At 42.2% G+C, this 144,179-nt stretch overlaps 1 long non-coding RNA gene and 1 pseudogene across 1 annotated transcript; both read right to left on the bottom strand.

Annotated features, from left to right (window-relative positions):
- Nucleotides 1-39,991: 39,991 nt before the first annotated feature.
- LOC145799046 (uncharacterized) lies at nucleotides 39,992-40,604 on the bottom strand. Its single transcript, XR_014341039.1, has 3 exons — nucleotides 40,508-40,604; nucleotides 40,329-40,427; nucleotides 39,992-40,120 (listed from the first exon to the last, which is right to left on the bottom strand). It is a non-coding gene; the product is annotated as an uncharacterized LOC145799046 (long non-coding RNA).
- A 35,163-nt stretch (nucleotides 40,605-75,767) lies between these two features.
- Nucleotides 75,768-140,811, bottom strand: LOC145799045 (putative germin-like protein 2-1; annotated as a pseudogene).
- Between the last annotated feature and the right edge of the window lie 3,368 nt (nucleotides 140,812-144,179).

Genomic DNA, 144,179 nt, shown 5'->3' with positions numbered 1-144,179 from the left:
TAAAGACTTTCAAAGACACTTTAATGTCATGGTAGACACTATTCGTGATGCTATCAAGTGCCATTAAAGAAGACTTACAATATAAAAAATGCCACTATATGGTTTTTAATGGCAGTTGTTATGCCACAATTGATATTTTTAACAATTTCATAAATGCCACTAAATCCAATTCATTTATGCCATTAAATGGATATAAGTGTCATTAGAGCTTATTCTAGTGACACTCTGCAAATCTACTACCACTATTATGAAATGCCACTTATATGTTCTTTTCATTGACACTTTTAAAAGCCACAACTAAACATGCGTAAATACCTGTAAAAATTGAATCGATTTTATAAAAAATTGAATTAATTGCCATATCCTATATTAATTTGACATCCATTCATCATGTAATATTTTCATAATAATAAACAAATATTACCACCATAGGATCATCACATTAAAAACAAAAAAATTCAAGCCATAATCATTTTTTATCTAAAAAATATAAATTTATTAATATTGCAATACAAATCATATCAAAATTATAAAATATGCTGCCACACTAACAAAGTTAAAGCAAAAAAAAATTAAAAGAAAATTATTCTAGCCATAAGTTTTGAAAAGCCATAGTGATATTCATCTTTCAGAGAGACAAATTATCAAAAGAAAACCAGTTCCCAAATTCTCAACCTCACTTGTATAAATATTCTCGGCTAGCATCCATAACTTGCGAAATCTGCATTCAAAAGATAAACATATTAAGGTAATTGAAACTATATTAAGTTAATATAAATTTGTTAATAAAAGTGGTATTTACGAAAAAAATATACCACAAATGGAGCAGGCCAAAAAACATGAGTTCCAATAGCTTGTCCAATTGTTTTGATAAGTCCATATGATTGGATCAAGCTCTCATTAGGTTTAACTGGCACTTGAACATGTTTCTCCCAATAGTCAGGTCCTAATTCTTCCCTTTCGACTTCTTCAAATGGGTCTATGTTTTTAAGTACTCCAATTGCAACTGTTTCTGTTGGCCTAATGATACTTTTTTAGAACAACTATATCTCCCACCTATAAATCAAGATTTAACTGCTTAAGTATAACAATCCCGACCTGTGATTAGCCTATAATCTATGATTAAGAATGCCTAATAAGTAATTAAGAAGAATTTCTGAATTAATTATGTGTATTGTATTATTTGTGTTTATATCTATTTGTTATAGAAAGATCTGTCTGAATCTCTGTTTCGATATGTGAATTAAAGGCCTTATCGGCATCTGAACACGAAATTGACTTGGTTTATATGTTATTTGGAATTTTTAGAATTTTATGGTAGGTTTGATTGAAATTCGATTCAGAACGAAATAATTAGAATAAATTAATGGCCATTGCTAAGGCTAATTAAAGCTTAATTAGAATTTCCTAATGGGGCCTAATAAAGCCATTGATTCTAAAACACACACTACACTACATCTTCTTCATCTTTTGTGAGCTCAAACGGTGAGGAGAGAGAGAAGAAAAGGGAATTGAGATCAAATAAGGGAAATGGAGGAATTAGCTTGAAGAGAGTTAAAGATTTGGTTACTTAGACTCTATTTGAGGCAATAAGATAGGAAATTCAACCCTCACTACGACAATTTACACTTTTTGCGAACAAATTTGACGACTAAACTTTTTTTAGTTGCCAAAAGTTGTAGAATAGGCGACTAAAAATTATATTGGTCGCTGTTGAATATGATTTTTAGTTATTAATTTTTTTTAGTAGCTGTGTCTTCATTATTGGTGACTAAAAAAAATAGTCGCTAAATATGAACAATAGGCGACTAAAAATTATTTTAGTTGGCATTAGATCATGTTTTAGGCTACTAAAATTTTTGTTAGTCATGGTATACCAGTTTTTGGCTACTAAAATAAATTTAGTCGCCAAAAAGATAGCATAATGTTTGCCATTAAACTTTGGCGACCAAAGTTTTAGTCGGCAAATATTTATTTTCGGTGACTAAAAAATTTTTGGTCGCTGTAAGGTAATTTTTTCCCTCTAAAATTATTTAATCACTAAATAAAAAACATAAATTTTACTTTTATCTTTGGTGATGAAAAATTTGGTAGGTGAATATTTCTTTTTGGTGACCAAAATACCTTTAGTCGCCAAAATGGTTACTTTTGGCGACTAAAATATTAGTCGATGTTTGTTAAATATTGGCTACTAAATAAATTAGTTGGTATAAATTAACCTTTGGTGACAAACAACAAGTTTGGTCGCCAAAGGTATATAAAATTTTAGTGGGAAACATTAAAAGATTGGCGCCAGTTCTTCTCAGTATTTTTGAAAACAAGGTTCTTCTCTTTTCTTCTCTCTCTCTCTCTCTCTCTCTCTCTCTCTCTCTCTCACTCACACACACACACACACACAGAACCAGTCACCACCAAACCTCACCTCACTACAATCTTTCACCACCGTTGCTCACCATAAGACGCATATCGCCACCACGCCGCCGCAAATCACATCGCCACCGCTGCAATACAAACAGTTTCTCTCTCGCTCCTTTTCTCTCTCTCTCTCTCTCTCTCTCTCTCTCTCTCTCTTGCTCACTCGCTCTCTGTCTCTCTCTCTCCCTTCCTGTATTTCCCCATTTCTCACTCCTGCTCTATGGTTTATATTATTTATTTAATTTAATTTCTTGTTTAGCTTGTTTTTTGTTTAATTTCTTCAAATTGCAGTAAATTTGGCGTTGCATTGGTAGATTGTCTAGCAAATTTTACAGTTCTCTTTGTTTTTGTTGAGGGAAAAATTTGGGTTCAGTGAGGCATTTGAGTTTATCAAGGAAAATTTTGGGGTCCTTGCAGTTGTGTCCTGCTTTGGAGGGTTTAGGAGCTGGGTTGATTGCTGTCAAGTATCCTAGAATACTCTACTGAGTTTCACTAATGTTTATGAAATTCTTCATATTGGAAAGAAGGCTTTGGTCATTAGTGTTGATTCATGGGTATTAATGGTGATAAATATGAAGTTCAGAGTCAACCTGTTGAGATTTTGCAGTTTAATTTGAATGGTTCTTGGAAGTTGATGATAATTGTGTCTTGTTTAAATTAATTATTACAACTGTTTTTGTTACTATAAGGAATTATTGTTAATTGAAGAAATTAAGATTTAAATAATTTGTTGGATGACTCTCATATTTTTAATTTTGACTTTAAGGGTTAACTGTTTTTATTTATTTATTTATTTTTATTTTTTATAGTAGTGTGTCACTACTAGGTGAATCTTAATATCAAATTTATATATGAGAGAAAGTATAAAATGAGATGTTTGAAAGCATTACGGTGTTTGACAATAAGAATTTTTTACGAACCAATGCTTTCAAACAATGGCTGATAAGCCCCAAGCCATCAAATGATCTCTATTTCTTTCTTATTAACATGTCCAGTACTTAGATGGAGTATAAATATAGTGCGAAAGTTGTGGCTAAATAAATTTGTGCCAAATAATTTTAGTGTTCTTTCTTTCTTGAGTATGTGCATATATGAAGCTTCAATCCAAAATATAGTTTTAGATGCTTTTCTCATGCTTTCTCATGCGCAATTCCAGGCAAGTGATTTCCTTGTTTCAAGTAAGAATCATGCAGTTAAAGAGGAAAGAGAGTTAGATGATCATGTGTACTCTAATGATGTCTATGCAAATATAACATCTTTACTTGAACAAGTAATTGTCTGCTTTGTCAAATATTGTTTAGGTAGATAAACTATAAACATGATTTCGTTTATTATAGATAATCCATTCTACAGGAGATGCAACTTGGGCCATCAAATCAATCTGGTTTAAGATTTGTTAGTGGCATTATCAGTAAATCCAAAGCTCTTAGGTTTGAGCGGATGTTGTTTCATGCTACAAAAGGCAACATGCTTTTCAATCAAGCACCAACTGATGAACAAATCTTGGATCCTGTATCAACTGAAATGGTCATTCTTTTATTTATATTATTATCTTTTGGTCTTTTGGGATAAATTTTTTTTCTGAGCATTTTCTTACTATAGCTTATAATCTGAAAACTTTGAATATATTCTACTTCTTAATAGTATGCTTTCTTCACTAGAGTGCTATGTTGGTGTACTTCTATTGCTTTGAAGACTGTGGCCTGAATTTCTGAATTCAACTAATTTTGCTTGTATATTGCATGTGCAGGTTGAGAAAATTATTTTTGTAGTGTTCTTCTTAGGGGAGCAAGCGAAGACAAAAATATTGAAAATTTGTGAAGCATTTGGTGCAATTTTCTATTCTGTACCCGAAGATATAATGAAACAAAGGCAACTAACTCAAGAAGTATGCTGTTAAATTGACTGGCTGCATTTTTCCACATGCTTGCAATGTTCATTTTATTTTTGATTGATGTTTGTGTAGCACATTATGTAGTTTAGTTTTCTTATGACAAGCAAAATATGTATGGGCCTTTTTGTCTTTACGGGATACATGTATTTCTATATTTCTCATTTTGTTGCAGGTTTTGTGTATGATACACGGAACATGCTGAATTTTGATGTTACAAAAAAATGTCTTGTCAGAGAGGGTTGGTGTCCAATAATTTCCAAAACTCAGGTACTTTGGTCTCCTCTTATGTCATTCTTGTTTTGGGCAAAAATATCTGCAGTTGCTTCCATTATTTATTACATACCTTTTTGTCTTTATGGGATACATGTATTTCTATATTTCTCATTTGTTGCAGGTTTTGTGTATGATACACTGAACATGCTGAATTTTGATGTTACAAAAAAATGTCTTGTCAGAGAGGGTTGGTGTCCAATAATTGCCAAAACTCAGGTACTTTGGTCTCCTCTTATGTCATTCTTGTTTTGGGCAAAATATCTGCAGTTGCTTCCATTATTTATTACATATTTCCTTTTGTTCTTATAATGATTGTTGATCTTACAATATAAGTATCATTTTTCTTAAAAATATCTTACGAAAAATATTTCTTATTTTTTCCATACTTCGATTACATCACAGTAACCTTAAACAAGAATAAACCTCTTTGTGAATAAGCCAAGCCATTATGGGTTCTGGGTTGGGTCTTATCAGTTCAGATCCGTGCCATGATTTACAATTCATATTTGCAACTGACTGCTTTAATGGTGTAATTGGTGATTTGATTTTAATAGACTTACTCATCTCGGTGGTCAAAGATAATTTGTTAGGAATAAGAAGATTTCTTAGTTTTTTGGAAGGTTTTGGAGGCACTGATTTAGTTTTCTTTCCTTGTAGATTGGTTTGGTTTTGAAGAAGTTGTTTGAAGATGGTATCGTGAAGCACAAGGATTTGTTTATTACCTTCAAACTCTGGTTTGACTTTATGCTCCTTATAATGCTTGTCATTTTGATATTTGCTGTTAATTAGTTTTAATTGCTTTGTCCTTCCTTCTTTCATTTTTTTAAGCCAATTTTGCTTGAAAATTTATACAAAGTAATTGATGCTTCTAATTGGATGCCTTTTGAAATGATCTTTGTTTATTTGGAGTTTGTCTTGCATATATATATATAGGACTTGTAGGGACATACAGGATGTAATTAGCAGATGTAGGGATGTCACAGCCAGTTTTCCCATGAAAAATAGGACCTGTGACAATAGACGGAATGCAATTAGCATATGTAGGTTGGGAGTTAGAGCCAAAAACGCTTTAAACTTAACCAAAAAAAAAGGCGTTAAGGAGGTGAAAATGCGAAGTAGCCCCCGAACCACTGTACAGATGTCACGGTCACCTTCTCCGTGACAAATAGGACCTATGACAATAGATGAAATGTAATTAGCACGTGTAGGTTGGGAGTTAGAGCCGAAAACGCCTTAAATTTAACCGAAAAAGTGCGTTAAGGGAGCGAAAATGCGAAATAGCCCCCGAACCACAGTATGGATGTCACAGACAATTTCCCCACGACAAATAGGACCTGTGATAATAGACGGAATGTAATTATCAGGTGTAGGTTGGGAGTTAGAGCCGAAAACGCCTTAAACATAACTGAAAAAGGGTGTTAAGGGGGCGAAACTGTGAAACAGCCCCCGAACCACCGTACAGGTGTCACGGCCATCTTTCTCATGACAAATAAGACCTTTGACAATAGACGGAATATAATTAGTACATGTAGATTGGGAGTTAGAGCCGAAAATGCCTTAAACTTAATCGAAAAAGAGCGTTAAGGGGGCGAAAATGCGAAACAGCCCCCGAACCATTGTACGGATGTCATGGACACCTTCCCCATGACAAATAGAACTTGTAACAATAGAAAAAATGTAATTAGCACGTGTAGGTTGGGAGTTAGAGCCAAAAACGCCTTGAACTTAACTGAAAAAAGCATTAAAGGGGCGAAACTGCGAAACAGTCCCCGAACCACCATTCGAATGTCACGGCCAAATTTCCCGTGAAAAATAGGACCTAGAACAATAGATGGAATGTAATTAGCACGTGTATGTTGGGAGTTAGAGTTGAAAACGCCTTAAACTTAACCGAAAAATGGCATTAATGGGCGAAAATGCGAAACAGCCCCCGAACCACCGTATGGATGTCACAGCCAGCTTCCCCATGAAAAATAGGGCCTGTGACAACAGATGGAATGTAATTAGCACTTGTAGGTTGGGAATTAGAGCCGAAAATACCTTAAACTTTACCGAAAAGGGTGTTAACAAGGCGAAACTGCAAAACAGGCCCCGAACCACTGTATAGATATCACAGCCAGCTTCCTCATGACAAATAAGACTTGTGACAATAGACAAAATGTAATTATCATGCGTAGGTTGGGAGTTAGAGGCGAAAACACCTTAAACTTAATCGAAAAAGGGTGTTTAAGGGGCGAAACTGCGAAACAACCCCTGAACCACCGTATGGATGTCATGGCCACCTTCTCCATAAAAAATAGAACCTGTGACAATAGATGAAATGTAATGAGCATGTGTAAGTTGGGAGTTAGAGCCGAAAACGCCTTAAACTTAACCAAAAAATGGCATTAATGGGGCAAAATTGCGAAATAGCCCCCGAAACCACAATTTGGATGTCATGGCCACATTTTTTGTGACAAATAGGACCTATGAGAATAGACAGAATATAATTAGCATGTGTATGTTGGGAGTCAGAGCCGAAAACGTTTTAAACTTAATCGAAAAAGGGCGTTAAAGGGATGAAAATACGAAACAGCCCCCAAACCACCGTATGGATGTCACATCCAGCTTCCCCATAACAAATAGGACCTATAACAACAATTAGAATGTAATTAGCATGTGTAAGTTAGGAGTTAGAGCCGAAAACGCCATAAACTTAACCCAAAAATGGCATTAAGGGGGCGAAACTGCATAACAGCCCCCGAACCACCATACGGATGTCACAGCTAGCTTCACTGTGACAAATAGGACTTGTGAAAATAGATGGAATGTAATGTTCATGGGTAGGTTGGGAGTTAGAGCTGAAAATGCCTTAAACTTAATCGAAAAAGGGCATTAAGGGGACGAAAATACGAAACAGCCCCCGAACCATCGTAAGGACGTCACAACCAGCTTCCGTATAACAAATAGGATCTGTGACAATAGACATAATGTAATTAGCATGTGTAGGTTGGGAGTTATAGCTGAAAATGCCTTAAACTTAACCGAAAAAGGGCGTTAAGGGGTCGAAAATGTGAAACAGCCCCTGAACCACTGTACGGATGTCACGGCTAGCTTTCTCATGATAAATACGACTTGTGACAATAGATAAAATGTAATTAGCACACGTAGGTTGGAAGTTAGAGCCAAAAACGCATTAAACTTAATCGAAAAAGGGCATTAAGGGTGCGAAAAAGCAAAACAGCCCCCGAACCACCATATGGATGTCAAAGCCTGATTCTTTGTGACAAATAGGACCTGTGACAATAGACGGAATGTAATTAACATGCGTAGGTTGAGAGTTAGAGCCGAAAACGCATTAAACTTAATCGAAAAGGCGTTAAGGGGGTGAAAATGCGAAACAGCCCCCGAACTACTGTATGGATGTCACAGCCACCTTCCCTGTGACCAATAGGACCTGTGACAATAGACAGAATGTAATTAGTAGGTGTAGGTTGGGAGTTAAAACTGAAAACCCATTAAACTTAACCAAAAAAGGAACTTAACCAAAAAAGGGCGTTAAGAGCGCGAAGATGAAGGAGAAGGCCATGGTGGTCACGATTTCTGCCCTAAACCTCACTATATCGATCTCTTTAATCCCTCCGTAAACAACCAAATCTAACCTTCAAGATGGGTTGTTTTTTTGGATTATTATAGATGGATTGTTGCTTTGGATTCTTATAATGTCAAAATAGTTTGTTGTTGTTTTGGATTTGGATTTTTATAACAAAGGATTTTTTTTTTCTTGTCTTCAAATTGTTTGATAAAATGTCTTTTAGGCTTCTCAAAATTCTAACTCACAAGGCTAACTTATTGGCAGTGTAATTGGTGCTCAAACATGTACTGAATCAAACCCACAATAGCTCCAAATCTTAATCTGTTGAAGCCACTGCTTGCATATTCAAATCTTAATCTGTTAAATCAAAAATCATTCATAGTGTTTTCAATTGGCTATTTCACTAATTTTCCCTCATTTAGTCTTGCTATATCGGTTATAATAAACATTGTGTTATTCATCTTAAATTATCTGTCATAGCTAATTGATAAACTCACTTTGTTGCTGTATAACCGATATTGTGTGTTATTTCCTCATAAATTGTTATTTGCCTATTTTAGTTAAAATCTTTGAAATAACAATCTGTTAAGCTAAACGGAATCATTGACTGATTTTTCTTTATTTATTCTTGCTATATCAATTAATAATGTTGTGTTATTCATCTAAATTCAACTGAGTTAGGTATCTAATTTTTCCTTCTCCAAAAGATAAATTACTTGTTAAATAAATTGAACTATATTCTGTTTAAACAAAAATCAAGCTCTGCATTTTTTATTAGTTATTTCATTGGTTTTTGTTATAGATTGATAATGTTGGTATAGATACAGTGTTGTTTTTGGGCTAGATTGATGATGTTTGCATGGGCGCAATTTACATTATATTTTTTGTTTATGGAAAACATGTGCACCTAATATGTTTTGTTATTAAGATTTTTTTTAATTTGGATTTTAATTGTTGGTTTGGATAGTATATGTATTTGCTAGATTATACTATGTTTATGGATTCTTATTTTTTTTGATACGTACAGTTAATAGTTAAGTTTTGTATATGGTTGAAAATTGAATGCTACAGGTTGTGGAGAAATATTTTTATTGAATGGTTGAAAATTGAATGAATGAATGGATGAATAATTTTATATATGCACAGGTTACAAGTGACGCAAAAAATATTACAGAACAAATAATAAAAACTAAATGAGACCTTTTGACAACTAAACAAATATCACAAGTTGGCTTTTGGCTACTAAAATTTTAGTCGCCAATTGTCAAAAAGTGAAACTTTTGGCTACTAAATTTTTAGTCGCCAATTCTCAAAAAGTGAAACTTTTGGCTACCAAATAGTTTGTTGCCAAACATATATGCTCAATTGGCTACTAAATAATTTAGTCGCTAAAAGTAAAAAATATATATATTTAATTATTTTTAAAAAATATATGGCGACTAAAGTTTTAGTCACTGATAGGTCACTTTTGGCTACCAAAAAAATTTTAGTTGCCGATTGTCTTCCCCGACGAACTATTGGCGACCAAATATATTAGTCATTAAAAGTAATTGATGACTAAAATAAGGCTTTTGGTGACTAAAATTTTAGTCGCCAAAAGTGAAATTTCTTATAGTGCCTTAAGCTTGAGTTTTAGTTATTCAATACATGAATTCAAGGGAATTAAGATGATTATAACAGGAATTAAGCTAAGAATCTATAAAAAAAAAAAAAGAGCAAGTCATACATGTATGCATAGTTCTCATAGTTTTGAAGTTGTTTTCCAAGAAATCTTACACGCATGTCATAGTTTTAGCTCAAGTTTGGAAGTTCATCACATTTCACATGTTTTTACCTCATTTGCTTATGTTTTGGAAGGTTAAAACTCATATCATTACATCCATGTCATGTTTTCAACATTTTAAGTTCGGTTTTGTACAATTAGCAAAACTTTTGGGCTTGATTTTGCGATATGGTTGTAATTCTTCACATACTATGAGTTTCTCAATGTTTCCTCAAGTTTTGAGCCCAAAAAGATGTGTTCAAGGGAATTAAGATGATTATAATAGGAATTAAGCTAAGAATCTATAAAAAAAAGAGCAAGTCATACATGTATGCATAGTTTTCATAGTTTTGAAGTTGTTTTCCAAGAAATCTTACACGCATGTCATAGTTTTAGCTCAAGTTTGGAAGTTCATCACATTTCACATGTTTTTACCTCATTTGCTTATGTTTTGGAAGGTTAAAACTCATATCATTACATGCATGTCATGTTTTCAACATTTCAAGTTTGGTTTTGTACAATTAGCAAAACTTTTGGGCTTGATTTTGCGATATGGTTGTAATTCTTCACATACTATGAGTTTCTCAATGTTTCCTCAAGTTTTGAACCCAAAAAGATGTGTTCTGCTGGCTTGAATTTGAGTTTTGAAGCTTGGACATCAATCTGGAAATCCTAGAATTTGCACCAGCCGCTTGATTAGTGGAGTTTGCGCTCAAGTAGAGAATGCGAGTGTAAACATCCCCGAACGCCCTAGGAGGATGAGTCCCGTTCTGTTCATATTGGGTTCACTACAGTTCAGGACTCTCAAATTGTCACGGTTCTTAACCTAAACCAAAGAGTCCAAATCCGGCAAATCGTTTTGAAAAATAGATTTTTAGAAAAGAAGTGCCAAACATGGACTGCTTTGCCAAATACAGAGTCGCCACCTAAATATTTTATATTGGAAAATTTAGGAAACCCTGACTCGGTGCCAGAGGCCACGCGTTCGTCATCACCAAAGTTGCCTCGGCTCGGGAACTTGGGTATGATTGGGGAAGGTCAGCTATGAGCACCCCCTCTCGCCCGATCAAAGATCGGCCTCTACTAACCATGATATCTTGTTTTTGAAAGCATTATGTGTTCCTATTCCGGTTATTAGCCTAAACTTACTATGTTATGCGCACAGCAAACAAGTATAGACCAAATCGCCTAATTTGGAACAAAACATTGCATGCTTGTTTTGAAAATGGTTTGCTACTCGTAAGTAGGCTAAAATGCAGGTTTTGCCACCCTCGGGTGGGCTTAGAAAACATGGTTTTGCCGCCATCTAGTGGGCTTAAAACTCACAGTTTTAATGCATTATTCCAATTTAGGTAATTTAACCTCCATCCACAGGCATTCAAGCAGTTATATCACATAAGTAAATAGCCTCATGGCAAGCATGTTGTCATGGCAACACTCACACGCATGCAAAGATGCTAAAACATAAGAACTTACCGAGTACTCCGAACCAAGATGGAAACTAGTTAGTAATCACATGGATGATCCTAGTTCATGTTAAGATGGCTAATGCAACACATGCAAGATGTAACTACAATAGGCTCGGCTATTCTAAGATGACATATGATGATGCTACAACTAACACGTATTCAACTTAGAATTGAAATACAATGCAGTTAGTATGATGCGCCGAGCCCGGTGCATGCAAGGCAAATGAATGAATGCAAACATGCTATCATACTGTATGCTAATTGAAACATGTCCTAGACTAACCAACGAAAGCTAGTAAATAAAAGGGAAGAAAGACGTGGGGTTGGGAGACATACACACACTCACGCACACTTATTACACAATTGCCCTCACTCGGAGGGTCAGAATAAATATTACACAACCAAATTAATTATTATAGAATTCCTGACTAATTAACTAATTAAATGAAAAAGAAATGTGGCCACAGCCCTGCCTCGGAATGTGTGAATGATGCATGCTTGACTCGTCTTGCCCGGAAACTCGCTGCCATAGCACTGCTGCCTCTGTTTTCACTGCCTTGCTCCTCTGAAAATTATGAAAGTCTCTAGACCCCTTTTGGATCATCCTCTGAGTGCTCTGGGATGTCACCGGCCAGAATTAAAGTTCACCGGCCATGGTAATGGGATTATCGGCCAACTTTTGTACCATCGGCCAGCCACTGATGGTCGGTCGGCACTGTAGGTGGCCGGCCGGCCATTTCTTCCTGCAGAATCCTGCAGTTGACAGCAGCAGAGGGCAAGCACTGTATGGCATGGAGTTTTCAAGCAAATGTGAGCATGGCCACACTCCCTATCATGCAATGGACTCAAGGGAGCATGGCCCTCGACCCTCGGACCATCAACTACACAATTCGAGGTATGATGGCCTAAGAAGCCAAGTTAGTAACTTAATGTAGATGCATGCAACAAACAAATGAGTGCTAACACCCTATCATGTTGAGATCAAAGGTATTGGCGAGCGAGGGTTGAGACGTGTTTCGTCACTTCGGGTACGAACACACTTCTCCCCTCATGCTTGGTTTGACACCCCAAACTAAGCGATGCAATGCATGTATGCCATATACAATGCAAATTGATGCAACTCATGCAAGGCTACACTAATGCAATATGAACATGTCAAGCATATAACAAGACTATATTATGCAATTCAGCTAAGTAACGTGCAAACATGCGAACATGATGCAATGTAGGCATGCAACCAATGCAATGCAACATGTCAAACATGCAAAGTGTGCAAGGATGGGCTCATACTGAAATGAGAAGGCCTCAGCCCACCCTAAAACAGTGGCCAAAAGAGTCAAAAAAAGGCACAACTTATGCATGCAAGCATACACACACCAAGGCCTATCACCTAAGCATGAAAGGGGATAACTCTAAGCATACTTAAGGGCAATATGTTTGGACATTAAACACTCATGTTAAACTCTGAGAAGTATGCAAAAGATGACACCAAGATATGCTAGGGAATGGATGCAAAATAGAAGGTATTCAAGGCCACAAAAGAGAGCATTGCTCAACACCTACCTGTAGACACCCCATTTTTGACCGCCCTTAAGACTTGGGCGCTACTGATGGTTTGCTCGATGATGAAAGGTGTGCAGGGCAAAGGTTCAATTTCTTCGACAATGAGAGGGTCAAATCCTAACTTCACACCCTATTTTGGACCAAAGTTATTTTGAATGGTTTTTAGACCTTAAAACCCTCTATTTCAAAACATTTTTGAAATAAAGTTTCTACGATGTTCCGAGGCTCACATTTTGTCAAAAAATGCGTTTTTCGATAAATCGAGCAAGGACAAAGTGGAAATGAATGAAAGAGAGACGGAATCTTCGAAAAATCTTTTAAAACACCTTGCTTAGGGGTTTGAAGTTGAAGAAAACAGGAGAAGAGGGGAGAAGCCAAGTTGGAGAAGAAGATAGGCAAGAATTGCTAAGAGAGGGACGAGCAGTCCTCGCTAAATCAAGCTTATTTGTCTATACACTTTGAGTTAAGCTATGACGCCACCACCGTTGGAAAGAAGACTTCCGGGGCTTCATTTTTCATTCAAGAATCTCTTAAATCCGAGACCAGAGGGCGGAGATATGATTGGTTGAAGTTGGGCATCATCCCGGTTGGACCAAAACTGAGCAGCCTTCACTAAACCAAGCATAACGTTTTGCACAGTTGGAATTTTGATGCAAGGCTGGTGCCATTGGAAATCTTAATTCCGGGGCGTCAATTTTGACACAAGAATGACCTGAAAAGGAGTTCATATGAAGACGTTATGCCTGTTTGAAGTTGGACTTACAGAGCAGATTTTTCCTGCCGACCGGCCAAAACAAATGGCCGACCGACCAAATAGATGGCCGACCGGCCAAATAGATTGCCGACCGGCCAGAAAAGATGGCTGACTAACCAAGTTTGCTAGCCAATGACCTTCCGGAGTATTCTACAGATTGAATGGATGCCAGCTGTGGCAGCTGGAATGCACAGACTCTGCTCCCCATGCACGTGTGTGGCTGTTTTGCACCCTTTGCACCCCTTTTGACCCCTTTTTTTTGCACCCTTTGCTCAAAGCTTCTTGAGGAAGCTTTGACCCTTTGTCTTGGCTTCCTCAAGAAGCTTGGCCAGCTGTCTTAGCTTCCTCTATGAGCCTTGCCCCCTTTGCCCCCCTTGACCCTTTCTTTTTAGCTTGTCTTATAAGCTTCAAGCCCTTCCCTTTGCCTATATAAGAAAGCCTCCTTCTCCATTGTTTTGGTTCAGAAAAATCAGACCTAATACATACATATAACATATATATCACCCTCTCTCTCTATATCTCCCTCTCTCTCCACATTTGGGTGTGTTAGAGTGTTCAAAGACCCTTGTTCTTGGCCTATTTGCACTACACCCTATAGCACCACACCACCACTCCATTCCAGCAGCTTGGAGGGCCTTCTCAGAGGCTAGGAGGCAGCTTTTCTTGGTCCAAGAGGTAGCAAAGGATTGGTCTTCAAGGGTGAGTTGATTTCTCCCTCTTTCTAGCTCATTTTTGCAAGTTTTATTAGCCCCTTTTTCTTGCTGTTTTGAGCTCCTACCAAAACTGAAAGTACCCTTTATTTGAGCTCTACTTCATGTTTCATTAAGGGAATTTTGTCATTTGAGGTCCCCATCTTGCATCTCCTTCTTTATCCCTCTTGTATGCCATAATCTTGCATAGTATTTTTGGCCTATGTGTGATCTGTTTTGGAGCATGGTGTAAACTGTAGATAAGCTTATTTTGAGCTCCTCTTCAACATTGAAGAAGGGCTTATCACTGTTTGGGACCTCCATGTGCCACTTGTCATTATATCCCTCTTTGGTCCCCATTTTTGCATGATCTATTAGCCTATTATGCTTCTATTTTTGGTCATTTTACAGAACTGAAAACAGTCTTATTTTGACCCCATATTCATGTTTCATTAAGGGTCTTTGGCTGTTTGATGAATTTTTTGTATACTTTGTGTTTTGACCTCTTTTGGGCCCTATCTTGCATGGCATTTTGAGCATATTTGTGTACTGATTTAGGCTTGGCCATCAACTGTAAAATATCATATTTTTGGCCCCTATTCAATATTGTAGAAGGCCCCTAATTTGTTTGGGGTCGGCAGCTGTGAGTTGCTTCTTTACCTCATGTTTAGGGCCATTTTTGCATGCTAGTTTTGCCATATTTTTGCTTACTATTTGGCCATGTTTTGAACTGTAAACGTTCTTGTCTAGGGGATGCCTTGCTTCTGTCTTTTCATCTCATGTACAAATTATGCATGTTTTATATAGCTATAGGCCAATGCATGGGCCTAGTTTTGCATTTCGGTTTCATTTCATGCACCGGGTGCTATTTTGCCGTGATTCGGGGCTGTTTTGTACCACATGTCAGTGCTAGAATTACATGCTTGTATGCCATATTTCATGCCTTGCCATGCCTTATTATAGTTGCATACTATGCCTTAGGTTTGGTCCTCGGTTTGCGTGCATGCGTGCACGCATTTCGAGAGTCTCATTTTTCATCTAATGGCCACTGATTTTGGCATGCTTGCGAGCTATCCATGTTAGTTTAAGTCCATCATCGCATGTTGTTACATGCCATGTTTGCTTACATGTTTAGGTTGCGCGCCTAGTATACATTGCTCATTTGCATGTTCATGTTGCATACTTAGCCTCCATGCCTAGGTTGCATTTCATTGAGCATGCATCCCTTGCCTCTTGATCAATCATGATAGGGGTTGGGGCCCTTTGATGTGTTTTTTGCTTGCATTTCATTTGATATCAAAGTTGCAAAACTTGGCCTCTTAGGCCATCATGCGTAATTGATGGCCCGAGGGTCGAAGGTCATGCTCCCTTGAGTCCCTTGCATGATAGGGAGTGTGCCCGCGCATACATGTGCTTGAAATTCTATGCCATGCACTGTCTGTCCTTGTTGCTGTCAAAAACCAGCTTCTGTAGGAAGTTTCTGCCGACCGGCACTGAAGAATGCCGACCGGAAAAGGATATGAGGCCGATGGACTTGAAAGCAGCCGATGGAAATTTCCCATAGCCGGTGGTCATTTCACTTAGCCGGTGGTGTTATGCAGTTCTCATTGAAGATACCTTGAGATTTTGGCAATTTTCAGAGGAGCAGGGCAGCATTAACAGAGGCAGCAGTGGCATGGTATGGGTTTCCAGGCTTTCGGGAGAAGATAAATCCAAGCATGCATCATTCACGCATTCCGAGGCAGGGGCTGCCGCCATCCTCTCTTTGCATTTAATTTGTTAATTAGATTAGAAATTTTGTAATAATTAATTTAGTATTATTTATTCGGACTGTAATATTTATTTGGACCCTCCGAGTGAGGGCAATTTTGTAATAAGTGTGGGTGAGTGTGTGAAAGTCTTCCAACCCCCACTTCTTTCTTCCCTTTTATTTACCTGCTTATGATGGTAGATTAGGGCATGTTTAAATTAGCATACATTATGCTATGCATGCGTGCATCCATACATTTGTTTTGCATGCACCGGGCTCGGTACATCATTCTAACTGCATTTGTATTTCAATCCCAAATTGAATACGTGCATTAATTGGTTGCATTTCACATGCTATGTTTAGGTTAGCCGAGCCTACTCTAATTGCATCTTGCATGTGCTGCATTAGTTAACTTGACATGAACTAGGATCACGCATGTTTGCTAACTAGTTTATTGTTTTGGCACGGAGTACGATGTAAGTATTTATGCTTTAGCATCTCGCATGCGTGTGAATGTTAACCTGATAGCATGCTTACCATGTGGCTAGATGCTTGTGTGTTATAAATTGTTTGAATGCCTGTGGGTGAAGGTTGGATTGTTTGAGTTGGAAAAACTTGTTGAAATCCGTATTTTAGCCTATTTGCGAGTAGCAAATTCCAAAGTACTTTTTTTTTAAGACAAACGGATATGCAATGCTTATTTCCAAATTAGGCAATCTAGTCTATACTTGTTTGCTGCGCGCATAACATAGTAACGCTAGGCTAATAATTGGTTTAAGAACACATAACGTTTTCAAAAACGGATATCATGGTTAGTAGAGGCCGATCTTCGGATCGGGCGAGAGGGGGTGCTCATAGCTGACCTTCCCCAATCGTACCCTAGCTCCCGAGCCGAGGCAACTCTGGTGATGACGGACATGTGGCCTTCGGCACCGAGTCAGGGTTTCCTAAATTCCCCATAAAAAAATATTTAGGTGGCGACTCTGTATCTGGCAAAGCAGTCCATGTTTGGCACTTCTTTTCAAAAATCTGTTTCTCAAAACGATTTGCCAGATTTGGACTCTTTGGTTCAGATTAAGAACCGTGACACAAATCGAGTCCGAACTGCAGCAGGGCCCACGGGCGCGTCTATACTACCCAAAGCAAACATGGTATGAGCTAAGCAACCCAAAACAGAGTTTTTACGCATCAAAATATGCCCCAAAACCCACTGATATGGCATCCCAAATGACTTAAACAAAGAGGTATGCACACAAGCCCAAACATGGAGCATAAGACCACAACTCTTCAAGGCATTAAAAGGGTAACAAATGCAAGCATGTAGGCATAAAACATGAACTAAAATGGCATGACAAATGATTCCAAATCACTAAAATAGACCAAATGAGGCATGCTAACAACTCACACACCCGAAAACAACAAGTTAGAATACAAAGAGGCTATATAAAGCATGGCAAGCATGGCTCCAAAGACTCAAGACAGACCTTAAGCATGTTAGAACCTGACCAAAAACTTCACAAAGCTAAGCCAAAGCATGCAAACATAATGGTCCAAAGTCAAGATGTATTTCTAGGCAAAATGGAGGAATACAAGGCAAGTGTATTATGCATGCAAGAGGTCAACAAACCGACATGGGACAGAGGTAAAACATGCTAAATAAACACCAAATAACCTCTGAGATGAAGCCAAACAAAGCTAGGCATACATGCTACCCTTATGAGCCAAAAATGCAAACAAAAGAGAGACAAAGGGAGAGGGGTGTCCCCCCCCCCCTATGCAAGACCTCAAACCCTCTTCATCACTACTGAAAATCCACTAGATTTCAGTGGTGAGAAGGCCAAAGCACAATAGTATTCAAAGCTTAACAAAGAGAGCACAAAAAGAGCCAAACAAGGCCTAAGAGGGGGAGGTCGACCCCAAACAACAAAACAACCTAATGAAGTATCTTAAGCATGCAAATACAAGACTTTTTTTAGTTATACACAAAGTCTAAATCATTAAGAAAGATAGGTCAAAAGCTAATGCAAGATTGGAGAATCTAAAGCAAAAGTGTTACCCTTGAAGAACACCTCAAGAACAGCAAGTCCAGCCACTTTCTTCTGATCAAAACCAGCTCAAAACCTCAAGAATAAACCCTCAAGACCTCCCAAGTCGAAGTATGGTGTAATGGTGTGTGTCTTAGTGCAAAACTAAGAAGAAAACACACCTTTAGGCTCGAAAAACCCACACAAATGGAGAGAGAGAGGGAGATATAGAGAGAGAAAGTGTATATCAGATATATATATATATATATATATATGTATTTTTCTCTGGTTTTTGCTGACCCTAACAAAGGAGAGGGTTGGGGCTCTTATATAGACAATGCAAAGACTAAGCTTCCAAGGGAAGCTATTAAAAAAGGGTCAAGTCTTCCTAAAGAAGCCAAGGCAAAAAAGCCAAGGCTTCCTTAGGAAGCTGGGACAGGTGTCCAAGCTTCTTAATGAAGCTAAGACAAAGGTCCAAGCTTCCTCAGGAAACTAGACCAAAAAGGTGCAAAAGGGGCAAAACAGCCACAGATGTGCACGGGGGCAGGGTTTGTGCATTCCAGCTGGCACAGCTGGCATGCACCATGCCTAAAAAAGGCAAAAAGGTAGTACCGGCCAGAAAAGGAGGCCATCGGCCAAACAGGTGGTCAGCCAGCCACACAAAGTGTCGACCGGCCAATGGACTATTTCAACAATGGCCGATAGCCTCAAAACACGGCCGGTGGCCTCAAGCCATGGCCGGTGGGTATCAGGGGTAGCGAGCAAGCTACTCTCTACCCTCAGGTGCAAAAACAAACAAGTCCTTGGGGTAAAACCAAGCACAGAACAAGCAAGTCAAGAGATCCTGAGGCAAGACGCGTAGCCAAGACCTCTGGGAACTCAAAACAAACACGAACATGGATGATCACCGAGTGTTCAAGCGGTGACGTCCAAGTCTTGAGGACGGTCACAAATGGGGTGTCTACAGCGAGCTCCCAGTACTTTTGCAGAGTTTAAAGGTTGGCTTGAGCGTCAGAATCTGCACTCGAGTGGCCACCCTTATTTTTTTTGACCTTCCGCTCGAGTGACCGAAGTTGCGCTCGAGCGTAAAATGAGAGCTCCCAGAAGTTTTCTAGACTTTTGCAGACTGCTCGAGCATAGGAAGCTGCGCTCGAACGAAGACCTTTTTTACTTAGTCTTACGCTCAAGCGACCGTCGAGTATCCGTCAAGCGGAAAAATCATCCAACTAGCACTTTTGTAGACTTTACAGACCGCTAGAGCAACAGAGGTTGCGCTCGAGTGGACTGCCGTGTTTTTGAAAATTTGGTTAAATGTTTCAAAGCACATTTTGGCATCCTCATTGTATCTTAGGCATTCATGAGCCCTAATTAAGACATAATAATGAGGATAAGGATTAGAAACGCACCTAGGTAGAAAAGAAATGAGTTAAGTGTTTTCTGAGCACGTGTTTCAGTGTGTGTCTGTTATCTATTTGTGTAGGTCATACACTATGAGCTATTTGACCTGTTTGCTCTGTCTGACTGCTTTTGGAGCCAACTATGAGTAATAACTTAGTAAAGCTATGTTTAACTTTATTTATTTTCTGTATGATAAAATAAGATCTGTTTTTTGAAAGGTTATGTTCTGTACAATGAATGATTGCCCAATTTCTAACATGTATTCATGACATCCTTAGCATATGTTAGTTGTTACCCTGTATCGAAGGTTCCATTATAGAACTTAATATGTTTGCAATCTTTAACCTGTACCGGAGGCTCCATTATGGAGCTTAGCATATTTGTTATCTGTTACCTGGATCCGGAGGTTCCTTTATAGAACTGGTTACTTATAACTACCATCTGTTCTGTGTCTGCTTTATATCTATTATGTTAGCACTAATGGATGTACCACATATGATTAAGTATGAGACTCTAATTTTCGTATATGATGTGAACAAGAACATGAACATGAATCTGCTTTCTGAATATGATATGGGACATCATTCATTTAAACCCCTTTTCTCTGTTATTATTCACTAGGCCTCCGTTCACTCTATTATTTATGTATATCGGTGATCAAGCACGCAACCGGGCTCAATGCTGATTGCTTGGACTTCCATTTTGTCAGTCAACCTTTGTGCCTCCCGAGGAGGTTCCGAAAAAGTCATGTGATCGTGTTTTGTGAACCAAGTTTTAGACTTTGTTTTCTTTTGTGCGATTTGAATTTATTCGTATGTCGGGCTAAGTCCCTTTCAATTTTTTTTATCTGTATGAGTGTGTGACTTAAGATTAATGTATATATATATATATGACGTCACATGTATGTATATAAAGTTTCAATTTTTGTCTTATATATGTCTGCACAACTTAATGGAATATGTATGTTTTATATATCTATTTCTGCAGCTCCTTATTATGTGTTAATCTGTTTAGATGCCTTTGGTAATCCCAAGATTATTAGTCGGTTACGGCGCTAAACCTAGAGGGGCGGGTTTGGGTCGTGACATTAAGTAATTATATATTTATAATTAATAAATAATATTTAAAAAATAAACTAGTATAAAGTGCCAAAGTGAAGATGATCACGACTAAAAGTGATATGCATTTCTCTAGTAGATAAACAAGCCACATGATTTAATCACTTAATTGGGACTTTTAGAAATACCATGTTTACGAATGCCCGAAAAAAAAAAAAAAAAAAATGGATGGGGCTTTAGAATCTTTCTTAAAGTGATGGTGTGAAAAGATATTAGTATTATTTTGTCATCTTATTCATCCTTACAAACAGAAAAAGGGTAAAAAATAAATAAATAAATAAATAAATAAACAAAGCAAAATAATGCAAAATCTTACTAAAACATTTAAACAAAACTTGCAAGACACTATATAAAATCACAACATAAATACAATAATAGTAAATCACAACTAACCTTTTATATTAAAAGATGAAAATTAATAAATTCACAAGTTAAAAGATTAGGTTTTCCAGATTATATCAAGTTTTATGCCTAAAACAAGAAGACAAAAATAGAGGTATTGTGTGTGTTTGATGAGAATGAGAAAGAGAGAAAAAATACCTAATGAACTCTGATTGTAGAAGATGAAGACACAACAAATTTGTGGTGTATATGGTAGATAAAGATGGCATGAAAGATAAAGAATGGTAAACCCTTGCTTCATTATTTGTCTCTCGCCTCTTAGTCTCGCCTCTTTGTCTCGCCAAAATCAAATTTGCTTCACCAATTTTAGAATCGTTGGACTTCCGCCTCTGTCTCTATCTCGATCTGCTCTGCGGATTTTGCCTCATCAAATTTGGTTTGTGTCACACCCTAAAATTAGGACAATTAAATATTAAATTAGAACTAAACCCCAATCAATATTCCATCATCCAAATCCAAGGAGTGAAACAAAAATCTAAATGTTTTCGTCCCAATTTGGTTTAAGTAAATTTCAATGCTCAAAAAAAATACAAGGGATAAAAAAAATTAACAAATGCTAACCAAACCATCCATCATAAATTCATGACTATCCAATATCTCCAACATTAAAGTTACAACAAATAGTCAAAACAACTTAAATAATGTAAAGTTAGAAAATAGCCAAACTATCAAAATATTAAAGTCATAAAATAAATAAATAAACTAATCGACCCTAAACTCCAGAAAACAAAAGAAATCCGAAAGACATGTCCTACAACCATAGTTATTTTTCGTCACCATCGTAGTCCCAACTAATCCTGCAAAGGAAGTCCAACTGCGCTCAAACAGAACGCACCCGAGATGCCAAGAGGCAAAACGGATTAGTGCACAAGTATACTGGTATGAGTATAAGATTTGACACCCACATGTCCACCAGACACAAACAAAAGTACATTTAATTTTTGTTACGGAACAAGACAAGTAGTTCCACCCACACTGAGACGAAGGGGTTGTTTCCCGAGATACAGTGGCATTTAGTTTCTTGCCCGTACACAACTAAATATAAATTGAGTATACAAAATAATAATAATAATAATAATAATAATAATAATAATAATAATAATAATAATAATAATATGGTAGATTAGTCCTACATAAAAAGTTAGTAAAAATCACCATTCTGCAAAAAAATAAAGTTAGTATAATTTAAGCATAAGTAAATTACTAAAGAAGTATACAAATACACCGTTTCATACTTAAATCATTCGAATTGACCAAAACTCAAAGAACAAAAGTTGTACATAATCAAATTTTCTCAAAGACATCGCGAAGAAATTTAATAGAAACTGAACAGGTTGAGAGAATAACTTGATAGAAGAACCTAGACAGAATTCAACTGAAAAATCTGAAGCTGAAAATGAAAAGAAACTGCCCTAAGATGATTTTTTCGGAAAAGTTCAAAACTTCAAAAGTGTTTAGAAAAATGTTTTATTTAGCTTATGTGAAATCAATGAACATGAGCTCGTTTCGTGAGTTACAATAGCAACTAAAGTCTGCATTGATAAAATGAATAAAAACTATTGTAACTAAGATCATCCGATTATAAGTTCTAATTAATCTTTTTAGTAAAAAGTTAAAATACAGAAGTTGTCTAGAATTACGTATACATGCCTCTACCCAAATTTCGTAATTTATCTAGGTTGTTTACTATTTTTCAATATGTACAAATCAATACAATTAAACTATGCCAATAAACTTATATTTAATTCTTTGTACCTTAACTCCACTTCGGCTTTTCACTTCCGGCCTACACATATATTTCCTGTGTCTCCTATATACCTAACACCGCTCTGAAGCCAAACTTGTACGGAGATATCGTCCCGAGTTTGACCTACACTCCCCGAACAATTAGCATATACGTACTGTAGACACCCCATTTTTTGATCGACCTTAAGACTCAGACGTCACCGATTGAGCACTTGGTGATATTGCATAATGTGCTTGTTCAGAAGTTTTAGAGTCGCGGCCGTGAGCCCTGCCTCCGGACTTCCGAACACTCTTCTGTGCCTTGTCTCGGCTTGCGAACCAGACTCGGTTTTCTCTGTTTCTTTTCCTGAGGGGAGGGAGAGGTCCTGTAGACCATCTCTCAATGTCCGTAGGCTACATTTGGTGGTCGTAGGCCATTTTTCCCATTTCAGAGTCCGGTTTCCGGTTTTCGAAGCCGTCAGGCCGTGTGCCTCGGTTCGGGACCGCTTAACCATCTCCTGTTGCTCTAATTTTTGGCATACTTCCTATTTGCTCCCTTTTGAGGGACACTGGGGGCTGAGAAGCCCTCTTCGTGGCCGAATGCCACTTTCGGTGCTTAACGGCCCATTTTCGGGACCCCGAACTGCGTGTTTTGGTCCCCGAGCATTCGTTTTGCAACGGTTTTCGTTCATTTTTGGCAGGTATCTCTGTTTTATCACCGGGGAGGTCACTGAAGGGTGGGAGGCCAGCAATTGTTGTAGCAACCAGTTATACATCCTTCGACGCCCTCCGGCGCCCGTTTTTCGCACTTCCGGGCTAATGTTGAACCCCTTGGACCCTTTTTCTTGAACTTTGAACCACATATTTGTGATGTACACACATGAGAGGACCCTAAAAGTTCATGGCCGGCCATTAATTCAACTTGACCCTTTTGACCCCCTCCTTCCGGGCTAATGTTGAACCCCTTGGACCCACTTTCTTGGAATTTTAACCACATGGCTGTGTTGTACACATGAAAGAGGACCCCACCAGTTGGTGGCCGGCCAGAAAATCTCATTGAACCTTTTGACCCCTAGCCAGCCGGCTAGGGGGTGTGGCCGGCCGGCCACCTACAACAAAAGTACCAGGCCGGCCGTATTCCTTGCACTGTTCCCTTTACAGCTGTGGAGCTTTATCCCCCAGAAAAGATCTTTATCCGGGGGATATTTCGTGGAGGAATATTACTCTCCTTTTCCCCCACCTTTACACCCCCTTGTTGGCCTATATAGCAAGCAAGCCTTGTAGTATTTTTGGGTTAGAAAAACTCTTCTTCAAGCTTCCATACATAACTTCATTTCTATCCTTCTCATTTCCTTGAAAAACCCTAAGTCCCTAACCATCATTCCTTCTACACCACCATGCTCTACCACCACCACCTCATTTCCAGAAACAAGGAAGGTTTCTCAAAGGCCAAAGAAGCTGCAAATTCATCCAAGAAGCAACAAAAGTTTGAGTCTTCAAGGGTGAGTAACATTTTCTTCATTTTGACCCTTTTTCTTGATTTATTTGTAAGCCCCACTTTCTTTTTGTTTCAAGCTCCGGCCCTAACTGAAAAGGGCCCTATTTTGAGCTCATCTTCACCTTTCATTAAGGGCTCAACCCTGTTTGAGCCCTCCATGACACACTTGCTTCATTGATCCTCTTATATGTCACAATCTTGCATGCTATCTTTGGCCCATGAGAAATTTGTTTTCGAGCATGTTGTAAACTGATATTAGGCTTATTTTGAGCCCCTCTTCAACATTGAAGAAGGGCTCAACACTATTTGGGACTTCCATATTGTACCTACCTTTATACTCCTCTTTTCTTCCCCATTCTTGCATGCAATGGCAGCCTACCATACTTTTGTTTTTGGCCATTTTACAGTTCTGAAAAAGTGATTATTTTGGTCCATACTTCATGTTTCATTTAGGTCCTTTCATGGTTTGGGGCCTCCATAGGTCACTTCATGTTATATCTCTCTTTTATTCCCCATTCTTCCATGTCTAATTAGCCTACCATGATTTTGTTTTTGGCCATTTCACAGTTCTGGAAAAGTGCTTATTTTGGTCCATTCTACATGTTTTGTTAAGGGTCTTTGGCTGTTTGGTGATTATTTTGTATACCTCATGTTATAGCCACTTTTGAGCCTTATTTTGCATCACATTTCTATCATGTTTGTATACTGATTTGAGGTCTTCCATATACTGTAAATATTCATATTTTTGGTCCCTCTTCAGTGTTGTAGAAGGAAATTTTTCAGTTTGGGTTTTGCTTATATCACTTGCTTCATTACCCCTCTTTTGGCCCCTATTCTTGAATGCTATTTTTGCCATACCTATGCTTGCTGTTTGGCCATGTTTATAACTGTGAAAGTACATCTTTTGGGACTGTCTAGCTTCTATCTTTGCATTGCATGTCAATATTGTGCATGTTTGGCATAGCTATAGGTCATTTCGGGTACCTAAATTCGCATTTCGGGACAATTCCTTGCATTTCATGTCATTTCGCCTCATTTCGGGACTGTTTTCCCCCATATTTTAGTGCTGAAATTCCATTAGAATGATTGCATGCCATTTTCATATCATTACATCACATTTTGCCATCGCCTCGGTTTGCGTGCCCGTGTGCACGCATTTCGAGGCACCTCATTTTTTATCCGCCGGCATCCTATGTGAGTGTGGCTGAGGCTCACTCATGTTGGTATAAGCCCATATCATGTTTCCATGTCATTTCATCGCATTCCGTCATTGCCTCGGTTTGCGTGCCCGTGTGCACGCATTTCGAGGCACTTCATTTTTGTCCGCCGGCATCCTATGTGAGTGTGGCTGAGGCTCACTCATATTGGTATAAGCCCATATCATGTTTTCATGTCATTTCATCGCATTCCGTCATCGCCTCGGTTTGCGTGCCTGTGTGCACGCATTTCGAGGCACTTCATTTTTATCCGCCGGTATCCTATGTGAGTGTGGCTGAGGCTCACTCATGTTGATATAAGCTCATATCATGTTTTCATATCATTACATCACATTTTGCCATTGCCTCGGTTTGCGTGCCCGTGTGCACGCATTTCGAGGCACTTCATTTTTATCCGCCGGCATCCTATGTGAGTGTGGCTGAGGCTCACTCATGTTGGTATAAGCCCATATCATGTTTTCATGTCATTTCATCGCATTCTGTCATTTCCTCGGTTCGCGTGCCCGTGTGCACGCATTTCGAGACACCTCATTTTCATAACATTTTGCCATCGCCTCGGTTTGCGTGCCCGTGTGCACGCATTTCGAGGCACCTCATTTGCATTGCATATACCATTGCCTCGGTTTGCGTGCCTGTGTGCACGCATTCCGAGGCACCTCATTTTCATTACATATACTATTTTCTCGATTTTCGTGCCCGTGTGCACGCATTTCGAGGCATCTCATTTTCATTACGTAACATTTTTCCATCGCCTCGGTTTGCATGCCCGTGTGCACGCATTTCGAGGCACCTCATTTTCATAGTATTCTGCCATTTTCTCGGTTTGCGTGCCCGTGTGCACGCATTTCGAGACATATTATTTTCATAGCATTATGCGTACTAGGTTGTATCTTAGATTGCATTCTGCCATTTTCTCGGTTTGCGTGCCTGCGTGCACGTATTTCGAGGCATGTCATTCCATAGCATTGAGTATGTTTGGATTATATACTAGTTGCATTTCATGCATATCATGCATATTGCATCATGTCCGGAACATGAGTTAGCCCGGACACGGGAAACGAGGTACATTTCGTACTCCGAGTGACGGAATGTGTCTCAATTCCCCAGTCACCGACACTCCGGATTATCCATGATCGAGTTAGGATTTAGCTGTAGTTTCATGTGCATTCATCCTATATTGAGCTGTGCATTTCGACTCCTCGGCCATCATGCCTCGGTATGCGTGATTGGTGGCACGAGGATCGAGACATGCATATATCTGTGCAAATACATTGCTATGCCCCTTTTCTGCTCTCTGTTGCAGCAAAATGAAGAATCAGAAACCTTTTGGGGCTTGGCACGCATTTCAAGAACAGGTGTAAACAGAGGCTAATTGGGGCATTCCGGTGGATTTCCGCGCAAGACAATCTGGACATGCATCATCCATCAGAAGCAAGGCAGTCCCTGGCTTGCATGCCAGTTTTATTTGCTTTCTTAGTTAATTCATTAATTAATTAGGATTTTGTAATATTTTGGACTGTAATATTCTTTTATTCGGGACTATAATATTGGGACTGTATATTTATTCGGACCCTCTGCGTGAGGGCACAACTGTAATAAGTGTGCGTGAGTGTGATGTATGTCTTCCAACCCCACGTCTTTCTCCCTTTTATTTATCCGCTTATGATGGTTAGATTAGGGCATATTTCAATTAGCATACAGTATGACAGCATGTTTGCATCATCCATCTGTATTGCATGCACCGGGCTCGGTGCATCATACTAACTGCATTGTACTTTCAATTTCAAATTGAATACATGTTAGCTGTAGCATTCCATTGCCATTTTAGAATAGCCGAGCCTGCTATAGTTGCATTTTGCATGTGTTGCATTAGGCATTTTTGTATATTTAGGATCATGCATGATTTCTAATGTAGTTTCTATTTTGGCTTGGAGTACTCGGTAAGTTTTATGCTTTAGCATCCTTGCACGCGTGTGAGTGACTGCCATGATAGTATGCTTACCATGAGGCTATGTGCTTATCTGATATAACTGCCTGAATGCCTGTGGGTGAAGGTTGGGTTACTTAAATTGGAATAAATCATCAAATGTTTTAAAGCCTACCTACGGGTAGCAAATCACTTTCAAAAACAAGCATGAAATGTTTCGTTCCAATTCAGGCAACCCGGTCTATATTTGCATACTGTGCGCATCATATACTAACCTAGGCTAATAAACCGGAATAAGAACTCACAAAGTTTTCAAAACTAGATATCATGGTTAGTAGAGGCCGGTCTATGACAGGGCGAGCGGGGGTGCTCACGAAGTGACCTTCCCCAATCGTACCCAAGTTCCCGAGCCGAGGCAACTTTGGTGATGACGGACACATGGCCTTTTGGCACCAAGTCAGGGTTTCCTAAATTTCCCAAAATAAAATATTTAGGTGGCGACTCTGTATCTGGCAAAGCAGTCCATGTTTGGCACTACTTTTTCAAAAAATCAGTTTCTCAAAACGATTTGCCGGATTTGGACTCTTTGGTTCAGATTAGGAACCGTGACATTTAAGAGTCCGAGCTGTAGTGACCCCAAATGAACAGAACGGGACTAACCCTCCCGGGGCGTTCAGGGACGTCTACAGTTTCTGGCGACTCTGCTGGGGACTTAGAGAGCTTGACTCGAACTCATGATATCTGTTTTTGGCTACACTTGTGTGTTTCTTTGCATTGCATTTGCATTGGTGCGCCTAGGACACCGTGTTTGCCATCTGCTATTCCTGAACGGTTTGCCGGAGGCTTGTCTTGTCAAGGCATGACCATAAGGCTGACCGGTTGTGGGCTCTGCCAGTATGGGAACACAAACCCCGGTTTTACCGGGGCACCCTTTTTGACCATTCGACCTAGTGCATATTCGGATCCATAGTGACTATTCCAAATTAGGACAGGTTGCTTACCCGTTTATAGGTTGTTTGAAACCGCTGCGTGCGTAGTGAAACCCTAGCTCCTGACAAAATAGGACAGGGAAACCCTACCCCAACATAGGGGTGTTTTGGCTCTCACTTATCTGTTATGTGCTTTAGAGTGCGTCTCTACAGGAATGCATGTATCAGTATATGAGTTTGGGCATCAAGTCTGCGGGCTTCAGTTCGGTATTGTCAGCATCAAGCCTGCGGGCATCAGTTCAGTATTGACAGTATCAAGCCTGCGGGCATCAGATCAGTATATGAGTTTGAATATCAAGCCTACGGGCATTAGTTCGGTATTGTCAGCATCAAGCCTGCGGGCATCAGTTCAGTATTATGGGTATCAGGCCTGCGGGCATCAACCAGTATTTAAGAACGAGTTATCTGCGGATATCAGATTCTGTTTTAGGGAACAGTGATACAGGGGTAATAATCAGTGTTTGAGGACAGTGTGTTATTCAGCTTATTGACTGTGTGTTGATTATGCCCGACTGTGTGTCATGCATTTTATTTTAAGCTGTTATGATGCCCGTTTATCTGTTTATTTATTTCCTTTTCGCTTTATTTATCTTTTGCTAGGTCAGTTCTAGCACAATTGCTTCCAACCCAACAGGCATTCCCCAAGCACTTTGGACACGAGGTCGTCGACTCCATCGATCTGAGGATCTAATCGACGGACAGCCAGTGTTCCATTCTCTACCCCCTGTTACCAGAAGGAAGCCGAAAAGGCGCAGTGTGTCAGAACAAAGGTTGTCAGAGCAGTGGGTTACTTCATCAGAGGACTATAGGACTGAGGTCTCAGTTACTGCTGCAGAAATAGACATACCAGTTAGACAGATAGATCAACAGAATACATCAGGGATGGAGGCTCTAATGCGCCAGATGCAGGAAAGCATGAGACAGATGCATGATGATGCCACCCGTCAAACGGAGTTCTCCAAACAGCAAGCCGCGATCATGGCCCAACAGGCCGAACTAATCACCAGATTGCAACAGCAGAACGCGGCATCTGCTTCACACCAAATTCCTCCTCCAGCAGGGGCTCCGTTACCTGAGCAGGCACCTACTATTCAGAATGCCCCACAAAATGCCCAGAATACCCTACCAAATGTCCAAAACTTACAAGAGGACACGAGTCTTCCAACGGGGCCAGCTCCGCCCCCGCTTCCACCACAACTGTCCAAAGTCCATACATCCAATCACCCGGACTCTCCATTCGAGGTCGAGGTTGATCATACAGCTCTGAAATTGAGCAAATTGGAGAAGCTCTTCAAGAAATCCCAAGGGGTCAAGGCTATGCCGGATATCGAAGATGGATATACCGAGGAGGCCGTAACACTCCCCGATAGGTTCAAAATGCCACAAATCGACCGTTTTGATGGGTCCGGCGACCCTATGGTCCATATCCGACTGTTTGCAGACGTCTTGCGGCCAATGGGCTTAACACGACCACAGAAGCTCTCATTATTCGGCCGAACCTTGTCGGGTGTGGCCTCCCATTGGTATGCAAAGTTACAAGACGAAGTGAAGAGGAACTGGGATGAAATGGCTGAGGCCTTTGTCGCACAATATTCATACAACACTCAGATCGAGATCACAACTCGTGATCTCGAAACGACAAGGCAAGAGCCCAAAGAAACTTTCTCGGACTTTGTGATCCGATGGAGGGCAAAGGCGTCAATGATGACTTTAAGGCCCACGGACAAAGATCAAATCCGGATGATTGTGCGCAATCTCCACCCAAAACTGATGCAGAGAATGATTGTAGTCCCCTTCCCTACTTTCGCAGATTTACATGAGATGGGGGTGCAAATCGAAGACGCAATGAAACAAGGTCTGTTTGACCACGACAGAGAACAACCGAGGAGGACGTTCAATCGTAACAACAATGCGGGCCCGAGTGGCGCTGCCAATACGAGAGCCTCGGAAGTTAGTATGGTCACCACCACTCCCCCTCCCCCTCCAAGGCCCATGACTGCCACACCCTTCTCCGGCGCGTCCGGAAGCAACACACAAGCCAACAGATTCCAACCGCGAGGCCAAAGAACCTTTACCCCACTATATATGCCTCTGACCAAAGTTCTGGGAATATTGATCAGAAAGAATCATTTAAAACCCCTGGAACCAAAGCCATTACCGAATCCACTCCCCCCCTCTTACGACCCAGCAAAGTACTGTGCGTATCACCAACAACACGGTCACGACACAGACCATTGTTACAGATTGCGTCATGAGATCCAGGATCTTATTGACAAACAGGTGATCGCACCTACTGATAAACCCAATGTCACAACCAACCCTCTCCCACCACATAACCAAGCTCCTCCTCCCAAAAGAATTAATTTTATCCAGACTGGGGTCGCATCTTACGATCCTATCATCTATATTACGCCCACCCACCTACCCAAGCCAGAGGTGCTCCTTCCCGATTGCACTGACTTCTTATGCCTGGTGGACATCTCTAAAACCCAACCAGAACCGATGGTGGTGACTGTCGAAGACAGGGCAGGGTAGATTTTGGGAGAGAAGGAGATTGTTGAATCTGGGACTGGGCAGAATTTTGTTGGGGGAGCCTATGATCCAAGCAAGTACATCCTATCAACGAGCCGAATTGGGCTAAGTGTAGAATTGCCAGAGACAGGAGAGCTATGCATGATCCGGGGGGATAGATCTGGGCTATGGGCAGATGATTTGACAGCCGCAGGGGAGGACTTTGCCAACCTGCAACTTCTTGATGACCAGGAACTGGGGGAGGCGTCAATCAATTGGTATGATTATGAGGGATCAGAGGAGGCCACTGGATGGCTCGAAGATCAACCGGATGCAGTGGGGGAAGCCCAATCAGAACAGAGCCCAGCAGGGGCAGAAATATCAGTTGTGGCCGGAACGGCCGAAAGTCAAGCTGTACCGCCGGAGAGCACCGGTGTTAAGAATTCCGCTCGGGACATGGGCATTATGGATGTGGGAACTGTTGAACAAACAGCTGTACTGACGCAGCTGGAACAAGGAAAGTTTGAGGAGGATGAGAGAATTAGAAAAGCTAAAGGCCCTGAGGGGACTGAAAGTGTTGCGTGCACGAAAATGGAGAATGCTGCGAGCATATAGACAGAGAGTACTGCGAGTACAACTAAACCGGAGCCAGACAGGTGTCTGTTGGCTGCCAGCGGAATGTGGTGGGAAGATGACGACTTGTGTCTTGCCCACACCGATGAAGACTGGGGGAATGGCCAGCCGGATGATACTTGGTACCTCGATGAGGTTGACCATATGAGAAGAAGTGGGCGGTACTTCAAGCCCCCACACCTGGACCAACCCGAGGCATCCGGGAAGGATAGAGAAGCGGAGAGACAGAAGGAGAAGCAGATTGAAGATGAAGCTGTGCTGAAACAGTTAAAAAAGATACAAGCGGACATCTCCATCTGGGGACTGCTAATGGCATCACGAGTACACAGAGAAGCTGTCCTATCTGCTATGGACAAGTCCAAACTCTCCATAGACACCACGCCTGAACAGCTGGTTGGGCTCGTTTTTCCGGGAGGAGGTTCCCCGGCATTAACCTTTTCGGACAAGGAGCTACCGCCTGAGGGCACAAGTCATAACAAACCTCTCTATATTTCTGTGGAATGTAGAGATAAGTGGATACCGGTGGTACTTGTTGATACCGGGTCTGCGATTAATGTCTGCCCAACCAGGACGGCATATGCAATCGGGTTGAAACCTGTGGACTTCGTCCCAACCACCCAAGTGATCAGAGCATACGACAATACCAGCAGAGAAGTGATGGGGACTGTTAAAATTCAAACCAAGGTTGGTCCAGGACAACACAATATCGAATTTCATATCTTGGACGTTCCCGCAACCTTTAACCTACTTTTGGGGCGACCGTGGTTGCACCAGGTCAAAGCAGTCTCTTCCACTCTACATCAGATGCTAAAGTACCCCCACGGGAAAGGGGTAGCGATTGTTTTTGGGAATTCATCAATCCATCCGCCGCCGGAAGTGTCCACACCTGTCTTGGAGATCGAGCACGGCACGGAGGATGTGTTTTTATCGGGGTTCACTTTGGCCGAGGCTCAAGTGGTGCAGAATGTCATGGCTGTGAATGAGGGCATGTATGCTAGTGTACAATCTATCTACCTCATGAACAAGCTAAAACATACCCCCGGGATGGGATTAGGGAGAAGCGGCCGGAAAGGCGTCTCAGTGTTGGCCGAAGTGCCACACAACCCTCACGCCTTTGGACTGGGTTATCTGCCCACCAAAGAGGATTGGGTGAGGAAAGGAAAGGAAATGGCCGGCAGGGCCAGAGCAAAGAAGGCCAGGAAGCCATTTGAGTTAATGCATAGGCCCATCTGGGGTACCCTAAACGGACGCTTCGTCCGGGAGGGGGAAGATTTTCCATTTTGCGGCTTTCCGGAGCCATGGCAAAACGCGGAAGGGAAGCGCGTGCCTGGTTTTGAAATCTTTTTCGACATACAATTATCTGGGGATGACGTTGCCGAAGCGCAGACAGACCCGCCAACTGAGGTTGAGCAATGTGAAGCAGTGGATCCTGAGAGCACAGAGCTTGAAATGGGGGTAGCACTGGCGAGTCTATTATCAGATCTTCCGATCGGCCAAGAGTGCTTGGGGGATAACTCTTCGGTTTCTGTGATTGGAGATGAAATAGCTGCGGGCTTTCCAGCGCCGATCTTGGATGCATCTATCGCACCTTCTCTCATCTGGCAATATGAAGAAGGCTTTTTATCTAGCAGTTCCGAGTCAGGTAGTGAGCCGGAATCTGATTCTGCCGAATCTTGCACGTCGGAATCAGATTCCAGCTCGACTGAGTCTGAGTCCGGTATTCCTGGGGGTGATAACCCGGATGCCACAGTCCTGTCTAGGTCGTCATTTTCATTTTCTTTTGAGTCTATTGTAACAGAGGAATCTGACGGTTTGGAAATATTTAATGAGAATGATGTGGATGTGGTTTCCGAGTATTTTTCTGTGCCTTTGATTTATTGCTTAAATCAGGATTTTCAAAATTTTGATGAAAACAGCGAGGAAGAAATTCCCCCAGTTTTGCAATGATTAATTGATCAAGAGCAGGAAAGATTTGTTAAACCTTTAATGGATGAAATCACTACTGTGAATGTTGGTACTGAGAAGGACCCGCGGCTGGTCCAGATCAGGTCCACGTTGTCTTCGGAGGAGCGCGAGCGCTTAGTCGCTTTATTAAAAGATTTCAAAGATGTTTTCGCGTGGTCCTACGAAGACATGCCTGGAATCGATCCTGAGATTGTACAACACCGGATCCCTCTTGATCCCGAGGCCCGCCCTGTCAAACAGAAACTCAGAAGGATTCGCCCGGACTGGGCCCTCAAAATTAAGGAAGAGGTCACCAAGCAAATTGACGCAGGGTTCCTGCTGGTATCTGAATATCCAACTTGGTTGGCCAACATTGTTCCGGTGCCAAAGAAGGATGGCAGAATTCGGGTCTGTGTAGACTTCAGAGATTTGAACAGGGCCAGTCCGAAAGATGACTTTCCCTTGCCACACATTGATGAATTGGTAGATTTCACGGCAGGACACGCCTTGCTTTCGTTTATGGATGGTTTCTCAGGCTATAATCAGATAGTAATGGCACCCGAAGACCGGGAGAAGACTGCGTTCACTACCCCGTGGGGGACATATTGTTATAGAGTGATGCCATTCGGGTTGAAAAATGCTGGAGCTACGTATCAACAGGCAGCAACTACAATATTGCATGATATGATCCATAAAGAGGTCGAGGTGTACGTGGACGACATGATTGTCAAGTCCAAGGATAGAGAAGGCCACTACACCGCCTTACAAAAATTCTTTCAAAGGATCAAAGAGTTTCGGCTGCGACTGAATCCCCAGAAATGCACGTTTGGTGTTACAGCAGGGAAGATGCTAGGGTTTCTGATCACCCAAAGGGGCATCGAGGTCGACCCTTCCAAAATCAAGGCCATCTTAGAAATGCCACCACCAAGGACTGAAAAGGAGGTGCGAGGCTTTCTGGGTAAAGTGCAATTCATAAGACGGTTTATTTCTAAATTAACCTTGACTTGTGAACCACTTTTTGGTCTCCTGAAGAAAGGAAAGAAATTCCAGTGGGACGGCCGATGTCAAGCAGCTTTTGAGCAGATCAAAGAGTATCTACAGAACCCACCCGTGTTGTCGCCACCAGAGCCGGGGAGACCGTTGATATTGTATCTTTCGGTAACTGAGACTACCACGGGCTGCATGCTCGCGCAAGAGTCAGAAGACAAAGTGGAAAGAGCCATCTACTATCTAAGCAAAAAGATGCTGGATTACGAGACCCGCTATACACCGCTGGAGAAGGCTTGTTTGGCCTTGGTATGGGCAACCAGGAAGCTGCGGCACTACCTGTTAGCTCACTCTGTAATGTTGGTTTCGCGTTTGGATCCCATCAAATATCTTTTCGAGAAACCAACACTTACGGGTAGGCTAGCTCGTTGGCTGCTGTTGCTCTCCGAATTTGATTTGAAGTATATAACGCGCAAGTTGGTAAAAGGGAGAGCGGTAGCGGAGTTCCTTGCCGACCACCCGGTTGAGGGGGATGAAGCGGTTGAGTATCTATTCCCAGATGAAGCCATTCTGCACGTCGAAGATGAAACTTGGACGATGTACTTTGACGGAGCGTCAAACCAGTATGGGTATGGGATAGGGGTGTTGCTGATAGCGCCTGACGATTCCCGTATCCCTTTAGCATTCAAGCTTCGGTTCAAAGTCTCGAACAATGAGGCAGAGTATGAGGCATGTATTGCTGGCCTGGAAGTAGCCCTAGAACTGGGGGCAAGGCGGTTGGACGTCATTGGGGACTCGAACCTTGTTGTGTCTCAAGCAAAAGGAGATTGGAAGGTCAAGGAGGAAAGGATGATAATTTACCACCAAACCTTGGATTTACTAATTCCTCGATTTGAAAAGCTAAATTTCACCCACCTCGTAAGAGAGAACAACAGGTTTGCAGATTCATTAGCAACTCTATCTTCTATGATAGACATCCCGTCCGGAGTCCGGATGCGTCCAGTCATTATCGATCAGAAGTTTGCGCCAGCATACGAGTCAATTTCCGCCATAGATGAGGTTCAAGACGGCAACCCCTGGTATTACGACATCTGGAACTTCTTGGAAAAGGAGACATATCCACTAGGGGCAAATGCCAAGGATAAGAGGGCTGTCAGGAGAATGGCTGCTCAGTTTATCATCTGCGGGGGTAAGCTGTACAAAAGGGGTCATCTGGGAATGCATAAGCTCTGTGTAGAAGCTGAAGAGTCGAAACGCCTGATGGAAGCCATCCATGGGGGGGAGTGCGGTGCACACATGAATGGAGTAATCCTGGCCAAAAAGATCCTCAGACAGGGCTACTACTGGTCAACCATGGAGGAGGATTGTATTAGTTTCGTTCGGCGATGCCACAAGTGTCAAATTCATGCAAACCGCATGAACATCCCGCCGTCAAAACTGTACAACATGACTTCTCCATGGCCTTTTTCAGTCTGGGGAATTGATGTGATCGGAGCTGTTACCCCGAAGGGGTCAAACGGGCATGAGTTTATCCTGGTAGCGATAGATTATTTCACAAAGTGGGTCGAGGCCCAATCATACGCGGTGTTGAAGGCGTCGCACGTCGCAAAGTTCATCAGAAACAACATCATCTGTCGCTACGGGGTGCCAAACGAGATAATTTCAGATAATGGTTCCCACTTCAAGAAAGAAGTGATAGACTTGTTGGAAAAAATACAATGTGGCTTTCCATAAGTCATCTACATACCGGCCGCAGACCAACGGAGCGGTTGAGGCCGCCAACAAGAATATCAAGCATATACTGCAGAAGATGGTGGGAACCTATCGGGATTGGCCAGACAAGCTGCCATTTGCTCTGTGGGGCTACAGGACTTCAATCAGAACTTCTACTGGAGCAACTCCATATTCATTGGTCTATGGAATGGAGGCTGTTCTACCCATTGAGATTGAGGTTCCGTCGTTACGAGTATTGGCTGAATGCCAGATAGCCGAAGCAGATTGGCAGCAAAGCAGATTCGAAGAACTCATGCTCTTTGATGAAAGAAGACTGAAAGCACTGTACCACATCCAAGGCTATCAACGTAGAATTGCCCGGGCTTTCAACAAGAAGGTTAAGTCCCGGAATCTGAAAGAAGGAGATTTGGTGCTCAAAGACAACCGAGCTCCCATCCACGACCCAAGGGGCAAGTTCAAACCTAATTGGACTGGTCCTTACATCATCAAAGCTATCTGGTCAGGTGGAGCTGTGGTTCTGATGGATCTAGATGGCTTGGAGTTCTCACAACCGATCAATATGGACAAGTTGAAGAAATACTATCCTTGAGAGGCTCGCTAGGCCGAAAACCCGGAAGGGCGACCTAGGCAAAATTCAGAGCACAAAAAAATAGAAAATATAAAAACTGAGCTCGCAAGGTTGAAAACCCGCAAAGGGCAGCCTTGGCAAAAGTTAGAGCGCAAAAGGAGAGTGAAAATACTCGAGTGAACTTGAGCCTGAACTACGTAAGGCTTGATTCCCATCTTTGGGATACGTAGGCAACTTCACCTCGAAGTTCAGCCATAACTTTTCCCCGATCAACTCTGTCCATTTTGATCATCTCAGTCATCTTTATCCATCAGCATTTATCGTGATCTCCGGTACAGTGCTGTTCAAACTAGGGGCAACTTTCCGTTACCGCGACGGTACAAAGTTACTCAGACTAGGGGCAACTTTCCGTTGCTATGAAGTGCCGCATTGTTCTTCAGACAAGGGGCAACTTTCCAGTTGCAGGGATCTGGGGTTGTGCATCTCAGTGACAGATTTTCGGCGTGTCCAATTCTGATCCACATCGAAAATAGTTTTGAAAAGTTTTAATAAAAGTTGACTTTGTTCAAATCAATCTTTTTACGACTAAGACCATTTTTGGACCAAAAACGGAAAATTTTCAGTACCATAACTTTCAATTTCATTGATTTCAAAACTGAGTTATCCTGCTCTTGCATTACAATCGAGGTTGCTTTTTTTGGTACATTCATAAAGAAAACTTGAAAACGCTAAATAAGCAATAAATTTGGGGCATAGTTGAATCAAGTATCTCCGCGTCCCCTCCCAGAGCTGGACGGAGCATCTGATGCCAAGCTAGGCCCAACCTGTGCCTCTTCATTGAGCCAATCCAAGCACTCATCAGATAAAGTGCAACTGAAAGTGGAAGCAGGGGCCAGGAGCTCTCTAGTCCTCCATGCTGTGGCATATCGGGCAAGGTGTGCACCCCAGATCGGGAAAGCGGCTGGGTACTCAATCCCCTCCGGTGGGCAGGTCTGATCATGACCAAACTGACGCAGGAACCGGAACGGAAAATAAAATACGCAGTGGGTTAGACCAATCAATTGGATCCCAATCAGCCGGGACATACTATAGCTCATTGCCGGGAGGTTGAGCCAAGGATAACGCCAAGCAATGCCGTCTGCGGACAAATTGTACATCCAATCGAACCACCACCTTTCGTCAAGAGCATTGACTAGGCGCTGCCGAAAGAAGTAGCCTCGAGCTGAATAGGCCGGGCAAGAGTCCACAACCTGCAACTTGTCCATTAACCATACCTAGGGGAGGGATGGAAAATGAGAGAGTAAAGAACAGAGAGATGTACGATGAGAGAAAAGTAAGACAAGGGTTTTGTGAGAAAAATCGAGCCTGAGGGTCGAGTGATGTGAGCAAATATATATGTAAGGTCGGGTGGGAAACATTACCTGCAGCAGCAGTGGACTCCCAGCAAACCTAGTCGCCTCCCGGCGATAGACAGAATCTAAGCCCATCAGTGTTTCGGCCAAGGTCATGGCAATACAGCTCTTTCCTTCTCTCAAACCTTGGGCGACTTCAATCAGACGAATGCTAGCCCCGCCAAAGCCCGAGGAAAGCAGAAAGTGAGACAACAAACATAAGCAGAGGGCGTGTTGCCGGAAACCCTGCCAATAATGGTTGCTGCGGTCACCGGCGTCGGAAAAACGATGGATCAAGCCGAGGATGTCCAGTTCCCCACTGCAGATCAGAGATCGAGCATCATGCGCCGTGAGCCCACACATCCGCCCTAAAGCCTGAGCATGGCCAAAACGGAGCTGGGGCAAGATCACTTCAGAGCATTCAGACTCCATTAAAACCTGAAAATCTTCGAAAGTGGGACACATCTCTTGGCCGCCAAAGCTAAAAACGTGCGTCACTGGATTCCAGAACCTTGCCGCGGCATGGAGAAAAGGAAGTTGTAACGGAATACGGCTCAGCGTGAATAGTGCATTCAAGCCGAAACCCCGGAAATTCAGCTTTTCCGAGCCATCTAGAGAAGAGATCCAAGATGTGACATTTTCTGCGAGAAACGCCTCCATCTTTGTCTAAAACTAAGATGAAATGAATGTTCCCGAAGTTGAGGCTTTTATAGAAGGAAAGACACTATTCACGGGGACACGTGTCAAAAATCTGGTGGCTGCAGGACTGAGTGGCCGGCCGGCCACCTTTTCTGGCTGGCCAGCCATTTACTTTTTCTGAAATGGCCGGCCAGCTGTCTCTCTCTACAAAAAATGGCCGGCCGGCTCCCAGGAATGGCCGGCAATGCTGCAGTGTATCTCCTTGGCCCTGTTTTACCCTTCGAGGGAGAGTTCCAAGCGTTTCCATGCAACGGGAGAGTCAAAGGCCTTCATCTCCTTCCGTTTCGGATGCGTTCCGATGCCCAGATCGTCAGAAGTACACTTTGTTGTTGTTGAGTTTTGTTTATCGAGTTGTTGTTTTGCTTATCGAGTTGTTTGTCGAGCGGACGTGTTTTGTGTTTTTGAGTCATTGCTCTCTGTTTAAGCAATTATTGTTAAAGTCTTGTTTATTTGCGTTGTTGCATTTTGCTTATCGAGTTGTAAACTTCCTAAGGTTCTGTTATATCTTAGTAGGTTGAGTTGTTTAGTTTGTTGCGTCGGTTCACTACCTGACTTGGTGATTACACAATGCGCATTTCCATTCAATTTCATTTTTGTACGAAATAAATGATGCGATACGATGCTAAAAGTTTAAAATACAAACACCTTTTCAAAAGCTATTTCATTCCATCATGCTTTACAACGAACAAAGGTACAAGTTTTACAAAAAATAAAACTGCCTAACAATGTGCAAAGTGCTACAAACTACTAGCAAAAAGAAAAATAAAGCAGGAAATAGCAACATCAAAGTCCTCGGGAGCGGGAATGAGAAGCACTCCTCATCCTCTTCTGCGGGACAATCTCCGCACCATCATCTGAGTTGGAGCTGTCATCCTCAGGATCCCCCTCAGCCTCGCCTCTATTCCCCGAGCCATAACCGGAGCCCCCCTCCTCAACAGATGTTTCTGATTGACGATCGGTAGCCTCCTCCTCCTCAGTATCCTCCTCCTCCTCATCAGGCTCCACCTCCACAACGTGAGCCCTGCGTCTGCGGACAGGCCCTCCTCGAGCTCCCCAAAAAGGCCTAGAAGGCCCGGCTCCTCTGGAAGGCCGAGATGGCCCCGCCCCCTGAAAAGGCCTGGGTGACCCAACTCCATGAAAAGGCCCAGATGGCCCAGCTCCCCAAGGAGGCCCAGGTGGCCTGGCCTGCGGCTGACCGGACCATGAAGGCATCTGAAAACAAAGAGTTCAATTCAAATGCATCAGTCCAAATATATACATCAAATGCAGATAAAAGCAAAGGCTACATGAAGTGGGTGCATGTAAATACAGTGTACAAGTGGGGTGTGTGTCAGATGTGCTCTACACAAATAGTCTATCGATGCAGTAGAAATCAGCATGCCATCAGAAGTATGATAAATGCCAGAAAACTGAAGGGTACCTGAATGCCCGCGACAGACAACTGTGCCTCCCTACGCAGGACCATGCCTTCGAGTGTGGCCACCAGTCCAACCACCTCCTCCATGTACCCTCGCGATGGCTGCAAAAATGAGCTCATAATCATCAGTAAACAGAAGAGTGTCTAATCATCTGAATGATGAATAAAAAAGTGGAGCATACCGGCGGTGAGTCCGGATCAATGACGTATCGATCACTGCGCATCGGAGGCTCTAGTGGAATCGGAGTCGGAAAGCTAGCCCATACTGCCACGCCATCAACTCAGTAGGCATATCTGGCCATCCGGGATGAGGATGAGTCGACGGAACCGGAGGAACCGGTCTACTCCCACCTCTAGATGTACCGGCCCTGCTAGTAGAAAGGGTGTCTGCAGCCCGAGCCCGAGCCTGGCCCGAGGATGACATACTGGCAGGCCTCATCATCGGGATATGAGCTCCCGTCAATGGAGGCATCAAGTATATGTGACGGTAAGTGGCGTAGTCCCCCTCCTCAACATATAGTAAAGCATCACTGCCCAGCATGGCGCCGACTACCTCCGAGTAAGAGAGCCTGTCAGCAGTCCGCATACTGGCTGGGGGTACTGCGGGAGGATCCTGAGAAAGATACCCCCATACCTGGCGCAGAAAGCGCTCCCCCAGGAACCATACCCTGCCAACCGACCCTTCAAGCAGGACCCTATACTGGGAGATGTCCGACGCTCCGGTATACTGAAGTCGGAGACCGTCACCCAGGGACACCCAGGGCTGCCATGTGATCTGCGGATGATAAATGCATAAACCAATCAGAAATCGAGAATATACAGGGCAAATCAAAGTTGAAAATGAAAGGAACTGAAAGTTCTGAGGTACCTCTGAATGTCGCACAGTGTCAAAGTACTGTCGCAGGTTAAGGAGGGTCTCTCGAGGTCTCGGCCGGTGCGGGCCCTCGAACACCAATGAATATGGGGTCATGGGAATCCCCGCCACCTCCAACTCTGGGGCTAATGATGGGAAGTATACATAGACCCATAGCTGAGAAAAGCAGTGCAGAATGTAAGTACGAAATGCTGAGAACAAAATACAGACTGTAAAAGTGCGCTGTGTGTGCAATGTACAAGTAATGAAAAGCAAAAATGTAAATCAAGAGGACAGAAAAGTACCTCCCAGGCTCTCCAGTAGCCGCCAAGTAAATCGCCCCACCCGCGGGAGGTCGCGCTCATATAAAAGTAAAGGGTAGCCAGGCCGGCGCCACCCCAGTCATAACGATGGACCTGTGATAGGTCAACCAGAGCGCTCAGCAGGTATAGCCCAACTGTGTTCCCTCTGTCGGTAAACAGGGTAGTCCCGAAGAGGAACATAAGGAAACCACGGGCATATTGCTCTGTCTCCTCGGGAGTCTCAGGCACCATCTCCGCCCGCCGAAAATGGGAAGAGAACCAAGTGTATCGGACTCTCCCAGAGACTCTGTCAACAGGTGGGCGAGCCCCCAATAGATACATCCAGGCGGCCTCCCACTCGCCCATATCCTCATCGTAGGGGATGGACCAACCTCCGATGTCAAGGCCGGTCAATACAGCGAAGTCAAAAGGGGTCATGGTCATGTCCCCGGTAGCAGAGAAATGAAAGGAGTTGGTTGTGTCCCACCATCTCTCTACCAAGGCTGCCATCAGTGTCCTCCTGGCAGGACAACGTGACAACCCGACGCAGAAGGGCCCGAACCCTGCCAAGTCGACTAAGTCTCGAACACCCTCCGAGAGCTCGGCATACCAGTCCCGCGCGATGGTGGAACCATACCCCCGCACACTGCGGGAACCAACCTGCATTCAGAATGAATACATGTGTCAATAATGAAATGAATGGGCTGTGCGCCAATGAAATGAATGGGCTGTGTGCCAATGAAATGAATGGGCTGTGTGCCAATGGAATGAATGGGCTGTGTGCCAATGGAATGAAATGGGCTGTATGCCGATGAAGTGAAATAAGCTACATGCAAATTCTATCTATCTGGGCTGCGTGTTCAGCAAATTTGAAGTTTGGGCTGTGTGTTCAACTTTCAGTTAAATTGTGGGTTGCGTGTTCACTATCTATCTGGGCTGCGTGTTCAACTTTCAGTTAAATTGTGGGCTGCGTGTTCACTATCTATCTGGGCTGCGTGTTCAGAAAATTTGAAGTTTGGGCTGCGTGTTCAACTTTCAGTTAAATTGTGGGCTGCGTGTTCACTATCTACCTGGGCTGCGTGTTCAGAAAATTTGAAGTTTGGGCTGCGTGTTCAACTTTCAGTTAAATTGTGGGCTGCGTGTTCACTATCTACCTGGGCTGCGTGTTCAGAAAATTTGAAGTTTGGGCTGCGTGTTCAACTTTCAGTTAAATTGTGGGCTGCGTGTTCACTATCTATCTGGGCTGCGTGTTCAGAAAATTTGAAGTTTGGGCTGCGTGTTCAACTTTCAGTTAAATTGTGGGCTGCGTGTTCACTATCTATCTGGGCTGCGTGTTCAGAAAATTTGAAGTTTGGGCTGCGTGTTCAACTTTCAGTTAAATTGTGGGCTGCGTGTTCACTATCTACCTGGGCTGCGTGTTCAGAAAATTTGAAATTTAGGCTGCGTGTTCAACTTTCAGTTAAATTGTGGGCTGCGTGTTCACTATCTATCTGGGCTGCGTGTTCAGAAAATTTGAAGTTTGGGCTGCGTGTTCAACTTTCAGTTAAAATTGTGGGCTGCGTGTTCACTATCTATCTGGGCTGCGTGTTCAGAAAATTTAAAGTTTGGGCTGCGTGTTCAAATTTCAACTAGTGTGGGCTGCGTGTTCACTATCTAATCTGGGCTGCGTGTTCAGAAAATTTAAAGTGTGGGCTGTGTGTTCACTTTCGAATTCGAGCTGTATGTTCGACAAATCAGTGTTTGAGCCGTGTGTTCTAATGTGGGTTGTGTGTTCGCAATTAATTAATGAGCCGAGTGTTCAGAAATTCGAATGTTGAAATTACATGTTCAAGATGCAAGCAAAGTACTATGTCATAAGCTAAACTGCGTGTTCAAGCATGGAAAAGGTGCGAAATCTACGAAAAATACAGAAAATGAAGTAAATACCTCTCGGGCCTCATGAGAGAGGTGATGCTCCGGCTCTCGGAGAAGCACATCCACGGGTGCTCGCTCGTCGAAGCTAGAAAAATGACGGAAGACAGCACGAGGGAGGACATGTGCTGGCGGACGGTACCTCTTGGGAATAAAAGGTCGGGACCTCGGGGGTAGAGTCATGGGATCGAAATCATCTCCGGCACCTGGAAAACCTCCGCCGTGGGGAGAATTACCCACCATTTTCAAAGAATCTGCAAAAGGGAGCAAAAATGAGCGAAAATGAGCCAGAATTGGAAAAAGTCAACAAAAGTCAACTCCCGAGAAAATATTCCAAATATTGAGACAAACTTACCTCAAGTGGCGAAAATGCAAAAAGAAGCTCCGAAGCCGGAATTTAATCGCTTCAAAGTGCTTGAAACTGAGTGTTTTTGCGAAAACAATTTGCGCAGGGCGTCGGAAAATGCGCCTGAAACTCAGATCTGGAGAAGAAAATGTTATGGGAGGCAAGAAAAGGAAGGGGCCTCGGCTGCCTTTTATAGGCCTCAAGTCTTGGTTGAAGAAGCATGCAAAAAGGAGGTGAAAAAGACCAAAATACCCTCGGATCTGGCAAATGGCCGGCCGGCCCCTTTTTCTAGCCGGCCAGCTATCTGCTTTTTGGATAACTGGCCGGCCAGCTATCCACTTTATGGGAAACCGGTTGGCCACCTCCCCTTGGGAAGATGAACGGCCGGCCATGTTCCCCACATGCCCACCTAGCTCTCTGCAAATTATGAGGAAGATCAGAGTTCCCGGGACCTGAAAAAGTTCAAGAAAATACACTTCCGGTCGCGAAATAGCTCCGCCGGGACTTCGGCTTCAAGTTCTGACATGTGTCTCATCATCACTCATCGAAATCAAAGTGTATCCTTTTTGAATGAGTTGTAACCTTTCAGGGAAGTGGATCGGAGGCCGCGATTGAGTTACCTTCGCCGAAACACGCGTTTCCGTACTCGTTGTTTCATGACAAATGAACACCCTGGTTCATGCTCGTGTCACATTATCTTGCATTCTCATGAGCATACTTGCCTTGTCATGCACATTTCTTGATATTGGCATACCTCCATGTTTTGAGCATGCGCTGTCACGCATGTTCCATTCTTGCATTGCGATGCATTCACTCACCGGCACTGCGTGTGTCGAACTTTCGGAATCACATTAAACACATGTTGTTAGCATATTGTGCTCGTTGAGTTTCTCTCTTTTGCAGGCACGATATTGTATGTACGGTTCAGTTGAGGCTGGTGCGACCAGACGAATCGCGCAGGTATCGTATCTTCTCCGTGTGAGACGTGGCGGGGATTGAATAATCCTCCGCATTCTTAACTGCATGAAATGTAGTTGTTGCTTTGCATTCTTGCTTAAAACTATTGCATCTATTTGCGAATACTTGCTTCATTACAGCTTGCTGCATTTGCATGATCATTGGGTTACCTTCGGCTTCTTGCATATCATTTGCATTTTGCCCCCCCGGCCTGCGGGCATGCCTGCGGGCACATTTCTGTTTATCTTATATGTTTGTCTAAGTCTTCGGCCTTGTCAAAAATGGGTCGTCTCTAGGCTTTGACATTCACTCCCGTCACTTATGACTTTCGAGTTCTGTCAAAGAGGGGCAACTGTAGACACCCCATTTTTTGACCGACCTTAAGACTCAGACGTCACCGATTGAGCACTTGGTGATATTGCATAATGTGCTTGTTCAGAAGTTTTAGAGTCGCGGCCGTGAGCCCTGCCTCCGGACTTCCGAACCCTCTTCTGTGCCTTGTCTCGGTTTGCGAACCAGACTCGGTTTTCTCTGTTTCTTTTCCTGAGGGGAGGGAGAGGTCCTGTAGACCATCTCTCAATGTCCGTAGGCTACATTTGGTGGCCGTAGGCCATTTTTCCCATTTCGGAGTCCGGTTTCCGGTTTTCGGAGCCGTCAGGCCGTGTGCCTCGGTTCGGGACCGCTTAACCATCTCCTATTGCTCTAATTTTTGGCATACTTCCTATTTGCTCCCTTTTGAGGGACACTGGGGGCTGAGAAGCCCGCTTCGTGGCCGAATGCCACTTTCGGTGCTTAACGGCCCATTTTTGGGACCCCGAACTGCGTGTTTTGGTCCCCGAGCATTCGTTTTACAACGGTTTTCGTTCATTTTTGGCAGGTACCTCTGTTTTATCACCGGGGAGATCATTGAAGGGTGGGAGGCCAGCAATTGTTGTAGCAACCAGTTAGACATCCTCCGACGCCCTCCGACGCCCGTTTTTCGCACTTCCGGGCTAATGTTGAACCCCTTGGACCCTTTTTCTTGAACTTTGAACCACATATTTGTGATGTACACACATGAGAGGACCCTAAAAGTTCATGGCCGGCCATTAATTCAACTTGACCCTTTTGACCCCCTCCTTCCAAGCTAATGTTGAACCCCTTGGACCCTTTTTCTTGAACTTTGAACCACATATTTGTGATGTACACACATGAGAGGACCCTAAAAGTTCATGGCCGGCCATTAATTCAACTTGACCCTTTTGACCCCCTCCTTCCGGGCTAATGTTGAACCCCTTGGACCCACTTTCTTGGAATTTTAACCACATGGCTGTGTTGTACACATGAAGGAGGACCCCACCAGTTGGTGGCCGGCCAGAAAATCTCATTGAACCTTTTGACCCCTAGCCGGCCGGCTAGGGGGTGTAGCCGGCCGGCCACCTGCAACAAAAGTACCAGGCCGGCCGTATTCCTTGCACTGTTCCCTTTACAGCTGTGGAGCTTTGTCCCCCAGAAAAGATCTTTATCCGGGGGATATTTCGTGGGGGAATATTACTCTCCTTTTCCCCCACCTTTACACCCCCTTGTTGGCCAATATAGCAAGCAAGCCTAGTAGTATTTTGGGGTTAGAAAAACTCTTCTTCAAGCTTCCATACATAACTCCATTTCTATCCTTCTCATTTCCTTGAAAAACCCTAAGTCCCTAACCATCATTCCTTCTACACCACCAAGCTCTACCACCACCACCTCATTTCCAGCAACAAGGAAGGTTTCTCAAAGGCCAAAGAAGCTGCAAATTCATCCAAGAAGCAACAAAAGTTTGAGTCTTCAAGGGTGAGTAACCTTTTCTTCATTTTGACCCTTTTTCTTGATTTATTTGTAAGCCCCACTTTCTTTTTGTTTCAAGCTCCGGCCCTAACTGAAAAGGGCCCTCTTTTGAGCTTATCTTCACCTTTCATTAAGGGCTCAACCCTGTTTGAGCCCTCCATGACACACTTGCTTCATTGATCCTCTTATATGTCACAATCTTGCATGCTATCTTTGGCCCATGAGAAATTTGTTTTCGAGCATGTTGTAAACTGATATTAGGCTTATTTTGAGCCCCTCTTCAACATTGAAGAAGGTCTCAACACCATTTGGGACTTCCATATTGTACCTACCTTTATACTCCTCTTTTCTTCCCCATTCTTGCATGCAATGGCAGCCTACCATACTTTTGTTTTTTGCCATTTTACAGTTCTGAAAAAGTGCTTATTTTGGTCCATACTTCATGTTTCATTTAGGTCCTTTCATGGTTTGGGGCCTCCATAGGTCACTTCATGTTATATCTCTCTTTTATTCCCCATTCTTCCATGTCTAATTAGCCTACCATGCTTTTGTTTTTGGCCATTTCACAGTTCTGGAAAAGTGCTTATTTTGGTCCATTATACATGTTTTGTTAAGGGTCTTTGGCTGTTTGGTGATTATTTTGTATACCTCATGTTATAGCCACTTTTGAGCCTTATTTTGCATCACATTTCTATCATGTTTGTATACTGATTTGAGGTCTTCCATATACTGTAAATATTCATATTTTTGGTCCCTCTTCAGTGTTGTAGAAGGAAATTTTTCAGTTTGGGTTTTTCTTATATCACTTGCTTCATTACCCCTCTTTTGGCCCCTATTCTTGAATGCTATTTTTGCCATACCTATGCTTGCTGTTTGGCCATGTTTATAACTGTGAAAGTACATCTTTTGGGACTGTCTAGCTTCTGTCTTTGCATTGCATGTCCATATTGTGCATGTTTGGCATAGCTATAGGTCATTTCGGGTACCTAAATTCGCATTTTGGGACAATTCCTTGCATTTCATGTCATTTCGCCTCATTTCGGGACTGTTTTCCCCCATATTTTAGTGCTGAAATTCCATTAGAATGATTGCATGCCATTTTCATATCATTACATCACATTTTGCCATCGCCTCGGTTTGCGTGCCCGTGTGCACGCATTTCGAGGCACCTCATTTTTTATCCGCCGGCATCCTATGTGAGTGTGGCTGAGGCTCACTCATGTTGGTATAAGCCCATATCATGTTTCCATGTCATTTCATCGCATTCCGTCATTGCCTCGGTTTGCGTGCCCGTGTGCACGCATTTCGAGGCACTTCATTTTTATCCGCCGGCATCCTATGTGAGTGTGGCTGAGACTCACTCATATTGGTATAAGCCCATATCATGTTTTCATGTCATTTCATCGCATTCCGTCAACGCCTCGGTTTGCATGCCTGTGTGCACGCATTTCGAGGCACTTCATTTTTATCCGCCGGTATCCTATGTGAGTGTGGCTGAGGCTCACTCATGTTGATATAAGCCCATATCATGTTTTCATATCATTACATCACATTTTGCCATTGCCTCGGTTTGCGTGCCCGTGTGCACGCATTTCGAGGCACTTCATTTTTATCCGCCGGCATCCTATGTGGGTGTGGCTGAGGCTCACTCATGTTGGTATAAGCCCATATCATGTTTTCATGTCATTTCATCGCATTCTGTCATTTCCTCGGTTCGCGTGCCCGTGTGCACGCATTTCGAGGCACCTCATTTTCATAACATTTTCCCATCGCCTCAGTTTGCGTGCCCGTGTGCACGTATTTTGAGGCACCTCATTTGTATTGCATATACCATTGCCTCGGTTTGCGTGCCCGTGTGCACGCATTTCGAGGCACCTCATTTTCATTACATATACTATTTTCTCAGTTTGCGTGCTCGTGTGCACGCATTTCGAGGCACTTCATTTTCATAGTATTCTACCATTTTCTCGGTTTGCGTGCCTGTGTGCACGTATTTCGAGGCATATCATTTTCATAGCATTATGCGTACTAGGTTGTATCTTAGATTGCATTCTGCCATTTTCTCGGTTTGCGTTCCTGCGTGCACGTATTTCGAGGCATGTCATTCCATTGCATTGAGTATGTTAGGATTATATACTAGTTGCATTTCATGCATATCATGCATATTGCATCATGTCCGGAACAGGAGTTAGCCCGGACACGGGAAACGAGGTACATTTCGTACTCCGAGTGACGGAATGTGTCTCAATTCCCCAGTCACCAACACTCCGGATTATCCATGATGGAGTTAGGTTTTAGCTGTAGTTTCATGTGCATTCATCCTATATTGAGCTGTGCATTTCGACTCCTCGGCCATCATGCCTCGGTATGCGTGATTGGTAGCACGAGGATCGAGACATGCATATATCTGTGCAAATACATTGCTATGCCCCTTTCCTGCTCTCTGTTGCAGCAAAATGAAGAATCAGCAACCTTTTGGGGCTTGGCACGCATTTCAAGAACAGGTGTAAACAGAGGCTAATTGGGGCATTCCGGTGGATTTCCGCGCAAGACAATCCGGACATGCATCATCCATCAGAAGCAAGGCAGTCCCTGGCTTGCATGCCAGTTTTATTTGCTTTCTTAGTTAATTCATTAATTAATTAGGATTTTGTAATATTTTGGACTGTAATATTCTTTTATTCGGGACTGTAATATTGGGACTGTATATTTATTCGGACCCTCTGCGTGAGGGCACAACTGTAATAAGTGTGCGTGAGTGTGATGTATGTCTTCCAACCCCACGTCTTTCTCCCTTTTATTTATCCGCTTATGATGGTTAGATTAGGACATATTTCAATTAGCATACAGTATGACAGCATGTTTGCATCATCCATCTGTATTGCATGCACCGGGCTCGGCGCATCATACTAACTGCATTGTACTTTCAATTCCAAATTGAATACATGTTAGCTGTAGCATTCCATATGTCATTTTAGAATAGCCGAGCCTGCTATAGTTGCATTTTGCATGTGTTGCATTAGGCATTTTTGTATATTTAGGATCATGCATGATTTCTAATGTAGTTTCTATTTTGGCTTGGAGTACTCGGTAAGTTTTATGCTTTAGCATCCTTGCACGCATGTGAGTGACTGCCATGATAGCATGCTTACCATGAGGCTATGTGCTTATCTGATATAACTGCCTGAATGCCTGTAGGTGAAGGTTGGGTTACTTAAATTGGAATAAATCATCAAATGTTTTAAAGCCTACCTACGGGTAGCAAATCACTTTCAAAAACAAGCATGAAATGTTTCGTTCCAATTCAGGCAACCCGGTCTATATTTGCATACTGTGCGCATCATATAGTAACCTAGGCTAATAAACCGGAATAAGAACTCACAAAGTTTTCAAAACTAGATATCATGGTTAGTAGAGGCCGGTCTATGACCGGGCGAGCGGGGGTGCTCACGAAGTGACCTTCCCCAATCGTACCCAAGTTCCCGAGCCGAGGCAACTTTGGTGATGACGGACACGTGGCCTTTTGGCACCGAGTCAGGGTTTCCTAAATTTCCCAAAATAAAATATTTAGGTGGCGACTCTGTATCTGGCAAAGCAGACCATGTTTGGCACTACTTTTTCAAAAAATCAGTTTCTCAAAACGATTTGCCAGATTTGGACTCTTTGGTTCAGATTAGGAACCGTGACATTTAAGAGTCCGAGCTGTAGTGACCCCAAATGAACAGAACGGGACTAACCCTCCCGGGGCGTTCGGGGACGTCTACACGTACGCGCGTAAATCAAAGCATTCGTCTATTCCTGAGAACGAGACAACAATATATATATGCACACACAGCCCCTCATCTACTCAGGAGAACAAACATAACAGTGCCGCGCCTAAGACATTCAAATCCATCTCATAATCCTCGCTTTTTTATATACACTTTTTCTCACTAGCACTCAAATAAAACAAGAATTCCTAGAGTCATGGTAGAGTATTCAAAATTTATCTAGAGGTTCCTAGTTTATTTTAATTTCATATATCCATGAGTGTGATTACAACCATAAAATAAATATTTATATATAAAAACCCTAAACCTTGCATACACAACTAACCAAAATAATTGAAATCAATCTATCATCTTTATGCCAATACAATATCAAATCAACATCAAATAAATAAAAATAAATAATAAATAAAAACAACAAAATAAACATAAATAAAGGGAAGTGATTTTTGCACTCACAATTAATTTTTGAAAATCAAAGAAATACTTGGAGAATTAAGGAAGCCACCAAAATAAAACCCTAATCCCCCTTTTTTCCCTCTCTCTCTCTCTTTCTCTCTCTCTCCCACCGTCTCTCTTCTCTTTCAGCTTTCTCTCTCTTTTAGCTGTTGCTCTCTGGTTTTGATGTTGATTTTTTTTTTTTTGTTGTTGCTGTTTTTTTTTTTTCTTTTTTTTTTTTCTTTTCCTTTTCCTTTTCCTAATGGCAGTCCTATTACAATCTAATCACAATTATATACCCTAATAACTATTATATTAAATTATACAAATAAAACATACATAAATATGATTTATATTTTATCAATATATAAAACACTTTTTTATATATAAAATATATAAATATTCGGATTAATTATATATAATTAAATATCACATTAAATTCTCATGTATCTACGCAATTAATAAAGCAAAAATAAAATAAAATAAAGTAATAATAATAATAATAAATAATAATGACTTAAGAAAAAATTAGGGTCACTACAGTTTGCTTCCTTTGAGTTTCCTTATTTCCTTTGTTATATATATATAACAAACAAAAAAAACAAAAGCAAAAACGGTGGAGAATGAGACCAGATGTATCATATGGATTAAGTTTGTTCATATTTTAAATAAAATAAATAAATATTAATTTTGGTCCTTATATTTTTAATTAAATCATTTGTAACCTGCAATTTTTAATTTTGTGTCAATTTGGTCCAATTAATAATACTATTAGTATTTTTTATGAAAAATGATCACTGAATTTGTTGAGATTAACTCAACGAGTTGAGCAAATGTATTATTTTATCTCTAAAAGAATGACATATGTCACTTTTGTCATTAAAAAATGCTAACAGTTAGGGCTAATTACACTATTAGTCCCTCTATTTTGGCTATTATGTCATTTTAATCTTTGTAATTTTAATTGAATCGATTTTAACCTTGAATTTTTTATTTTCTCCCAAATTGGTCCAACTGATAGCATTTTTTTTTTTTTAATGACAAATGCAACCTATCATCGTTTAGGAGTAAAACAAAATACTTGGTCAATTCAGTGACTTAACTTTAACCAATCCAATGAAAATTTTTCATCAAAGACCCTAAAGATGTTATCAATTCGACTAAATTGACGAAAAATCTAAAATTAAGTGTCAAAATTGAGTCAATTAAAACCATATGGAACAACAAAATGTAAGGATTATTGATGTAATTTACTCTACAATTATAAGAAATTAAAATAAATTGAGATAAATCCGTAAATTCTGAGTCAAAATCAAGTTGATTGAAACTACAGAGACTAAAATTTAAGAAACTTTATCATAATACAAGAGAGAAATTTGAAATTTTATTTTTCCTGTTAAGTCATATAAAGCCGTTGATCAATTTTATAGCGACCCCGGGTCTCCGCCCGACCGTCATGGTATTCTGGGTCCGAATCTTGTTGTTTGATGTTGCCGGTTATGTCTTTTTTTCCTTACACCTCTTGAATTTGAGTTTTGGAATGACTTGAGCGTGTTTAGAACAGGTTGGTTGCCTTTCAGTCTAGAATCTTGTTGCCCAAAATTTCGATCTTCCGCTCGTGCAGAACTTCTTGCGCTCGAGCGGAGTTTGCAACCTTTTAGTATCGAGTGTCTCTGCAAAATGTTGCAAGAGTGTTTTTCACGCTCGAGCGGCCCTTCTGGCACTCGAGCAAATGTCTACAATCTGTGAAATACTGGACGGGTGAAATCTACGCTCGAGCGGTTCTCTTTGCGCTCAAGTGAGTTGTTGTTGCTGTGTCTGACGCTTGAGCGTGAAACTCTCCGCTCGAGTGGGATTCGCGCATATCAGATCGTGAAAGTGACTTTTTACATAACTTTTTCATCTCTTTTTCATCCAAACCCTAAGTTGAGAGCTTCTCTCTCTAGAAATACCCCCTCTCTGTATATTTGACCTAGATCTAGTGGTCCTCTCACCCTCCTTCCTTAGACAAAAAGGTTGAGCTCTTCAAGATCTTCATTTCCATCCAAGAAGAAGTGGGTTTTGCCATTTTTTGAAAGCTTCACCTTTGTCTCACCCTTCTCCTTGGGCTTCTACTTGAGGTAGTGAGTTCTAGAGTTATATATAAATATATATATCTATATATATATATATATATATATGTTTTGCTACTAAATGTTGACTTTAAGTTGTTATGAAGTAGTTGTGTAGTTTTAAATTTTGCACTAAATGAAGAAAGAGAAAGAGGGTTTTCAAATTGGGTTTCTAAAATCTCAAATCCCTTGTCCTTCCTAAGGGGTTCTCTTTTCATTTGACTCATAAGATGTGATTTGGGTTGGTTTTACCTTGAAGTGGATAAAAGATAGATTTTTGATAAAAGCCCTAGAAATTGGGGGATTTTGAAAACACATGGAAATATTTGTGAAACTCTTTACTAGTTTGTATTATGATAATGGGTGAGATGATATTATTGCAAAGTTGTTAAAAATGTTGAAAGTGTAAGTTGTCGAGAGTGATGAATGATTTTGTATCTTGCTTATGAAACTTCGTAAGATCTTGGAATTGTGTTGAGAACATAGTTGACTTGAAGGGAAGAAATGAGAAATGATTGATTGATATTGTTGTAGAGATATTTTGAGAATAGTAATTATTGCATCATATTTCAAGTTATTATTATTATTGTGCACCTTGACATGTTTTGGAAAGACATTTATTTTGAGAAAGATTTTATTGCAATGAGAATTGTGGAAATGGAAATGGGGTAAATACGTGGTAAGTCTGAATAGGGAGTGTAGTCGAATTTGATAAGGTGGCCTGAGTGTCCTTGGTGAAAGACCAGAAAATCGCGCGAATAAGTGTCGAGCCTTCCGGTTAATACCGGTAAAAATGACAGTTTGGTAGTACTCATGGAGTCTACTTGCAGACACCAGCCTAGGGATTACCAGTGTCGTATTTACCGCCCCTATTGATTGATGATTGAAAATTTTGGTAAAAATGTTGAGATTGTAAATAATTGTTGGAAAGATAAAAACTTTTAAATGTGCGTGAAATGGAATTTTTATAAGGATACATGGCATAGCATTAACAATTGCATTGTTTTAAAGAGTATGCATAACTGTATATACTTTGCAAGAATTCTCTACTAGGCTTTATGCTCACCCCTATGGGATTTGGTGCAGGTAAAGATGTGGTGAACCCACCGAACTGAGGGCGTGGATGTTTTGAGAAGAGTACATAGCTCTTTTATTTTGTGTAATTCTTTTTGAGCCAAGGGCTAATGTGTATGGGTTGCAGAAACCATTTTTGTGTAACCAGGCTTATGCCTTGGAAGATGTAAGCCCTTAAAGGCATTGTATTGTTTTTTTTTTTTTTTTTTTGAGAATGGATGCTTTACATGCTATAGATTCACATGTTTGAATTGATGAATGTATACTCGTATGTAAAACCTTTGTATAGACTCATTAGTAATTATATAAAGATGGGCAGATTATTGTTATTGTTGGGTAAATGTTGATTATTTATGGGTAGTTCATGTTGAATTATTTTGGGGCGTTACAAATTTTGTACATGTGGCAAGTACAGTTAAAAAAACATATTATATTGAGTTTAATTTATTTGTTTTTATTTATTTTGTGCATTTTAAAATTTTTGAAAATATATTGGCATTTTTTGTTTTTTCAAAAAATGCCACTAGATAGTTTGGAAAGTTTTTGACTTAGTGACATTTCTCAAAATACTATAAAATATTTGTTTATGACACTTTTCACCTAATGACATAAAAAGTAACTTGCGCTTACCTAATTTAGCGACATTTTAAAAAAGATGCCATTGCTACTAAAGTTTAGTGGCATCTGTTGATAAATGTCACTAAAACAATTTCTTGTGTCATTCTTTTATAAAATGTCATAAAATTGTTGTGACATTTTTTTATTGAAATGTCACTAGAGCCTTATATGTTTGCGATTTTGTGACATTTTTCTAAAACGTGTCACCAAATATTATTTTTGTGTCATTTTCTAAAAACATGCCACTAGTGCAATGCAACTAAAGTGTATTTTTATTGTAGTGAACTCTCGATATCAAATTAAACTTTTACCTAAATTTTTATTCAAATTTAATAAAATAAAATAAAATAAAGAAAAAAAAATGCATTAGAGATGCTCTAAGAGATCTTATCATAATGTCAACTATTCATGAAAAAAAAAAACATTAAATAATATTTTTAGAATTTTTAGTTAATAGCATCATCATAGGAGGCATTGTTATTATTTTCTTGTTTGTGAAGTTAGTTTTGTGTATCAATATAAAATCTACTTTCCATTTAGGCCTTGTTTGGTTTTTTTTTTTTTTTTTTTTTGACTTTTTGATTTTTTTTAATAAAATAAAAAATTAATGTGTTTGAAAATAATTTTTTTTTAATTGTATAGAAAAACGTAAATGATTAGCCTGTATGATTTGACTTTTTTTAATAATTTTTTTGTACTTTCTTACTTTTTTAACTAAAAAATCAAATTATTAACTGCATCCTTAATTTTTTGTTCACTTTTATGCCAATTTGAACCTTATAGTTATAATTGTATTAATTTTACGAAGAATTTTTCACGTTGTGTTAATTTAGTTTAATTGATAATGTCCCTTTCGAAATTGAATTGAAATCAAGTGATAAATAAAATATGAAGATGAAAGTATAAATGTTTTTCTCTATTTTTATTTCACTATATCTAAATAAAGAAGAAACAAAGAAAAAGAAAAAGAAAAAAAGAAGGCCCACTCTCAAAACTGATGTATACCTTCCACTAATTAAAATAAAATAAAAAATAGTGGTTGCAGTATAATCCAAAATTAAAGAGAGCTTTGTGAGAAGTAAATCTCAAAAAACTGAAATATTGAATCGCGTATCATGTGTATTATTAAAAAGTCAAAGAGAGATGCGCACGCAAATCCATTGTGATGGTTGAACGGAAACGTGATTATGGGATAGCCTTCCAATCATTTCCTTACGTTTATGCCTTTTAATTTCTCCCTTGAGAGGATTAGAGAGAACTTTTCCTTTTGTATATCTCTTGGCAGGATTGGGGACCATTACCCCTTTGTTTAGTTGTTTTCAATCTGTCAGTTTTTTGCAGTTGGAAAACTAACTATTTATCACAATTTCTATTTCTGCCCCTCGTAGAAATAGAAATTACACAATGGTATCTACACATTAATTCCATGACAATCATACCCTTAAGCCTACTTATAACTCAATCAGATCACTTAAATTTTAGGCTTCTTATAAATCATAACACATATTTAAATATGTGGTCCCAATTAGAAATTAATCCAACAATCTCCCACTGGACCATATATGTCACTTGATAAATATGTTTAACTTTAGTGAGCTTAGAAATTTGTTATCATGACCTAAGGGTATCCACACAATCTTGTCCATTAACTATATTGATATAAGATTAAAGCGGTCTTTGTTACATTAATCATGACTTAACCTATCAATGGTCACATATACCAACACAGCCAAATGACATAGATCAATCATGGATGTGTAGCATGGAAATTACATGTAATGTGATCCACACATGCCTATTTCCAACTGGGCCTACTTAACTTCATTGAGATCATTACTTCAAAATAGGTGACAGAGTGTAATAAACTAAACACTTCATTTCTGCAGAAACCAATCTAAGTACATAGATAAAACTCAAGTCTAACATAAAGCAATAATATAATAACACAAATACAAACTCCCACTAAACCAGAATGTTCTCAAATAGAACAACACCCATATGAGTAGTGTGTTCATGAAAGACCTTGGGTGGTAGTCCCTTCGTAAGCGAATCCGCTATCATGGAGTTTGTCCCAATGTGCTCTATGGAAATCTATCCACTCTTTACTCTTTCTTTTATAACTAGGAACTTGATGTCAATACGCTCTGACTTTGTTGAGCTCCTATTGTTATTGGAATATAGAACCGCTGACTTATTGTCATAGTATAACTTGAGTGGTCTTTCAATACCTTCCACAATGCGCAACCCAGTGACAAAATTTTGTAGCCATATTCCATGATTTGATGCCTCATAACATGCTACAAACTCTGCGGCCATGGTGGATGAAGCTATGAGCATCTATTTTGTAGACCTCCAAGAAATCGCTCCACCAGCTAAAAGATAAATATAGCCTGATGTGGATCTTCTACTGTCTTGGCATCCAGCAAAATCGGAGTCGAAATACCCAACGATCTCTAACTGATCCGATTTCCTATATGTGAGCATATATTCCTTTGTTCCCTGTAAATACCTCATAACTCATTTGGCTGCTTTCCAATGATCAATTCCGAGGTTACTTAAATATCTGCCTAACATGCCAACTATAAACGCAATATCCGAACGCATACATACTTGGGCATACATTAGACTCCCTACAGCCGAGGCATAAGGAATCTTTTGCATTTCTTTAATTTCAAGATTGGTCTCCGGGCATTGGCTGAGACTAAACTTGTCTCCCTTAGCGACTGGGGTTTCAACTGGTTTACAATTTTGCATGCCAAATCTGTTGAGGACTTTATCGATATAGCTCCTTTGTGATAATCCTAGAATACCCTGAGAACGATCTTGGTGTATCTCAATTCCTAATACAAAAGAAGCGTCACCAAGATCTTTTATTTCAAAATTCTTTGATAGAAATCTCTTGGTGTCATACAATAGGCCTATATCATTTGTGGCAAGCAATATGTCATCGACATATAAAACCAGGAATATGTGTCTACTCCTACTGAACTTGTGATACACACATTCATCAATTACATTTGTTTCAAAGCCATACGAAATAATAACTTGATGAAATTTGAAGTACCACTAGCGAGAAGCTTGTTTGAGTCCATAGATGGATTTGGTTAATTTGCAGACCATATTCTTTGGGTCTCCCGACACAAAATTTTTTGGTTGCACCATATAAATTGTTTCTTCAATGTCACCATTGAGAAATGTTTCGACATCCATCTGATGCAACTCAAGGTCAAAATGTGCAACAAGCGCCATAATTGTCCTAAAAGAGTCTTTCGTAGAAACCGGAGAGAAAATTTCTTTAAAGTCAATTCCTTCCTTTTGAGTAAAGCCTTTGGCTACAAGACGTGCCTTATACCTCTACACATTACCATTTGAATCCCTTTTGGTTTTAAATATCCATTCACAACCTACGGGCTTCGCACGAACTGGCGATGGGACAAGTTCCCAAACTTTATTGTCTTGCATAGACTTGTACTCTTCATTCCTGGCTTCTATCCATTTATGAGAGTTGGAACTTTGCATGGCTTGACAAATGTTGATTGGATCATCTTTCGACATTCCATCTTCCACCTCATGTTCCTGGAGATATACGATATAATCATCCGAAATTACAAATCTCTTTTCTCTCATGGATCGCCTTAATGGCACAGGTTCTTGAGGTTGTTGAGTTTGTTCCTCAGGAACAATTACCTCATCTGGAATAAGGGGTTGCACTATATTGTCTGGTTGAGGATCCAAATTTACTTCTTGAGCAATGATAGGTATAGGAACCTGCACTTGGTCAAAAGCAATAGTAGGAATTGGGATTTCTCCCTCTTCCTCCTCAAAGACAATGTCTCTAACAGGATTTCTTCCCCCAAACTCAACATCCTCAAAAAACATTGCAGTTCCCATCTCAAAGATTGACCTACTTATGGGATCATAAAACTTGTAGCCCCTTGATCGCTCATCATAGCCAATAAAGTAGCTGTTAACAATTTTGGAGTCCAATTTTCTTTCATGAGGTTTATAAGGCCTCGCCTCAGCAGGACACCCCCATACATGCAAGTGCTTTAGACTAGGCTTTCGCCCAACCCAAAGCTCATAAGGGGTTTTTGCAACTGCTTTAGTTGGTACTTGATTTAAGATATAAGTTACTATCTTCAACGCCTCACCCCAGAGAGACTCTGGTAAAGTATAAATGACTAAGCATACTTCTTACCATATCCGTAAGAGTCCGGTTTCGTCTCTCAGATACACCGTTTATGCTAGGTGATCCTGGCATGGTATATTGTGGGACGATTCCACATTCCTCTAGGTATTTAGCAAAGGGTCCTGGACGTTGTTCACCTGATCCGTCATATTTGCCATAGTATTCACCACCACGGTTAGACCAAACACGCTTTATCTGTTTGTTGAGTTGTAACTCAACTTCGGCCTTAAACTTTTTAAAGACATCCAAAGACTGATTTCTCATGTATAAGAAATAAATACCCATAGCTGGAGTAGTCGTTTATGAATGTTATAAAATATTATTAACCATTCCAAGATGTCGTAGGGAATGGCCCACATATATCCGTATGAATTAATTCTAAGACGTCCGTAGTCCGATTGCCACCTAACTTCTTCATTTTAGTCTGTTTTCCCTTGATACACTCAACACAGACATCAAAGTTTGAAAAATCAAGAGAGTCCAAAATTCCATCAGACACAAGTCACTCAACTGTGGATTTAGAGATGTGACCTAGGCGTTTGTGCCATAATGAGGCTAAATGTTCCTTATTTAATTTACACTTCGTACCTCGTGATTCCACGTGCAAGGTTTCATTATAAGATGAAATAGTTTCCAGCAAATATTGATTATCAAAAGCATTAAGTAAACCAGTACCAACAACATTTGAATTAATAGACAAAGTGAACTGCATATTTCCAAAAGAACAATAATATCCAAATTTTTCCAATACAAAAATAGAAATTAAATTCCGTCTAAACGACGGTACAACAAAAGCGTCATTTAAATCCAAATAGTAACCAGTCTTAAGTAATAATCTAAAGTGCCCTATTGCTTACACATTCACTGACTTGCCATCACCTACAAAGATATGTCTTTCAGCATCAGTTGGCTTTCGATAGTTCAAGCAACCCTGTATAGAAACACATATGTGAGTAGTAGCACCAGAATCTACCCACTAAGTGTTTCTTGGTACTGAAGCTAAATTTATCTTAGAACAGACCAAAACGAAAAATGTACCTTTCTTAACACGCTAGGCAGCGTATTTGGCACAATCCTTCTTCCTGTGTCTGGGCTTGCCACAAAAGAAACAACCATCCTGTGTTTTCTCCGGACCCGTAGGAGGTAGCAACTTCTTTGCCCTTATTCTTCCTCTTGCGCGTATTCTTTGAGGTGCTAGCTAGATAAGCACTTTCAATCCTGTCTTGCTTCAATCTCTCTTCTTCTTGCACACAAAATGAAATGAGCTCATTGAAAGTCCATTTCTCCTTCTGACAGTTGTAACTGACCTTAAATTGGTTAAATTGTACAAGAAAAGAGATAAGAACTAAATGCATGAGCAAATCATCAGACAGGTCAAGCTTGAGTGCCTTAAGCTTTGAAGCAAGATGAGACATTTCCACGATGTACTCTCGAACATTACCCTTGCCCTTATACTTCATTGAAATCAAGCTTGCTAAAAGCGTACTTGTTTCAGCCATATCGTTTTTAGCAAAACGCTTCTGAATTTCTGAAAGGAACTGACTAGCAATGGTAACATCATCTATTATTGCACCCCTAAAAACTTCTGGAATCCCACACTTCATGATCATAAGACTTAGCCTGTTGGAACGATCCCGCTTTTCAAAGTATGCAATTTCCTCAGGAGTACTTTGTTCAGTGAGATCATTCGGTTTCAGCATTCTCAATGCCAAGTCTATGTCCATGCAGCCAAGAACAATTAATATGTTCTCTTTCCAGTCCTTAAAGTTTGTTCCATTTAACATTGGAACTTTGTTCATGTTGGCAGAGATTGAAGTAGTCGACATTAAAGCTGAATAAGGAATAAAATAAAGCGAATAAACAATTATGCTCACATTAAGTAACCAAGCAGAAAATCTCTAAATAAATTAATTTAATGACAACATCTCAAGATACCAAGCACAACATTAATACCAAGCCTTTGGGTAGTGATATTAACTGTAAGTGGTATTCTTGTTGTAATGATCAAACATAGACAATAAGTTATGTCAAATAACAAATCTATCTTTTGATGGATTTATTATACACATTAGGTTTCCTTGACAATTGGCACATGTTTATCACCACAAATGTATGTGCAATTCTGCCAAGTATAAATCATGTCTTTGGACCGGTTAATACCCGCATGATGTACACATACATGAACATCAAAACATTCCATATAAAACAATCTAGACAAGAGAGGTCGCTTTGGTGACATCTTGTTTTAATTGATCTATATTTAGAATGTTAGACAATTGATTTCAACTGTAGACGTTGCATGAAATTACTTAAATTTAAAGATTCCCTAATGCGTTACCCCGTATATATTATATAATTGTAAACCAAAAACATGCCCAACTGTTTACTATTTCTTATATATATAATTTACGACAATCCCAATTATATACATACATATATATATATATATATACACATATATATAATTGACGTTTCCTTAAAAAAAAATTGTTACTGAAACTAACAGCCACTGTTCCTGAAAAACAAACTGTAGACCGCCCCGAACTCTCTCTGCGTGCCCCCCTTTCGGAGAGGGTGTGAATTGTAGTTCTAGCTACTACAGCTCGTACTCCTGTCATGGTTTTGAATCTAATCTCACAAAGTGCAATGTAAGACTAATAAATCACCAAAGAGTCTAAATCCGGCAAATCGTTTTGGAAAATCGATTTTGAATCAAAAAGCGCCAAACATTGACTACTTTGCCAGATTTCAGAGTCGCCACCTAAATATTTTGTTTTGGAAAATTTAGGAAACCCTGACTCGTGCCAAAGGCCACGTATCCGTCATCACCAAAGTTGCCTTGGCTCGGGAACTTGGGTACGAGAGGGGAAGGTCCTGAAATGAGCACCCCCGCTCGCCCGATCAAAGATCGGCCTCTATTAACATGATATATTGTTTTTGAAAACACATGTGTTCTTATTCTGGTTTATTGGCTAACTTACTATGTGATGCGCACAGCATACAAGTATAGACTCAATCGCAAGAATTGGAACAAAACATCTCATGTTTGTTTTTCGAAAATGGTTTGAAAGTGCTACTCGCAAGTAAGCTAAGACGCGGATTTGCCACCCTCAAGTGAGTTTAGAAAACAACATGATTTTGCCACTCCGTAAAGTGGGCTTAAAACTCACATTTCGATGAATTGTTCCAATTCAAGCAATAAAGCCTTCACCCATAGGCATTCGTGCAGTTAATCATTTAAGCAAATAGCCTCATGGCAAGCATGCTATCATGATAGTCACTTACACACATGCAAGGATGCTAAAGTGTAAACACTCGCAGTGTACTTGCAAGACAAAATGAATGATGCACGCATGCAAACATAAGTATGCTAATTGAAACATGCCCTAAAACTAACCATCGAAAGCTAATAAATAAAAGGGAGAAAGATGCGGGGTTGGAAGACATTCATACACACACGCACACTTATTACAGCATTTTCTCTCTCGACGGAGGGTCCGAATAATAAGCTAACTAGCTATGCTAATTAAACTAATTATTACAAACCAAAACTAGTTAACTATTCCTAGTTAACTAATTATTACAAAACAAATCGATTAATTAAGCACATTAACTAATTAAGTACAAAACCGACGAATTAGCTAACTAAGTAAAGCAGCTAAAGCAGTTAAAAGAGGTCCTCGAGGCGAGGGGTGCATGCATGCTCGATCGCCTCGCTCAAAAATCCGTTGCTATGCCCAAAATTGCCTCTGTTTGCATTTGATTTGATCTTGGAAAAGTGCACTAACTTCCAGATTGCTTCTACTCCAACATGGGGACCTCCTGGTGGGCTGCTGACCAGAAAAGGGGGCTGTAGACCAGAAAAACTGGTTGTAGACCAGAAAAAGTGGTCGGTCGACCACCCCTACTGGTCGGCCGACCAGTTAATTTGCCATGCTCCAGTTTTGCTACAACAGAGAACAACTAGGGGCATAGCAGTGTATTTGCAAGACATATGTGCACAACCACCCTCCTTATCATTTCTCAAGCTCAAGGGAGTGCGGTACTTGACTCACGGGCCACCAACCAAGCATCACAATGCACAATGGCCGAGAAGCCAAGTTTGCACAAGTCAATGTCAATGAATGCACAAATAACACATAAGGGCCTCCACCTCTATCATGCTTGATCAAGAGGGTCGGCGACTAAGAAATGCTACACGTTTCATCACTTTAAGTATGAAACGTGCGACATTCCTCGTGTTTGGATTAACGTCCAATCCAAACACATGCAACGCAAACAAGATGATCAACCTTCAATGCTAAAGTGACATGTGCAAGACTCTATCATGTAAGCAATGCATGCGTGGCATGTTTAAAAGCTAAGGCATCAAAGCTAATGAAACATATTACACATGAGGCATGCACTATCAATCTCAAATGGTCAACCCAACCCCGGACGGAGGTCAAACATGCCAAAACAACGGCTGAAATATGTTAAGATCAAGGCATATATGTAGACACCCCATTTTTGACCATTCTCAAGACTTGGACGTCATCGTTTGAACACTCGATGATCATCCATGTTCGTGTTTGTTTTGAGTTCCCGGAGGTCTCGGCCGCGCGCCTTGCCTCAAGATCTCTCAACTTGTCTGTTTTGTACTTGGTTGTGGACCAAGGACTTGTGTTTTTGCTTCTTAGGGAAGAGAGTGGCTTGTTGGATATTCCCTCAACCCATTGGCCAAGGCATGAAGCCATCGGCCTTGTTTTCTTGCCATTGACCAAAAGTGTTGGCCGATCGACACTCTTTTTAGTCGATCGGCCCTTGTGTTGGTCGATCAGCCATGTTTTCTAGCCGAATCCTGTTCATCTGCTTTATGCAGATATTTTATGCCAGCTGTCACAGCTGGCATCCACAATTCACCCCCTCCATACACGTGTATAGAGGGATTAGCCCCTTTGCTTAGCTTCCTCAAGAAGCTTTGCTTTTGGTTCTCTATAAGAGAGAACCATCTCCTCCCTCCTCAAGGGTTCAGAAAATTAAGTCTTGAGTGATACATATAGTTTTGTATCTATATTCTCTTGTTTGTTCTTATTTTGTGTTCAAAAGTGTAGTATTGTCTTACTATTGTGCACAGACACACACTAGAACACCATCCTCTTGGAGCTGAGGTCCCTTGAGGTTGATTTCAGAGTTCTTGGGTTGGTTTGAGCTTGGAAAACCTACTGGAGCTTTGTTCTTGAAGGTGCTCTTCAAGGGTGAGCATACTTACTTTTAATACCCCTTTCTTTCTTAAGCTTTTAGACCTTCTTGCTTATTGTTTTAAGCTTAACTCTAAACTACAATAAGTTCTAATTTTTGATGCTCTAGATCTTTGGTTAAGGTCTCTTTTTGGTTTGGGGTTGTTTCCCCCCTCTTAGGCCTTGTTTGGCCTTGTTTTAGGCCATCCCTTTTGGCCCTTGTTCTTGGCTTTGCATGACCTTCCTACCACTGAAATCTAGAGGATTTTCAGTGGTGGGAAGGTGGTTTTGGAGTCCTAAATAGGAGAGGGTCATCCCCTCTCCTTATTGTCTTGAATGCTAGTATAAATGGCTTATATTGGTAGCATGTTTGCTTAGTTTGTTTTAGCTCTATTTCAGCAAGTATTTGGTGTTATTTTGCCATGATATACCTCTGTTTCAAGTTGGTTTAATGGCCTCTTACATGCTCCATATACTTGTCTTGCAATCCCCTTATTTGCCTTAATATGCATCATGTTGTAACATGTCATTCTAGCATGCTTTTGGCTCAACTCCATGAAGCTTTTAGCCTTGTTGTAACATGCTTAAGCTCTGATTTGAGTTGTTTTTACCATATATGCCATGCTTTGTATAGCCATAAGGCAATCTAGCTTGTTAGCTTTGAGTGTCCAAGTCACTAACATGCTTTACTCGGGTCATTTCAGTGATTTGGCATCACTTGTTATGTTATTTCAGTTGATATAGTATGCTCATATACTTACACTTATCACTCCTTTAATGCTTTAAAGAGTTGATGTTTCATGCCTCTTGAATGGACCATTGTGTATGCCTCCATGCTTAGGTCTTTTGGGATGCCATCTAAGTGGGTTTTTGGTCTTGTTTTATCATGCCATAACTCTGTTTTTATTGGTTTATGTCATGCCATGTTTGGTTTTGATAGGTGTAATGTAACACCCCTTTTGTAGCCTTGCATGCCTCATGCTTTTGGCATTATGTTCTAGCTTGTGTTGGCTAGTTTCGAGCATGTTTTTGGTCTTGTTTGGACCTGCCTTGGGACTGTTTTAGGTCCCCTTGGCCCTTTGGGGCTTGTCTTGCATGGCCTTGGTTTGAACCCCTTGGCTAGCCTTAAGCCTTGAGCCTTCTTGCATGATTTGCTTGTTTTGTTTGGTTGGTTTGGCACCTTTCCATGCATGATTTCAGAGCTTACAATATATGCCACATGTCCATGTTTGTCCTCTTTTAAGTGCTCTTGAAAGTTGCCCTCCTATGCCTAGGTGTTGGACCATTTACATGTGCATATTTGCTTTGCATTTTCATGCTTCCAATTCATGACTTTGGCCACTGATTTGGGCATGTTTAAGAGCTGTCCACTTTAGTTTAAGTCCATCTTTACATGTTGTTGCATGCTTGTCGTGCATGTTGTTGCATGCTTGCTTCATTTTGCATGTTGTTGCATGCTACGCATGTTTGCATATTTAGGTTGTATGCCTATTGCATGTTAGTTGCATTGCATGATCTAGTTGCAAACTTGTTGCATGCTTGAGTTGCTTGCATGCTTGCTTGCATGCTTAGGTTGCATTTCATTGTATGTGCAATCCCCTGTCTCTTGATTAAGCATGATAGAGGTTGGGGCCCCTTATGTGTTTTGTGCATTTCATTTGATATTAAATTGCACACTTGGCTCCTTTGGCCATCATGTATTGAAATGCGTAATTGGTGGTCTGAGGGTCGAGAACTACACACCTTTGAGTCTTAAAAATGATAAGGGGTATAGTTGTGCAAACATTGTCTTATAAATGTATTGCCATGCTCTGTTTGTCCTCTGCTGCAGCAACAGAAGCTTTTCACAGAAAGAAATGGTCGATCGACCACATTAAGTGTCAATCGGCAACAAACACTTGGCCGATAGCCTTATATTTGGTCGATGACCAATTTCCCATGGCCGATGGCCCTATTTCTTGGTCGATGACCTCCCACAGTGTACGCAAGATGGTTCAGAAGTGTCATAGAAGTTGGCATACTTTTTAGAGGTACAAAGCAGTGCAAACAGAGGCAACATGAAGCATGGCAACAGATTTCCGAGTGAAGCCGACCGAGCATGCATTCGTCCCTCTTCCCGAGGGTATTTTACTATTTTTCATAGCTTAATTAATTTGTTTAATTAGTTAAGTGTTGTGTAATAATTAATTAGCTTGTTAGTTAGTGAATTAGTTAATTTGTATTATTCTTTCGGTCCCTCCGTCGAGAGGGCGCAATTATGTAATAAGCGTGCGTGTGTGTGATGCATGTCTTCTAACCCCCATTTCTTTCTCCCTTTTACTTACCCGCTTACGATGGTTAGTTCTAGGGCATATTTCATTTAGCATCCTTATTTTATGCATGTTTGCACCATCCATCTGTATTGCATGCACCGGGCTCGGCGCATCATACTAACTGCATTGTATTTCAATTCCTACTCGAATACATGTATCAATTTGTCGCATCTCGCATGCCATTCTTAGGATAGCCGAGCCTATTTCTAATTGCATTTTGCATGTGCTGCATTAGCCATTTTAACATGAACTAGGATCATGCATGATTTCTAACTAGTTTCTTGTTTTGGCTCGGAGTACACTGTGAGTGTTTATGCTTTAGCATAAAGCATGAGTGTGAGTTTTGCCATGTTAGCATGATTGCCATGAGGCTAATTGCTTATGTGATATAACTGCCTGAATGCCTGTGGGTGAAGGTTGGATTGCTTGAATTGGAATAATTCATTGAAATCTGTATTTTAGCCTACTTGCGAGTAGCAAACTTTAAACCATTTCCAAAACAAACGGATATGCGATGCTTTGTTCCAAATTAGGCGATCTAGTCTATACTTGTGTGTTGTGTGCATCACATAGTAATTCTAGCTAATAACCGGAATAAGAACGCATGTGTTTTCAAAAATAAGATATCATGCTTAGTACAGGCCGATCTTTGATTGGGCGAGCGGGGGTGCTCATAGATGACCTTCTCCTCTCGTACCCAAGTTCCCGAGCCGAGGCAACTTTGGTGATGACGGACACGTGGCCTTAGGCAACGAGTCAGGGTTTCCTAACTTTCCCCAAAATAAAATATTTAGGTGGCGACTCTGTATCTGGCAAAGCAGTCCATGTTTCACACTTCTTTACAAAAATCCGTTTTCCAAAACAATTTGCCGGATTTGGACTCTTTGGTGATTTATCAATCTCACATCGCACATTGTGAGATCAGATTAAGAATCGTGACATTTGAGTCCGAGCTGTAGCATTGAAGCCCATTGGCGCGTCTACAATATAACACAAGGAGAACATGCTCATTTGATGGCTCATTAATAATGCACAAAGACACAACTCTCAAAAGCTCTCAAGGAATGAAAGAAGTGAGAACATGACACATGAACATACTCTGAAATAACATGTTAAACAATGCCCAAACATGCAACCATCACAAATATAGCATAGTAGGGTGCTCAAAACTCAAGACTAACTAAGGTACTTGCACCATAGCCATATCAAGCAAGCCCCAAAGGGCCAAGATGATTCAAAATAGTCCCAAGGCAGGTCAAAACAATGCCAAAACATGCATGGAGTAGAGCTAACACATGTTAGAATGGGAGGCATAAAGCATGACCCATGCAAGGCCAATGAGTGGGATTACACTACACATACCAAAACTAAGCATGAGGTGACTTCACCAACAAAAATCAGAGTTGTAACATGGTAAAATAACACCAAAAACATGCTGAGATGGTAGCCCCAAAAGCTTAGGCAAGCATGCATACATATTGGCTCATAAGTGAAGCATAAGGCTCAACCCTCAAACACAACAAAGGGATGATAAATGCGAGAATATGGCAAAGGTATACGGTCTGAAATAACATGCCAAATTATGCCATGCCATGCAAAAAGCTCAAATATGACATGCTAGAGGTCTCAAAGCTTAAGGCTAGCAAAGCCAAATGCACTATAGCTATGCAAAGCCAAGCATGCATGACCAAGACCACTCAAATCAAACCTAAATCATGTTAAATCAAAGCCAAAAATGAACTGGAGTAAAGCATACATATGCTAGATCAATAGGTCAAAACACCAAACAAGCTAGGCTAGTGAACAAGCTTGCACTACAAGTGCATAAACCATGCAAGAGGTGACCTTTTCAACCAAAATCAGAGCTAAGGCATGCCAAAATATGAGTAAAACCCTGCTGGAGTGGAGCCAAAAACATGCTAAAATGGTGGTCCAAAGCATAGAGCATGTTAGGCTAACTAAGAGGATTGCGCTACAAGTACATGAAGCATGTAAGAAGCAACCAAACTAACCCAAAATAGAGTTATATTATGTTAGAATAAGGCCTAAAACATGCTAAGATAGAGCCTTATGAAGGTAGAAAAGCACGCCAAAGTGTTAAGCCAACAACACATGCAAACAAAACACAAGAGGGGGGGACCACCCCCCTCCACTTTGGGTCTCAAAACCCACTTTCCACCACTGAAATTCCTTTGGAATTCAGGGAATTCAATGGTTAAAAGGCCAAAACAAGGTGGTTTAAAAGGCCTTAAGAGATAGAACAAAGCAAAGAAAAATAAACCACCAAAGGGGGTAAACCACGCATAACTCAAACAAAGCCTCAAACAAACATTTCAAACACTTAAAAACAAGAGTTTTTGCAATTGAAAGTAAGGCCTAAAAGAGCATGCAAGGATGGCCAAATACTTAAGCAAAACAAGGCTTAAAGAGGGTAATTACTCACCCTTGAAGAACAACTTCAAAACCAGCCACTTCTGAGGCAAAACCAAGCCAAAATCACTCAAATGCAAGCTCCAAGAACCTCAGCTCAAGAGTGAAGGTGTTCCACTAGGTGCTTTAGTGCAAAAGTGTGAAGAAAACTCATTTTAAAGCACAAACTAGTACAAACATAGAGAGAGGGGGAGAAATATAGAGAGAGAGGGATATGTTTAGCCCTAATCAAAATTCTGAATCTTGAACAAGAGGGAGGAAGCTCCCCTTATATAGAATTACATGCCTCAAGCTTGTTAGACAAGCTAGAAGCGTAGCGAGAATTGAATAATTCTCTTACATCCTTTCTGCATGTAATGTAGTTAGACTTGCCTCCGCCTGCATAAACTGTTGCATTTATTGTATGTATTTGCTTCGTTACAACTCTCTTTGCATGATTATAAGTTATGTTCGGCATCATGCATGTTCTTTGCATCTTGCCCCTGCCTACGGGCACATATCTGGCTAGCTTGTATGCTTTGTCTAAGTCTTCGGCCTTGTCAAAAATGGGTCGTCTTTAGGCTTTGACACTCACTCCCGTCATTGTTATGACTTTCGAGTTCTGTCAAAGAGGGGCAACTGTAGACTTCCCATTTTTTACCATCCTCAAGACTTGGACGTCATCGTTTGAACACTCAATGATCATCCATGTTTGTGTTCGTCTTGAGTTCTCGGAGGTTTCGATCGCGCGCCTTGCCTCAAGACCTCTCGACTTGTTTGTTTTGTGCTTGGTTGTGTACCAAACACTTGTGTTTTTGCTTCTGAGGGCATGGAATGCTTTTTGGCCATCCCCACACTTCACCGGCCTTGGCTTGAGGCCACCGGCCCTGTTTTCTTGTTACCGGCCAAATATTTTGGTCGGTCGGCAATGTTTTTGGTCGACCGGCCATTGTTTTGGTCAATTCGCCATATTTTCTAGCCGACCCCTTTCCATCTGCTTTTGGCAGATATTTTATGGCATCCACATTACACCCATCCATACACGTGTATAGAGGGATTTGCCTCTTGTTTAGCTTCTCTTTGAAGCTTTAGAATTTGAGCCTCTATATAGAGGGAGCTCCTCCTCCCTCCTCCAAGGTTCATAAAATTAGGGTAAAAGAGTGAGATATAGTTTTTGTATCTATACTCCCTTGTTTGATCCTATTTTGTGCCTAAAAGTGAGTTTTTGTCTTACTTTTGCACTAGAACACCTAGCATTACACCATCCTTGGGTTGTTGAGGCCTTAGAAGATTGTTGTTAGGGTTCTTGGACTAGTTTTGACCAAAGAAAGGTGCTGGAGTGGTGTTCTTGAAGAGGTTTTCCAAAGGTGAGAACCTACCTTCTTTATTCCCCATTTTTGCACAAACTTTTAGTCTATCTTGCTTATTGTTTTAAGCTTCGACTATAACTGATAAAAGTTCTGATTTTGTGTGTTTTAGAACTTTATTTAAGGTCACTTTGAGGTTTGGGGTTGTCTCCCCCCCTCCAAGGCCTTGTTAGGCCTTGTTTTAGGCCATACCTTTTGGCCATTGTTTTGGTCTTTGCATGACCTCTCTACCACTGAAATCTAGAGGATTTTCAGTGGTGGAGAGGTGATTTTGAGGTCCTAAAAAGGAGAGGGTCATCCCCTCTCCTTGTTGTCTTTAATGCTTGCATAAATGGCTTATGTGGTAGCATGTGTGTTTAGTTTGTTTTAGCTTTATTTCAGCACGTATTAGGCTTTGTTTTGCCATGATACACCTCTATTTTGAGTTGGTTTAGACATGCCATGTATGCTTCATACACTTGTCTTGTAATCCCATGATTTGGCCTTAATATGCATCATGTTGTAACATGTGTTTTTAGCATGATTTTGGCTCAATTCCATGAAGCTTTTAGCCTTGTTGTAGCATGCCTAAGCTCTTTTTTTCATTGTTTTGGTCATGCTTGCATTATTTTGTATAGCCACCATGCAATCTAGCTTGTTAGCTTTGAGTGTCCAAGTTGCTAGCATGCTCTATGTGGATCATTTCAGTGGTTTGGCATCACTTAGAATGTTATTTCAGTCCATATTTCATGCTTATAAACTTACACTTATCACTCCTTTAATGTCTTAAAAAGTTTGTGTTTTATGCCTCATGAAAGTGTCATTGTGTATGCCATCATGCTTAGGTCATTGGGATGTCATCTAAGTGGGTTTTGGGGCTCATTTTGACATGTCATAACTCTGTTTTGGGATGCTTAAATCGTGCCATGTTTGGTTGTATTAGGTATAGTGTAACACCTCTTTGATGGCCTTGTATGCCTCATGATTTTGCTCCTTCGTTTTAGCTTGTTTTGGCTTTGGTCATTGCATGTTTTAGGCTCACTTTAGCATGATTTAGGACTGTTTTGGGTCATACTTGCCATATGCTTTTTTGTTTTGTGTAGTTTTGGTTCAAGTCCCTCGACTAGTCTTAGGCTTCACTCTTGAGCATGCCATGCTTGACTTGTTTATGTGATTTGGCATCACTCCTAGCTTCATTTCAAAGCATGTAATGTTGTCACATTTGCATGCTTTTCATTCCTTTTAAACGTGCTTAAAAGTTGCCCTTTTGTGCTTAAAGTGATGGGCCATTTGCATGCACATCTGTATGTGGTTTTGTCCCTTATCCCTTAGTATTTCGGCCACTGTTTTGGACCTATTAAAGAGCTGCCCATCTTGGTGTAAGGCCATTCTCGCATGTTGTTGCATGCTTGCCTTGCATGTTGTCGCATACTTGGCCTATTACCATGTTGTTGCATGCTTAAGCGATAGTGCATTTGGCATGCATTCTTTTGGTTTTACATTACTTAACATGTTGTTACATGTTTGCCTCACATGTTGTTACATGATTGAATGAAGTCACATGCTTGTTTGCATGGTTATCTTTGCATATTGTTATATGCTAATTACCTTGTGCAACATTGTTTGTTTGCATGTTCATGTTGCATTATCTTGCTCGCATGCCTAGGTTGCATAGCATTAAGCATACATTCATTGCCCCTTGATAAACCATGATAGAGGTTGGGAGTCCCTCATTTGCTCTGTGTGCATTTCATTTGACATTAGAATGCACACTTGGCACCTTGGGCCATCATGCATTGAAATGCGTGATTGATGGCCCGAGGGTCGAGAACCATACTCCTTTGAGTCTCAAATATGATAAGGAGGGTGGTGGTGCAAACATTGCTTTAAAAATGCATCGCCATGTTTTGTCTGTCCTCTGCTGCAACAAAACAGGATGCTGCAGGAAAAGATGGTCGGTCGACCATCTTCAATGCCGGCCGGCCATTTGTTGCTAGCCGATATTACCACAAATGGTCGATGACCAGTTCTCCATGGCCAGTGGCCTCACCTCTTGGTCGGTGACATCCCACAACCCTCAGGGAGTAGTTCAGAAGTAGCTTTGAGACTTGCGTAGTCTTCAGAAGTGCAGGGCAGTGTAAACAGAGGCAACATGACATGGCGAAGGATTTCCAAGTGAAGCCGAGCATGCACGCATTCGTCCTTCTTCCCAAGGATGCTTTACTGCTTTCAATAGTTTAATTAATTTGTTAAATTAGTTAAATGTTGTGTAATATTTAATTAGCTTGTTAGTTAATTAATTTGTATTATTCTTTCGGTCCCTCCCTCGAGAGGGCGTAATTGTGTAATAAGTGTGCGTGCGTGTGTGAATGTCTTCCAACCCCACGTCTTTCTCCCTTTTACTTAACCGCTTACGATGGTTAGTACTAGGGCACATTTCAATTAGCATTCTTATGCTATGCATGTTTGCATCATTCATCTGTATTGCATGCACCGGGCTCCGCGCATCATACTAACTGCATAGTATTTCAATTCCAACTTGAATACGTGTATCGAATTGTCGCATCTCATATGCTACTTTAGATTAGCCGAGCCTATTCTAGTTGCATTTTGTCTGCGATGCATTAGCCATTTTTAACATGGACTTGGATCATACATTTGATTACTAACATGTTCATTGTTTCGGCTCGGAGTGCACTGTGAGTGTTTATGCTTTAGCATCTTGCATGTATGTAAATGTTAACATGACAGCATGCTTACTATGAGGCTAATTGCTTATGTGATATAACTGCATGAATGCCTGTGGGTGAATGTTAGATTGCTTGAATTGGGATAATTCATGGAAATCCGTGATTTAGCCTACTTACAAGTAGCAAACTTCAAACCGCTTTTCAAACAACGAATATGTGATGTTTCGTTCCAAATTAGGCGATCTAGTCTATACTTGTGTGTTGTGTGCATCACATAGTAAATTCTAGCTAATTAACCGGAATAAGAACACATTTGTTTTCAAAATAAAATATCATGCTTAGTACAGGCCGATCTTCGGATCGGGCGAGCGGGGGTGCTCATAGATGACCTTCCCCAATCGTACCCAAGTTCCCGAGCCGAGGCAACTTTGGTGATGATGGACACGTGGCCTTAGGCAACGAGTCAGGGTTTCCTAAATTTCCCCAAAATAAAATATTTAGGTGGCGACTCTGTATCTGGCAAAGCAGTCCATGTTTGGCAGTTCTTTCTTAAAAATCTGTTTTCTAAAACGATTTGCCGGATTTGGACTCTTTGGTGATTTATCAATCTTGCATTGCATATTGCGAGATCAGATTAAAGAACCGTGACATCGAGTCCGAACTGTGGTAGCATAAAGCCCATGAGGGTGCGTCCACACCGACCACCTTAGGTGGTCTACAGACTACCCACTCTAGCTAACCGACCACCAAAAGTGGTCTACAGGGAAGAAAACTGGTCTACACCCCTGTTCCGCCCTCCAGGCAAAGGGTAACAAGGTTTGGTTCAAAAACAAACCAAAAAGGAAGAAAGCCAAGAGTCCGCAAGACATGGCACTCAGCCGGAAGCCCCGAAAACTAGTCCACAGGCCACCACAAGTGGCCTACAAGAGGGAAAGGTAGCCTATGGCTATAAAAAGTGGCCTACAGGCCTTTGTTTCCCTCTAGGCAAAGGCAGCAAGGCATGGTCCAAAAACCAGGCCAAAAGGAGAAAGTTAAGAGGTCCCGAGACAAGGCCTTCAGCCGAAGGCTCCAGAAACTCAAAACGAGCACAAACATGCACAATCACCGAGTGCATAGACGATGACGTCTGAGTCTTAAGGTCGGTCAAAAATGGGGTGTCTACAACAACTCCTTTATATATATATATATATATATATAGTGCCATAAATCACATACAAGTATTGAACAGAAAACTCCAAAAGACCAAATTAATTCTTTATATGAATATGATAACACAAGTGCTAAATTTCCAACAAAAAAAAGTCACAGACGGAAGCACTTTTTTTTTTTTTTTGGGGAACTGCAAACTTATTTTATTATAAGTCAAAGACGTAGGCATACCAATTCAATAATAAAAAAATAAAAAAAAAATGTAAATTGATTTTTCAAATTAAAGACTGTCCCAGTAGTAACACAATCCAGTAATGATTCAATCACAAACAACATACAGAATGGTAACCGTATGAAATTAGAACAGAAAATTAGGAAACAAACAGGACGAAACAGAAACTGTATTTGAAACAGGAATAATACTGAATCTATTATGGATTTTTAAACAGAACCGAATCGATTTCTAACAATAGACATGATATAACCCGCTCTGATACCACTTGTGAGAAGTAAATCTCAAAAACTGAAATATTGAATCGCGTATCATGTGTATTTTTAAGAAATCAAAAATAGATGCGTACCCGAATCCATTGTGATGGTTGAACGGAAACGTGATTATAGGATAGCCTTCCAATCCTTTCCTTACGTTTATGCCTTTTAATTTCTCCCTTGAGAGGATTAGAGAGAACTTTTCCTTTTGCATATCTCTTGGCAGGATTGGGGACCATTACCCCTTTGTTTAGTTGTTTTCAATCTGTCAATTTTTTGCAGTTGGAAAACTAACTATCTATTATAATTTCTATTTCTGAAAGAGTTTCATTTTTCAACCAATGATTTCATCTATAATTTAGGGTAGATCAGATTGTGCTTTGGAGGAGCTCTGTTGTACTGAGTTGGGTGGAGTTTTGATGGGTTAAGTCAAGGCATCTCTGTCTTTGATAGCTTGGTCTTCAGTTACAGAAGTGAAGAAGCCACTTTGTTCTTGATTGATGATGTGCAAATTCAAAATTCATGAAGGTTGAAAGTAATGCATATACCATCAGTTGCAGAAGTGCAAGAGCAAGATTCAAAAGTCAGGGAGGTTGAGGGTAATGCATATACCATCAGTTGCAGAAGTGCAGGAACTGGGTGTGTTTGGTTGAATACCTGTTAGTATGCTTCAGCAATATTTTTGGTTGAATACTTGGTTTGTGTCGGTTTCTCTCTGGTTGCTCTCTCCCCTTACTCTGTTTATTTTGTTGTTCGGAGTTCATGGTTGTGTAGAATGACTTGAAGGGCTGCAATGCAGTCCATGGTTTTTCTCTGCTATCTGATGGTAGTCTGCTGGTTGTTCTACTGCTGGAGGTGGTTGTTCTGCTGATTTTGTTCTGCTGGAGGATCTTGTGGCAGCCATTTTTGCTCTGCTGCTGCTGGCTTATGTGGAAGCCCTTTGCTTTTTTGGTTTTTCTTCCTTTGTTTGTTGTTGGTCTCTCACCAACTGGAGCTTGGAGCTTTTATTGATGTACTCATTCATATTTCGTATGTTCCCATCAATAAAGATTTGTTTTGCCGATCAAAACAAAAAAGTTTTAGGCTTCTTATAAATGATAACACATATCTAAATATGTGGTCCCAATTAGAAATTAATCCAACAAGCTTTTTGCTTATTTTTGAATTAAATGGAAATTAAAGAGGAATAAATTAAATGTGGGAGAATCTGTTTTCATTCCAATGGACAAAAAAGTGATAGAACAAATAGAAGTGAACTCAATTCCAAGCCAATGGGAAATCCATTGAATATCAAAGAACATACCATTAAACAATCAAAACATTGAAGCACAACCGTTATAATTCGTCACTCTTTAATTCTATAAACCAAAGAAACAATTATTATTTTAAAGACAATGAACATCAAAATATAAATGAGAAGCTGCTACAAATAATTGTGTGAAGTTTTGTTTCCTCTCTAGAATTTTGACTGAATTTTGGCAACAATGTTCTTGTCCAGTTGGATAGCCTTAGCAAGAACATCAGTAGATACATCAGGCTGGCACCAAACACCACATTTGAAATTGTATTGACACCTGGATTTTGATTGTTAAGAGCTGTAATGGCAACGGCATTACCATAGCCCACATTACGTTGGAAGTGGATGAGGTTGATTGGAAAAACAGACACATCACTCTTTTGAAGTATCTTTGAGATAAGATGGTTATCAGGGTTCGACATGACAAATCCAATTTCAAGGTGTGTGTGTTGTTTTCTGACCACACTGCCAAACAGGTACTTAGTTGGAGAACACTAGCAGAATAGATTGCGCCCAAACAACCTGTCATAGAAAGAAAAAGACTCCGGCGGTGGTTCGTCCACTCGGGGGTACTCCAACGATCAAGTCAATTATCTCTCAAAGATAGCAAAAGTGCTTAACTCACAATTCAGAATATAAAAAGTGTACCTTAGACCCACGAGGGTGCCTTACTTTTATAACCAACACTGACCTGATCCTTGTAGAAGCCTAGCTTCAATGGCCTCTGGCTCAATGCCTATCCAGGACTCTCAAATAGATAAAGATAAACTCCCTAAGAGCTTTATCCTTATCCAGGCTGAAGCCCTCCCTCATTCTAGGACTCTTGTAACTTATCCACTCATCTCAGATTTCGGTATCTCTGCAGATAACCTCAGCCTAGCCGAGATTACCTTGGCGTCAAGTCAATGACACATGGCACCTCGGCTGGCACTTCAGTGCCACCTTGACCACGTGTTGCTATCCAAAAAATATGTCCCTACAACTGCCCCCTAGGTTCTATTACCTCGACATCCTGAGGTGATGAAACCTATATCATTTGAACCCATAGCACGTCGGCTAAACTTGGTCTATCATTCATTACCGAGGTTATCACACATCGGCTTCCATATGATAAACACTTCAGTGTGTTTGCATTAATTCTTTAGAACCAATAACTAAGTTTGTTCAAGTTTATTCAGCCGAGATCGTCCCCGTAGCCGAGGTCTTTGCTTCATTAAATCAAGAACTCCAAGAGTTTTCACACGTATATGAGCTGTCACACATAGTAATTCAACCATTTTTGCCACGCGTCTCTTCCCCATTGAACCATACCTGACACGCGCCATTAAGTCACGTCGCATTTGCGTGCGCTGCCTGGCAGGCACGTCGTCCAAGGCACATTCATTATGGTTTGCCGCCCTTTCGTGTTTTGATCAAAAATACTTCCCTCTCTCTTCGCCGTTTCACTTTTGCATCTTTGTTTTCGTTCAAACTTTCTCTCTCTAACTTTCTCTCCCAAATCCTCCATTGCTGCTTTCGCGAAACTTTCTACAACCACTTTCACTCTCCCCCTCCGGCAAGGCTTTTGCTGCACTTCTTTGCTCACTACCACCATCTGACACCGGCGTACTTCACACCGGCCTTATTTTCCTCGGTAAGCCACTATTCCTCTTATTTCAATTTCTTATTTCGCTTCAAACTGCTATGCTTGTACACTGCCATGGTGTTTTTATTCATGCTCTTAATTTGTTACTTGTGTGTTGATTTCCATCATTCGTCATCTGTTTTACGATTCTACTCTTGCACAATCTGTTGCTGGTATACACACACACATACTGTTCATATACTTGACATTCTTGCTTGGCGTTCTTGATAGCTTAACACTATTCTTGATTTGCGTACATTTATATTTTATGCAATGTTCTTAAACCCCTTCTGGTTTTCTTGAGTCTAAATCTCTATTCTTCTCTGTTTTCTTGTTGTGTTCTCCAGATTCTTGCCTTCAATCCTTGTTTCCGTAGCCTTAGGTTTGGGACTTGTTCTAGAACTTACAAACTTTAGGAAAAATTGAAACAAATTCCCTTTAGATCCTCAAAAACCCTTGCCCCAGCATTCGTTTAGGTTTTGTCGAGGTCCTTTAAACCCTAACAAACCACTTCCTTTTGCAATCTAACACTTTCCCCTTAAGCCGACGCCATGGGTATGTGGAGGTGGAAGGTAGACACCCCAGTTAAGCTAGAATATTTCAGGTAGGAGTTCGCCATCCCTGCCGATGTTTACCTCAGGTTAGCTGGTAAAGAGGACTCCATCATGCCCAAGAACGAGTCTATGCATTTTCCAGTCGTAGCCTTTGTAGAGTGTGGACTTAGGCTCCCTCTCGATATTCTCTTCCGAGAAGTCCTTCACTATTATAAACTCAACCCAATGCAATTAGCCATTAACTCTTCTAGAGTCATCAACGGTATCATTGCCTTAGCTAGCCGAGAAAATGCTAGGGTAACTCTAGCCGACATCCAGTACTGTTACACCATGTGTGGCCTTAAGTCAAAAAAAGGCTACATTTACTACCTTAAGCCGAGGTCGACGAAATACAAACTCATCACCGACCTCCCTGATTCCAACAAGGGCGCTAGGGACGATTACTTCATCGTCTCGGGCAACTGGGAGTTCCTTCCAGATGATGACCTTCACCTTTACCCTCTAAGCCGTACTTTGTTCAAAGAGGGAGATGGTAAGAGCCAAGTGTTTACTTTTATTTGCTTCTCAAGTCTTTTTTACTTTGATATTTTTATATGTTCTAACGTCTGTATGTTTTATTTTGCAGTTCTTCCTCAACCTCCAAAGGACTTCCGCAAAAACTTCTATCCCAGCAAGGATTTTAAGAGGCTATTGGGTCAACCAGTTGACCAGCAGAAAGCCCCTCTGCTGCTCAATTACTTCTTGACGTACAAATATGTACTTCCCGACGTCCTAAGAAAAAGCAAGTCTCCTCCTTCAGTAACAGCTCCCCAAGCCGAATCATCCAGGCCTAACTAAGGATCAACATCTGGTCCTATAGAGCAACCATCAACCTCTGCTCCACAACTAATCCCACCCTCTCAACGCAAACGCCGACGTCGAACTCCACTGCTTGCACCAGTAGGCAGAACTCGAAGCCGACGACACCAGAGTACCAAGGCGTCCTCATACGATCCAACCAACCCCCAAACTGCACTTCCAGCGATCCATTTCGGCACTAAGGTCACCGTTGCCGTAGACGCCGACGAGATGGGTCGTAAAAAGGCTGTAACAGATGACCTTCTAGCCGACATCCCCAACATCGTTACCGTACAATCTTCACCATCGCAATCCTAGCCAAAACCAAACCAAAAAAGGCTAAAAAAAGTCCAAGCTAAGGCAACGGTAACTCAGATTGATTCTGAGGATACCTTGCCGATATCCAAGATGGCCGAGGCGGAAAAAAGTGCCTCTGCCGTCGAAAAGAGGCCTGCAGAGGCTGCTCCCTCTGAATCCACCTGGTCAAAAAAGCTGAGGTCAAAGTCAGCCACGACCTCGGGGTCCATGAAATCTGATGCCCCCTAGGCTCCTCCAATCACTATTGAGGACAAACCAGTCAGAGTCGGTGATAGCGCGACTGACATTAAAGTCAGTGTCGCCCTCTCTACTGCCTTGCTCCTTCCAAAAGACCTCGAACGCAACGCTGATGTCAGCAAATATGAAAACTTCGCTCTAATATTACAGCACTCCGTTCAAGTAAGCCCCTAACACTTGGTACTTTTCATTCTCTATTTTTCCATACTTAGAGAATGTCACTAACTTTTGTTTTTTCCATTTCTTCTAGGCGATCCAGCACGCCCACTCCTTCGCGATGCAGGCTTTTGACATCAAAAAGGAGTTGGTCAATAAGACCAAGGAGGTTGCTAGTTTACTGAAGACAGTCAACAGAGTCGAGACCAAGATGAAGGCACTGATAGATCAGGCCAAGGCAGCCAAACAGGCCCAATACGAGGCCGAGGAGAAGACAGGAGCTACTAAAGCCGTCGCTAAGGTCCTCGAAGCTGAGAAAAAAGAGGCCGAAGCAAAGACCGCCGAAGCCCAAGCCGAGCTCATTGCTGCCTTGGCCACAAAGGATGTCGAGATTAAGGCGGCAAACGAGAAAGCATACATCGATGGGGCAGCCGACGTCCGCGAGGACTACAAGAAGCAAGTAAAACTGGCATGCAACAAGGGTTTCTGTGATAACCCTGTTCCGTATCATGCTAATTAGTCTTAATTATGATTGAGATTATGTGTTTAATATGATTTTGAGTGCCAATTGTATGATTATATGTGTGATAACCATGTTCCGTATTACGCTAATTGGTCCTTATTATAAATGTGATTATATGTTTGATATGATTTTGTGCACCATTTATGTGAAAATATGTGGTTTTGAATTTCTATTTGTTCACCGTAGGAATATCTGTTTGATTATCTGCTTTGGAATTTAAATTAAAAGCCTTATCGGCCACAAAACCCGAAATTGACTGTGCCATTATGATTGGCGTAATTTTTAGAGCCTACGGTGAAATTTAATTGAAAATTGATTCGGATCAGATTAAATGGATTAAATTAATGAATTAAGTGCTCAATTATTCAATATTAGAATAATGTGAATTAGAGGGGCTATATGAGGGCCATTACATGCCCAATACTCCTCTTTTATTTAACTTGGCTGATGAGAAAGGAGAGAGGGTCGGCTAGAGAGGGAGAAAGAAAGAAAATTGTGTGTTTAGCTCAAGTTTGTGAAATTGGAAGGTTAGACTCAAGATTCAACTAGAATTTGTAAAGATTAAAGCTCCTAAGTAGGTAATCAACCCTTAAATCATGAGCTCAATGTTGTAATTTTGTGAATTCAAGTTGGTTGGTGATGAAGAACTAGAATTGTGTTGTATTTGATGAGTTTGAGGTCCATGTGTGCATGCATGTACAGAATTACTACGAAATTGCATAATCCAGCATGTAATATGTGAATTGTGAAGAATTGAGCATTGAAGCATACATGCAAGCATGGTTTTGTTGATTTTCATGTCTATGAGCATCATTGGTGCTATTTGAAATGGAAATGAGGTCAAAAATTGACATGCATGTTTGATTATGGAAGATATGAAGCTTATGTAAAGTTTGAATGTATGAGCCTTGAGTTTACAAAGAAATGTTGATTAATTTGAAAGAATTGGACCATGATTTTGAGTAATTGACCTCACCTCGCTTATATACTCATGTTATATAATGTGTTTGCATGTTTTGGAACCAAAACTATGGGTTTTGAACCTTAGAAGGTCGGATTTGAGCTCAAGAACAAATTCTGGAAAACCCAGAATTCATGATGTCCGCTCGAGCAGGGAAACCGCTGCTCGAGCGTGAAATATGAGCTCCCAGAATATTTTGCAAACATGGTGTCCGCTCGAGCGGTGAAGTTCACGCTCCAGCGGGAACTATGTAGACAGACCTTCAGCTCGAGCATCCAAGTTCGCGCTCGAGCGTGAAAATGATGTAACCAGTACTTTTGTAGACCTCATGGGTCCGCTCAAGCGGGGAAGTCCATGCTCAAGCAAGGACCCCTGTTTCTGAAATTTTGAAAATACATTATGAATAGGCCAGAGGCCATATGACATGGATGATAGTCTGACTCGAATGATAACCCGACATAAATGAATGGGCCAGAGGCCGTATGACATGAGTGAATGGGCCAAAGGCCGTATGACATAAATGAATAGGCCAGAGGCTGTATGACTTGAACGAATGGACCAGAGGCCGTATGATACAAATGAATGGGCCAGAGGCCGTTCGACATAAATGATACGAATGAATTGGGCCCGAGGCCATATGATGTGTTTGGAACCGCAGTCACTTGACCTATATTTATATATAAGCTAGATAGAAATACGAATTGGGCCCAAGGCCGTTTGAAGTAGATTGTTCTAAATACCGTTGTGTAACTTCTTTATTTGATATTATTCACTGGGTTTTCGCTCACGCTCATTCATGTGTTTGTAGGTGAGCCAAGAGAGGTCCAAACCCAGCCTCAGTGACGTTTGTGTGGAACAACCGAGGTTTTGAAGAGTCAGCCCTACGTCTCACGCACGAGACTCGTCTTCACCCTTTTGCTATCTTATTTTATTTTGTAATGTTGGTGAGGACTTTGGTTTATGTTGTATATGTTTATGGTCTTGATTGGCTGACCTAGACTTGATAGATCCTGTATGTACAGAGCTTTGTATTAGTACATATTTTGATGTGAGTTATTAATACGTGTATGTATGGTTTGTAATGATGTGCCATGTAAGCACAGCTCTATGGACAAAGTTTTAAATTTTTCTTCCGTTTGGCCCCTTTACTCTAATGAGTTGTGTCTGGTTTGATTTGAGGCCGTAGGTAATCTTAGGATTACTGGCCGGTCATGTCCTTAACCCATGGGGGCGGGTTCGGGTCGTGACAATATGTGGCTTTGAATTTCTATCTGTTTACCATAAGAAAATCTGTTCAACTCACTATTGTGAACTGAAAATTGAAGACCTTATCGGCCACTGAAACCGAAATTGACTACGCCATTGTGGTTAGCGTTATTTTTAGAGCCTACGGTGAAATTTAATTAGAAATTGATTCGGATCAGATTAATTAGATTAAATTGATTAAATAGTGCTCAATTAACTAGTGTTAATGAAATTAGATTAAGGGTGTGTATATAAGGGCCTTATTACACTTAAACTCTTCATTTTGTGAACTCAAAATCCGGTTATACACTATAGAGAGAGAGAGGGCCGGTTCTAGAGAGAGAAAGAAGGAGAATTGTATATTTTGGCTCAAAGTTTGTGAACTTGGAAGACTATCTCAAGAATCAACTATAATTGGAAGAATTGAAGCTCCTAGGTGAGTAATCAACCCTTAATTCATGGGTTTGAGTTTGTAACCATGTGAATTCAAGTAATTATGTGACCAAGAACAAGAATTGAGTTGTAATTGATGAATTTGAAGTCAATAGATGCATGCATGCAAGAAATTGCTATGAATTTCCATGTTTGAGCATAAAGTGTGTAATCCATGTTGAATTTTGATTGAAGTCCATGTTTTGATCATCTCTTCACCAATTAAGTTGAGGATAAAGTGTATATCCCACATGCAAGTGCAAATCATGGAGGTGTGAGTCTTGAATGTATGAATTTGTTATGTTGGTGATGAGTTTGGAATAATTTGAGGCATGCATGTAATTGATTCATGGGAATTGAACTTCATAATGTTGTAATTTGGTGTTTGTATCATGTTAGTAAATATATATGAGAGTGATGAGTCATAATATGTAAGAAACATAAGTTTGAATGCAAGTTTGAAACTCAAACAGCTTGCTGGAAAACCCATAATTTAGCATGTCCTCTCGAGCGGGGAAAGCGCCGCTCGAGCGTGAAATGCGAGCTCCCAGAACTTTTGCGGACATTGATTCACGCTCGAGCGGGGATATTCATGCTCGAGCGGGGAGCCATGTAGTGTGACTTTTAGCTCGAGCATCCAAAGTCACGCTCGACTGTAAAAATGGGGCAACCAGCACTTTTGCAGACCCAAGGGGTCCGCTCGAGCGGGAAGCCTTGTTTCTGAAAGTTTGAAGATATGTTTTGTGTCTTATTTCTCCGTTATCCTTCATTTCTAAGCACTCTTATGCATACTTTAAGCATTGTGAAAGAGTTAAAAGGATAAGAAAGAAGCCTAAGAGGTATGCATGAATTAAGAACAGATTGAATTGTTTGTGACCCATTATGTTCATGAAATGCGTAGGGTCAAGCACGAGGGCAAATCCACCGACAAATCACTGTGAGTAATATCTTAGTAAAGATATTTTGAAGTATGTTATTTGTCCTATTGCTTATTCCTTGATAAGTCTTATAAGCTTGTTAATTTATTTGTATTGTGGACAAATATCTATTATGCTATAAGATTGGGCCCGAGGCAGTTGGATACGATCGATTGGGCCAAAGGTCGTTTGACATGAATGATTGGATCAAAGGCCGTTTGACATGAGTGAATGGGCCGAAGGCCGTCGAATATGAGTGAATTGGGCTCGAGGCCGTTTGACACGTTTGGACCTTTAGTCGCTTGATACATTAGATTGAAACATGAATTGGGCCCAAGGCCATCTGATGTAACTGTTTCGAAGTCCGTTCATGTATCTCTTTTTACTTGATATTATTCACTGGGCTTTCACTCACTCTCATTCATGTATCTGTAGGTGAGCCAAGGGATGTCCAAACCCAGCCTCAGTGAAGTATGTGAGAGACAGTCAAGTTTTGGGGAGTCAGCCTAAACGTCTCACGCACGAGACTTGTCTTCACCTCTTTTGTCCTTTTGTTATAATTTTGCTATATTGGCGAAAACGTTGGATCACTTTTGTATATAAACTTTGGGTTTGACTGACTTAGACTTGAATGATCCTGTATGCATAGAACTTGAGTTACTTTCCTTTTGATGTGAGTTATTAACGAATATATGTGAAATGTTATGATGTGCCATGTAAGCACAGCTCTATGGACAAAAGTTTTAAGTTTGCTTCCATTTTGGTCCCTTAACTCTGTTGGAATGTGTTTTATTTGGTTTGAGGCCGTAGGTAATCTTATGATTACTGGCCGGTTATGACCTTAATCCATGGGGGCAGGTTCGAGTCATGACAGTTTCACCCTTGGTTGGATGGCTGCTTAAAGGAGTTGGCTGTCCCCGAGGACTCAACTCTCCGAGATAACAGTCTACTCGTCCTGTCATTTCCCCCCACTCCTGGCCAATCCGAGGCCGAGTCCGAAGAAGAGGTTGAGGCCAACAAGTTTGAGAAGGCTGAAGCTGCTGGGGCCAAGTCCCCAACTCTGAATGAGCAAGTAGACTTGACTCAGGATGAGGAGGACGAGGTCTCCAAAGGTGCCTCACCCTAGACGACAACATCTGAGGTGCCAATCGCCGAGAGGAGCATTGATCAGACTCTTCGAGAGATTGATGCCGAGCTCGAGGCTGAGAAAGCTGTCGAGAAGATTCCCCAGTTGTCTTTTGGGGCCGAGAAGCAGCCCGCTACTGACACTGAGTAGTCTTGTTATTGACTCTTTATTTGTACTTAGTAATTTTCTGAACAATGTTTTCAGTTTTCATATTTGGCTGACGTGCCACTTTTGTAACCAGAACAAGTAGTCTCTTTGTTAGGCCGAAGTGCCCTTTTTCTTCTTTTAATGCAAGTACAGCTTTCTCTTGTTTTACTAAGTGTTTGAATACTTGTCTTTCTTTTACTATCTTGTATGCTTCCATACTTAGAATATTTTGCATGTCTTCAAAGTACATCTTAACTGTGCAATCTCTTCGAGGTAAAATACCTCGGATATACCCACTGACTAGTTTTATCTTGGCCTTGGTTTAACACTTGAAAACATTTTGTAGAAATATTTTCGCAAGTGTTTATTTAAGACTTGGTACTTCACTTTTAGTTAACAAGACTTCTGTCTTCCATGGTAATCTCGGCAAGTATGTAGATACTTCTTTCAAGATAACATCGGCTTAACTTCAACTTGTAAATTTTTCTTAAAATTTCAACAAGTGTTAAACCAACTTTCTTTTAACATAACCTCGGTTTAACTTCAACTTGTAAATTTTCCTTAAAATTTCAACAAGTGTTAAACCAACTTTATCTTGTGATTTCCAACTCCCAAGCATTATTCTCCAACTCTCTGCCCCTTAATGTGAACTTAAGTCTCACTTCTGTTCACATTAAGTATGTATCTATGATCTTGGTGCCGAGGTTAGATTCAAACACAGACTGGCCGAGGTTATTAACCTCGGTTTTTCTGTTAATCTAACTGACATGTACTTAATAAAGTTTTAATTCTGTCGACACAGCAAATCTAGGTTAGTTTAACTTAGTTCAACTTGATTATATGCAAGTATAATTCAACTCTGCCATATAATAAGTCTAAGTTATTCGTCATGTTTCAATCAGAAACATCGCCAACTTAGTTCAACTTAATTATATGCAAGTATAATTCAACTCTGCCATATAATAAGTCTAAGTTATTCGTCATGTTTCAATTAGAAATATCGCCAACTTAGTTCAACTCTATTATATGCAAGTATAATTCAACTCTGCCATATAATAAGTCTAAGTTATTCGTCATGTTTCAATCAGAAACATCGCCAACTTAGTTCAACTCTATTATATGCAAGTATAATTCAACTCTACCATATAATAAGTCTAACTTATTCATCATGTTTCAATCAGAAACGTCGCTAAGTGACTGGTCAATCGTTTTACAAGTTTGAAATCAAAAATCGAGTTAAAATTTTATTAATTACTTCGGTTATGTAGACCGCCCAAAACTCCGCTCCGCGCGCGAGGGCGCGAATTGTGATTCTAGCTACTACAATTCGAACTCATGTCACGGTTCTGAATCTAATCTCACAAAGTGCAATGTAAGACTGATAAATCACCAAAGAGTCCAAATCCGAAAAATTGTTTTGGAAAATCGATTTTAATCAAAAAGCGCCAAACATGGACTGCTTTGCCAGATTTCAAAGTCGCTACCTAAATATTTAGTTTTGGAAAATTTAGGAAACCCTGACTCGTGCCTAAGGCCACGTGTCCGTCATCACCAAAGTTACCTCGGCTCGGGAACTTGGGTACGAGAGGAGAAGGTCCTGAAATGAGCACCCCTGCTCGCCCGATCAAAGGATCAGCCTCTACTAACATGATATGTTGTTTTTGAAAACACATGTATTTTTATTCCGGTTTATTAGCTAGCTTACTATGTGATGCGCACAGCATACAAGTATAGACTCAATCGCAAGAATTGGAACAAAACAGCTCATGTTTATTTTTGAAAATGATTTGAAGTTACTACTCGCAAGTAGGCTAAGACACGGATTTGCCATCCTCAAGTGGGCTTAGGAAAACATGATTTTGCCACTTCAAGTGGGCTTAAAACTCGCATTTCGATGAATTGTCCCCATTCAAGCAATAAAGCCTTCATCCATAAGCATTTATGCAGTTATATCATTTAAGCAAATAGCTTCATGGCAAGCATGCTATCATGGCAACACTTACACACATGCAAGATGCTAAAGCGTAAAAGCTTACCTAGTACTCTGAGCCAAAAAAGAAGCTAGTTAGTAATCAATGCATGATCCTAGCTATGTCAAGAATGCCTAATGCAACACATGCGAAATGCAACTAAAATAGGCTCGGCTATTCTAAGATGTCATGTCAATGCAACTTGATAACATGTATTCAAATTGGTATTGAAATACAATGCAGTTTGAATGATGCGCAGAGCCCGGTGCATGCAAGACAGAAGAATGGATGCATGCATGCAAGCATAAGGTATGCTAATTGAAATATGCCCTAAAACTAACCATCGAAAGCAGTTAAGTAAAAGGGAGAAAGAAATGGGGTTGGAAGACATGCATCGTACACGCGCACACTTATTACAAAATTTACCCTCTCGACGGAGGGTCCGAATAAATCAACTAACTAGCTACGCTAAGCTAATTAACTAATCTAATTAAACTAATTAGACTAATTATTACAAAACAAAATTAATTAACTATTCCTAGTTAACTAATTATTATAAAACGAATCAATTAATTAAACGCATTAACTAATTAATTACAACACTTTTATAAATAAAGTAACAGTTTATTCCAAGCTAACAAAAGCACTAAAATGGCCTCATGACGAGGGATGCATGCATGCTCAGTCGGCTTCGCTCGGAAATCCACTACCGTGCCTCGTGATGCCTTTGTTTGCACACTTCTGGACTTCTGAAAATTGTTCCAACTTCCAAGGTACTTCTGACCCAGCTTATGAACATTCTGATGAATGATCGGCCAAGAGGAATGGCCATCGGCCAGAGTTTATGGCTATCGGCCAATTTTAATAGTCGATCGGCAGCCTTTGTGTCACGACCCGAACCCGCCCCTATGGGTAAAGGCCATAACCGGCCATTAATCACGAGATTACCTACGGCCTCAATCCAAATAAAACAAGACTCATCAGAGTAAAGGGGCCGAACGGAAGCAATTTAAAACTTTGTCCATAGAGCTGTGCTTATGTGCACACCATAACATTCCAAACATTTATATGTTAATAACTCACATCAAAATATGTACTAACACAAAACACTGTACATACAAGATCATACAAGTTCAAGAAAGTCGAACCCAAGACTTATATACGAAGGTAGTCCAATACTTTCGCCAACATAACAAAACTATAAACAAGATACAAAGGCGAAGACAGTCTCGTGCGTGAGACGTTTGGGCTGACTCCTCAAAACTTTGACTGTTCTTCACAATCTCACCGAGGCTAGTTCTGGACATCCCTTGGCTCACCTACATGTATATGAATGAGCGTGAGTGAAAGCCCAGTGAATAATATCAAATGAGGAAAATATATAAGTAATCTTTGAAACAGTTACAGCAGACGGCCCTTGGCCCAATCACTTGTATCAATCGGCCTTCGGCCAAATCATTTATGTCAATTGGCCTTCGGCCCAATCATTCATGTCAATCAGCCTTTGGCCCAATCATTCATGTCAATCGGCGTTTGGCCTAATCATTCATGTCAATCGGCCTTCGGCCCAATCATTCATGTCAATCGGCCTTCGGCCCAATCATTTATGTCAATCGACCTTTGGCCCAATCATTCATGTCAATCGTTGTCCTCCATTCAAATTAATGAACTTACAAAACTTACATAAGAGTAAACAATCGGACAACAACATATTCAAATATCTTGTTAAGATATTACTCACAGTGATCGGCTTGTGGATTTTCCCTAGAGCTTGACCCTACACATCATATAACACATGTGGGTCACAAACAATTCAATCTGTTCTTAAATTCACATATTCCTCTTTAGGCTTCATTCTTATCTCTTTAACTCAATTACAATGCTTAATGCATGCCTAAGAGTGCTTGCAAGTGAAAGAGAACGGAAAACGAAACACATAATACACTTTCAAAATTTCAGAAAACAAGGTCCTCGCTCGAGCGTGGACTTCCCCGCTCGAACGGACTCATGAGGTCTGCAAAAGTACTGGTCATGCCATTTTTACGCTCGAGCAGAAGTCCATTCTACATAGCTCCCCGCTCGAGCGTGGACTTCCCCGCTCGAGCGGACATCATGCCTGCAAAAATATACTGGGAGCATGAATTTCATGCTCGAGCGGCGGTTTCCCCGCTCGAGCGGACATCGAAATTCTGGAAAATCCAGAATGTGATCTTGAACTTCAACTTCAATTTCAAAGGCTTCAAGTGCATGATTTTGACTCAAACTTCATATATATGTGTACTAACATGGTACAAACACTAAATTACAACATTTTGAAGCTCAATTTCATAAATCAAATCCATGTATAGCTCATTTTCCACCAAATTCATTACTAACATAACAACTTCATGCATTCAAAGCTTCTACTCCCATGGATTGTACATGCATATAACCCTCATTCTCATCCCATATGATGAAAAGATGGTCAAATACATGGATTTCAACCAAGATTCAATATGAGTCATGTAATTCAAGCTCAATTATGCAAATTCAAGACAATTATATACATGCATGCATATATAATCTTCCAATTCAACAAAACCAACTCAATACATGCTCTTGACCACAAACAACCCTTGAACTTACAAGATCACAATTTCAAACTTATGAATTCAGGGCCAAGTGCTTACCTAGAGGTTCAATTTTTCACAATTTCTAGTTGAATCTCCAAGTTTCTCAAGTTCCTCTTAAATCTCCAATTGCTTCTCCCTCTCTCTCTAGCCGACCCCTCTCTCTTTTCTTAGAGTTGAAATCAGCCCAAAATGTAACAAAGGAGAAGAGTTGAGGATGTAGTGCCTCTCTTAAAGTCCCACTAGTCACAATTATTTCAATATAAAACATTTGAGCACTTAATTCATTAATTTAATCAATTTAATCTGGTCCGAATTAATTTTTCAATTAAATTTCACCGTAGGCTCTAAAAATTATGTCAATCATAATGGCGCGACCAATTTTGGTTTCAGTGGCCGATAAGGCCTTCAATTTAATTTCGAAAACAGATAATCAAACAGATATTCCTACGGTAAACAGATAGAAATTCAAAACCACATATGTTCACATACTTGCACACAAAATCATATTAAACACATAATCATACTCATTTTGAGGACCACTTAACATATTACGGAACAGGGATATCACACTTTGATGGCCAGTGTGCAGCTTTGATGGCCGGTCGGCCACTTCCTCCTGCAAATTCTCCTTTTGCTACAACAAAGCACTAACAGAGGAATGGCAGTGTATTTGCAAGAAAATGTGTGTGCAACCACACTCCTTATCATGTCTAATGCTCAAATGAGTGTAGTGCTCAACTCTCGAGCCACCAATCACGCATCTTGATGCATGATGGCCAAAGAGGCTGAGTTGCACAAATCAATGTTAATGAATGCACACAAATAACACATAAGACTCGATGAACCTCCACCTTATCATACATGATCAAAGGTGTCGGTGACTTAAGGAATGAGGCACGTTTCATCACTTTGAGTATGAAACGTCCCTCGTTCCTCGTGTTTGGATTGACGTCCAACCCAAACAAAATGCAACACACAACATGCTAACAACATGAACATGGCAAGGGCTATGTAATGCAATACTCAATGGACCAAACCAACCTCAAACAAGCCTCATACATGCCAAGACAATGGCCAAAACATGTTGAAAATGAAGTCCAAAAGCAAATACAAGCATGCATACACATTGGTTCACAAACAAGGCATGAAGACAACAACTCTCAAACACATTGAAGGAGTGGAAAATGTGAGAGTGTGGCAATGAAATAGGCTCAAAATCATGTAAGGAATGATGCCAAATCATGCACATAACACAAGCATAGCATGCTAAGAGGCTCAAAGCTTAAGGCTAGTGAAGGGACTTGCACCATGGCCATATCAAGCAAGTCCCAAAAGGCCAAGGTGACTCAAAACAGTCCCAAGGCAGGACAAAATAATGCCAAAAACATGCTTGAACATAGCCAACACAAGCTAGAATTAAAGGCATGAAGCATGGAGCATACTAGGCCAACAAAGAGGGTTACACTACACCTACCAAAACCAAGCATGAGATGACTTCACCAACAAAAATCAGAGTTGTAACATGGCAAAATAAGACCAAATACACACTGATATGGTAGCCCAAAAGCTTAGGCAAGATGGCATGCATAATGGCTCATATTTAAGGCATAAAGCACAACCTCTCCAAAGCATTGAAAGAGTAAAAGATGAGAGAGTGTGACCACACTACACACACTAAAATCACATACCAAATGATGCTAAATCATGCAAATAGCCCAAGCAATGCATACTAATGACATGGAAACTCAAAGCTAGTGAGCAAGATTGCACTATGGCTATAAAAAGCAAGGCATGCATGACCAAAACAACTTAAAACAGAGCTTAAGCATGGTAAAACATGAAGAAAAGCTTCCTAGAGTATAGCCAAAAGCATGCCAAAATGGTGGTCAAAAGCATGATGCATGTTAGGCTAGTAAGAAGGATTGCACTACAAGTGCAAGGAGCATGCAAGAGGTAATCAAACCAACCCTAGACAGAGGTATATCATGCTGAAATAAGGTCTAAGACATGCTAAGATGGAGCCAAAACATGCTAGAAAGACATGCTACTTTAATGAGCTACAAGTAGGATTACACTACACATACAAGAAGCATGCAAGGGGTGACCAAGATAGCCAAAAACAGAGTCATGGCAGATCTAAAGGGTCACAAAAAAGTGCTCAAACATAGCCTCAAGAAGATAGAACTACATGCTTGTAATAACCCAACCCTAGTACATGTTTTCTGGTATACTCTCGGTCTCTTATTCTGTGCATCTAAATACTTACTGCAGAATTTTATATGAAAGTAAGTTTAATGGAGTGAATCTTATGCTTATAGATGTGTATCTATTTAATATGAGAAATATCTGTTACAATTCTAGTGTTTGAATCAAGAATTGAAGGCCTTAGAAGCTTAATTATCTGAAATTGATTTTACATTTAAGATCAGCATAATTTTTAGGTCATAGTATGATTTTCTGTGAAATTTCAATTAGGAATGATTAAATTGATTAAATTTTGTCTTTACTCACTTTTAGATATATATGTCTATATTCTTTACATACTTGACTTAAGAGCCATTGCAAGGAAATCTCCTGAGGGAAAGAGAAATTAGGAAAGAAGAGGGTTTGAGAGAAGTTCATCAAGAAGAAGATTGGGAAGTTAAGAGGGATTGTAGGATTTAAAAGCTCAAGGTATGTGTGTTCTACTTAGAATCATTCCTCTCTTGGAAATGAGTAAGATTTCTTTTGTTAATCAGGCAAATTAAAGTGTGTATTGGAGTTATGTTTGTGGTAATGGTTGAATTAAAAAGATGTGTTATCATTGAATTGATTTGGGGTTAAGTTAAGTTCTATGAAGAAGAATTCCATTCTAGTCCTTTTCTTTGCATATTTGAACTCATTTATGGATTTGTATGGTTGTATATATGTTTGGGAATTTTATGGTAGGGATTCAAAGTGTTTAATTTAAATTTGTGAATTGCAAGGAATTGAGGAATTACTTCATATTAAAATTGTTGTATGCTTGAAATATCTTTGTACATGATTTTTGAACCATGTTTCATTAATTAAAGGACCTAGTTAGAACCTTGTGAAAACTTGCCAAAAATTGAGTTTTGCTGGAATTTCGAACTGCAAACTGTGCAGATCGCCGCACGTGCGGGGGTCATGGCTGCACGTGCGGGAAGCCTTGCTGCACATGCGGGGCTCACAGCCGCACGTGCGGCCCATGCTGCAAAATTTTGCCTGCTCCATTTTACGTGCTTGACCCTCTAGTATTTTTGAAATCGGTGTTTGACGTCCTTAAGATGCCTGTAAATTCGTTCGAAGTAAAAGGAAATAGGAAAATAACTTAAGAAGAAAAAAGAACTAACGTATAAGTTGTGTATGTGTGTAGGTCATAACTCGAGAGGGACAAGCGCTGGGTTACAGCACTGTGAGTAGTAGTACTGTAATCGTACATTTACTTACCATTAATATTCTTATTATTAACACTCTGTCCTTTACAAGTAATTACGTTAACGTTTATGTTGATTGGTTATCGATAATGTGCTACAACCTATAAATTACCTATGATTCCGCATAAGAATTGCATACAAACTACTGATGTTGTGGAGTTGGCTAACAGAAGGAGATCATGAATGTAAACTCCGCTTACCGGGAACATGATATTTTGAATGGGAACATGATATCCTGATGTCATGACCCAAACCCGCCCCTATGGGTTTGGCACCGTAACCGCCCAGTAATCCGTGATTACCGAAGGCCTACTTAACAGTAATAACAGTAATACAGAGTACAGGGGCTGGCAGAAGCCAAAACAGTAAATAAAAGATGTCCAATGAGCTGTGACAGTCTGTATGCAAAAAGACTTTTCATAACACATTCACATTCGGAACAAAAGCAGTATGTACATACATCATATACAGGCATTCAGGTTAGGGACCAAATCCCTACCATAACAGTACAGTACAGGTCTATACAGTATTGCAAAACAGAGACAGAAGGGTGAACTGAGACACCCCAAAAAGCCTAAGCTTGAACACACTTGGAACCTTGCAGTGAGGCGCGTTGGTTGGCTTGACAAAAAGGGAGTTTAACCCAACGCTCCTAGCTCCGATCCGGTGCCTGGACACCTACATATATACATAAACAGTGAGGTAAAGCCCAGTGAATAACATATGCGTAAAGAGGTTAGGAATGAATGTCCTTCCAGTATTTAAAACAGGCATTTGAACAGTATATCAGTTATTCGATCATAGCAGTCATAAGTGGTACATCCAATAGCAAACAGCACAATAGGTCTTAACAGGCCGAACAGTCAGTTGATGGCCATCATATCAGTAAACAGTAGTGGTTCCAAACATGGGAACCGACAGAGATCTCTGTGACAGTAGCAGTGCAGTACAGTAAGAGTAAATTGCTATGGATGCCACGAATACAGTTCACAAATAGGACAAGCATTCATTCAGTTAGAAATATCATTTCAGAAAGCAGTACAGTTGATCATTCAGAAAATATTCATGATTGAATATATCTTTACAACATTGTTACTCACAGAGCACTGGGCTACAGATAGGCTAGAGCGTCCTCGGATGCCAACCCAACACAGTTACAGAATGAACACACACTAAGTTATACACTTGGGAATCAATGACTTAGTCCCTAACTTGACTCGGTGTGGTTCTACATCAATATCCTTATTACGATGCCTTAAACTAGGCTTAGGAATGCCTAGGATGAAATGAGGATGCAAAGATGTACTTAAAAACACTTTTCAGAATTTTCAGCAAACAGGGGTCTCGCTCGAGCGTGGCTTTCTACGCTCGAGTGGACATGCAGACAAAGGATCTCCGCTCGAGCGTGACTTCCTTCACTCGAGCGAACTGTAAACTTAAGCAAAAGTACTGGATGCACAAAAATCACGCTCGATGGGTGCTTGATCCACGCTCGAGCGTGAGACACAGGTCCTCGCTCGAGCGTGAACTCTCTCGCTCGAGCGTGAACTCTCTCGCTCGAGCGAACTGTAAACATATGAAAAGTACTGGATACACGCATTTCACGCTCGAGCGTTACTTTCCCCGCTCGAGCGGGATGCATGTACTCAGAGTTTACGCTCGAGCGTGGAGTTCCCCGCTCGAGCATAGATCCAAAATCTGGAATTTCCAGATTTGTCTCCAAGCACAAAACTCAACATTTAAAGCATCAAATTCGATTCCTTTGGGCCAATTTTCTAGAATACACTTTAAAACTCATAATATGACATGTTTTGAAGATCAATTTGCAAAATCAAAGCCCAAAGGTGAGTCAATTAAACACAATTTCAAATAAACTTCAAGAACATAAAGTGTATGTAACATGCATGTGTTCAATTGAAATCAAAGCTTCCAATACGTAATCAAATGAGTCAAAACTTCCAAAAACATGATGAATTCATGAACTATAATCAAGATATGGACATGCATGCAGCAATTTCCATGAAAACAACCTCAAAATGCTAGAACATGTACATGCATGCATGATTTAAGCTTCAATTCAACATTTTGAACCAATTCTTGACTCTAATCGCCAAACTTCCATGAAACATACAAGATACAACTTAAATACAAGTTCAAAAAGGTGATTCTCCTACCTTAGGTCCTCAATTTCAAGAATGGAAGCTCAATTTGTGCAATTATCCTCCAAATCTTCTAATTCTCCAAGCCAATTTGATGAACTCAAGTCTTTCCTCCTACTCTCCCTCTCTCAATCGGTTTTGGTCTCAAGAATGAACAAAATGATGCAACACAAGCTCTAACAAGACTTAACAAAGTGGCCCACTTCTATGGCATTTTGGTAAATAAGCCAACTAATGTAATTTACCATTATTTAATCTAATTTAATCATTCTAAATCACATTTCAATCAAATCTACCATAAAATCATATAAATTCTAATTAGCATAAAACATTAACCGAATTCAGATTCGGCCGCCGATAAGGCCTTCAATTTACAGTTTAAACTTAAAACATGAACTGATCAATTAACAGCCAAACAGATAGAAATGCGTTTAAACTAATACACTCAATCAATCAGTTCAGAATGTTAGTCAAATCAGTTACTTAATAATGTTCAGTCACAGTTTAGCAATAATCAGTGGTATTATCAGTAAACAGTGGTGAGGGTTGTCACAGTCTCCCCTCCTTACAAAGAGTTTGGTCCTCCAAACTCAAATTACCTTCGTTTTGGAAGAAAATTGGATTCAGTGGGGTCAATTCAGGATATCTCTTCATCATATTGTCTTCCCTTTCCCAAGTGGCATATACGCCACCATGGTTTTGCCAATCAACTTTCACTAGTGGGATCTCTTTGTTCCTCAACTTTTTGATTCGTCGGTTTACAATGTGGATAGGCCGTTCTTCATAAGTGTAGTCGTCACTTAGCACCACACAGGTAGGCTCTATAACATGGAAGGGATCCCAGAGGTAATCCCTCAACGTTGAAATATGGAAGACATTATGCATATGCTCCATTCAGGAGGAAGCGCTACTTGATACGCCACCGGATTAATCTTTTCAATAATCTCATACAGCCCGACATATCTCGGCGCTAGCTTACTCTTGACTCCAAAACGAGTCTGGCCTTTCATCGGTGTCACTTTAACAAAAACATGATCACCTACTTCATATTCCCTGTCTCGCCTTCGGACATCCTCATAACTTTTTTGTCGGCTTTGTGCAGTTTTCAATCTCTGTTGAATCAGTTTCACTTTTTCGGTGGTTTCCTGTACAATCTCGGGCCCAAGCAAAGGCCCATCTCCAACTTCTGCCCAGTAGATAGGAGATCGACATTTTCTGCCATACAAAGCCTCAAAAGGCGCCATACCGATGCTCGAGTGAAAACTGTTATTGTAGGCGAACTCAGCCAGAGGTAAATGACTTTCCCAATTTCCTTGAAAATCAAGAACACACATTCGCAGTAAATCTTCCAGACTTTGGATGGTTCTTTCTGATTGCCCATCTGTCTGAGGATGGTATGCACTACTCGGTCTCAGTTCAGTACCCAATGCGGTTGTAGGCTTTGCCAAAATCTCGATATAAACTTCGAGTCCCTATCAGAAACAATAGATACAGGCACTCCATGCAACCTAACAATCTCATCAATATAAATTATGGCCAATTTGTCCGCATTATAAATTGTTTTGACAGGTAAGAAATGAGCAGATTTAGTCAGTCTATCAACAATGACCCAAATTGAGTCCATACCTTTACTGGAGCGAGGTAAACCAACAATGAAATCCATCGTGATATGTTCCCATTTCCACTCCGGTATTGGTAAAGGCTGCAATAAGCCTGCGGGTCGTTGATGTTCAGCTTTAACTTGTTGGCAATGAAGACATTTCGATACAAAGTCAGCAATCTCTTTCTTCATTCCCGGCCACCAGAAATTCAGTTTCAAGTCTTGGTACAATTTTGTATTTCCTGGATGGATAGACAGTTTTGAATTGTGGCTCTCTTGCAGAATTCGTCTTTTCAGTTCAGAATCATTCGGTACACACAACCTTCCCTGAAATCTCAACACATTGTTCTCAAATTTAAAGTCTGGCCTCGGTTTGGACTCCCGTTCATCAATGATCTTTTTCAAAAAGTCATCATGTTGTTGTTTCTTTTTAATTTCCTCAATCAGTGTCGGTTGAGCAGAAATAGCGGCTAAGGTTCCACATTGTTCGCGCAAAACAATCTCAACTTCAAATTTTTCAAGGTCACCTAGCAATTCTTTCTGTCTGGTGAGTAAACAGGCTAAATTTCTAATCGATTTTCGACTCAGTGCATCGGCAACGGTGTTAGCTTTTCTTTGATGGTACAAAATTTGCAAGTCATAATCTTTTATTAGTTCTAACCATCTCCGTTGTCTCATGTTCAGTTCTTTCTATGTGAAGAAGTATTTCAAACTCTTGTGGTCTGTACACACCTCACATGTCGCCCCATAAAGGTAGTGACGCCAAATTTTCAGTGCAAACACTACTGCAGCAAGTTCCAAGTCATGGGTCGAGTAATTCTTTTCATGTGGTCTCAGTTGTCGGGAAGCATACGCAATCACTTTACCATTCTGCATTAAAACACATCCCAAACCCTTATAAGAAGCATCACTAAATATGGTAAAACCATCCGTACCTAAGGGTAGGGTAAGAATCGATGCAGTCACAAGTCGGGTCTTTAACTCTTGAAAAACTGATTCTCTCTGATCGGTCCAGTCAAATGATATCCCCTTTTGAGTCAACTGAGTCAATGGTAAGGCAATCTTGGAGAAGTCTTTCACAAATCTCCTGTAATACCCGGCTAAGCCTAAGAAACTTCGAACTTCTATAACATTAAACGGTCTGGGCCAATTCACTACTGCTTCAATTTTTTACGGGTCAACTGTAATACCATCTTTACTGATCACATGCCCCAAAAACATTACATTATCAAGCCAAAATTCACATTTTGTCAGTTTAGCATACAGTTTCTGTTCTCTTAGGGTTTGCAAGGCAATTCTCAAATGATGTTCATGTTCTTCCGTGCTTTTGGAATAAATCAAAATGTCATCTATGAAAACAACTACAAATTCATCTAGGAATGGTTTGAAAATTCTGTTCATAAGATCCATAAATGCAGCAGGTGCATTAGTAACTCCGAAAGGCATAACTAAGAATTCATAATGTCTGTACCTCGTTCGAAAGGTAGTCTTTTCAATGTCCCCTATCTTGACTTTCAACTGGTGGTATCCAGATCTAAGGTCAATTTTGTAGAACACTTGGGCACCCTGTAACTGATCAAATAAATCATCAATACGAGGCAACGGATATTTATTTTTCACTGTTACCGTGTTCAGTTCACGGTAGTCAATGTAGAGTCTCAATGAGCCGTCTTTCTTTTTCACAAATAAGACCGGCGCACCCCACGGTGAAGTACTGGGCTTGATGAACTTCTTATCTAACAGTTCTTGCAGCTAAACTTTCAACTCTTTCAATTCAGTCGGTGACATTCTGTAAGGAGCTTTAGATACTGGCTGTGTACCCGGAATCACGTCAATGGTGAACTCAATCTCCCTATTAATCAAATCCCCTGGCAAATCATCTGGAAAAACATCTAGGAATTCTCTGACTATAGGAATACTGTTCACATCAATTTTAGCATCAGTAGGTACAGTCAATGTACAACACAGATACCCATTACACCCCTTTTTAATCAGTTTAAAAGCTTTCATGGATGAAATCAGATATGGGGGAGGTACTACTCCAACTCCGTCAAACACAAATTCAGGCAGTCCAGGTGGACGGAAAACAACTTGCTTTGTTACACAGTCTATGGTAGCATGATATTTCGTTAACCAGTCCATTCCCAATATCACATCAAAGTGATCAATATTCAGAGGCAGTAAATCAATATATAAATGAACATCCCCAACAATAATTTCGCATGCAGGGTACATATAAGCACAAGTCATAAATTCTCCAACAGGTGAAGATACAGCTAACAGATAGTTCATAGGTTCCAGTGGTCTATTTAATTTTCGCGAAAAAGCATGCGATACATATGAATGTGTAGACCCCGAATTAATCAGAACATAACCATTTTGAGTACAGATTGAGAGTATACCTGACACAACGATCTCGGTATTCTGCACATCTCTCGGTACGAGTGCAAACACTCGGCCTTGCCTCATAGGCTCTTTTTCGGTAGCTTTCGGATTTGGTTTCGGTGCAACAGTTGACGTTGCGGCGCTGGCTGCAGCTTTCCTATTGCCCTGAGGAGCAAAAGGGCAATCTTTGACCATGTGGCCCACCTTGCCACACCTGTAACAAGCTCCATAAATTTTATAGCATACCCCTTTGTGTCTCTTGCCACACTCTGAACAGGGCGGTATGGAATTGTTACCCTGGCTAGAACTGTTCGAAGGCCTAGTGTTTTGCTTCTTGTTCAATGAACTGTTCCGGCCTTTCTTAAATTTAAAGCCTCGTCTCTTACCATGCCATTCAGTTCCCGGTATTTCAGTCTGTTTCAATGCTTCGATATTTGACTCGGCCATTATTGCTCGGTCAAGAACATCCACATATTTCAGTAACTTCAACACATTAATTCTGTCAAGTATCTCTACATTAAGGCCGCCTTCAAACTTCCCGGCCTTTTTGTAATCAGTGTCCACCATGTGTGGTGCATATCTGGCGAGTTCAGTAAACTTTGATTCATACTCTGCTACTGACATGGTACCTTGTTTCAACTGTTCAAATTCAGTTATTTTGCGATCCCTGACACACTGAGGGAAGTACTTCTCGAAGAAGGACTCTTTAAACTGAGCCCAAGTCATGACAGTATTCGCATCATGAACAAGCATCCACCACCTTCTAGCCTCTTCTTGTAAGGTAAAGGTAGCCAGTAATACCTTGTGTGCTTCCGAACAAGGAAACACTTGGAAACAAGTTCTCGGTTTCTAGCACCCATGCTTCGGCCTTTAATGGTTCTAGGCCTCCCTGAAATGATGGTGGTTTCATTTTGTTGAACTTCTGTGTTAGAGCAATTATATCATCATTAACATTCTGCTCGGGTTAAATTGGAGGAGGTGGGGGCTGTTGGTTCTGTTGTAGCCTCAAGGCCTCAGTAAACAGTTCAACTGTTCTTTCTTGTCTTGCCATTCTGGCATCAGATTATTCTGTTTCATCGGCATTCCTTGCATTGTCCATTTCACTATATGCAATACAGTAATAATAAACATAGGAATTGCATACTTAAACACTTTAGCACATTAGCACATATATTCGTGTCATGGCCACACACACTTTTTCAATGCTCATGCAATGTCTTAATTACTTTTCCAGGACATCCTATAGCTCATTTGGACACGTGTGTGCGGTATAACTCGTGGTTTAGCATCGCTCTGATACCACTCTGTCACGACCCAAACCCACCCCATGGGTTTAGCACCGTAACCGGCCAGTAATCCGTGATTACCGAAGGCCTACTTAACAGTAATAACAGTAATACAGAGTACAGGGGCTGGCGGAAGCCAAAACAGTAAATGAAAGATGTCCAATGAGCTGTGACAGTCTGTATGCAAAACGACTTTTCATAACACATTCACATTCGGAACAAAAGCAGTATGTACATACATCATATACAGGCATTCAGGTTAGGGACCAAATCCCTACCATAACAGTACAGTACAGGTCTATACAGTATTGCAAAACAGAGACAGAAGGGTGAACTGAGACACCCCAAAAAGCCTAAGCTTGAACACACTTGGAACCTTGCAGTGAGGCGCGTTGGTTGGCTTGACAAAAAGGGAGTTTAACCCAACGCTCCTAGCTCCGATCCGGTGCCTGGACACCTACATATATACATAAACAGTAAGGTAAAGCCCAGTGAATAACATATGCGTAAAGAGGTTAGGAATGAATGTCCTTCCAGTATTTAAAACAGGCATTTGAACAGTATATCAGTTATTCGATCATAGCAGTCATAAGTGGTACATCCAATAGCAAACAGCACAATAGGTCTTAACAGGCCGAACAGTCAGTTGATGGCCATCATATCATTAAACAGTAGTGGTTCCAAACATGGGAACCGACAGAGATCTCTGTGACAGTAATAGTGCAGTACAGTAACAGTAAATTGCTATGGATGCCACGAATACAGTTCACAAATAGGACAAGCATTCATTCAGTTAGAAATATTATTTCAGAAAGCAGTACAGTTGATCATTCAAAAAATATTCATGATTGAATATATCTTTACAACATTGTTACTCACAGAGCACTGGGCTACAGATAGGCTAGAGCGTCCTCGGATGCCAACCCAACACAGTTACAGAATGAACACACACTAAGTTATACACTTGGGAATCAATGACTTAGTCCCTAACTTGACTCGGTGTGGTTCTACATCAATATCCTTATTACGATGCCTTAAACTAGGCTTAGGAATGCCTAGGATGAAATGAGGATGCAAAGATGTACTTAAAAACACTTTTCAGAATTTTCAGCAAACAGGGGTCTCGCTCGAGCGTGGCTTTCTACGCTCGAGCGGACATGCAGACAAAGGATCTCCGCTCGAGCGTGACTTCCTTCGCTCGAGCGAACTGTAAACTCAAGCAAAAGTACTGGATGCACAAAAATCACGCTCGATGGGCGCTGTAGACAGGCCCGCGGGGGACCTCGCTACAGCTCGGACTCGACTTTCGTTAGTCACGGTTCTAAGTCTGAACCAAAGAGTCCAAATCCGGCAAATCGTTTTGAGAAAACAGATTTTTGAAAGAATTGCCAAACATGGACTGTTTTGCCAGATACAGAGTCGCCACCTAAATATTTTATTTTGGGAAATTTAGGAAACCCTGACTCGGTGCCAAAAGGCCACGTGTCCGTCATCACCAAAGTTGCCTCGGCTCGGGAACTTGGGTACGATTGGGGAAGGTCACTTCGTGAGCACCCCCGCTCGCCCGGTCATAGACCGGCCTCTACTAACCATGATATCAATTTTTGAAAACATTGTGAGTTCTTATTCCGGTTTATTAGCCTAGGTTACTATGTGATGCGCACAGCATACAAATATAGACCGAGTCGCCTGAATTGGAACAAAACATTTCATGCTTGTTTTTTAAAGTGGTTTGCTACCCGCAGGTAGGCTTTAAAACATTTGATGATTTATTCCAATTTAAGTAACCCAACCTTCACCCACAGGCATTCAGGCAGTTTATTCCTAACTATACAGAAATGCCTAATGCAACACATGCAAAATGCAATTATAATAGGCTTGGCTATTCTAAGATGGCATATGAAATGTTACAACTATCATGTATTCAACTTTGAAATTGAAAGTACAATGCAGTTAGTATGATGCGCCGAGCCCGGTGCATGCAATACAGATGAATGAATGCAAACATGCTGTCATACTGTATGCTAATTTAAATATGCCCTAATCTAACCATCATAAGCGGATAAATAAAAGGGAGAAAGACGTGGGGTTGGAAGACATACATCACACACTCACGCACACTTATTACAGTTGTGCCCTCACTCGGAGGGTCTGAATAAATAATACAGTCCAAATATTACAGTCCCGAATAAAAGAATATTACAGTTCAAAATATTACAAAATCCTAATTAATTAATGAATTAACTAAGAAAGCAAATAAAACTGGCGTGCAAGCCAGGGACTGCCTTGCTTCTGATGGATGATGCATGTCCGGGTTGCCTTGCGTGGAAATCCACCGGAATGCCCCAATTAGCCTCTGTTTACACCTGTTCTTGAAATGCGTGCCAAGTCCCGAAAAGTTGCTGATTCTTCATTTTGCTGCAACAGAGAGCAAGAAAGGGGCATAGCAATGTATTTGCACAGATATATGCATGCCTCGATCCTCGTGCCACCAATCACGCATACCGAGGCATGATGGCCGAGGAGTCGAATTGCACAATTCAATATAGGATGAATGCACATGAAAACACAATAAAACCTAACTCCATCATAGATAATCCGGAGTGTCGGTGACTGGGGAATTGAGACGCGTTCCGTCACTCGGAGTACGAAACGCACCTCGTTTCCCGTGCCCGGGCTAACTCCTATCCCAAACACGATGCAATATGCATGACATGCATGAAATGCGACTGAGATACAATCCTAACATACACAATGCTATGAAAATGAGATGCCTCGAAATGCGTGCACACGGGCACGTAAACCGAGAATATGACAAAATGCGATCTAAGATACAACCTAGTATGCACAATGCTGTAAAAATGAGATGCCTCAAAATGCGTGCACACGGGCACGCAAACCGAGAAAATGACAGAATGCAATCTAAGATACAACCTAGTATGCACAATGCTATGAAAATGAGGTGCCTCGAAGTGCGTGCACACGGGCACGCAAACTGAGAAAATGACATACACAATGCGAATGACATAAAAATGTGACATGATATGGGCATATACCAACATGAGTGAGCCTCAGCCACACTCACATAGCATGCCGAATGATGAAAATGAAGTGCCTCGAAATGCGTGCACATGGGCACGCAAACCGAGGCAGTGGCAAAATGCGATGCAATGACATGAAAACATGATATAGGCTTATACCAACATGAGTGAGCCTCAGCCACACTCACATAGGATGCCGGCGGATAAAAATGGAGTGCCTCGAAATGCCTGCACACGGGCACGCAAACCGAGGAGATGACAGAATGCGATGCAAATGACATGGAAATGACAAATGGGCTTATACCAACATGAGTGAGCCTCAGCCACACTCACATAGGATGCCGGCGGATAAGAATGAAGTGCCTCGAAATGCGTGCACACGGGCACGCAAACCGAGGCAATGGTAGAATGCGATGCAAATGACATGAAAACATGATATGGGCTTATACCAACATGAGTGAGCCTCAGCCACACTCACATAGGATGCCGGCGGATAAAAATGGAGTGCCTCGAAATGCGTGCACACGGGCACGAAAACCGAGACGGTGACAGAATGCGATGCAAATGGCATGGAAATGACAAATGGGCTTATACCAACATGAGTGAGCCTCAGCCACACTCACATAGGATGCCGGCGGATAAAAATGAAGTGCCTCGAAATGCGTGCACACGAGCACGCAAACCGAGGCAATGGCGGAATGCGATGTAATGACATGAAAACATGATATGGGCTTATACCAACATGAGTGAGCCTCAGCCACACTCATATAGGATGCCGGATGATGAAAATGAAGTGCCTCGAAATGCGTGCACACGGGCACGCAAACCGAGACGGTGGCAAAATGCGATGCAATGACATGAAAACATGAGATAGGCTTATACCAACATGAGTGAGCCTCAGCCACACTCACATATGATGCCGGCGGATAAAAATGGAGTGCCTCGAAATGCGTGCACACGGGCACGCAAACCGAGGCGATGACAGAATGCGATGCAAATGACATGAAAACATGATATGGGCTTATACCAACATGAGTGAGCCTCAGCCACACTCTCATAGGATGCCGTCGGATAAAAATGAAGTGCCTCGAAATGCGTGCACACGGGCACGCAAACCGAGGCGATGGCAAAATGCGATGTAATGACATGAAAACATGATATGGGCTTATACCAACATGAGTGAGCCTCAGCCACACTCACATAGGATGCCGTCGGATAAAAACGAAGTGCCTCGAAATGCGTGCACACGGGCACGCAAACCGAGGCGATGGCAAAATGCGATGTAATGACATGAAAACATGATATGGGCTTATACCAACATGAGTGAGCCTCAGCCACACTCACATAGGATGCCGGCGGATAAAAATGAAGTGCCTCGAAATGCGTGCACATGGGCACGCAAACCGAGGCAATGATAGAATGCGATGTAATGACATGAAATGATGATATGGGCTTATACCAACATGAGTGAGCCTCAGCCACACTCACATAAGATGCCGGCGGATAAAAATGAAGTGCCTCGAAATGCGTGCACACGGGCACGCAAACCGAGGCAATGATAGAATGCGATGAAATGACATGGAAATGGCATGAAATCATTCTAATGGAATTTTAGCACTAAAATATGGGGGAAAGCAGTCCCGAAATGAGGCGAAATGATACCAAATGCGTGGAATTGTCCCGAAATGCGAATTTAGGCACCCGAAATGGCCTATAGCTATGCCAAGCATGCACAATATGGACATGCAATGCAAAGACAGAAGCTAGGCAGTCCCAAAAAAGGCACTTTCACAGTTATAAACATGGCCAAACAGCAAGCATAGGTATGGCAAAAATATCATGCAAGAATAGGGGCCAAGAGAGGGGTAATGAAGCAAGTGATATAAGCAAAACCCAAACTGAAAAATTTCCTTCTACAACATTGAAGAGGGACCAAAAATATGAATGTTCACAGTATATGGCAAGCTTCGAATCAATATACAAACATGCTAAAAAATGCAATGCAAAATGAGGCTCAAAAGTGGCTATAACATGAGGTATACAAAATAATCACCAAACAGCCAAAGACCCTTAATAAAACATGTAGAATGGGACAAAATAGGACTATTTCCAGAACTGTAAAATGGCCAAAAGCAAAAGCATGATAGGGTAACTAAACATGCAAGAATGGGGAATAAAAGAGGGATATAACATGAAGTGGCATATGGAGGTCCCAAACCATGAAAGGACCTAAATGAAATATGAAGAATGGACCAAAATAAGCACTTTTTCAGAACTGTAAAATGGCCAAAAACAAAAGCATGGTAGGCTGCCATTGCATGCAAAAATGGGGAAGAAAAGAGGAGTGTAAAGGTAAGTACAACATGGAAGTCCCAAATGGTGTTGAGCCCTTCTTCAATGTTGAAGAGGGGCTCAAAATAAGCCTAATATCAGTTTACAACATGCTCAAAAACAGATTACTCATGGGCCAAAAATAGCATGCAAGACTATGACATATAAGAGGATCAATGAAGCAAGTGTGTCATGGAGGGCTCAAACAGGGTTGAGCCCTTAATGAAAAGTGAAGATGAGCTCAAAAGAGGGCCCCTTTCAGTTAGGGCCGGAGCTTGAAACAAAAAGCATAAAAGGCTTACCAATGGATCAAGAAAAAGGGTCAAAGTGAAGAAATGTTACTCACCCTTGAAGACTAAGACTTTTGTTGCTTCTTGGACCAATTTGCAGCTTCTTTGGCCTTTGAGAAGCCTTCCTTGTTGCTGGAAATGAGGTGGTGGTGGTAGAGCTTGGTGGTGTAGAAGGAATGGTGCTTAGGGGCTTAGAAATTTTCAAGGAAATGAGAAGGATAAAGATGGAGTTGTGTATGGAGGCTTGAACAACAATTTTTTCTAACCCCAACATGTGATATAGCTTGCTTGTTATAAGGGCCAAAGAGGGGGTGTAAAGGTGGGGGAAAAGGAGAGCAACTTTCCCCCACAAAATATCCCCCGGATAAAGATCTTTTCTGGGGGATAAAGCTCCACAGCTGTAAAGTGCACAGTGCAAGGAGCTCGGCCGGCCTATTACTTTTGCTGCAGGTGGCCGGCCGGCCACACCCCCTAGCCGGCCGGCTAGGGGTCAAAAGGGTCAATCAGATTTAGTGGCCGGCCACCAACTGATGGTGTCCTCCTATCTGTGTACAACACAACCCTGTGGTTAAAAGTCCAAGAAAGTGGGTCCAAGGGGTTCAACATTAGCTCGGAAAGAGGGGTTCAAAAGGGTCAGGTGGAATTACTGGCCGGCCACCAACTTTTTAGGGTCCTCCCATGTGTGTACATCACAAATATGTGGTTCAAAGTTCAAGAAAATGGGCCCAAGGTGTTCAACATTAGCCCGGAAGGAGGGGGTCAAAAGGGTCAAGTAGCATTAATGGCCGGCCACCATTTTTTAGGGTCCTCCCATGTGTGTACATCACAAATATGTGGTTCAAAGTTCAAGAAAATGGGCCCAAGGTGTTCAACATTAGCCCGGAAGTGCGAAAAACGGGCGCCGGAGGGCGTCGGAGGATGTATAACTGGTTGCTGCAACAATTGCTGGCCTCCCACACTTCAGTGACCTCTCTAGTGATAAAACAGAGGTACCTGCCAAAAATGAACGAAAACCGTTGCAAAACGAATGTTCGGGGGCCAAAACACGCAGTTCGGGGTCCCGAAAATGGGCTGTTAAGCACCGAAAGTGGCGTTCGGCCACGAAGTGGGTTTCTCAAACCCCAGTGTCCCTCAAAAGGGAGAAAATAAGATGTATGCCAAAAACCGGAGCAATAGGAGATGGTTGAGCGGTCCCGAACCGAGGCACACGGCCTGACGGCTCCGAAAACCGGAAACCGGACTCCGAAATGGGAAAAATGGCCTACGGCCACCAAATGTAGCCTACGGACATTGAGAGATGGTCTACGGGACCTCTCCCTTCCCTCAGGGAAAGAAACAAAGAAAACCGAGCCTGGTTCGCAAACCGAGGCAAAGTACAAAAGGGGGTTCGGAAGTCCGGAGGCAGGGCTCACGGCCGTGACTCTGAAACTTCTGAACAAGCACATTATGCAACATCACCAAGCGCTCAATCGGTGACGTCTGAGTCTTAAGGTCGGTCAAAAATGGGGTGTCTACAGTTGCCCCTCTTTGACAGAACTCGAAAGTCACAAGTGACGGGAGTGAATGTCAAAGCCCAGAGACGACCCATTTTTGACAAAGCCGAAGACTTAGACAAACAGGCAAGATAAACAAAGATGTGCCCGCAGGCATGCCCGCAGGCAGGGGGCAAAATGCAAATGATAATGCAAGAAGATTTTGAAGATTGGACTTATACGCTACGCGAAGCCGGTTTTGAAAGTTGGACTTATACGCTACGCGAAGCCGGTCATCACTCATGATCATGCGAATGCAGCGAGCTGTAATGAAGCAAGTATTCGCAAATAGATGCAACAGTTTTAAGCAAGAATGCAAAGCAACAACTACATTTTATGCGGTTAAGAATGCGGAGGATTATTCAATCCCCGCCACGTCTCACACGGAGAAGATACGATACCTGTGCGATTCGTCTGGTCGCACCAGCCTCAATTGAACCGTACATACAATATCGTGCCTGCAAAAGAGAAAAATTGCAACAAGTACAATATGCTATATATCCAATGTGATTATGGAAGCTCAACACACGCAGTGCCGGTGAGTGAATGCATCGCAATGCAAGAGTGGAACATGCGTGACAACGTATGCTCAAACATAGAGGTATGCCAATATCAAGAAATGTGCATGTTAATGCAGGTATGCTCATGAGAATGCAAGTTATGTGCATGATAGTGTGAAACGAGCATGAATCAGGGTGTCCGTTTGTCATGAAACAACGAATATGGAAATGCGTGTTTCGGCGAAGGCGACTCAATCACAGCCTCCGATCCACTTCCTGGAAAGGCTACAACTCGTTCAAAAAGGATACACTTTGATTTCGATGAATGATGATAAGACATATGTCAGAACTCGAAGCCGAAGTCCCGACGGAGCTATTTCGCGACCGGAAGTGTACTTTTCTTAAACTTTTTCAGGTCCCGGGAACTCCGATCTTCCTCAAAATTTGCAGAGAGCTAGGTGGGCATGTGGGGGACATGGCCGGCCGTTTATCTTCCCAAGGGGAGGTGGCCAACCGGTTTTCCATAAAGCAAATAGCTGGCCGGCCAGTTTTCCAAAAAGCAGATAGCTGGTCGGCCAGAAAAGAGGGCCGGCCGGCCATATGCCCAAATCCGAGGGTAGTTTGGTCTTTTCACCCCCTTTCTTGATGCTCCTTCAATCCAAGACTTGGGGCCTATATAAGGCAGCCGAGACCTTCCCCTTTCTTGCCTCCTATACCACTTTCTTCTCCAGATCTGAGTTTCATACGCGTTTTCCAACGCCCCGTGCAAATTGTTTTCGCAAAAATATTCGGTTCCAAGCACTTTGAAGCGATTAAATTTCGGTTTCGGAGCTTCTTTTCGCATTTTCGCCACTTGAGGTAAGTTTGTCTCAATATTTGGAAGATTTTCTCGGGAGTTGACTTTTGTTGACTTTTTCATTTCCCGAGAGTTGACTTTTGTTGACTTTTTCCAATTTTGGCACATTTTTGCTCCTTTTGCAGATCTTCTGAAAATGGCGGGTAATTCTCCCCACGGCGGAGGTTTTCCAGGCACCGGAGATGATTTCGATCCCATGACTCTACCTCCGAGGACCCGACCTTTTATTCCCGGGAGGTACCGTCCGCCAGCACATGTCCTTCCTCGTGCTGTCTTCCGTCACTTTACTAGCTTTGACGAGCGGGCACCCGGGGATCTGCTTCTCCGAGAGCCGGAGCATCACCTCTCTCATGAGGCCCGAGAGGTATTTACTTCATTTTCTGTATTTTTCGTACATTTCGCACCTTTGCCATGCTCGAACACGCAGTTTAGCTTATGACATAGTACTTTGCTTGCATCCTGAACATGTAGTTTCAACACTCGAATTTCTGAACACTCGGCTCATTAATTAATTGCGAACGCACAGTACACATTAGTTAAGAGGCGAACACACGGCTCAAACACTGATTTGTCGAACACACAGCCCGAATTCGAAAGTGAACACACAGCCCACACTTTAAATTTTCTGAACACACAACCCAGATTAGATAGTGAACACGCAGTCCACACTAGTTGAAATTTGAACACGCAGCCCAAACTTTAAATTTTCTGAACACGCAGCCCAGATTAGAGTAGTGAACACGCAGCCCACAATTTTAACTGAAAGTTGAACACGCAGCCCAAATTTCAAATTTTCTGAACACGCAGCCCAGATAGATAGTGAACACGCAGCCCACAATTTAACTGAAAATTGAACACGCAGCCCAAACTTCAAATTTTCTGAACACGCAGCCCAGATAGATAGTGAACACGCAGCCCACAATTTAACTGAAAGTTGAACACGCAGCCCAAACTTCAAATTTTCGGAACACGCAGCCCAGATAGATAGTGAACACGCAGCCCACAATTTAACTGAACGTTGAACACGCAGCCCAAACTTCAAATTTTCTGAACACGCAGCCCAGATAGATAGTGAACACGCAGCCCACAATTTAACTGAAAGTTGAACACGCAGCCCAAACTTCAAATTTTCGGAACACGCAGCCCAGATAGATAGTGAACACGCAGCCCACAATTTAACTGAAAGTTGAACACGCAGCCCAAACTTCAAATTTTCTGAACACGCAGCCCAGATAGATAGTGAACACGCAGCCCACAATTTAACTGAAAGTTGAACACGCAGCCCAAACTTCAAATTTTCTGAACACGCAGCCCAGATAGATAGAGAACACGCAGCCCACAATTTAACTGAAAGTTGAACACGCAGCCCAAACTTCAAATTTTCTGAACACGCAGCCCAGATAGATAGTGAACACGCAGCCCACAATTTAACTGAAAGTTGAACACGCAGCCCAAACTTCAAATTTTCTGAACACGCAGCCCAGATAGATTTGCATGTAGCTTATTTCACTTCAATCGGCATACAGCCCATTTCATCTCATTGGCACACAGCCCATTTCATCTCATTGGCACACAGCCTATTCATCTCATTGGCACACAGCCCATTTCATCTCATTATTGACACATGTATTCATTCTGAATGCAGGTTGGTTCCCGCAGTGTGCGGGGGTATGGTTCCACCATCACGCGGGACTGGTACGCTGAGCTCCCGGAGGGCATCCGAGACTTGGTAGATTTGGCAGGATTCGGGCCCTTCTGCGTCAGGTTGTCACGTTGTCCTGCCAGGAGGACACTGATGGTAGCCTTGGTAGAGAGATGGTGGGACACCACCAACTCCTTTCATTTCTCTGCCACTGGAGACATGACCATGACGCCCCTAGACTTCACTGTGTTGACTGGCTTAGACATAGGAGGTTGGTCCATCCCCTATGATGAGGATATGGGCGAGTGGGAGGCCGCTTGGATGTATCTATTGGGGGCTCACCCGCCTGTTGACAGGGTTTCTGGGAGAGTCCGATACACTTGGTTCTCTTCCCACTTCCGGCGGGCGGAGATGGTGCCCGAGACTCCCGAGGAGATAGAGCAGTATGCCCGTGGTTTCCTTATGTTCCTCTTCGGGACTACCCTGTTCGCCGACAGAGGGAACACAGTCGGGCTATACCTGCTGAGCGCTCTGGTTGACCTATCACAGGTCCATCGATATGACTGGAGTGGCGCCGGCCTGGCTACCCTTTACTTTTATATGAGCGCGACCTCCCGCGGGCGGGGCGATTTACTTGGCGGCTACTAGAGAGCCTGGGAGGTACTTTACTGTCCTCTTGATTTACATTTCTGCTCTTCATTACTTGTACATTGCACACACAGCGCACTTTTACAGTCTGTATTTTGCTCTCAGCATTTCGTACTTACATTCTGCACTGCTTTTCTCAGCTATGGGTCTATGTATACTTCCCATCATTGGCCCCAGAGCTGGAGGTGGTAGGGCTCCCCATGACCCCATATTCACTGGTGTTCGAGGGCCCGCACCGGCCGAGACCTCGAGAGACCCTCCTTTACCTGCGACAGTACTTTGACACTGTGCGGCATTCAGAGGTACCTCAGAACTTTCAGTTCCTTTCATTTTCATCTTTGATTTGCTCTGTATATTCTTGATTTCTGATTGGTTTATGCATTTATCATCCGCAGATCACATGGCAGCCCTGGGTGTCCCTAGGTGACGGTCTCTGACTTCAGTATACCGGAGCATCGGACATCTCCCAGTATAGGGTCCTGCTCGAAGGGCCGGTTGGCAGGGCATGGTTCTTGGGGGAACGCTTTCTGCGCCAGGTATGGGGGTATCTTTCTCAGGATCCTCCCGCAGTACCCCCAGTCAGCATGCGGACTGCTGACAGACTCTCTTACTCGGAGGTAGTCGGCGCCATGCTGGGTAGTGATGCTTTATTATATGTTGAGGAGGGGGACTACGCCACTTACCGTCACATATACTTGATGCCTCCATTGACGGGAGCTCGTATCCTGATGATGAGGCCTGCCGGTATGTCATCCTCGGGCCAGGCTCGGGCTCGGGCTGCAGACGCCCCTTCTACTAGCAGGGCCGGTACATCTAGAGGCGGGAGTAGACCGGTTCCTCCGACTCCGTCGGCGTATCCTCATCCTGGATGGCCAGATATGCCGACTGAGTTGATTGCGTGGCAGTATGGGGCTATCTCCCCGACTCCGATTCCGCTAGAGCCTCCGATGCCCAGTGATCGATACGCCATTGATCCTGACTCACCGCTGGTATGCTCCACTGTTTTTCATTCATCATTCAGATGTTTAGACATTTTTTTTTTGTTCACTGATGATTATGAACTCATTTTTGCAGCCACCACGAGGGTATATGGAGGAGGTGGTTGGACTGGTGGCCACACTCGAGGGCATGGTCCTGCGTAGGGAGGCACAGTTGTCTGTCGCGGGCATTCAGGTACCCTTCAGTTTTCTGGCATTTATCATACTTCTGATGACATGCCGATTTCTACCGCATTGATAGACTACTTGTGTAGAGCACATCTGACACACTTCCACTTGGACACTGTATTTACATGCACCTACTTCACGTAGCTTTTGCTTGTATCTGCATCTAATGTATATATTTGGACTGATGTATTTGAATTGAACTTTTTGTTTTCAGATGCCTTCATGGTCCGGTCAGCCGCAGGCCAGGCCACCCGGGCCTTCTTGGGGAGCTGGGTCATCTGGACCTTTTCAGGGGGCGGGGCCATCTCGGCCTTCCCGAGGAGCCGGGCCATCTAGGCCTTTTCGAGGAGCTCGAGGAGGGCCTGTCCGCAGACGCAGGGCTCACGTTGTGGAGGTGGAGCCTGATGAGGAGGAGGAGGATGTTGAGGAGGAGGAGGAGGCTACCGATCGTCAGTCAGAGACATCTGCTGAGAAGGGGGGCTCCGGTTTTCGCTCGGGGAATAGAGGCGAGGCTGAGGGGGATCTTGAGGATGACAGCTCCGACTTAGATGGTGATGATGGTGCGGAGGTTGTCCCGCAGAAGAGGATGAGGAGTGCTTCTCGTTCCCGTTCCCGAGGACTTTGATATTGCTATTTCCTGCTTTATTTTTCTTTTTGCTAGTAGTTTGTAGCACTTTGCACATTGTTAGGCAGTTTTATTTTTTGTAAAACTTGTACCTTTGCTCGTTGTAAAGCATGATGGAATGAAATAGCTTTTGAAAAGGTGTTTGTATTTTAAACTTTTAGCATCGTATCGCATCATTTATTTTGCACAAGAATGAAATTGAAAGGAAATGTGCATTGTGTAATCACCAAGTCAGGTAGTGAACCGACGCAACAAACTAAACAACTCAACTTACTAAGATATAACAGGACCTTAGGAAGTTTACAACTCGATAAGCAAAATGCAACAATGTTGACAACGCAAATAAACAAGACTTTAAACGAAGACTGTTTAAATAGAGAACAATGGCTCAAAAACACGAAACACGTCCGCTCGACAAACAACTCGATAAGCAAAACAACAACTCGATAATCAAAACAACAACTCGATAAACAAGACGCCAACAGAGTGTACTTCTGATGATCTGGGCACCGAAACGCATCCGAAACGGAGGGAGATGAAGGCCTTTGACTCTCCCATTGCATGGAAATGCTTGGAACTCTCCCTCGAAGGGTAAAACAGGGCCAAGGAGATACACTGCAGCATTGCCGGCCATCCCTGGGAGCCGGCCGGCCATTTTTGTGGAGAGAGACAGCTGGCCGGCCAGTTTTGTAAAAAGTAAATGGCTGGCCAGCCAGAAAAGGTGGCCGGCCGGCCACTCAGTCCTGCAGCCTCCTGGTTTTTGACACGTGTCCCCGTGAATAGTGTTTTTCCCTCTATAAAAGCCTCAACTTCGGGAACATTCATTTCATCTTAGTTTTAGACAAAGATGGAGGCGTTTCTCGCAGAAAATATCACATCTTGGATCTCTTCTCTTGATGGCTCGGAAAAGCTGAATTTCCAGGGTTTCGGCTTGAATGCACTATTCACGCTAAGCCGTACTCCGCTACAGCTTCCTTCTCTCCATGCCGCGGTAAGGTTCTGGAATCCAGTGACGCACGTTTTTAGCTTTGGCGGCCAAGAGATGTGTCCCACTTTCGAAGATTTTCAGGTTTTAATGGAGTCTGAATGCTCTGAAGTGATCTTGCCCCAGCTCCGTTTTGGCCATGCTCAGGCTTTAGGGCGGATGTGTGGGCTCACGGCGCATGATGCTCGATCTCTGATCTGTAGTGGGGAACTGGACATCCTCGGCTTGATCCATCGTTTTTCCGACGCCGGTGACCGCAGCAACCATTATTGGCAAGGTTTCAGGCAACACGCCCTCTGCTTATGTTTGTTGTCTCACTTTCTGCTTTCCTCGGGCTTCGGCGGGGATAGCATCCGCCTGATTGAAGTCGCCCAAGGTTTGAGAGAAGGAAAGAGCTGTATTGCCATGACCTTGGCCGAGACACTGATGGGCTTAGATTCTGTCTATCGCCGGGAGGCGACTAGGTTTGCCGGGAGTCCACTGCTGTTGCAGGTAATGTTTCCCACCCGACCTCACATATATATTTGCTCACATCACTCGACCCTCAGGCTCGGTTTTTTTTTTTTTCACAAAACCCTTGTCTTACTTTTCTCTCATCGTACATCTCTCTGTTCTTTATTCTCTCATTTTCCATCCCTCCCCTAGGTATGGTTAATGGATAAGTTGCAGGTTGTGGACTCTTGCCCAGCTTATTCAGCTCGAGGCTACTTCTTTCGACAGCGTCTAGTCAATGCTCTTGACGAAAGGTGGTGGTTTGATTGGATGTGCAATTTGTCCGCAGACCGCATTGTTTGGCGTTGTCCTTGGCTCAACCTCCCGGCAATGAGCTATAGTATGTCTCGGCTGATTGGGATCCAATTGATCGGTCTAACCCACTGCGTATTCTATTTTCCGTTCCGGTTTCTGCGTCAGTTTGGTCATGATCAGACCTGTCCACCGGAGGGGATTGAGTACCCAGCCGCTTTCCCGGTCTGGGGTGCACAACTTGCCCGATATGCCACGGCATGGAGGACTAGAGAGCTCCTGGCCCCTGCTTCCACTTTCAGTTGTACTTTGTCCGACGAGTGCTTGGATTGGCTCAATGAGGAGGCACAGGTCGGGCCTAGCTTGGCATCAGATGCTTCGTCTAGCTCTGGGAGGGGACGCAGAGATACTTGATTCAACTATGCCCCAAATTTATTGCTTATTTAGCGTTTTCAAGTTTTCTTTATGAATGTACCAAAAAAAGCAACCTCGATTGTATGCAAGAGCAGGAGAACTCTATTTTGAAATCAATGAAATTGAAGGTTATGGTACTGAAAATTTTCCGCTTAGGGTCCAAAAATGGTCTTAGTCGTAAAAAGATTAATTTGAACAAAGTCGACTTTTATTAAAACTTTTCAAAACTATTTTCGATGTGGATCAGAAATAGACACGCCGAAGATCTGTCACTGAGACGCACAACTCCAGATCCCCGCAACTGGAAAGTTGCCCCTAGTCTGAAGGGCAATGCGGCACTGCACGGCAACGGAAAGTTGCCCCTAGTTTGAACAGCACTGTACCGGAGATCGCGATAAATGCTGATGGATAAAGATGACTGAGATGATCAAAATGGACAGAGTTGATCGGGGAAAAGTTTATGGCTGAACTTCGATGTGAAGCTGCCTACGTATCCCAAAGATGGGAATCAAGCCTTACGTAGTTCAGGCTAAGGTTTACTCAAGTATTTTCACTCTCCTTTTGCGCTCTAACTTTTGCCAAGGCCGCCCTTTGCGGGTTTTCAACCTTGCGAGCTCAGTTTTTATATTTTCTAATTTTTTGTGCTCTGACTTTTGCCTAGGTCACCCTTTCGGGTTTTCGGCCTAGCGAGCCTCTCAAGGATAGTATTTCTTCAACTTGTCCATATTGATCGGTTGTGAGAACTCCAAGCCATCTAGATCCATCAGAACCACAGCTCCACCTGACCAGATAGCTTTGATGATGTAAGGACCAGTCCAATTGGGTTTGAACTTGCCCCTTGGGTCGTGGATGGGAGCTCGGTTGTCTTTGAGCACCAAATCTCCTTCTTTTAGATTCCTGGACTTAACCTTCTTGTTGAAAGCCCGGGCAATTCTGCGTTGATAGCCTTGGATGTGGTACAGTGCTTTCAGTCTTCTTTCATCAAAGAGCATGAGTTCTTCGAATCTGCTTTGCTGCCAATCTGCTTCGGCTATCTGGCATTCAGCCAATACTCGTAACGACGGAACCTCAATCTCAATGGGTAGAACAGCCTCCATTCCATAGACCAATGAATATGGAGTTGCTCCAGTAGAAGTTCTAATTGAAGTCCTGTAGCCCCACAGAGCAAATGGCAGCTTGTCTGGCCAATCCCGATAGGTTCCCACCATCTTCTGCAGTATATGCTTGATATTCTTGTTGGCGGCCTCAACCGCTCCACTGGTCTGTGGCCGGTATGTAGATGACTTATGGAAAGCCACATTGTATTTCTCCAACAAGTCTATCACTTCTTTCTTGAAGTGGGAACCATTATCTGAAATTATCTCGTTTGGCACCCCGTAGCGACAGATGATGTTGTTTCTGATGAACTTTGCGACGTGCGACGCCTTCAACACCGCGTATGATTGGGCCTCAACCCACTTTGTGAAATAATCTATCGCTACCAGGATAAACTCATGCCCGTTTGACCCCTTCGGGGTAACAGCTCCGATCACATCAATTCCCCAGACTGAAAAAGGCCACGGCGAAGTCATGTTGTACAGTTTTGACAGCGGGATGTTCATGCGGTTTGCATGGATTTGACACTTGTGGCATCGCCGAACAAAACTAATACAATCCTCCTCCATGGTTGACCAGTAGTAGCCCTGTCTGAGGATCTTTCTGGCCAGCATTACTCCATTCATGTGTGCACCGCACTCCCCCCCATGGATGGCTTCCATCAGGCGTTTCGACTCTTCAGCTTCTACACAGAGCTTATGCATTCCCAGATGACCCCTTTTGTACAGCTTTCCCCCGCAGATAATGAACTGAGCAGCCATTCTCCTGACGGCCCTCTTATCTTTGGCATTTGCCCCTAGTGGATATGTCTCCTTTTCCAAGAAGTTCCAGATGTCGTAATACCAGGGGTTGCCATCTTGAACCTCATCTATGGCGGAAATTGACTCGTATGCCGGCACGAACTTCTGATCAATAATGACTGGACGCATCCGGACTCCGGACGGGATGTCTATCATAGAAGATAGAGTTGCTAATGAATCTGCAAACCTGTTGTTCTCTCTTACGAGGTGGGTGAAATTCAGCTTCTCAAACCGAGGAATTAACAAATCCAAGGTTTGGTGGTAGATTATCATCCTTTCCTCCTTGAGTTTCCAATCTCCTTTTGCTTGAGACACAACAAGGTTCGAGTCCCCAATGACGTCCAACCGTCTTGCCCCTAGTTCCAGGGCTGCTTCTAGGCCAGCAATACATGCCTCATACTCTGCTTCATTGTTGGAAACTTTGAACCAGAGCTTGAATGCTAAAGGGATACGGGAATCATCGGGCGCTATCAGCAACACCCCTATCCCATACCCATACTGGTTTGACGCTCCGTCAAAGTACATCGTCCAAGTTTCATCTTCGACGTGCAGAATGGCTTCATCTGGGAATAGATACTCAACCACTTCATCCCCCTCAACCGGGTGGTCGGCAAGGAACTCCGCTACCGCTCTCCCTTTTACCGACTTGCGCGTTACATACTTCAAATCAAATTCGGAGAGCAACAGCAGCCAACGAGCTAGCCTACCCGTAAGTGCTGGTTTCTCGAAGAGATATTTGATGGGATCCAAACGGGAAACCAACATTACAGAGTGAGCTAACAGGTAGTGCCGCAGCTTCCTGGTTGCCCATACCATGGCCAAACAAGCCTTCTCCAGCGGTGTATAGCGGGTCTCGTAATCCAGCATCTTTTTGCTCAGATAGTAGATGGCTCTTTCCACTTTGTCTTCTGACTCCTGCGCAAGCATGCAGCCCATGGTAGTCTCAGTTACCGAAAGGTACAATATCAACGGTCTCCCCGGCTCTGGTGGTGACAACACGGGTGGGTTCTGTAGATACTCTTTGATCTGCTCAAAAGCTGATTGACATCGGCCGTCCCATTGGAATTTCTTTCCTTTCTTCAGGAGACCAAAAAGTGGTTCACAAGTCAAGGTTAATTTAGAAATAAACCGTCTTATGAATTGCACTTTACCCAGAAAGCCTCGCACCTCCTTTTCAGTCCTTGGTGGTGGCATTTTTAAGATGGCCTTGATTTTGGAAGGGTCGACCTCGATGCCCCTTTGTGTAATCAGAAACCCTAGCATCTTCCCTGCTGTAACACCAAACGTGCATTTCTGGGGATTCAGTCGCAGCCGAAACTCTTTGATCCTTTGAAAGAATTTTTGTAAGGCGGTGTAGTGGCCCTCTCTATCTTTGGACTTGACAATCATGTCGTCCACATACACCTCGACCTCTTTATGGATCATATCATGCAATATTGTAGATGCTGCCCGTTGATACGTAGCTCCAGCATTTTTCAACCCGAATGGCATCACTCTATAACAATATGTCCCCCACGGGGTAGTGAATGCAGTCTTCTCCCGGTCTTCGGGTGCCATTACTATCTGATTATAGACTGAGAAACCATCCATAAACGAAAGCAAGGCGTGTCCTGCCGTGAAATCCACCAATTCATCGACGTGTAGCAAGGGGAAGTCGTCCTTCGGACTGGCCCTGTTCAAATCTCTGAAGTCTACACAGACCCGAATCCTGCCGTCCTTCTTTGGCACCGGAACAATGTTGGCCAACCAAGTTGGATATTCAGATACCAGCAGGAACCCTGCGTTAATTTGCTTGGTGACCTCTTCCTTAATTTTGAGAGCCCAGTCCGGGCGAATCCTTCTGAGTTTCTGTTTGACAGGGCGGGCCTCAGGATCAAGAGGGATCCGGTGCTGTACAATCTCAGGATCGATTCCAGGCATGTCTTCGTAGGACCACGCGAAAACATCTTTGAAATCATTTAATAAAGCGACTAAGCGCTCGCGCTCCTCTGAAGACAACGTGGACCCGATCTGGACCAGCCGCGGGTCCTTCTCAGTACCAACATTCACAGTAGTGATTTCATCCATTAAAGGTTTAACAAATCTTTCCTGCTCTTGATCAATTAATCGTTGCAAAACTGGGGGAATTTCTCCCTCGTTTTCATCAAAATTTTGAAAATCCTGATTTAAGCAATAAATCAAAGGCACAGAAAAATACTCGGAAACCACATCCACATCATTCTCATTAAATATTTCCAAGCCGTCAGATTCCTCTGTTACAACAGACTCAAAAGAAAATGAAAATGACGACCTAGACAGGACTGTGGCATCCGGGTTATCACCCCCAGGAATACCGGACTCAGACTCAGTCGAGCTGGAATCTGATTCCGACGCACAAGATTCGGTAGAATCAGATTCCGGCTCACTACCTGACCCGGAGCTGCTAGATAAAAAGCCTTCTTCATATTGCCAGATGAGAGAAGGTGCGATAGATGCATCCAAGATCGGCGCTGGAAAGCCCGCAGCTATTTCATCTCTAATCACAGAAACCGAAGAGTTATGCCCCAAGCACTCTTGGCCGATCGGAGGATCTGATAGTAGACTCGCCAGTGCTACCCCCATTTCAAGCTCTGTGCCCTCAGGATCCACTGCTTCACATTGCTCAACCTCAGTTGGTGGGTCTGTCTGCGCTTCGGCAACGTCATCCCCAGATAATTGTATGTCGAAGAAGATTTCAAAACCAGGCACGCGCTTCCCCTCCGCGTTTAGCCATGGCTCCGGGAAGCCGCAGAATGGAAAATCTTCCCCCTCCCGGACGAAACGTCCGTTTAGGGTACCCCAGATGGGCCTATGCATTAACTCAAATGGCTTCCCGGCCTTCTTTGCTCTGGCCCTTCCGGCCATTTCTTTTCCTTTCCTCACCCAATCCTCTTTGGTGGGCAGATAACCCAGTCCAAAGGCGTGAGGGTTGTGTGGCACTTCGGCCAACACTGAGACGCCCTTCCGGCCGCTTCTCCCTAATCCCATCCCGGGGGTATGTTTTAGCTTGTTCATGAGGTAGATAGATTGTGCACTAACATACATGCCCTCATTCACAGCCATGACATTCTGCACCACTTGAGCCTCGGCCAAAGTGAACCCCGATAAAAACACATCCTCCGTGCCGTGCTCAATCTCCAAGACAGGTGTAGACACTTCTGGCGGCGGATGGATTGATGAATTCCCGAAAATGATCGCTACCCCTTTCCCGCGGGGGTACTTTAGCATCTGATGTAGAGTGGAAGAGACTGCTTTGACCTGGTGCAACCACGGTCGCCCCAAAAGTAGGTTAAAGGTTGCGGGAACGTCCAAGATATGAAATTCGATACTGTGTTGTCCTGGACCAACCTTGGTTTGAATCTTAACAGTCCCCATCACTTCTCTGCTAGTATTGTCGTATGCTCTGATCACTTGGGTAGTTGGGACGAAGTCCGCGGGTTTTAACCCGATCGCATATGCCGTTCTGGTCGGGCAGACATTAATTGCAGACCCGGTATCAACAAGTACCACCGGTATCCACTTATCTCTACATTCGACAGAAATATAGAGAGGTTTGTTATGACTTGTGCCCTCAGGCGGTAGCTCCTTGTCCGAAAAGGTTAATGCCGGGGAACCTTCTCCCGGAAAAACCAGCCCAACCAGCTGTTCAGGCGTGGTGTCTATGGAGAGTTTGGACTTGTCCATAGCAGATAAGACAGCTTCTCTGTGTACTCGTGATGCCATTAGCAGTCCCCAGATGGAGATGTCTGCTTGTATCTTCTTTAATTGTTTCAGCACAGCTTCCTCTTCAATCTGCTTCTCCTTCTGTTTCTCCGTTTCTCTATCCTTCCCGGATGCCTCGGGTTGGTCCAGGTGTGGGGGTTTGAAATACCGCCCACTTCTTGTCATATGGTCAACCTCATCGAGGTACCAAGTGTCATCCGGTTGATTATTCCCCCAGTCTTCATCCGTGTGGGCAAGACATAAGTCATCGTCTTCCCACCACATTCCATCGGCAGCCAACAGACACCTGTCCGGCTCCGGTTTAGTTGCACTTGCAGTACTCTCTGTCCACACGCTCGCAGCATTCTCCATTTTCATGCACACAGCACTTTCGGTCCCCTCAGGGCCTTTAGCTTTCCTAATTCTCTCAGTCTCCTCAAACTTTTCTTGTTCCAGCTACGTCAGTACAGCTGTTTGTTCAACAATTCCCGTATCCTTAATGCCCATGTCCCGAGCGGAATTCTTAGCACCGGCGCTCTCCGGCGATTCAACTTGACTTTCGGCCATTCCGGCCACAACTGATATTTCTGCCCCTGCCGGGCTCTGTTCTGGTTGGGCTTCCCCCACTGCATCTGGTTGGTCTTTGAGCCATCCAGTGGCCTCCGCTGATCCCTCATAATCGTACCAATTGATTGACGCATCCCCCAGTTCCTGGTCATCGAGAAATTGCAGGTTGGCAAAGTCCTCCTCTACGGCTGTCAGATCATCTGCCCATAGCCCAGATCCATCCCCTCATGCATAGATCTCCTGTCTCTGGCAATTCTATACTTAGCCCAATTCGGCTCGTTGATAGGATATACTTGCTTGGATCATAAGCTCCCCCAGCAAAATTCTGTCCAGTCCCAGATTCAACAATCTCATTCTCTCCCAAAATCTGCCCTGCCCTATCTTCGATGGTCACCACCATCGGTTCTGGTTGGGTTTTAGAGATGTCCACCATGCACAAGAAGTCAGTGCAATCGGGAAGGAGCACCTCCGGCTTGGGTAGGTGGGTGGGAGTAATATAGATGCTAGGATCGTAAGATGCGACCCCAGTCTGGATAAAATTAATTCTTTTGGGAGGGGGAGGTTGGTTATGTGGTGGGAGAGGGTTGGTTGTGACATTGGGTTTATCAAGAGGCGCGATCACCTGTTTGTCAATAAGATCTTGGATCTCATGACGCAATCTGTAACAACGGTCAGTGTCATGACCGTGTTGTTGGTGATACGCACAGTATTTTGACGGGTCGTAAGAGGGGGGGAGTGGATTCGGTAATGGCTTTGGTTCCAGGGGTTTTAAATGATTCTTTCTGATCAATATTCCCAGAACTTTGGTCAGGGCATATATAGTGGGGTAAAGGTTCTTTGGCCTCGCGGTTGGAACCTGTTGGTTTGTGTGTTGCTTCCGAACGCGCCGGAGAAGGGTGTGGCAGTCATGGGCCTTGGAGGGGGAGGGGGAGTGGTGGTGACCATACTAACTTCCGAGGCTCTCGTATTTGCAGCGCCACTCGGGCCCGCATTGTTGTTACGATTGAACGTCCTCCTCGGTTGTTCTCTGTCATGGTCAAACAGACCTTGTTTCATTGCGTCTTCGATTTGCACCCCCATTTCATGTAAATCTGCGAAAGTAGGGAAGGGGACTACAATCATTCTCTGCATCAATTTCGGGTGGAGATTGCGCACAATCATCCGGATTTGATCTTTGTCAGTGGGCCTTAAGGTCATCATTGACGCCTTTGCCCTCCATCGGATCACAAAGTCCGAGAAAGTTTCTTTGGGCTCTTGCCTTGTCGTTTCGAGATCACGAGTTGTGATCTCGATCTGAGTGTTGTATTAATATTGTGCGACAAAGGCCTCAGCCATTTCATCCCAGTTCCTCTTCACTTCGTCTTGTAACTTTGCGTACCAATGGGAGGCCACACCCGACAGGGTTCAGCCGAATAATGAGAGCTTCTATGGTCGTGTTAGGCCCATTGGCCGCAAGATGTCTGCAAACAGTCGGATATGGACCATGGGGTCGCCGGACCCGTCAAAGCGGTCGATTTGTGGCATTTTGAACCTATCGGGGAGTGTTACGGCCTCCTCGGTATATCCATCTTCGATATCCGGCATAGCCTTGACCCCTTGGGATTTCTTGAAGAGCTTCTCCAATTTGCTCAATTTCAGAGCTGTATGATCAACCTCGACCTCGAAGGGAGAGTCCGGGTGATTGGATGTATGGACCTTGGACAGTTGTGGTGGAAGCGGGGGCGGAGCTGGCCCCGTTGGAAGATTCGTGTCCTCTTGTAAATTTTGGACATGCGGCAGGGTATTCTGGGCATTTGGTGGGGCGTTCTGAATAGTAGGTGCCTGCTCAGGTAACGGAGCCCCTGCCGGAGGAGGAATTTGGTGTGAAGCAGATGCCGCATTCTGCTGTTGCAGTCTGGTGATTAGTTCGGCCTGTTGGGCCATGATCGCGGCCTGCTGTTTGGAGAACTCCGTTTGACGGGCGGCATCATCATGCATCTGTCTCATGCTCTCCTGCATCTGGTGCATTAGAGCTTCCATCCCTGATGTATTTTGTTGATCCATCTGTCTAACTAGTATGTCAATTTCTACAGCAGTAATTGAGACCTCAGTCCTATAGTCCTCTGATGAAGTAACCCACTGCTCTGACAACCTCTGTTCTGACACACTGCGCCTTTTCGGCTTCCTTCTGGTAACAGGGGGTAGAGAATGGAACACCGGCTGTCCGTCGATTAGATCCTCAGATCGATGGAGTCGACGACCTCATGTCCAAAGTGCTTGGGGAATGCCTGTCGGGTTGGAAGCAATTGTGCTAGAACTGACCTAGCAAAAGATAAATAAAGCGAAAAGGAAATAAATAAACAGATAAACGGACAGCATAACAGCTTAAAATAAAATGCATGACACACAGTCGGGCATAACAACACACAGTCAATAAGCTGAATAACACACTGTCCTCAAACACTGATTATTATCCCTGTATCACTGTCCCCTAAAACAGAATCTGATACCCGCAGATAGCTGATTCTCAAATACTGGCTGATGCCCGCAGGCCTGATACCCATAATACTGAACTGATGCCCGCAGGCCTGATGCTGACAATACCGAACTGATGCCCGCAGGCTTGATACTCAAACTCATATACTGATCTGATGCCCGCAGGCCTGATACTGTCAATATTGAACTGATGCCCGCAGGCCTGATACCCAAACTCATATACTGATACATGCATTCCTGTAGAGACGCACTCTAAAGCACATAACAGATAAGTGAGAGCCAAAACACCCCTATGTTGGGGTAGGGTTTCCCTGTCCTATTTTGTCAGGAGCTAGGGTTTCACTACGCACGCAGCGGTTTCAAACAACCTATAAACGGGTAAGCAGCCTGTCCTAATTTGGAATGGTCACTCTGGATCCGAATATGCACTAGGTCGAATGGTCAAAAAGGGTGCCCCGGTAAAACTGGGGTTTGTGTTCCCATACTGGCAGAGCCCACAACCGGTCAGCCTTATGGTCATGCCTTGACAAGACAAGCCTCCGGCAAACCGTTCAGGAATAGCAGATGGCAAACACGGTGTCCTAGGCGCACCAATGCAAATGCAATGCAAAGAATCACACAAGTGTAGTCAAAAACAGATATCATGAGTTCGAGTCAAGTTCTCTAAATCCCCAGCAGAGTCGCCAGAAACTGTAGACAGGCCCGCGGGGGACCTCGCTACAGCTCGGACTCAACTTTCGTTAGTCACGGTTCTAAGTCTGAACCGAAGAGTCCAAATCCGGCAAATCGTTTTGAGAAAACAGATTTTTGAAAGAAGTGCCAAACATGGACTGTTTTGCCAGATACAGAGTCGCCACCTAAATATTTTATTTTGGGAAATTTAGGAAACCCTGACTCGGTGCCAAAAGGCCACGTGTCCGTCATCACCAAAGTTGCCTCGGCTCGGGAACTTGGGTACGATTGGGGAAGGTCACTTCGTGAGCACCCCCGCTCGCCCGGTCATAGACCGGCCTCTACTAACCATGATATCAATTTTTGAAAACATTGTGAGTTCTTATTCCGGTTTATTAGCCTAGGTTACTATGTGATGCGCATAGCATACAAATATAGACCGAGTCGCCTGAATTGGAACAAAACATTTCATGCTTGTTTTTTAAAGTGGTTTGCTACCCGCAGGTAGGCTTTAAAACATTTGATGATTTATTCCAATTTAAGTAACCCAACCTTCACCCACAGGCATTCAGGCAGTTATATCAGATAAGCATATAGCCTCATGGTAAGCATGCTATTCATGGCAGTCACTCACACGCATGCAAGGATGCTAAAGCATAAAGCTTACCGAGTACTCCAAGCCAAAATAGGAATTCATTAGAAATCATGCATGATCCTAACTATACAGAAATGCCTAATGTAACACATGAAAAATGCAATTATAACAGGCTCGGCTATTCTAAGATGGCATATGAAATGTTACAACTATCATGTATTCAACTTTGAAATTGAAAGTACAATGCAGTTAGTATGATGCGCCAAGCCCGGTGCATGCAATACAGATGAATGAATGCAAACATGCTGTCATACTGTATGCTAATTTAAATATGCCCTAATCTAACCATCATAAGCGGATAAATAAAAGGGAGAAAGACGTGGGGTTGGAAGACATACATCACACTCACGCACACTTATTACAGTTGTGCCCTCACTCGGAGGGTCTGAATAAATAATACAGTCCAAATATTACAGTCCCGAATAAAAGAATATTACAGTCCAAAATATTACAAAATCCTAATTAATTAATGAATTAACTAAGAAAGCAAATAAAACTGGCGTGCAAGCCAGGGACTGCCTTGCTTCTGATGGATGATGCATGTCCGGGTTGCCTTGCGCGGAAATCCACCGGAATGCCCCAATTAGCCTCTGTTTACACCTGTTCTTGAAATGCGTGCCAAGTCCCGAAAAGTTACTGATTCTTTATTTTGCTGCAACAGAGAGCAGGAAAGGGGCATAGATATATGCATGCACAGATATATGCATGCCTCGATCCTCGTGCCACCAATCACGCATACCGAGGCATGATGGCCGAGGAGTCGAATTACACAATTCAATATAGGATGAATGCACATGAAAACACAATAAAACCTAACTCCATCATAGATAATCCGGAGTGTCGGTGACTGGGGAATTAAGACGCGTTCCGTCACTCGGAGTACGAAATGCACCTCGTTTCCCGTGCCCGGGCTAACTCCTATCCCGAACACGATGCAATATGCATGACATGCATGAAATGCGACTGAGATACAATCCTAACATACACAATGCTATGAAAATGAGATGCCTCGAAATGCGTGCACACGGGCACGTAAACCGAGAATATGACAAAATGTGATCTAAGATACAACCTAGTATGCACTATGTTGTAAAAATGAGATGCCTCGAAATGCGTGCACACGGGCACGCAAACCGAGAAAATGACAGAATGCAATCTAAGATACAACCTAGTATGCACAATGCTATGAAAATGAGGTGCCTCGAAGTGCGTGCACACGGGCACGCAAACCGAGAAAATGACATACACAATGCGAATGACATAAAAATGTGACATGATATGGGCTTAAACCAACATGAGTGAGCCTCAGCCACACTCACATAGGATGCCGAATAATGAAAATGGAGTGCCTCGAAATGCGTGCACACGGGCACGCAAACCGAGGCGGTGGCAAAATGCGATGCAATGACATGAAAACATGATATAGGCTTATACCAACATGAGTGAGCCTCAGCCACACTCACATAGGATGCCGGCGGATAAAAATGGAGTGCCTCGAAATACGTGCACACGGGCACGCAAACCGAGGCGATGACAGAATGCGATGCAAATGACATGGAAATGATAAATGGGCTTATACCAACATGAGTGAGCCTCAGCCACACTCACATAGGATGCCGGCGGATAAGAATGAAGTGCCTCGAAATGCGTGCACACGGGCACGCAAACCGAGGTAATGGTAGAATGCGATGCAAATGACATGAAAACATGATATGGGCTTATACCAACATGAGTGAGCCTCAGCCACACTCACATAGGATGCCGGCGGATAAAAATGGAGTGCCTCGAAATGCGTGCACACGGGCATCCAAATCGAGGCGATGACAGAATACGATGCAAATGACATGAAAATGACAAATGGGCTTATACCAACATGAGTGAGCCTCAGCCACACTCACATAGGATGCCGGCGGATAAAAATAAAGTGCCTCGAAATGCGTGCACACGGGCACGCAAACCGAGGCAATGGCGGAATGCGATGTAATGACATGAAAACATGATATGGGCTTATACCAACATGAGTGAGCCTCAGCCACACTCATATAGGATGCCGGATGATGAAAATGAAGTGCCTCGAAATGCGTGCACACGGGCACGCAAACCGAGGCGGTGGCAAAATGCGATTCAATGACATGAAAACATGATATAGGCTTATACCAACATGAGTGAGCCTCAGCCACACTCACATAGGATGCCGGCGGATAAAAATGGAGTGCCTCGAAATGCGTACGCACGGGCACGCAAACCGAGGCGATGACAGAATGCGATGCAAATGACATGAAAACATGATATGAGCTTATACCAACATGAGTGAGCCTCAGCCACACTCACATAGGATGCCGTCGGATAAAAACGAAGTGCCTCGAAATGCGTGCACACGGGCACGCAAACCGAGGCGATGGCAAAATGCGATGTAATGACATGAAAACATGATATGGGCTTATACCAACATGAGTGAGCCTCAGCCACACTCACATAGGATGCCGTCGGATAAAAACGAAGTGCCTCGAAATGTGTGCACACGGGCACGCAAACCGAGGCGATGGCAAAATGCGATGTAATGACATGAAAACATGATATGGGCTTATACCAACATGAGTGAGCCTCTGCCACACTCACATAGGATGCCGGCGGATAAAAATGAAGTGCCTCGAAATGCGTGCACATGGGCACGCAAACCGAGGCAATGATAGAATGCGATGTAATGACATGAAATGATGATATGGGCTTATACCAACATGAGTGAGCCTCAGCCACACTCACATAAGATGCCGGCGGATAAAAATGAAGTGCCTCGAAATGCGTGCACACGGGCACGCAAACCGAGGCAATGATAGAATGTGATGAAATGACATGGAAATGGCATGAAATCATTCTAATGGAATTTCAGCACTAAAATATGGGGGAAAGCAGTCCCGAAATGAGGCGAAATGATACCAAATGCGTGGAATTGTCCCGAAATGCGAATTTAGGCACCCGAAATGGCCTATAGCTATGCCAAACATGCACAATATGGACATGCAATGCAAAGACAGAAGCTAGGCAGTCCCAAAAAAGGCACTTTCACAGTTATAAACATGGCCAAACAGCAAGCATAGGTATGGCAAAAATATCATGCAAGAATAGGGGCCAAGAGAGGGGTAATGAAGCAAGTGATATAAGAAAAACCCAAACTGAAAAATTTCCTTCTACAACATTGAAGAGGGACCAAAAATATGAATGTTCACAGTGTATGGAAAGCTTCGAATCAATATACAAACATGCTAAAAAAATGCAATGCAAAATGAGGCTCAAAAGTGGCTATAACATGAGGTATACAAAATAATCACCAAACAGCCAAAGACCCTTAATAAAACATGTAGAATGGGCCAAAATAGGACTATTTCCAGAACTGTAAAATGGCCAAAAACAAAAGCATGATAGGCTAACTAAACATGCAAGAATGGGGAATAAAAGAGGGATATAACAAGAAGTGGCATATGGAGGTCCCAAACCATGAAAGGACCTAAATGAAATATGAAGAATGGACCAAAATAAGCACTTTTTCAGAACTGTAAAATGGCCAAAAACAAAAGCATGGTAGGCTGCCATTGCATGCAAAAATGGGGAAGAAAAGAGGAGTATAAAGGTAAGTACAACATGGAAGTCCCAAATGGTGTTGAGCCCTTCTTCAATGTTGAAGAGGGGCTCAAAATAAGCCTAATATCAGTTTACAACATGCTCAAAAACAGATTACTCATGGGCCAAAAATAGTATGCAAGACTATGACATATAAGAGGATCAATGAAGCAAGTGTGTCATGGAGGGCTCAAACAGGGTTGAGCCCTTAATGAAAAGTGAAGATGAGCTCAAAAGAGGGCCCCTTTCAGTTAGGGCCGGAGCTTGAAACAAAAAGCATAAAAGGCTTACCAATGGATCAAGAAAAAGGGTCAAAGTGAAGAAATGTTACTCACCCTTGAAGACTAAGAATTTTGTTGCTTCTTGAACCAATTTGCAGCTTCTTTGGCCTTTGAGAAGCCTTCCTTGTTGCTGGAAATGAGGTGGTGGTGGTAGAGCTTGGTGGTGTAGAAGGAATGGTGCTTAGGGGCTTAGAAATTTTCAAGGAAATGAGAAGGATAAAGATGGAGTTGTGTATGGAGGCTTGAACAACAATTTTTTCTAACCCCAACATGTGATATAGCTTGCTTGTTATAAGGGCCAAAGAGGGGGTGTAAAGGTGGGGGAAAAGGAGAGCAACTTTCCCCCACAAAATATCCCCCGGATAAAGATCTTTTCTGGGGGATAAAGCTCCACAGCTGTAAAGTGCACAGTGCAAGGAGCTCGGCCGGCCTATTACTTTTGCTGCAGGTGGCCGGCCGGCCACACCCCCTAGCCGGCCGGCTAGGGGTCAAAAGGGTCAATCAGATTTAGTGGCCGGCCACCAACTGATGGTGTCCTCCTATCTGTGTACAACACAACCCTGTGGTTAAAAGTCCAAGAAAGTGGGTCCAAGGGGTTCAACATTAGCTCGGAAAGAGGGGTTCAAAAGGGTCAGGTGGAATTACTGGCCGGCCACCAACTTTTTAGGGTCCTCCCATGTGTGTATATCACAAATATGTGGTTCAAAGTTCAAGAAAATGGGCCCAAGGTGTTCAACATTAGCCCGGAAGGAGGGGGTCAAAAGGGTCAAGTAGCATTAATGGCCGGCCACCATTTTTTAGGGTCCTCCCATGTGTGTACATCACAAATATGTGGTTCAAAGTTCAAGAAAATGGGCCAAAGGTGTTCAACATTAGCCCGGAAGTGCGAAAAACGGGCGCCGGAGGGCGTCGGCGGATGTATAACTGGTTGCTGCAACAATTGCTGGCATCCCACCCTTCAGTGACCTCTCTAGTGATAAAACAGAGGTACCTGCCAAAAATGAACGAAAAATGTTGCAAAACGAATGTTCGGGGGCCAAAACGCGCAGTTCAGGGTCCCGAAAATGGGCTGTTAAGCACCGAAAGTGGCGTTCGGCCACGAAGTGGGTTTCTCAGACCCCAGTGTCCCTCAAAAGGGAGAAAATAAGATGTATTCCAAAAACCGGAGCAATAGGAGATGGTTGAGCGGTCCCGAACCGAGGCACACGGCCTGACGGCTCTGAAAACCGGAAACTGGACTCCGAAATGGGAAAAATGGCCTACGGCCACAAAATGTAGCCTACGGACATTGAGAGATGGTCTACGGGACCTCTCCCTTCCCTCAGGGAAAGAAACAAAGAAAACCGAGCCTGGTTCGCAAACCGAGGCAAAGTACAAAAGGGGGTTCGGAAGTCCGGAGGCAGGGCTCACGGCCGTGACTCTGAAACTTCTGAACAAGCACATTATGCAACATCACCAAGCGCTCAATCGGTGACGTCTGAGTCTTAAGGTCGGTCAAAAATGGGGTGTCTACAGGCGCTCGATCCATGCTCAAGCGTGAGACACAGGTCCTCGCTCGAGCGTGAACTCTCTCGCTCGAGCGGACTGTAAACATATGAAAAGTACTGGATACACGCATTTCACGCTCGAGCGTTACTTTCCCCGCTCGAGCGGGATGCATGTACTCAGAGTTTACGCTCGAGCGTGGAGTTCCCCGCTCGAGCATGGATCCAAAATCTGGAATTTCCAGATTTGTCTCCAAGCACAAAACTCAACATTTAAAGCATCAAATTCGATTCCTTTGGGCCAATTTTCTGGAATACACTTTAAAACTCATAATATGACATGTTTTGAAGATCAATTTGCAAAATCAAAGCCCAAAGGTGAGTCAATTAAACACAATTTCAAATAAACTTCAAGAACATAAAGTGTATGTAACATGCATGTGTTCAATTGAAATCAAAGCTTCCAATACGTAATCAAATGAGTCAAAACTTCCAAAAACATGATGAATTCATGAACTATAATCAAGTTATGGACATGCATGCAGCAATTTCCATGAAAACAACCTCAAAATGCTAGAACATGTACATGCATGCATGATTTAAGCTTCAATTCAACATTTTGAACCAATTCTAGACTCTAATCGCCAAACTTCCATGAAACATGCAAGATACAACTTAAATACAAGTTCAAAAAGGTGATTCTCCTACCTTAGGTCCTCAATTTCAAGAATGGAAGCTCAATTTGTGCAATTATCCTCCAAATCTTCTAATTCTCCAAGCCAATTTGATGAACTCAAGTCTTTCCTCCTACTCTCCCTCTCTCAATCGGTTTTGGTCTCAAGAATGAACAAAATGATGCAACACAAGCTCTAACAAGACTTAACAAAGTGGCCCACTTCTATGGCATTTTGGTAAATAAGCCAACTAATGTAATTTACCATTATTTAATCTAATTAAATCATTCTAAATCACATTTCAATCAAATCTACCATAAAATCATATAAATTCTAATTAACATAAAACATTAATCGATTTCAGATTCGGCCGCCGATAAGGCCTTCAATTTACAGTTTAAACTTAAAACATGAACAGATCAATTAACAGTCAAACAGATAGAATTGCATTTAAACTAATACACTAAATCAATTAGTTCAGAATGTCAGTCAAATCAATTACTTAATCATGTTCAGTCACAGTTTAGCATTAATCAGTGGTATTATCAGTAAACAGTTGTGAGGGTTGTCAAATACCCTCATATGGACTCTTACAGTCTGTTCGGTTCGATACATGTCTTACGACATAGATATCTGCCTAAAATGGATTAACATAATTGGATAATCGGATAGAACTACAAATAGTGCGTTTTGCTTACTGTTAATAGGCATTATTAACGTTCTGTTATTTGTAAGTTAACCTTATTGATTCAAGGTGAACAAATGGAACAATGATGCTTGTGAGCCCCGAATCATTCTGTTTGCCAATGATGAATCGAAACCGCTATGAGATAAATTGTTCTGTCCCTATTGATCGCACTGTAATGATACATATGTCTTCTATCAATAAGTATTGTTAATGTTATGATATACATAAAACGATTATGTCAACTTGTAATGAACCATTGTGTGACGGTATTCTTATAAATTTGAGGTATTCTGTTCTGTTTGTTAGTTCTGTTGATGTTATGACCTGATATGTGTTATGTGGTCTTTAAGACCTAATGATTTCTGATATGGAACAAAGTGTTGTACGGAACTAAGTGTTGCAATGCGAGTCACCTCTAGAATCCATGCGAGACACCTCTTGAGTCCGTACATACATGAACTAGGCTTAAAGCCAATCTGGGCCTATAGCCATTCTGTATGATCTGTTAGGCCAGAGGCCCTTCTGTATGATCTGTTAGGCCTGAGGCCAATCTGTATTTTCTGGTATGAAACAAAGTGTTGTAGGGAACTAAGTGCTACAGTGTGAGTCACCTCTAGAATCCGTACGAGACACCTCTTGGGTTCATACATGCATGAACAGGGCTGAGGCCGTTCTGCATTCTGGGCTTAATGCCACTCTGTTTAAGGGCTTAATGTCACTCTGTTTAAGGGCTCAATGCCACTCTGTTCAAGGGCTTAAAGCCATTCTATTTGAAGACTGGGCCCAAGGCCGTTCTGGAAACAATTACAGGATAAGATTAACTACATGTATTTTGCATTATATACGCATTGATATGCATTGTAATTCAAGTTGATCATTGAATTATTTAAGTACTATTATTCACTGAGATTGTCTCACTCTGTATTATGTCTGATTCTATAGGTAGCAAATCTGCAGGTCAGACATAACCCTCGATCCCATCTCTCTCTTGTCAACCTCTGTGTGTCCAGGCCTTTGGATGAAGCCTGCCCATTTTTTTGTGGAGTTTTGCTAAGTTTTTGGCTTGTACGCTAATTTCCTATAATATGTTTCCAATGTTTTTGTTATACACCCAAGCAAGGGGCGATGTTTGTATATGTGTATGTAAATATTCACCATCTGATGTACTATTTGTGATCCTGGCATGATAGTGGTCGCTCAATGGATATAGTTTCTTTTTATTTCATGTTATTTTATAATATATAATGCTTCCGTTCAGACCCCATATATTATGTACAACAGGTTAAGTGTCCACTTCTGAATAGGTCATGCCCAAACTTTTAGGGGCGGGTTTGGGACGTCACAATGCTCTTTTGGTGAGCCACCAACACAAGTAAATAAGAAAAGAGAAGGGGGCACAACCCCCTCCTATTTGGGACCTCAAAACCACTTTTCCACCACTGAAATTCCTCTGGATTTCAATGGTGAAGAGGCCAAATAAAGGTGATCACAAAGGCCTAAAGTGATGGCTCAGAAGCCTAGCAAATAAGGCATGCAAGGGAGTAGACCACCCCCAACACCAAAGAAGCCTTAAATAAACATTTCAAGCACTTAAAATCAGAACTTTTTGCAGTTAAGAGTTAAACCAAAATAAGCATGCAAATAGGGCCAAATAAGCTATGAAAACAAAACTTTAAAGAGGTAAAAGACTCACCCTTGAAGAACCTCTTTAAAACAGCAAATTCAGAGGCAAATACCAAGCTTAAACCACTCAAAAGAAACCTCCAAGAATCTCAGCTCAGTAGTGAAGGTGTTTCACTAGGTGCTTTAGTGCAAAAGTGTGAAGAAAATACACTTTTGAGCACAAACAAGTGCAAATATAGAGAGAGAGAAAGAAATATATAGAGAGAGAGAGAGATATGTTTTGTATCTCAAATTTTCAGAACCTCTGGAAAGGGAGAGAGGCCTCCCCTCTTATAGAAATCCAAGTCTCAAGCTTGTTAAACAAGCTAGAGGCTTGGTTCAATCCTCCATACAAGTGTATGGAGGATGAAATTTGTGCTCACCAGCTGTCACAGCTAGCACAAAAATATCTGCAAAAGCAAACAAAAAGGTCTCGGCCAAAAAGTATGGCCGACTGGCCAATAAAGGTGCCGATCTGCCATCAGAGGTGCTAACCGGCCACCACTGATGGCCAATGGAAAGAAGGAACGGCCGATAGGCATGAGGCCTGGCCGATGGGTTGTAGGGCTGGCCAACAAGCCACCCTCTTCCCTCAGAAACAAAACCACAAGTTCTTAGTCCACAACCAAGCACAAAATAGACAAGTTGAGAGGTTCTAAGGCAAGGCGCGTAGCCGAGACCTTCAGGAACTCAAAACGAACACGAGCATGGATAATCATCGAATGTTCAAACGATGACGTCCAAGTCTTGAGGACGGTCAAAAATGGGGTGTCTACAGGCTAATAACAAAAGATTTTAAGGAAAGAAACAAAATGAAATCTTAATGATAGAAGAACTTCAAGTTGCAAGTATTCCAGAGTCTTGGCAATTCTTTGCCTTCACTGTCTTCAAGCCGATATGCTCTATTGCCCAGGACCGAGATGATTCTATAAGGTCCCTCCCAGTTTGAGCCAAGCTTGCCCTCTCTAGGATTCTTTTTGTTGCTGACAACCTTTCTCAGGACGAGGTCCCTAACTTGAAACTCTCGTGGGTTGACCTTTTTGTTGTAAGCCTTGGCAAGCTGCTGCTAGTATGTCCTCAGCTGAATTGTTGCATTCTCCCTTCTTTCTTCTAATAGATCTAGATCTTGGGCTAAAAATGCATCATTAGTCCCATTCTCCACTTCCTGGGTTCTGACCCCTAGAATGTCGACCTCTAATGGGATTACTGCCTCTGTGCCATAAGCCATGGCAAATGGGGATTCTCCAATTGATCTTTTCGGCGTAGTCTGATATGCCCAGAGTACACTAGGCAACTCATCCACCCACTTTGCCTTTGCTGCTTCTAGCTTTTTCTTAATCTCATCCAATATAGTTTTGTTGGATGCTTCTGCCTGTCCATTGTTTTGAGGGAAGCTTGGAGTGGAATACTAGTTTTTAATCTTGTACTTTGCACAGAAGCTCTTGATTAGCTTACTGTCAAACTGCGTACCATTGTCTACTATTATTGCCCTTGGGATCCCAAACCTGGTGATGATGTTCTTCCATATGAAGTTCTTTACATCAATATCCCAAATCTTTGCAAGGAGTTCAGCTTCAACCCACTTGGTGAAGTAATCTATTACCACTAGCAGGAACTTCCTTTGTCCAGTTGCTTGAGGCAGTTGTCTAACAAGATCCATGCCCCATTGGGCAAATGGCCAAGGGATGGACACTTGGTTCAAATCTGCTGCTGGTTGGTGTATCAAAGGTGCAAACCTCTGACACTTCTCACACTTTCTGACATAGGCCTCAGCATCTTTCTGCATATAGGGCCACCAGTACCCTGAGTAATGGCCCTATGAGCAAGTGACCTGTCTCCAGTGTGGCTTCTACATACTCCTTCATGTATCTCATACAAGAAGTCTTCAACTTGTGAAGGATGCACACACCTCAAAAGGGGACCAGTAAAAGATCTTCTGTAAAGATGCCCCTCTGTTGTCAGACTGAATCTTGCCAACTTCAGTCTGATCTTGTGCTTCTTTATGATCATCTGGAAGTTTTCCCTCTTTAAGGAATACTATTATTGCATCCATCCAGCTTGGTCCCATCTCCACACATATTGCTTCATGCTCTGTGTTCAGTGGTTCTGCACTTGGACCTAATAAATAGTCAACCATTATTGTCCTTACCTCTCCTAGTTTTATTGCACTAGCCATGTTGGCCAAGGCATCAGTATGGTTGTTGTCATCTCGGCTAACTTGCTGTAGTCGGCAATTTTGGAACAATGCTATCAATCTGCCCACCTCCTTTACATAGGCCACCATCTTTTCATCTCGGGTAGCGTATTCGCCTGTTGCCTGGTTAACAATAAGCTAGGAGTCACAGAAGACCATTACCTCGTCGACTTCCATTACTGCTGCCAACTTTAATCCTGCTATCAGTGCTTCATACTCTGCTTCGTTGTTTGAGGCCTTAAATCCCAAATGAATGGATTGTTCCAGCATCTGTCCATCCGGCGATACTAGCACTACTCCTGCCCCCGCTCCTTGTCGGTTTGAACTTCCGTCGACAAACAGGAAGAAGGAGTCGCCGACGTAAATACTACAGGGCCTGAGTTTCTCTTCTTTCCTCTATTCTGTTGTTCCTAGCTGGGTTTCTCTTTGTTCACCTGGACATCATATACCTCAGCTCGACGGAGCCCAATGTATGATGGCGCCTGGTGTGAACTCGACCACGAAGTCGGCCAAAACTTAGCCTTTGATTGCTGTTCTGGGTCTGAATTCAAGGTCATATTGGCCCAACACCATTGCCCATCTGGCTATCTTACCTGTCAGATCTCCTTGCTGCAACAGGGACTTCAAAGGATGCTCAGTTAACACCACAATCTTATGGGCTTGAAAGTAGTGATTTAGCTTCTTGGAGGCCATTATTAGAGTCAATGTCAACTTCTCCAAGGACAGGTATCTGGTCTCTGCATCTGCTAGGGTTTTACTTACGTAGTAAACTACCCTCTGTTCTCCCTTATCTTCCCTGATTATTACTACACTTACTGCATGCTCTGAGACCACCAAGTATAAGAATAACTCCTCTCCAAGTACTGGATTTGAGAGAACTGGAGCAGTGGTCAAGTATTTCTTCAAGTCGGCCAAGGCGACTTCGCACTCCTCTATCCATAAGAAATCTGTGGCTTTCTTTACTAGACTGAAGAAAGGTTTGCATTTATCAAAACTTCTGCTTATGAATCTGTTTAGGGTTGTAGCCCTTCCAGTCAACATCTACAGTTGCTTTGTCGACGTTAGGCTCTCTAACTCCAGAATGGCCTTAATTTGATCCGGGCTTGCCTCAATGCCCTTGTTGGTGACCAAGTATCCCAAGAATTTCCCTGACCCAACTCCAAATGCGCACTTTGATGCATTGAGTCGGAGCCGAAATGTCCTTAGGATGTCAAAGACTATCTTTAGGTTGACTAGATGATCCTCAGGTTCCTTGGTCTTTACGACCATGTCATCAATGTAAACCTCTACTGTTTTGCCTATTAAATGCCTAAACATCTTACTCACCAATCTTTGGTAAGTTGCTCTTGCATTTTTCAATCCAAAAGGCATCACTCTGTAGCAATGCAACCCTTTTGGGGTGATAAATACGGTCTTCTCCTCATCTGGGGGGTACATGGCTATCTGATGATACCCTCTGTAAGTGTGTAGGAAGCTCATCCTCTCATGCCCTGAAGTGGCATCCACCAATTAGTCAATCTTGGGTAGAGGGAAACTGTCTTTGGGATAAACCTTGTTCAGGCTGGTGAAGTCCATATAGACCCTCCACTTCCCATTCTTTTTTCACAACCACCGTGTTTGATAACCATGTCGGGTAATTTACCTCTCGAATGGCTCTGGCCTCCAGAAGTTTATCCACTTCCTCTTCTACTGCCTCAACATACATCAACGTCGGCCTTCTTGCTCACTGGATGGCAGGTTTAGTAGACTTGTCCACATTCAATTTATGGCAAGTGACCTCAGGATCAATGCCAGGCATCTCGTATGGTATCCAAGTAAACACCTCAAGGCTTACTCTCAAGAATGCTTCGAACTCCCTTTTCTCTTCCTCGACCAAGCCTGAGCCAAGGAGGAAGAAGCATTCTTCATCCCCTTGCTGGACTAAGATCTTCTTCAGGGCTTCCTCACTTTTCTTGATTGGTTCCTTGCCAACGTCCTCAAGGACCTCCATGTCCTCGTCTTCAATCTCTGCTGCTTCTGCTTCTCGAATGTTGCAGGTGGATTTCATTGCTGCCATGGAGCAATTTTTTGCCTACACTTGATCCCCTCTGACCTTCTCAATTCCATGTTCTGTTAGGAACCGTAACAGTTGGTGCAATGTTGAGGAAACAGCCCTCATTGCGTGCAACCATGGCCTTCCCAAGATAACATTGTAAGGGGAGGGAGTGTCAATTATTGTGAACTCAGGTTTTACCTTCTTGGTGCCAGCCTGAACCTCCAGGCTTCCTGCCCCCAAGGGCCATGTCGGCTTTCCATTGAACCCGACCATTGGATTGTTCCAGATCATCTTGGTGAAGGCCAAGCTCCTTGTAACACCTAATGTACATGATGTCACAAGAGCTGCCCTGGTCGATCAGAATTAGCTTTACCTGGCACTCTCCAATCTAGAAGGATATTACCAAGGCATCGTTGTGTGGATGTTGCACCATCTCTAGGTCGTCTTCAGTAAAGGATACCACTGGTCCCTGGCACTCGTCTACCCTAGGTCTCTTCTGTCGGACCTGATACACATGTTGCAAGTGTTTTACCTTCTGAGTTTTCCCACGTATCTCGTTCTCATTGACCTTCAAGTGAATCACATTGAGGTGGTGCTGCCGGTGCTTGAGGCAGTCTTGCTTGTTCTTCCCTTATCCTGGTTTCATCTACCAGGTCCCTTAGATAACCTTGTCTTACCAGGTTTTCCAAATGTGCCTTTAAGGCTCTACACCCTTGAGTTAGATGCCCATCTTCGTTATGGTAGGCACAGTGTTTCCCCAGACTTCTTCCTATAAATTCACCAGGAAGCTTCTCTGGTGCTCTATAATAGGGCTGATTCTGGATTCTTTCCAAGACTTTGTAAATCGGAATTTGGAATACGGTTGTGACTGCCTGTGCAGCCCTCAGTCCTGTCTCTTGCTTATTGTACCCACTATTACCTCGACCTCGCTTCGGCGAGCCATTTTTCTTCTCTTGTTTCGACACCTTTGCCCCCGGCGTGTCCTCCTCAGCCCTGGCATACTTTTCTATCCTAGCCCTAAGTTCCTCCATACTTTTTGGCAATGTCTTTGCCAGTGATTTTCGAAACAGGCAATCATCTTTCAGGCTGTTCTTAAAAGACATGATCGCCACCTCATGGTTGCATCTTGGTAATCAGTTGAACACCTCATAGTACCTTTTGGCATAGGCCCTAAGGCTTTCATCCTCGCCAATTCTTAGAGCCATCAGGGCATCCACCCTCAATGGATGTAGTTTGTTTGTCACAAATCTAGCCACGAACATCTCGGCTAGGCCTTCCCAACTTTTCACAGTTTCCTTTTGGCAACTTGTGAAACCAGTCTGATGCGATCTCCCTAAAGGATGAGGGGAACACCTTGCAGAGTAACAATTCGTTCCTGGTGTATAGTGCCATTGAGTTCAGGTACAAGCCGACGTGAAAGTTATGGTTAGACTTACCGTCGTATATTTTGAATCTCGGCATGTGAAACATTTTCAGGGCCTCAAATTTGTCCAATTCAACCGAAAACGGCGTTCTCAGCTTGAGAGGTGAGGTTACCTCGGCATCTTGTCACTTCCTCTGGAGGTAATCCCTCAAGTCCTCCTTGGTTCATCTAAGAGCTCGGCTATCAATGGATTTCAACCTTTTCGGTGCGCTACTCCCAGTATCGTTATGAGTCCTTTTGGACCTTTCTCCATTAGTTACGTCGCAACACAGTTCTTTCCCTTGAACATGCCAATGTTCTTTGGGGTCAATTTCTTTGGTACGATGCGTCCTCCGAGAATCCCCCTTCATTGACTCTCCTCGCCTGACCTCCCTTGAAGGTCGGTGAGAGTGTTCCTTGCTCCTGGTGTGTTGAGGGACTGTAAGGACTGTTTTCTGCCCTCCCTTCTGGGCATTGTTCTTGGCCGCTGGAATCGACGTGTCTTGTAACGGGAATGGTGGCTGCATGACGTTGTTCTGCATCATGAAATTGACGACCGATTGCAGGTCCACCAATTTGTTCGCCATTCCCTTCATTTCGTCGTCCCTCCGCAGGCATCTATCTTTCCATACCTGGAGGTCGTCCTTGTTATAATACCCGTCTCAGTCTGACTTCTTTGGTACGTCGCCCTCCTTGCCGACGTCTTTCTCTCCGGGATTCTGATCCCGAGTTTTTTCGTTGTAGTTATCTTCCTCCCGTTAGGGTTAATGTGCTTACCATTCCTAGTAGGGATGTCGTCTCCAACCTTTTCTTTCTGTCCATCGTTGGCCATCTATTCTCCTTTCTTTCCCACAGACAACACCAAATTGTGTGTGTAGTTTTCTAACTACACTGCCAAATAGGTACTCAGCTGGAGAACACTGGCAGAACAGATTGGGCCCAAACGACCTGTCACAGAAAAAAAAAGACTCTGGCGGTGGTTCATCCACCCGGGGACACTCCGACGATCAAGTCAGTTATCTCTCAAAGATAACAAAAGTGTTTAACTCACAATTCATAATACAAAAAGCGTACCTTAGACCCACGAGGGTGCCTTACTTTTATAACCAACACTGACCTGATCCTTGTAGAAGTCTAGCTTCAATGGACTTTGGCTCAATGCCTATCCAGGACTCTCAAATAGATAAAGATAAACTCTCTAAGAGTTTTATCCTTATCCAGGCTAAAGCCCTCCCTCATTCTAGGACTCTTGTAACTTATTCGTTCATTTCGGATTCCGATATCTCCGCAGATAACCTCGGCCTAGCCGAGATTACCTCACATCAAGTCAAGGACACATGGCACCATAGCTGGCACTTCGGTGCCATCTTGGCCACGTGTTACTATCCAAAAAATATGTCCTCACACAAAGCTACCTTCTAGGATTGTCAAGATTTCAGTAGCGCAAAGGTGGGTGTAAGGAGGGTTGATATCCATTGGTGTATAGTCAATACGGACCATTAATACGCCAAGAGTGTTAAGCCCCGGTATCTGAGCTACACTAACTGGGGTCTGCTTAAAGCCAATTGCATTAGATGTTTTAGAGGCCATGTGACGTCCACTAAAGAAATAATCATTGGCTTGAAACCATGCTGGGGTTCTTACATGCAAGACCGTTCACTAGCACTGTCATGATCAAGAAAGTCACACAATCACTATTAGTAATAAATAATAATCTTGCAATTAGAGTTTGTACACAAATACAAAGACATGCAAGAATGGTGTTGTACCTTGACCAGTTGGTTCAGCAACACAGAAATCTTAAAGAGGACTATTGTCAGAAGCCAAGGCAGCGTAGAATGATAAAGATAAGAGTCCTAACAATAGACTTGTGGAGGCCATTTGAGAAGATAAAAAGAATGAGAATTATTTGAAAGAACTTATTAAAAGAGTAATTGAGGTGTAGACATGGTATGGAAGAAAAATGTATATATAGACTTATATATAATAGGGATATATATATATTGAAAAACCTAGAAATCCCCTAGATGTTGATTTGTGATTATGTATCAATTTTAAGCAGAAAACAACAATCCCAATCAAACAATCAAGACAAATCGACACAACGATTTTACGTGGAAAAAACCACAATTGGAACACCTCCAATTGTGATAAAAAAAATCACGGGCAACAGCCACAAAACAATCCACTAAGAAGATATAAAGGAATTATACAGGTATACTCTTAATTACCTAGCGAATCCACGCCCGAATTGAACCAACCTCTATGTGTCTCTTCCAACCCCGTCTTCACCTCGGAATTGTCTTGATGATGAGCCACTCCAGAACCTACCAAAGCTTCAGGCTCGAATTCTTCAGAATCCACCGAAGAACAACTCTCTCTTTTGTGTAGAATAAACAAACAAACCTTTGATGTATGCTTCTTAAATCATGAGTTGAATACTCAATAAAATATCAAAGAAAACAAGCAAAATAGCCCCAGATATAAACCCTAGAACCCAAGAAGAAGATCTGGAGGCGTAATCCTAGATGTGGACTGAAACACGTATTTATAGAAAACTGTCCCGCGATCTCCGCTCGAGCGTCAGATTGGCCGCTCGAGCGGACCTACGCTCGAGCGTGGATAGTTCCGCTCGAGGGGAAAAAACAACATCCAGTATTTTTGCAAGCAAATAAACTTCTGGAACTCAGTATTCTCTGCTCGAGCGGGGGAATGTCCGCTCGAGCGGACAAGTAAGTTGGAATGCATTTTTGCATTTTGCTTCAGGGGCGCTACCCGTCGACCCCACCATGGCGCTGCCCCTGACCCGCCAAGGGGCGCTGCCCCCTCGACCCCCGCGAGCTGACTGGGCAGCTCGATCCCCGTCATAATCAGCGAAGTGGCAATCTTGAAAGTATTAACATCACAAACTTCTCTGCAAGGCACAATTCAGGTTGGATTCACATCTAAACACTCATAGCCTCACTGAAATAAAAAGTGCGAAAACAAATATAACTTAAAGGAGTTTTGTTAAACGGGTTTGCTAAGAATAAAAACCTAACAATCTCCCCCTTTGGCAATGCCATGACAAAACACACCTAACAAATAAAATCCTAAACACCCCAACCCTTACAGCCAATAAAAACAAACTTCTTTCTCAAGGTCATGATCTGCAAAACAACTATTAGTGCGACAATCTCCAAAACAACTATTAGTCCCACAAGAGTATATGAAAAAGCAATAAACATATGACACGATTATCTTGAAACAGGAGATGGAAAACATGAATAGATGAAAACTAAGACTCATGAAAAACTACTCTCAAACAACAAAAGTAAGATCATAAACCACACAAGCAATGATATGACGATGTAAATACCAGGAACATGCAAGAAGGAAATAATTAGCAAACAGTGCATAGCAACATGCAAAGCAACTAGCCAATCTCCCTTACCAAACAAATCAAAGTATCCATGCTAACAAACTCTTGTAATGATAAACCAAACTCCCCTTCACTAAAAACAATGAACAAGAAGAAAAACAACAAAAAATAATATGGTGGAGCAAGCAAGAAATCTTAGATTTGTACCTTAAAACACACAAGATTATCCAAGAAGCACAATTACTAGTAAACAAAATGTGCACAGTCTGTAGAAGATTTCTCATAAGAGAAAGTGATGCATTATGTGAAAAGCATAGATCCCATGATAAAAGTGTGTGTGTGACTCTTGGAGTTCGACAAACACTAGATTCAATCCTAGTAGTGATCTGAAAGTTGGACCTCCGACAAGAGAATCTAAGCACAACAAAGGAAAGTCAAACCACTAGGAATCAAGGGATATTTGGTGAGTAAAGGCGGAGGCTCCCCCTCAATCAATGAATCCCTTCTTTTTTTTCTTTCTTTTTCACATTTTTTGTTCTTTTCTTTCTTTTGCACATTTTTTTTCTTTCTTTTGCACACGTTTTTTTTTTTCTTTCTTTCGCACACTCATTGGCGGCTGACATGCTTAAGAGTATGGAAACCGAACCAGAGAAGCATGGATATAATACGGATGGCCTGGTTGGTGACTCTGAGGTAGCCTTTTCCTCATGGCTAGACTACAAAGAATAGAGGGGAAAGTCGTGGAGATGCAAAAAGATGGAAGGTGGTTAAGAGACTCAACATCACCCCTGATATACTAGTATAGGTCAATTCCTCTAGAAAAGCAAAAGATACAATGCCAGAAGTCTATAAAAAAAAATAATCACTAAGGTGGAAGACTCCGATATTTGCTAATCTAAGAGTGTGTACAGAATGAGACATACTAATCAAAAAACACACACTCCAAAATGAGTAATGGCCACAGAAAGTACACACATATTAACATATAATGGATATTCTCATCAATTCCAATATGCACCAAGGACTATACAAAAATTTCAAGCTTGCAAAACCATACTAAGAAAATCTTTTTTTTTTTTTTTTAAACAAAGCAAGACAGAAAGCGAACAAGCACACATCAAATGACTCAAAAAAAACACACAAAAACCCAAAAACTAAAAAGAATAAACAAATTAACACAAGTCAAGTTTTCTCACCCAAACCGCTTTAGTATGAAAAAAATTGTGAGAATTGCAGTTCTTGGGTGGTGTCTTGACGTTGCGGTCCCCTTTCCCTTCAATGGGAACCCGTCTAGACTTGGTGTCCAACTTCCTATTCCTAGGACTAGACAAACAAAACCTTTGTTCACGATTGGTCTCAAGCAAATCAAAATAACGAGGTCTAATATGACCTTTAACCTCATTACAACCAATGAAGTGTCTCTTACCCCACGAGATGTTGGAATTTCTTTTATCTCTTTGAGACACTCTCCCATGCAACTTATAACAATAAGGGCGAATATGACCATGCATACCACAATGATGACAAATAAAAATAGGGTGTACAGGGTGTACCTTCTTTTCTTTTACCTTACCAACTCTAGGAAGTTTGAGAAGTCCATCCTTATGTTGAATTTTTTGTTCTCCCTTTCCTTGAGTTCTTGTATCATGAGATATAGATGCACTCTGTTTTTGCTCTTTGTTATCACCAAAGCCAATGCCACTCTTGTCAGAACAAATTTGTTGGGACCCAATGATATTGTCCAAAGTCTTTGATCTTCTGTTCCAAAGACCAATGGTAGCCATAGCACACTTGAGTTCTTCCTCTTTCTTGATCATTAGTTCTTCCAAAGCAACTTGAGACATCTCAAGAGTTTCAATTTTTTCTTCATATGTTGCATAGATTTGCT

The sequence above is a fragment of the Camellia sinensis genome, chromosome 9, assembly GCF_055761805.1.
Source record: "Camellia sinensis isolate YWXY chromosome 9, ASM5576180v1, whole genome shotgun sequence".
Taxonomy (NCBI): Eukaryota; Viridiplantae; Streptophyta; class Magnoliopsida; order Ericales; family Theaceae; genus Camellia; species Camellia sinensis.
Note: the sequence above shows the minus strand (reverse complement) of the source record. Positions and strands in the feature narration are given on the sequence as shown.